Source organism: Myxocyprinus asiaticus, chromosome 7, assembly GCF_019703515.2.
Source record: "Myxocyprinus asiaticus isolate MX2 ecotype Aquarium Trade chromosome 7, UBuf_Myxa_2, whole genome shotgun sequence".
In the NCBI taxonomy this organism is placed as follows: domain Eukaryota; kingdom Metazoa; phylum Chordata; class Actinopteri; order Cypriniformes; family Catostomidae; genus Myxocyprinus; species Myxocyprinus asiaticus.
Window position 1 is genome coordinate 46,134,541 of NC_059350.1, and position 106,335 is coordinate 46,240,875.

Below are 106,335 nucleotides of genomic sequence, written 5' to 3' on the forward strand. Positions count from 1 at the left end.
TTCGAAGTATCAGACTGATATAGGGATCATTGACAAATAAAGTTGTCTGAGGCGATGAGAAATCTTTTAAAAATCTAGTTTAAAACCTGTCAAGTTTGTAGAAATGTATTCTTTGTTTCTATGTTGGTTTCACAGTTTTTTTTTTTTTTTTGAAAAACATTTTTAGAATTTTCTAAACAAAATGGCTATTTTTGTTAGACCACATGACTTTGATTTGGTGGACAAACGAATTTCAAATATTAAGCCTATTTTAAAACAAAATTGTTTCACTGCTTATAACTTTAAGAAATAATGACAAAAAAATATTCTGCTAGTCATGCCAACATATCTGTTTTCAAGAATTTCAGCTTTTAATGAGACTTTTTGCCATCTCTGAACACCACATTTTTGACTTTAAAGGAATATTCAATATAAGTTCAGCTTAATTGACAGCATCTGTGGCATAATGTGGACTACACAAAAAAAATAAAAAATATTTCAACTCGTCCCTCTTTGTAAAATAAAAAAGAAAAAATTCTATTAATTATAATTTTATAGATCTGGAGAAAAAAATAAATATGTCACATCATTAACCCATATAATTCACGACTTCAACCAATCTTATGAGAACTGATTATAAACAACATTCGGGGGCTCTGGTATAAACACATGAATAGGCCTAAATGCAATTAATTTTCACATGCTATAAGTGTTGTACGAAGAAGACTAAAGTTACACTACTTCAGTTGCTCGTTTTGATTTGTTTTACACCACTTTTTTTCCCACTGTGTTGTTGCTCAAGTCAAACTGACTCAAAACAGAAGCATCATTACCATACTGAATGACAAGCACCTTTCTGAAAAGTGCACGTCTTCTTTATGATACAGCAGATGGTTGCTTAATTTCTGTCTAATGGGTCTTGACTAGGTCAGAGGTACATATTAAAACAGTCGAAATGGGAAAATAATAGGTCAGTTGCAAAATTAGTAGCCTATTATTATTTTTACATGTACGTCACTGGGGTATCTGGGACCTCAAATACAAAGACATTAAAGTAAATTTCAACAGAGCAATAGGCTATAACAAGGCTTTTCTGATCATTGTAAAACGTGTTTTTAATGAGTTAGAAATTACCCCTCTCATAAAAAAAGTGTTTGCAGCTGTCAGTGAATGGTTATTGATGGTGACAGGGAGTGCTGGGAGTCTTGGCAGAGATGTAGGCTATATGCCAAACACAGTTCTTCTGACAACAATTCACGATCACGCATCTCTCAATAAATAAATCCCATAGATGTCATTTGACTCGTGTCATTCATCTAGATATCAATCACGGTCTTGATGTGCACTGACTGCGGTCATTTGTGTGGGCCTTGAATAGTTAATATCTCTTTGTTGTCCACGCTGTTCTAATCCCCCAGTGGCTCATGGGCTCACGTTGTTCGGATCTGGTACAATGAAGCACGGGAGGGGGGGCGTCAACTATTTTTTCCGGCCGGCGCGGCCATCTGCTGCACGCAGGAAACTCAACACCCCAGAGATGCCCCTGTATCCACACTGAAAACTAGCGAAGATGTTTTAATTAAGGCAAGGCAGGTTAACTCTGCTGCTTAATGAATTGCCTTCGTTACCCTCCCCTGGTTGTCCAAACAGCTTCTTGTCTCGCCCCCTCCTAAACTGAAGAAAATAAATTGTCTTCTAGCTCATTCATGACACTATCATGTCTCAGATTTAAATCTTACCTAAGATATATGTATGGCCTACTCTAAACTTTACCAATCCAACTGCAAATTTGGGGTGACAACTTACCTGATTGCCAATATAAAAGCTTCAAAAGCTTACTATTCCTTTAATCAAATATGCACACGTTAATTTTAATAATCTGTTCTTTAACCATATTTTCTCAGTACCAAAAGGTGGTAGAGAAGTTATTAATAGTATAAACAAAATTAAAGGTTCACTTAGTAACTTTTGTCTTTGTGTCATCTTGGACTTTCAGTGACACCTAGTAGCTGGAGCAGAATAATTTAAAATCAATAGTTTTTAGTTTCAGATGTCATTGTAGAAATTTAGTGTTCACAGTCAGCCATGATTACTTTAATCAGTGAGTGAAAGTGTCAAATAACTGGACGGTTGGGGCCTGGGTAGCTCAGTGGTAAAAGACACTGGCTACCACCCCTGGAGTTCGCTAGTTCGAATCCCAGGGCATGCTGAGTGACTCCAGCCAGGTCTCCTAAGCAACCAAATTGGCCCGGTTGCTAGGGAGGGTAGAGGCACATGGAGTAACCTCCTCGTGGTCGCTATAATGTGGTTCGTTCTCGGTGAGTGAGTTGAGCGCGAATGCTGCGGTGGATGACGTGAAGCCTCCACATGTGCTATGTCTCTGTGGCAACGCGCTCAACAAGCCACGTGATAAGATGCGCGGGTTGATGGTCTCAGACGCGGAGGCAACTGGGATTCATCCTCCACCACCTGGATTGAGGCGAATCACTACGCAACCACGAGGACTTAAAAGCGCACCGGGAATTGGGCATTCCAAATTGGGTGAAAAAGGGGAAAAATAAATAAATAAAAAATAACAGGACGGTTACTGAGATTAAGCGAGTAGTATTCGGCTGGTCATGTGATTCTAACATGGCTGCCCCCATGTGCGGACCCTCTCCATGTAGAATAAAACAGCTTTTATAAGGTTACTGATATGACTGGAGTCTTTATTTTAAAGTGAGTGTTCATGATTTCCTACATATACTGCAAAATTACAATTCATGTCTTTAGGAGTTAAACTTTTTTAATGATGAAAAAATTACTGAGTACACCTTTAAGGTGAAGATGAAAATTGTGCAACAGCATAATTAGATGAACCTATCAATTCAATACATAATTGTGTTTATGGAACCCTAGCCTAATTGAATACTTTTTGCTTAATTAGGACAGGTTTGATGGTAGATGTCACAGCACTACCCAGTGGTGATACGAGTTATCGCCTCATTCATAAGGCTGGAGTAAACTAGGCTTATGGTACAATTTTATGATTTAGCCAGAGGTGGGCATTAACGTGCTACATTAACATGAGTAACTTTTTAGGGAAAATGTACTTTCGAAAGTAGGCTTACTGTTGGGTAATTTTTACTCTTAAGTACATTTTTAGTGAAGAAAATGTACATCTGTACATATAAATCCATGTAAACATCAGCGTTGTGTGTAAATATCTTTAGCTCTGCTGATCGCATGCTTGATTAAAGGGGTAGTTTACCCAAAAATGAAAATTCTGTCATAATTCTCTCATGACTTTCTTTCTTCTGCTGAATACAAATGAAGATTTTTAGAAGAATATCTCTGCTCTGTAGGTCCTCATAATGCAAGTGAATGGGTACCAAAATTTAAATGTCCAAAAAGCATATGAAGGCAGCGTAAAAGTAATCCATACGACATCAGTGGTTAATTCCATATTTTCAGAAGTGATATAAGGTGAGAAACAGATAAATATTTAAGTCATTTTCACTATAAATCTTCACTTTCATATACTTCTTTTGTTTTTGGCAATTCACATTCTTCGTGCATATCGCATCCTTCTGGGCAAGGAGGAGAATTTATAAGTAAAAAGGACTTAACTATTGATCTGTTTCTCACCCACACCTATCATATCGCTTCTGAAGATACTAATTTAACCACTGGAGTCTTATGAATTACTTTTATACAGCCTTTATATGTTTTTTTGGAGCTTAAACATTTTGGTAACCATTCACTTGCATTGTGAGGACCTACAGAGCAGAGATATTCTTCTAAAAATCGTTGTTTGTGTTCAGCAGAAGAAAGAAAGTCTTACACATCTGTGATGGCATGAGGGTGAGTAAATGATGAGAGAAGTTTCATTTTTGGGTGAACTATCTCTTTAATGCAGCGCAAGCAGACAGTGACTCCACGCATGCACAGCAACACTGCGTTTGAAGGGTGCAGTGCGTTTTTCTTAAAAACAACAGAGAATACGCTATGAACTGATATAAGCCTAAACACACTTCCAAACACAGAGATAAGGTGCAATTGAACTTTTCTGTGCACAAAACTATTGATCTAAATACATTATTTTGTATACTGTAATCCACAAAATATACTGAACTAAGAATCCATGCAGGACTTTAAAAAGTTGTGAAATGGTGACAGTAGGCATTAATAATGCATGAAATCTGGTTTCGGTATATATAATATAATACATAATAATATAATTGAGCTTGTGAGACATTGTTTAAATTTTTCACTGTAATAATTTCTAGGAATGTTTCCAAACCTTTCTTCTAATTGTCAGACCCGACCAAATCTGTCAAGTATCCTTAGTTATAGTTCACCCAATAATATTCTTAAGTTATCATTTATTCTCATTCTTCTTGTTCCAAATTTTCTGTCTTCTCTGGAACCCAAAACAAGATGTTAGGCTGGATGTTAGGGACTGACAGCCTCAGTCACCATTCACTTTCAAAATATGAGAAAAAGATGCAATTGCAGTGAATGGTGACTGAGGCTAACATTCTGTCAAACATCTCCTAATTGTGTTCCATCGAAGAAAGTCACATGGGTTGAGGACATGAGGGTAAATATACGATAACAGAATTTTAATCTTTGAACTATCACTGTCACAGAGGGTATAAAGGATGACATGATCCATGCACTCAAGGTCTAAATAATAACAATCAGATCAGAAGTAAATAGTAACTCGCTACTTGAGTATTATTTTAATTGGATACTTTCTTACTCTTACTCAAGTGATTATTAACATTATTACTTCTACTTGAGTAATTATTTTGTTAAAGTACTAGTAACTTTACTTGAGTAAAGTTATTTCCTAACATTTCGTAAAGCATTGCTGCTGAATTACTATTGGTCAAACTTGCATTTGACTTTTAAGATGAGTTGTTCTAAACTACACACAGCTGGATAAATTTGGCCATCTTGCTCAGATCTAACTGCTTAATTAAAAACAGCTCATGTTTGCTCAAGTTAATAAAGGACTAAATTATTCACTTTGGGGACCTGTGTCCCAGAGTGCTTTAAATTATCCCAGGACAATATTGTAACTCTCTCTCTCCGCTCTGATGAAACGCTGAGGGGTCCTGTCATTGGTCGGAACCCCCTCCCCACTTTCCATCTGTCCCTCTTTGTCCTCCTTATAAAGCGTGTGTACTTTAGCTCATTGTCTTTCACACATTTATTGACACCTTTTTTAATTCGGTGCTTCTGTCTGCCTTCTCTAGCCATGGGGCGCCAATCTCTTCCGCTCCATTAGCTCATTGAAACAGGAGTCTGGTTAAACAAAAGAGATGCAATCTGATCCTCTGACAATCTCTCTCTCAGGCCATACTCGTCTCTCTCGTGCACACCACGGGTTTTCGCGCCCTGTTTGTCAGTGAGACTGGCCTGTTCATTCGCAAGCCAGCAGGGAGGGGGATCTTATTAGCATTAAAAGCCTACACCGTGAAATTCATTTATAATTGCTAGAGAGGGAGAGAGAGATAGCGCAAGCATATGCGTCCCGAATTATGTTTGAATAAGTTTGTGATATGTTAACATGGAATGGAATTCGACAGACTGCAATTATGACGCCTTTGTGACTGTCAAATTCGATTAATAAGAGGCTCGTTCCATGCACGGTAAGCACCCCTAGAGTAGAAGGTGAGGAGAATCTTAATGTAGCCAAAGAGAAAGCTTAGATTTTTAGGCTGGAAGACACGAAACACAGGCCAACCAACAATAATAAAGCTACCTAAATTGCCAAATGGTACTTCAATTGGAGTGACAAGGTTCACTCGGAGACAATTTGGTAAAAAGGCAGGCCGTCGCTAAAATTTATTGAGGATATTTGTGGGCCAGGCCCCCCTCATCACAGGGCCCTGTACAACTTTCTGTTAAACGATAAAACACCCAGGACACAAAGTAAAATGTATTGTAATCTTAAATAGACAGACCCATTATGATGCTCTTTTTTGTCATTTATATCAGATATTAGAGAGACAGAAACTGGTAATAATGAACCAGGTGTGCTACCATCTGGCAGATACACACTCTCTAACAGCAAAGGTTTCTTGCTTAGCCCAACTTTCTCCCTTTCTACACTCCAAAAATTTCTTAGTTTCCAAAAATGAAAATTCACCCTCATGCCATCCCAAATGTGTATGACTTTCTTTCTTTTGCAGAACACAAACAAAGATTTTTAGACAAATATCTGAGCTCTGTAGGTCCTCACAATGCAAGTGAACAGTGACTAAAACTTTGAATGTCCAAAAAGCACAGAAAGGAAGCATAAAAGTAATCCATAAGGCTCCAGTGGTTAAATCCATATATTCAGAAGCGAAACGATAGGTGTGGGTGAGAAACAGATCAATATTTAATTCATTTTTTTACTATCAATCTTCACTTTTACTTTAACATTTTAACATTTAACAGGGCTTCCTTGCTCAAGCGTCCTCTGGAAGCTTCCTCTGTCCTCAATCCTTGCCTCCTCATGGTGCATTTCGAGAATTGATACATCCTTCATGATAGCAGACTTTGATCAGTTTCTGGGTCACGGGCTCGAGGATGGAGGAGCGAGGAAACGAGGATGCACAATTTAGGAAATCATAAGCAACCATAGATTTAACCAATGGAGTCATTTGGATTACTTTTATGCTGCCTTTATGTGCTTTTTGGAGCCTCAAAGTTCTGACAACTTGCATTGTATGGACCTACAGAGCTGAGATATTTTAATAAAAGTCTTTGTTTGTGTTCTGCAAAAGAAAGTAAGTCGTACCACATCTGGGATGGCATGAGGATTAATATGAATGCCAAATGAGTAAATGTAAAGGATTATTAAATGCTGAGAGAATTTTCATTTTTGGGTGAACTATCCCTTTACCATGTCCCAATATAAAAAGTGTCAGCCATACGTATCATATTTTCTACCATAATTACAACTTATTGCCACTACATGAAAGCTTTATATCAGTGGTTCTCAACCTTTTTTAATCTTGAATCCGAAATATCCTAATTTAGTCAACCCTTATTTGGCACTTACAATCAACACATCCTTATCCTTCAAATAATATGTGAAATGTAATCTTTTGACAATTAATTAGTAAATTGTCTCATTTAAAAAAATATCTTTAGTCTACATGTTAATATATGTGTCAATACAACTAATTCAATTCAACTTCAATTAGACCTAGTAGTACTTCCAACCCATTAGTTTTACCCCAGAAACACACCAATATGTGATGATGTGATAAAAGCATGGCTCTTTTTAACTCTCATAAACCACATCAGGTAAGTCTTTAAAGGCCCCGCCTGTATACTACCGTTTAAGTACAAAGCCATCACTGTGGCAGTTCCCTTGTTTTGGGTACATATTTGCACACTTGAGGCAAAAAGGTACACTTTTTTTTGTTCCCCTTTAAATGTTCCCCTTCAAAAGGTACACAATAGGTCCTTAGGGTACAATAACGTACCCAAAATGGGTTATACATTTTAATTAGATGTACAAAACAGGTCCCCTTAAGGGTAGCACGTGACGGCCCTTATACTTTAAATGGTAAATTTTTTCTGAGAGTATGAATTACTAAAAACAGAAAGTGAAATTTCACATAAAAATACTACAGTTACTACTGGAGAAAATCTGATAGATAAGTGACAAAGAGATAAATCAAAACTTTAACTGTTAATCAATTACATTTCTTAAATCTAGTAGTCAGGCTGTGGCATTTTTGAATTCTCAGGATTTTGATAATACCAAAAAAATGTTAATACCAAAATTATGAAACTATTTAGCTGTCAAATACAAGAAGTTTTATCCAAATGATTAATAAGCAATGTTTTAAATATTCATAAGTGCCTAAAATGCAGAACGTTTAGCCTTTATTGTCATTTGCACAAACTTCCAAATGTAGTCTCACACCTCAAGTTAATAATTTAATGTCTGTTGCCTAGAGTTTTAGAATTTTGCTGCCATCTATTGGTCACTTATACATCCAAACAGCAGAGACTACTGAGGTGGTGCCCCCTTGTAGAACAGCTCCTATTATTTGGGTAAAGTGTTGTTTATAGGAAAGAAAAAAAGAAAACCTTACGTACACCATTACCACTCCAAATAATGAAACTAGGCAGAAAAAAAAATTGTTGGGGTCCTGAAAACAAAAACAAATCAGTTTACGTTTCATACACATTACTTACACTTGCAGTTTATATTTTTAATTTACACACTTGTGCATAAGTAACTAGTGATGCATGTCTGTTTTTAACCTTGTGCGACCCCACGTCCACATACTTGGATGTTGTATTTTGGCTTCGCTATATGCAACGCATAATTTAAATGAATAAAAACTGACTGAATACTGTTCACAAGACTCTAGACTGTCATTTAAAGGGTTAACTTCTGCTGCACTGAGTCATGTGACACAACAGCATCCCTCCTACGGATGCAGCGCCAACAAAAGTGAATAAAGAAATCTCTACTCTCTCTTTTTCATTTAAACCTGTTTGGTTGTAAAGAGTAGTATCTGTAGTTTTGTTTGATATGCCGCTTTAAAAAATCAGTTCATTTTTTGCAAGTCAGCACGCTGATAAACATGATGTCTACATATGTGGACACTGGCACCGCATTTCCTCAAAAGTAAAAAAAACATGTTAGTTATTTTGAATAACTTTCAACTCTAACACATATGTTGGTCATTTAGCTTCATTTTAATATACATTTTGTTACGTTCAATTGTGTTATCTCTGTGCAATACTATTCTATTCATTAACATTAGTTAATGCATTCATATACATTTACTGTGCGTTTTCACATTGAAAATAAATGGGTTCATCCAAAAGCTGAAAAATGTTGCTTTCAGAGGCTTTGTATGGAGTTAGGATAAAACTAAGGTGCATTTTGAACTGTTCTGAGACCAGTGCAGACAGACAGCACACTGGAGGTCAAATCATTAACCAAATAGTGAGCAAGGGAGCATCCTATAGCTCTCTATGCAGCTAAGTGCATTCAATCTTAAAATCCAACCAAAAGTTCAGTTTCAGGCTGCAGATGATGTTTGGACCACTCAACATGTTTGGCAGACATGGGACAATGGTAATCAGTACATAGATTAAGAATATTATAATGCTACATCTTATTTTAACATGGTTGGCAGTGTTCGGATGATGCTGGACATTCATTTGAATAAGAATCATTTATTCAGCTTTACAGAAAATCAGCTGTAATGTCTGTAACGTCTCAAAAACATGAATAGCCAACACTCCTGGAAACAAACAATTCTAAAGCTTGGTGTCATTTAAAATTTCACAACATAGTCCCACTATCCACATACTGCTCTTTTTATAATAATATATATATATATGAGTAAATTTAACATTTTTGTTTTATTCTATAAAGTACTGACAATATTTCTCCCAAATAAAAATATTGTCATTTAGAGCATTTATTTGCAAAAAATGACAACTGGTCAAAATATGCTGTGTTTTCAGACCTCGAATAATGCAAAGAAAACAAGTTCATATTAATTTGATCTGTGATGATCTGGGGGTCCTTCAGCAAGGTTGGAATCGGGCAGATTCGTCTTTGTGAAGGACGCATGAGTCAAGCCACGTGCAAGGTTATCCTGGAAGAAAACTTGCTTCCTTCTGCTCTGACGGTGTTCCCCTGCTCTGAGGATTGTTTTTTCCCCAGCAGGAAAATGCTCCATGCCACACATCCAGGTCAATCAAGATGTGGACGGAGGACCACCGGATCAAGACCCTGTCATGGCCAGCCCAATCTCCAGACCTGAACCCCACTGAAAACCTCTGGAAGCCACAAGCCAATCAAACAAAGCAGAGCTGCTTGAATTTTTGCGCCACGAGTGGCATAAAGTCACCCAACAGCAATGTGAAAGACTGGTGGAGAGCATGCCATGACACATAAAAGCTGTGATTGAAAATCAGAGTTATTCCACCAAATATTGATTTCTGAATTCTTCCCAAGTTAAAACATTAGTATTGTGTTGTTTAAAACTGAACTTGTTTTCTTTGCGTTATTCGAGGTCTGAAAACATTGCATCTTTTTTGTTATTTTGACCAGTTTTCATTTTCTTCAAATAAATGCTCTAAAATGACAATATTTTTATTTGGAATTTGGGAGAAATGTTGTCAGTATTTCATAGAATAAAACAAATGTTAATTTTAATCAAACACATACCTATAAATAGTATGCGTTTATACTATTTTAATTATATTAATTAATAATAATTTTGCAGTGGTATCTTAATTTGTTTTTCCAGAGCTGTATGTGGACATTTTTAGGAAATCTATTTGCTTGTTTATTAGATGCTACTAGTTACAAATCAAAAAGGGAAACGAAAAATGCACAGCAGTCACGCTCTGGTCTCAAGAGGTTAATAAAGTGAAGTTCAGGACCATGGACAGCACCTGCATTACTTTTTGTAACTGTGCACATGATAAATAATGTTTTGTTTTTTAATTAAGTTATTTTTAGCTAATATTGAGAGTTATAAATAAGCACATGACAAAAAGGGTAAACACGACAGAATAAAGACAGTAAAATATCTACTGGAGACATAGCAAATGAGAAGAGGGGTGCCATTAAAAATAATACACATAGTAAGTAAAATATATTTGTACGCTACCTTACCTGTTAAATGTTAATATACATCAGATAATCCCCGTGAATATCAATACTGCTTCAAAAAAATTATGCCAGACGCAGAATGATGACGACTGAACTGACTCGTCAGTGATCAGTCCAATGGGAGCGTTTCACTATGATTTTTAGAAATAGTTCTGGGTGTCCATTCCACTGATTAAACTGTATCGCTAATAAATAGTTTATATGTTAGACCGAAACAGTAGGCTAGCGATCGCGAAGGCGAACTGCCGATCAATCCATTTGAGCTTAACTGGCCTTCTCCCATTTCCGTTCTGCGTTTGAAAAATATTGATTCTGTATTGCCATGACAAGTCAACCGAATTATTTATGGGGACTAATCGACTATCGGTGTCACGACGGCAATGCGATTCACCGAGGGCCACGTGGATAGAATAAGACAAAGACGCTTTTCCTCACGAAGGAATTGGCTGTTGAAGACCTAATGAAAACTTGCCACACAAGATAGCGCATCAACAATTCACCAGTTACATAATATGGAATAAACATGCGCGGTTTGTTGAATTTCTAGCGGTTTCTTCGAAAGGTAACAACCTGTATCTAATGCATACCGCATAATTCGCGAAGGCCAACCTCCTTTTAAGAAAGGAAAATGACGCTGATTTCAATTGGCATCACAGGGCCATAATTACTCGACCAGATTGCGTGCACCTGTTTGGGAAGAACCGTGGGACGTTGCCATCGGTCTGAGCAATGGCCGCACCTCGAAGAATTCAACTGACCGCAGTCTCAAGCGATGCACACTTCCCTCTTACCACTGCCACCAATGCCAATGACCTACCTGTCAAACTGGGTTTTGGATCGCCACCATCTCTGCCAGCTGCAACGCGAGTGGAATTAAAACTCTTCGAGCCGGACGATCAACGCTGCCCGGAATTTAACTTCCTGGATTTGATCCGGACAGAGGTACAACAATTGTGTAAACCAGTATTGTGCAGTCATGAAAATCACTGGTAAATCTCTTGTTTTCATATGTTTATGTTCAAGGAAACAACCAAGAAAAATACATTACTGACTTTAGATGAGGTGTTGGAGGACAGGGTGAAGGATGAATTAGAAGCACTTGCAAGAAAGTTTGAAGAGAAATATGTGAGTATGAGCCTCTCCACCCATCAGTACATTAAATTAGGGTCTGGAGCACCAGGCAATGGGACATTAGTTTACATTTCTTGCTTTATCACAAGCAAGTCTGTGTTGTGATATAATGGACCCTATTTCCACCTTAAAGGGATAGTTCACCCAAAAATGAAAATTTTCTCATCATTTACTCACCCTCATGCCATCCCAGATGTGTATGACTTTCTTTTTTCTGCTGAACACAAACGAAGATTTTTAGAAGAATATCTCAGCTCTGTAGGTCCATACAATGTAAGTGAATGGTGACCAGGGCTTTGAAGCTCCAAAAAGCATATAAAGGTAGTATAAAGGTAATCCATAGGATTGTGATTAAATCCATGTCTTCGGAAGCTATATAATAGAGCTGTTCGGCTTGTAGTCCAAAAACCCGGAAGAGAATTTGCCATGGGTTCCTTTGGGATTTTCCTATGGCTTTTTATAATGGGTTTTTTGAACTTATGAGAAAAATAAAGTCTGTGGTAAACATTACTCGACAATACACGGACGTTTTGTTCTACGATGTAATTTACACCCTTTCATACCTCAAACGTGAATTTTGAAGCCGTATTGAGTTACATCCTTTTTTTTTTTTTCTTTTTTTAAATGCACTGCGGCTTCAAAATTAACATTTGAGGTATGAAAGTGTGTAATTTATGTTGCAGAACAAAACCTCCTCCACGTATCATCAAGTAATGTGTACCACAGACCTTATTTTACACAAGTTCAAAAACCCCATTGTGAAAAACCCATAGGAAAATCCCAATTGAACCCATGTCAAATTAGACTTCTGGGTTCGCCTAGAAATTGACGTAACGGCTGAACAGCTCTATAGGTGTGGGTGAGAAACAGATCAATGTTTAAGTCCTTTTTTACCATAAATCTCCACTTTCACTTTCACATTAAAGTGAAAGTGGAGATTTATAGTAAAAAAGGATTTCAGCCGTATGGATTACTTTTATGCAGCCTTTATGTAATTCTTGGAGCTTTAACGATCTACAGAGCTGAAATATTCTAAAAATCTTTGTGTTCAACAGAAGAAAGACATACACACACATCTGGGATGGCATGAAAGTGAGAGAATAAAATTTTTTGGGTGAACTATTCCTTTAATTTAGCACGGTAAATCTAGCAAACTTTTATTTTATTATTTAATGTTCATTTATATTACTAAATTCTATTTACCTGGTATTAAAGGAATATTTTGGGTTAAAAAAAGAAGTTAAGCTCAACTGACAGCATTTGTGGCATAATGTTGATTACTACAAACATTTATTTTGATTCGGCCCTCCTTTTCTTTAAATAAAGCAAAAATCTCGGTTACAGTCAGGCACTTACAATGGAAGTGAATGGGGCCAATTCATAAACATTAAAATACTCACTGTTTCAAAAGTAAAACCACAAGATGTAAACAATATGTGTTAACATGATTTTAGTGTGATAAAATTGCTTCCTAACTTTTTTTGTGTAAGTACAATTTTATGACGACATAACGCTGTAAACGCTAAAACAACCGTAAAAATGTCAAATGGCTGCTTCTGAAAACTGGAAAATGCTGCATTTTGAGGCTATATGGAGCCAATATAAACAACTGTACAGCTCAAATAATACACAAGTTTTAGCAAAGGAATTAATGTAAGTGCTTTTATAAAATTATAAGCTTCACTTTTCTGCTTTTAAACCCTCCAAAAATTGGCCCCATTCACTTCCATTGTTTGAGCTTAACCCTTATGTAGCTTTGGGGTCAAAAATGACCTCTTTTGAACTTTGCTTCCTTAAAACACATGGTTTTCTTTCATCTCGGTGGTATGAGGTTTGGTGACTTTTCCTACATTTTCTATCTATACACAAAAAAAAAAAAAAAAAACTGGGCTGGATTGAAGTTGTGTGATGTTCGGGGGTCATATTTGACCTCACGTAGGAAATGAATGAGTGAGAGGGTAAAACAGGCTTTTTTTATTTTTATTATTAGTCAAATAAAATCAATAAATCAGCCACAATGCCGTACACACACACACAGAGAAATTAAGGGGTGATGCTATAATATATCCACAGTGTGTAATGCACATGCTCACACCCACCCACACTCACACAATCATACACAGGAAAGAGAAGGTGAGACTATAAAAGAGAGCTTATAGAATTTGTCAAATAAAATCAGCCTCAATGCAGAACAAACAGAGAAGAAGGGGTGAGACCATAACACATCCAGAATGGAGAACACACACACATACACACACACACACACACACACACACACACACACAAATGAAAGGGTGAGGTAGTAATTCTTAGCACACACCAAGCATGCTTACACATATGCATGCACACCAACACACACACACAGATCAAAGGCTGAGTTTAGGCTGAGGGGTGGGAGCAAAATTTATTCCAAGTCTTCTGTTTGTACACAAAATTATCACTGTTCATTTCTGTTTATTGCTGTTGATTTTGTTGACATTTTTTGTAACACCAAGGTTTGTAATCATAATGTAATATCATTGCAAAAACTGACACTTCAAAACACCACAAACCAAAAAAATGCTTTAATTTAAAAAATAAAATAGTGATATTTTATGTCTTTGATCATGTCTAGATATACTCTATATCCAAATGCAGAACTTAAGTTAAAAAATAAATCTGTTTGCTACAACCAGGCAAATGAGTGGACCTCTGCAGCAATCTACTTGTTCCAGTTGTATAATTTCAGGTCATTTTCATTTAAAAGGTTTTTTGTTTTCAGCAGTAGGAAGCAATCTGCCCTTAATGCATGACACCTTTTTCATATTTTTCTCCCTGAATTAAATTGAGAAATGTAGGTCTTCACTGAAGTGAATGTGAAATAAAATGTTCTAATTTTATATGAAAATGAATGGTGTAGTTTAGTAATTTCAAGGTAAATAAGGTTAAAAAAAAATACCACAACCCCCCAAAAAACTGCACAACTTGAGTTTTTAAATTAGAAGTTAGTGTTACATTTGTTTAAAAAAAAAAATAAAAAATTCCATGATTACGGTAAAAAATTGCACGGTTATTGTTTGGGGTCAAATTTGAATAAATGCACCCACAACAAAGGGTGCACAAGGGTTAACTTGCTAGTTTCAAATACAGCTGCTGAGGGAGTGACTGTATATTTGGCATCTTTTTCTATATCTCTTTTGTTCCTTTGGAAAGTTGCGGAAATGCAATAGTTGATTTTTCTTGTGCTGTTGCAATAAATAGGAATGCAAAAATTATATTTCCTATGGTCTCCTATTTCAAAGCCAAATGTTTTTTTTTTTTTTTTTTTTTCTTCTCCCCAATTTGGCATGCCCAATTCCGACTGCTTACTAGGTCCTCGTGGTGGCTCGGTTACTCACCTCAGTCCGGGTGGCGGAGGTCAAGTCTCAGTTGCCTCCGCTTCTGAGACAGTCAATCAGCGCATCTTATCATATGGCTCCTTGTGCATGACACTGCGGAGACTCCCAGCATGTGGAGACTCTCCACGATCCACGCACAACTTACCACGTGCCCCACTGAGAGCGAGAACCACTAATCGCGACCACAAGGAGGTTACCCTATGTGACTCTACCCTCCCTAGCAACCAGGCCAATTTGGTTGCTTAGGAGACCTGGCTGGAGTCACTCAGCACACCCTGGATTCGAACTCGCGACTCCAGGGGTGGTAGTCAGTGTCAATATTCACTGAGCTACCTAGGCCCCTCAAAGCCAAATTATTAAATGCCATGGATCAATATATACGGAGGAATCCATTGTTTTGTTGAGGGGTGTCAAAATAAAGATTTTTGCCCATGATTTTGGAGCAAAACTACAAGTAAAAAAATAACCTTAGAAAGGTTGCCGAGTCATTATTTAATTTTTCCTTTTTTTATTTTTATTTTATAAGTAGGTCTATTACTAAAATCAGTTGACTTAAGCACCCGTTGTTGCATTATATTCCAAAGGCATGAGTCCAGAAATTGCACACACACGTGCACAAAAAAAAACACTTTTTTTTTTAGTTAGAGTGCCTATAATTCCAGAAGTATTAAAGACATCTTAATATCCTTTTAGATTCTGGTTCTGAACAAACTTTCCTTTTTTATTATAATTTTAAGGCCCTATTTGGTTCAATCCCAGAGATATGGGTCTCTCAATGTGGCTCCATGCGTAAATTGTTAAATGTTACCCATTTTCAATGGTCAAAAACCAAATGTGAGTAACATGGTATGAAGTTAGTTTTTCTTGTCCATTTGTGCAATACCTATATCTAGTTTTTGGATTTCAGAAATTTACAGCTACAAAGCTCTGGAATGCATTAAAAGTATTAACAAAATCGAAAAAGTTCAGCTGGGGAAGTTCCTGAAATTTGGTTGATTTGACATGAAATAACCCTACAGAAGTAACCCTTGTATAGTTAATTTCGCATTACAAACTCGGAAATGTGAAAAGGCTCCATTTAGATCTCATTTGTTGGTCTAAATTGTTAAGATTACAATGACAGTGTCCTTTATTGCCCTAATTCACCCTACTGTCAAGTAATTTATTTATTGGTATAGTGCTTTTTTCAACACACTTCATTTCAAAGCAGCTTGCTCAGAAAATTGTAAAAAGATTAGAGTTTCCCTCCAGTTACCCTACTGTGTCAGTGGTTAAATTGTATTTGTAAATGTAGAGTGCATGAGACCTACACTTCTCTTCCATTTGATGTGATCTGACAAGGTTAAATTATGATTTTAATTATCCTGGATAATCGGTCTTGATCTTAAACCACCTTTAAAGTAGACTGAAATAGACTGAAATACAGGATTGTAGAGATGATGAACAATGTAGAGGTATATTTGGATAATTTTCACAGTATAGTCATGGTGCTTGCTTTTGATTGTTCAGTTGTATTCTCTACTACATGAATATCCACCATTTTTCTTTTTAGGGCAAAACTGGCAAAAAGAAAAAGGACAGATTAGAAGACCTGGTGGATATCGGCTTTGGTTATGATGAAACCGATTCATTTATCGATAACTCTGAGGCTGTGAGTTTCAGGCCAATGTGTGACAGATTATTCCCCTTAACAATATAGCATTTGAATGTTTTGGTTTTCTTTTTTTTTTCTTTTTTTTTTAACTTGCTCTCCTGCATGCCATAGTATGATGAATTGGTGCCAGCTTGTCTTACCACCAAATATGGAGGGTTCTACATCAACTCTGGAACTCTGCAGTTTCGGCCAGCCTTTGATGAGGGAGAGGAGAACGAGGCAAATGATAACGATGGTTTTAAGCCCAAGGTGTGTAAAACACATTTAAGGCCTGGGTAGCAGTGTAGTGCAAGCTGTAGCTTAGTGGTTAAGGGCTCAACTTTGGTAATGGAAAAAATTTTAAATTAAAATTGTTGATTCATATGGCCCTTCCACTTTTCTAGTACCCACTGTTGTTAGAGGTGTATGCTTTAGAAAAACAGTGCAGTGGCAGTTTGTGTGATGTTCCTCAGGTTTATGCAAAAAATCTGAATTAATTTTTAAATATGCACATCTTCACAGAAACGAAAGCTTAAGCAGGGAATAGAGAGAAAGATGAGCAAGAAAAAGAGAGATGATGACATGCTGTCTAAGAATGAAGAAGAGGATGCCTGGAAGAGGTAAATCTGTTTTTCTTTTCCTGTGAAAGTTTTCTCTCTTAATATGTTGGTCTTCTGAAAAATGCTTTCTTAACCTCATACTTTGGGGCATTTTTGGGCTGCCGCCTGCAATTTCACACTCAAATTTAAAAGCTCACCATTTACACATACTGTGGACTAGTTGCCAAAAAGAATTTTTATCTTATGATGAATTTTTTTTTTTCTTTTTTGTTTTTTTTCTAAATTTGTAAGAATGTAATTCTGGTTCTGTCCATGCCATCTCCCTCCAAAAAGACTTATTTTATTCCACTAGATGGCAGCAAGTACTAGAAAAAATTATTTTTCCTCTATCGCCTTTCGTCACAAAATGCATAATCTGAAATATAGGTGGCGCTCTAACGAATCTCAGCCCTGACAGATGTGCTCTTCCATAGACATTCAGTCTAATTTTCAGTTCATGCATTAGAAAGTTATTAGGAAGCTGAGATCCTCCCTTTTGTGGTGATGATGATGATAATGATAACATGTATTTCCGATGATTTGGTTAGCATGCTTTTCCTGCTGGACTGCCTATTTTGTTCTGGACATCTAAGATATAACATTGGATTATTCACACAAGCCAGTGGGTCCGCAGAGTTGGAGGTTAAACTCCCTGATTTTTTTTATTTTTCTGCTTCCTTCTCAGCACCCTGCCAGACAAGCCCTCAGCAGAGAAGATAAAAAAGAAAAGCAAGAAGCCGTTAAGCATTGAGAAGATGCTGAAGAAATTCCATAAGGAAAAGCTTCAGCAGTTGCAGATGTTTAATGCTAGAGAGAAAGAATCCGATGATCTCAAGGACAGTGGCTCAATCATGCAAGCTGAGGTTCAAGAACCAGCCATATCAGCAGACCCTCTTCTCACACTCATTGGTTCGGCTAGTGCAGATGACCTCCTTCAAGCAGTTAAGGCAGCGGAGCAAGACTTTGACTTAGATGGGCTCTTGGGGGAGCCGCAGAACATCTGCTCAAGCCTGGAGGAAAATGGAGAGATGGTGTCATTCACCACAAAGTCCCCCTCATCACTTCCAGATGGTCTGCCTCCAACACTAGAGCAACACATTCAAGAACTTGCTCAGGTATCGTTTGCAGCTGCTGAGGATTAGAAAAGAGCTCTGTTTGTTTGTGGGTATACATGCCTTATTCTCTTCCTCATTTTGTCCTTTAGGCTGTCAAGAATATTGAAGGACAAAATAAGATGGAGATTTTGTCTTCAGAGCTCAACAGTGTTTTACTAGAGTAAGTTATCTAGCAGGATTTTAACATCTTGCATACTGTATTATTATGGGTTGGTTAAATTTTTCTTAATCATACACCAACATATTTCTCTTTGTATGGTCAGAGTGGAGGTGAGCTCGAAACAGCTTGGTGGCAAAGTACGCTCCAGAATCTTCTCCTACCTGGCATCACAGCTGTCTTGCAGCAAAGGCACTTTGGTTAAAAGAGCCAAAAAGCTCCACTATCTACAGCAGGTCTGCGACTTTACAAAACACCTCATTGCATTGCAAATTTTGATTGCATAACAACTCACTAAAAAAACAAATCAAAGTTCCTAAAATGTTTCTGCTAAGATCCCCCCATGAAGGGATAGTTCAAACACAATTTTAAATTGTCATCATTTACTCACCCCCATGCAATCTCAGATGTTTCTGACTTTCTTCTGCTGAACACAAATGAAGATTTTTAGACGAATATTTCAGCTCTGTAGGTTCATGCAATACAAGTCAACAAGGTCTGAAACTTTGAATGTCCAAAGAACATACTGTATAAAGTCAGCATAAAAGAAATCCATACGGCTCAAGTGGTTAAATCCATGTCATCAGAAGAGATATGATAGGTGTGGGTGGAAAAACAGATATTTGTCCTTTTTTTACTATAAATTTCCACTTTCACTTAAGCTTCAAAATTCTTCTTTTGTTTTTGATGATTCGCATTCTTTGTACATATCGCCACCTACTGGGTAGGGAGGAGAATTATAAAAAAAAAAAAAAAGGACTTAAATATTGATCTGTTCCGCCCACAACTATTATATCATATTGCTTCTAAAAAAAATGGATTTAAACACTTGAGTCGTATGGGTTACTTTTATGCTGCCTTTAAGTGCTTTTTTGAGCTTCAAAGTTTTGGACCCTGTTGACTTGCATTGTATGGACCGTAAGTGCTGAAATATTCTTCTAAAAATCTTAATGTTCAGCAGAAGAAAGAAAGTCATACACATCTGGGATGGCATGAGGGTGAGTAAATGAGAGAATTTTCGTTTTTGGGTGAACTATCTCTTTAAGGCCCTTTCACATGACTCCGCTGACCTTTAGAATTGCACTCAGTAATTACTGGACAGTTATTATGTGGGCAGTGCCAGCACACAAGAAAAAAAAAACCTGGACTTTTTTCTGTTCTAATCATAAATACAACTTGGTCTCATAGAATCACGGTACTATACCTACATTTTTGTAAAATGATTTTTACGTGGCTCTTGTACGTTTCGTTGCACTTAACAATGAATTTATTCCCTTTCACACAAATCGTGAGTAAAACAGCAAAATGATCAGTTCAGAAACACTTTTTGCCCTGTTTCTCATACAGTGCTATCTTATGACATCTGAACACTTTTACTATAGTGCATGACTTGTAACCAACTACATTTACAAGCTTTTTCGAGCATGATCAAATTGTGTGGTAGCTCAACTGGTAGAGTGTTGCATTTGCGATGTAAATGACTGCAACACTTTTCATAAGGACATCAAAGCGGTGCATGTTTCTTCTGTTCAGAGATGCATTGAAGCCCTGACATGAGTTATGTGAAAGGGCCTCCACTCTCTTCAAAATAATAAGGCTCTGGCTTTTTGTTTACTTTCTGCTATGGATCACAAAATACTTTAAATACAGTTTAATTTCTCTAAAAGCTTAATGTGCTTGTCACATGTGTTGTCAGGATGAAAAATTGAGGGAGCTTCTACAGAAGCTTAAGAATGCGGTTGCCAGGTCCATGCCCGAACAGATCACCCGTTTCCAAATTCACTGCCAAGCTCACTCTGAAGCCAGAGCTGCCAAGTAATCAGTCATTTTTATTGTTTGACACAAACACTGAAAATAATCACTTTCATAGTTTCACCATACTTTATTGAAGGCAAGAAAGCCCAACACATTATCCTGTCTTAATCGGATTGTTCTAACAGCATGCACCTTTTAACTGTATGCGACTTATGTTTATTCTTTATGTAAAGGATCATGAGAAAATACTTTTTGTGGGTTTTAAGGCTAGAGGCTGAGAAAGAGAGGGATCAACGAGTGATTGATGGTTCTGATGAGGAAGAAGAGGAGAGGAGTGGAAAACGAGTCTTTGGGCCTCGCAAGAGATTCAGATGGAATGAAGAGATCAGGTTGGGTCTCTTATGTGTATGGTTGATTATTAAGACTGCTTGAATAATACATCACTAAGCTTTTGTTTTTTTCAGGGAGTTGCTCTGTGAGATTGTTAATTTGAAGATGATTAGCTATGATTTTGAGTCACCTGCATGCTCTAGTTTGGAGGAGTATCTGAAAACATTCCTGGAGGCTGATGTTAAACCACTTTGGCCTAAAGGATGGATGCAAGCCAGGTATACAAAGCAAATTATGAATACTCAGAAATTTAGGAGAGCAAGCTATAGTATCCAGTTCAGTTCTTAGTTCTGAATGTAGACATCTGTAACTTATAAATTTGTATATTGCATTATAGTGTATAAAACTCAATCCTCAATGTTCAAACCTTACTGGGTCTGAACCCTTGTAAGTAGACAGTACTGTATATAATGGTTGTAAAAAGCATAATCCCTATTAATTTGTTCAAGATGGTGAGTATTTCCTGCTGAATTCCTTTGTTCTCAACAGAATTCTGCTTATAGAAACTCGAAAAGCACATGGTCACATCACTGGTGTGGTGTAAGTATGATTCCACACTTCCACTATTTCACTTGAAAAGTTAAATATTGTCAGATATCTGCTGATGGCTAGTTTGGGAAAAAGTGGTGAGTTTTGTTTTCTAAATTGTGTTGATTAGCAAAAACAAACTAAATGGAAACTTTTGAGTAAATATTAAACTTAACCACTGAGTTCATGTTGAAAAATTGCCATTTCTCTTCATTTTACAGGGCAAGGAAGAAACCAGTGAGCACAACAAAACAAAAAAAGGTACAGCTTACAGACCAAGACACAAGTTTGGTATGCGTGGTGCAATATAGTTTGCTGTTGTCTGTTAATTTAAAGGGTATGCATCTCTTGCATATAAACATAATTATCAGGCAAATAATAAATATTGTCTTAGAGCAGGGCTTCCCAACCAGGGGGTTCACATAAGAACCACAAGTGGTTGGTGAGATTATGATAAATCTTTAATTTAAATTATTTTTTTATTTTTTATGAAACGTGTAATGCGTAGATCAGCAGTTACAGAAATACTCAAACCAGCCCGTCTGGCACCAACAATCATGCCACGGTTGAAATCACTGAGATCACATTTTTTCCCCATTCTGATGGTTGATGTGAACATTAACTGAAGCTCCTGACTCATATCTGCATGATTTTATCCACTGCACTGCTGCCACATGATTGGCTGATTATATAATCGCATGGATGATTGTTGGTGCCAGACGGGCTGGTTTGAGTATTTCTGTAACTGCTGATCTCCTGGGATTTTCACACACAACAGTCTCTAGAATTTACTCCGAATGGTGCCAAAAACATCCAGTGAGCAGTAGTTCTGTGGACAGAAATGCCTTGTTGATGAGAGAGGTGAACAGAGAATGGCCAGACTGACTACCAAACCTGGAGTCACAAGTTCGAATCCAGGGCGTGCTGAGTGAATCCAGTCAGGCTTCCCAAGCAACCAATTGGCCCGGTTGCTAGGGTGGGTAGAGTCACGTTGGATTAACCTCCTCGTGGTCACTATAATGTGGTTCTCGATCTCGGTGGGGTGCGTGGTCATTTGTGCGTGGATGCCGCGGAGAATAGCGTGAAGCCTCCACACGTGCTATGTCTCCGTGGTAACGTGCTCAACAAGCCACGTTATAAGATGCACGGATTGACGGTCTCAGATGCGGAGGCAACTGAGATTCATCCTCCATCACCCGGATTGAGGCGATTTCACTACACCACCACGAGGACTTAAAGTGCATTGGGCTTTGGGAATTGGGCATTCCAAATTGGGGAGAAAATCCACTGTCTTCTGAAGCGATCTTATTGGTTTTAGGTGAGAACAGACCACAATGTATATCCTTTTTCACTTTACATCTTGCCATTTCAGACACTAGACATGATCAAGATTTCAAGCTCGATTACACTTCCTATTGCTTGATAAATGCGCCGAGCGCTAGATGGCGCTAGGATGTGTAATTGAGCTGAAATCATGATCGCCAAGGAGACTGCAGATGTCAAGATTTATAGTGAAAAGGGAGTTACATTTTAGTCTGTTCTCACCCAAAACCAATTAGATCGCTTCAGAAGACATTAATTAAATCACTGGAGTCTTATAGATATTATGCTACATTTATGTGCTTTTTGGAGCTTCAAAGTTTTGGATTCATTGGATTCCAATTCACTTGCATTGTATAGACCTTCAGAGATTCACCTAAAACTCTTCGTTTGTGTTCTGCAGAAGAGTAAATGATGAGAATTTAAATTTTTGTGTCAACTATCCCTTTATATCATAATTCGTAAGAACTCTCAATGTCTTTAGACCTTGCTCTTTTCAATACTGAATACACAGGGCAGTGCTGTCTCTGAGGACTGTATGAATAACCTGGATGTTCAGGGCCTTCCAGCAAGGAAACGCAAGCGTCTGAGTCTACCTGCGAGTACACAGCCTGAAGTTGCAGCCACTCCAAGCACCACTGCCAAAACACCATCAAACACACAAACTTCTGCCACTTTATCCACCGTTCCAGTTAATCATAGGGAAGGGGCAGTCAGCACTCAGAGAAGTCCGGTGACCGCAGATGGGGTTGAATCAGTGCAGGTAATGTGGACCAAGTCTTGTATGGATTCAGATTCAAAGCGACTCCATGCTGAAGAGAAAGCAGCTCCAAAACTGACTCTAGTGGCACCCCCAGATGGTGCTCAGGCCAACGGTGCATCAATGGTTCAGGGTGTGGCCAGACTGCTCACTACGACATCAATAGGTGATGCACCGGTCTCAATGGCAGCTGTGAGTAGTTAAAAAAAAATATATATATACATGCATGCATACATACATACATACAATTATATTACATAGCAGATCATTTAGTTTTGAGTATTATATTGACTATAACAGAATCTTTGAACTGTACTTAAAAATGTCCTTTGCTTGTATTTCAGGCTGCTGGGGAATTCTCATGTGGAAACCCAGCACTCCCCACCCCTTCTCTGTCTTTCCTTCCATCCTCCTACCCCACCACAGCACAGCCAGACACCTTTCCAGGCTTTGCCCCCCTGCATGCCCTCCCATTCCCTGGGCTAAGCCCTGGCACTAAGCTCCCTGGACAGCCTCAGGCCTGCAAAGGTGCAGTTTTTCCTGGCCTAGCACCTGGAACTTTCCAGCATGGTATCGCGCACGGTGAGCAGATATTTATCCTAAACGTACATGTAAGCTTGGTCAGCTTGGTTTGTTTAAAAGGTGAAGTGTGTAATTTCAATAAGTGATAAATTATTTTGAACATCTCATTCTTGATTTGTTATTTGATTGGGCTGCCAATAGTTGAGACATTTTTAAAAACTGGATGTTAAATGCAAAATATTTTTTATTTCCAAGATGATAACGATGTCGTTTGCTGAATTAAATATGCAACATGATAAGGTCATGTAACAGTATAGCTTAAACTGTTTTAAACGTGTATCATTGCATAATGCATTCTGTTTCACATACTATTTAAAAATATTTAAGGGAGTATAAATTATACACTGCGCAGTATTTAGTTCCGAACGTACCTAATTCCCTCACGCTGTTAGTTGAGCCAGAAGTTATGTCAGACCACTCAAACAGAGAACATTTTTCAAAAGCACCACAGCAAAACAGTATTTACACTTGTAGAAGTCAGCCTTTAAATTTGGCTTACTTATAGTTGTCTATACACATTAAACTGAAATGGGGAAAAGTATTTTAACAGAAAAAATGACACACTAATTTTTTACCTACTTTCAGACACCTGATATACATGTTCTGCCTTGTTTAGACCAAAGACTTTGTACTCTTGTCTTATGCACAGAATAAGAATGCTGTGATGTTTCAAGCACTTTGCTCCATCATTGTAATGTAACATTTGTCCTCTGGTGTTGTATCTTCCTCCTCTCCTTCCTATTTCAGGAAACTCCATGCTGTGCTCTAGCACTCTTCATCTTCTGTCTGTCCCTGTTTCCTCTCCTGCTCCTCTTCATTCTTTAACACCATGGCTCTTTGGTTTAGGTAACTTTGCACATCTTTGAAAAACCCACAGGGATGGTTGAATCATGCTAACATCGATCATTGTGTTCACATTAATGTTAGTTTGCATTACACCTATCTTTTTGGCCTTGCCTTTCTGTAGCTGACAGTTACTGGTTTAACTTTCTAACTTTTATTGAAGCTTGACCACAGTAATACACGCAAAGCCTTTATATTACTCTATGTGAAGCCTATTTAGCCCATTTAATTAGTTTACAGTAGAAGTGTGAGGCTTTATTAAACTTTATAGGTCTGAAATAATTTCGCTTGCGTTTTAGTGTAGTTGACTGTCCCTTTATAATATGTTGAATAGCAGCCAAAGTAGCCATAATAGCAATGGCTAGTTAGTTATTTATATAGTTAGTTTAATTGAACTAACTCTTCATAATCTGTTCAAAAGCAGTAGCCCTGTAAGCAATGGTTAGTTAGTTTGTCAGTTAGTCTAGTTGAAATAACTAACTAACTGACTGACTCTTCATAATCTGTTCAGAAGCAGCCATATTAGCAATGGCTAATTAGTTTGTCTGTTAGTTTAGTTGAAATAACTGACTAACTAACTGACTGTGTCTTCATAATCTGTTCAAAAGTAGCCATATAAGCCATATTGGTTAGTTATATAGTTAATTTAGTTGAACTAACTAACTAATTTACTAACTAACTAACTCTTCATAATCCGTTCAAAAGCAGTAGCCCTGTAAGCGTTGGTTGGTTAGTTAGTTTGACTGATTAAACTAACTGTCTCTTCATAATCTGTTCAAAAACAGCCAAAGCAACCATATAAGCAATGGCTAGTAAGTTTGTCAGTTAGTTTAGTTGAAATAACTAACTGACTAACTGTCTCTACATAATTTGTTCAGAATAAGCCATATAAGCAATGTCTACTTAGTTATGTAGTTAGTTTAGTTGAACGAACTAACTCTTAATAATCTGTTCAAAAGCAGTAGCCCTATAAGCAATAGTTAGTTATTTTGTCAGTTTAGCTGAAAGAACTAACTGACTGTCTCTTAATAATCTGTTCAGTATCAGCCCTATAAGAAATGTCTTGTTAGTTATGTAGTTAGTTTAGTTGAACTAAGTAACTATTCATAATCCGTTCAAAAGCAGTAGCCCTAATAAGCAATAGTTAGTTAGTCAGTTAGTTTAGTTGAACGAACGAACAAATAAACTAAATAACTCTTCATAATCTGTTCAAAAGCAGTAGCCCTATAAGTAAAACTTACTCGGTAGTTTAGTCAACCAATTTATCAAACTAACTCTTCATAAACTGTTAAAAAGCAGCCATATAAGCAGTGGCTAGTTAGTCTGTCAGTTTAGTTTAACTAAATCACTAACTAACTCACTATCACTTCGTAATCTGTTCAGAAGCAGCCAACGTAGCCATATTAGCAATAGCTAGTTAGTTTTTCTGTTAGTTTAGTTGAAATAACTAACTATCTAACTAACTGATTAACTGTCTTCATAATCTGTTCAAAAGTAGCCATATTAGCCATATTGGTTAGTTTAGTTGAACTAACTAACTCTTCATAATCCGTTCAAAAGCAGTAGCCCTATAAGCAATGGTTAGTTTGTCAGTTAGTTTAGTTGAACTAACTAACGGACTAACTGTCTCCTCATAATCTGTTCAAAAGCAGCCAAATTAGCCATATTAGCAATGGCTAGGTAGTTTGTCAGTTTAGTTGAAATAATTAACTAACTGACTAACTATCTCTTCATAATCTGTTCAAAATCAGCCAAAGTAGCCATAATGTCAGTAGTTAGTTAGTAAGGTAGTTTAGTAGACTAACTAACTAACTGTATCTTCATAATCTGTTCAAAAGTAGCCATATTAGCAATGGCTAGCAACTAGCCATTGCTAATTCTGCTACATTTGAACAGATTATGAAGAGACAGTAAATTAGTCAACTAAACTAGCTTACTAACTATTGACATTATGGCTACCTCGTGCTGATTTTGAACAGATTAAGAAGAGACAGTTAGTTAGTTAGTTAGTTAGTTCAACTAAACTAACTGACATACTAATTAACTAACTGTATATTCTTAATCTGTTCAAAATCAGACAAAGTAGCCATAATAGCAATAGTTAGTGAGAAAGTTTAGTTGACTGTCTCTTCATAATCAGCCAAAGTAGCTATAATTGCAAGGTTTATTTCTTTTTGACAAAACAATAAAAGGTTCACAATTAGGCCATATTTAATATAAAACCAACTTTGTGTCTTGCAACAAAACTGATGTTAATTTTGAATTTCTGCCTTAATTAACCATCACAAACTTTGTTACTTTCAGAGATTAACTAATATATATATATATTATTATTTTTTTTTTTTTTTTTGACAGATGGAAACCAGATCCATGCAGATGGGCTTAATGTTAGGAGGAAACTACATTAATGGCCATTAGAGTGAAAAAGACCAGTGTGAAAACTCAGCACTTTTCCTGAGCTCATGAAGATGGAGTGGATATTACTGAACGTGTTGTGTCAAAAGATTTACATTAAAATTTAATGTGCAAATTATGGCCCAAGGATACCTTTCTTTTCTACATTAAAGAGTTAAAACTCCTTATAAATAAATGTTATTTATTTGCAGTAAGGCTAAATATGCTGAATGCTGGTATATGAACTATAATGGAAGCCTTTTGTTTTTCACAGTGTTAAGATTAGAATTTGAATTGTATGACCAGCCCTTTGCACTTACTGTAATGCACTTACTTAGAAATTTTCCCTCTTTATAACTTCTGACATGAATCTGAAATGCCACCCTACAGTATTAATTTTATATAAATGTGTACTGTAAATTAACATTAAATGACTTGTATGTGCTGATTAATGCCACTTTTTCTTGTTTGTTTTCTTTTTACTGGACTGGGGAATGAAATGATGCCATGTAAAGATCTCAGGGCTGTTTAAGTATAATGGCTGGGTGCTTCTAGTGAAATGCTGCAAAATATGTACAAAATGTGCACTTGCTTTTGTTTTTGAATATAGTCAAATGTGGGTTTTTTGTGGAAAAATAAAGCTTCCTTAAATTTATTAACTGCATTAACAGTACGTTCAGTACTTTTGAGTATTTTTTTTTTTTTTTTTGTTGGTACTCAAAGACAGTTTGACACACATAACGGTACAGTTTTGCTAACTTAAGACCAGTTATTTTGATCAGCCTGGTAGTAGTACTGTGTGTACCATGGGTTAATATGCAATCCCATGAACCCTGTTGTTAAAATTTGTGCTTTCTTGAAGTTTTACTGAGGACAAGTTTAGTCTCAGATTAATTGTTTGTTTTGTTCAGTGGCTATTAAATGTCATTTTAAGGTAGAGCATGTTGCCTTGGCCATAAGGAGTTCAGAGGTTTGTGCACTTGACTTAAAATATCAGAACTTGCTAAAGGGAATAGAAATCTATTATTCTCGAAGGGTCACCCTTAGACTTTGTCTTTATGTTACAACTTGCATATTAAGATTACTATCTATCTCTTTTCCTATTGGCTATAATCTCCTTTACCAAAGTGCACACTGATATCACCTACTTCTAAGATTACTGCACATAGACACACGCCTTTTCATGTAGAGCTTTTCACATATTCTCACACAATCAAATGTTAGTGGGTCGGTCTCGTGCAGGTTCTAAAAGCAACATGAAAGTGTACATTGGGCTGTGGCTGAGCATGTGTGTGTATTTAAGTGGAGCTCTGGTGGAGAAGGATTTGGATCCAATCCCAGAGGACAATGATGTTCTAATCCTGACAAAAAGCAATTTCAAACGAGCACTTAAAGGACACGAACAGCTATTGGTCCACTTCTGTGAGTATTAATTCTTGGGTGGGTGTTTTTATGGCAATTCTTTCATAAATGCAGCTAAATAAGCTTTCTTATTAAAGCATTTTAAACTCCAAACTATTCCAAAATACCAGTACTTTTAATGTAATGATTGGGTAACACTTTACAATAAGGCTATATTTGTTAATGGAGTAGGTATCATGAACTAATAATGAACACTATTTTTAATTTCATTAATGAAACTTGGGTAGTGATAACGTCCCAAAGAATCATGCATTGAAAACAGACTTGAACCAAACTAGAAGGCAAATTAAGGTCAGAGTATATGGCAGAATCAAAACTAAAACAAAAGTGCTATTGTTTGTCATTATGAAGCATTTTATGATATGTATTTGCAACCGGGTGAACTGTTGCAAATTTTTCTTTATATATATATATATATATATATATATATATATATATATATATATATATAGATAGATAGATAGATAGATAGATATTGATATATAGATATAGATATATATAATCTTTTTCTTGTACCTGCTGTAGATGCACCCCTCTCAAGCCAGTCTCTTGGCTCTATTCTGGATTTTAGAGAGGCCGCCAGTACACTGAAGGAAGCAGGGTCTGTTGTGAGGCTGGGAAGATTGGATGTGAAAAAAGAAAAAGAACTTGCTGAAACACTAAATGTTACAACAGTACCATCACTACGGCTGTATCTGTCTGGAGACAAGAACAAGCCAGTGTATTGTCCTGGTAATATTCAAATATCATTCTTGCTTATGTTGACAGGAATGTAAGGCAGGTAGAAAATGGGCATGAACTCAAACACTTTTCAGGAGATTATGTCATAATGTTTAATTTGTGGCTCCACCCCCAGTTCTGAAGAGCTCCAACTCCATCCTGACATGGCTTAAAAGAAGAGAAGGACCGAGTGCTGACATTATCGGTACTATCACCAAGTTGGAAAAGTTCATAGTTGAAGACGAGCTTGTGGTCCTTGGATTATTTAAGGTGAATAGTGTTAATAGAGTGTTGTCATATTCAGTTTACTTAGTTAAAATAAACTAAAGCAATGCAATTCTAGAACTTGATTTCATTGCTTTCTACCCATTCACATTTTTAAAATGGAAGTTTACTTAATCCATTTGAGTTGGAACTACATTAATACTTTTTGTAGTGTTAATGTAGCGTTGATGAAACTGGCCAGGGGATTTCCATTTTCTAGCATGCTTTTCATGGGACTGGATAGGGAGAACAAATGTTGAAATTAAGTGTTATTTTATGCGTTTTGAGCAAGATGAGAATTGGAGATTTGGTAATGTTTAATGTTCTGTTATGTTGGTGTTTAAAAAGAGTCTCTGTTAGGCTTGAATTTTGGGGGTTACCCTTGAGGTGAATAATGTCGCCTGTGCTATGCTGAGGATGCACTTTCACTCTGAAGTGATGCTTGATTTGAGTGCTGCGTAGCTCTATAAGCTATTTGCTATTAAATTGTCAGTGTAACAGTTTTACTGTCATTACTTGTTCACCTGGCATATATTCAGAGGTGTAGCTATGGGACAGGCAAGCCAGGCAATTGCCTGGAGCCCCAAGCTGGGAGGGGGCCCCCGGAGGGCAGCAAATACAGTTGTTTACTGCAACGACACTTGAAACCAATGATTAGCAATGCTATAGAAAGAAAGACATTTTCGATTTTATGGATTCTCATATGTTTTCTTTAGAAAAGATTGGATTGTCATTCAGTTTTCATCTAAATAATTCAATCTGAATCGCAATAATGCTATTAAACTCTCATTTGGTGTGCTACATATATACAGAAAAGAGAGTGGCACACATAGAAGAGAGTTATTATATCATAGCAGGTTCATTTTTCTGTTGAGTTTAGATTAACAATTTCTACTATGGATTATATAATATATTTTTCATCAAAAGAGTGGTTGTGAGATGGCATTGCCAGCTTTTGTACCTATATGTTACAAAAAAATAATGATTGTTAGTGAAAGATAGTAGCTTAAATGCTCCATGCTTTCTTCAAATCAACACCTTTTGTCGAACCTAATGAAGTTGAATTAAAAGAACTATAGTACATTAATTTGACATAATCCAACTAAATTATGTTGGCTCAAAGCAACTGACTTGATCTGAATGAAAGGCATTCAGTTACTTGTAAAAAGTGTCAATTTAATTAAGGGTAATGACTTAATTTTTTGAGTGCTGTGTAAATCAGATTGTTTAATAGTGATAGACTGATATATCGGCCAGGCTGATTAATCGGCTGCTATTTTTCCATTTTGCAATTATCGGCATTGGCCAATAGCCATGTTCACTTGGTCAATAAACAGAAGTGTTTGGACCTGACACTTTCTCTTCTGTCTTTTCTAAAATCCACCAATATATTTATCAATGAATAGTGGACAATTTTTGTTTTCAAGGGTTCTTTTTTTCCAAGCTAAAATAAATGAGTAAAAATTTTATAAAAGTGTTTGTTTCACTTCCGAAATTTTGTGTACATCTGATTTGCTGTTGTTAAATTGTATTATGTATAACAGCATTTATTTTGTCCATCAGCTATCCAGCTCTAGAAATCGGTATTGGTTATCGAAAAACCCATATTGGTCAACCACTATTGTTTTAACAATTCTTTTTCAATGAAGTGGTTCACAGATTCATTTGAGTAATCATTCAAAAGGTCCTTGTGATGCACTTTGACTCCGTTTCCGCCTGGTATTAAGATGCATCTCGTGTGATCCGGTCACATGTGGTCTGGTGAGACACATCGCTGTTTACATCTGGTTACTTAAATGCAACTCATGTGACCACTTCTGATTGGATTTGGAAGGGAGGGTCTCTGTTTCATGATGACATACATCAGTCACTATGTCAGTTTGTTACTGCATGATATTAAAGCACAATAAATTCAGAAAAGACAAAGAAAGCGCAAAAATAACGGCACGCTGTTTCTCCCAGATGTAGGTTATTTCCTTATAAAGCTGCTCGTAACCAGCAAAGTTTAAACTCTTGTATTAGCACAGCGGATGATTGACAGGTGAGGGGTGGCACTTCAAATGTGATGTGGTCATGTGCGTTTTTGACCACATTAGTATGTGGTTTTTGTGATCCGATCCCAAAACATTTTAGACCCCATTTAGACCTGTATTTAGCACTGACCACATATGATCGGATCACCTGAAATGCATCTTAATACCAGGTGGAAATGGGGTCTTTGTTTCTTTCTTGAAGTAATAACATTTTCAGTTTAAAGGGGTCATGAATTGGAAAATCAAACTTACCATGATATCTTGACATATAAACGTTCATAGCACTATAAAAACATACTGTAAATTTCAGAACCGAAAACTTCTTCATTAGTCCAAATAAAAGGCTTTATTGAAACCAATGTGCCATAACGACTCGTTCTCTATTTCCTCCTCACTAATACATCATAGTGAGGTATAACATCAGCACAGGCCAGCCTCTGCATAAACAGATCAGTGCCTACTTTATCGTCGACACTGCTTAGGCCTGCCCACCTGTCTTGCGTGTCTTGAGTGGTGAGATTATTTTTGGAGCAACAGGAGGTGTCACAATGGCCACGAAGATGTCAAGATGTTGTGCAGTGCCAGGTTATGGAAAACTAGATCTCTTGCATTTGCTTCGCTGCTGTTTATCTCTGTGATTTTGTTTAGGTTATATAAATAGTGTCAAGCATGTCATTTTGCAAACTAGTTTAGAACAATTCATTCACAAATGGACATTTATGTGTTTTTAAGCATTGTTGCCTTTGTTTTCGCCATTTTTTTTTATTGTAACTGAACTGTGTTTGTGCTTTACAGGATCTTGAAGAAGGCATGGTGAAAGTGTTTTATGAAGTAGCTGCTGACCTTGTTGACCTGCCATTTGGAGTAACAGGAAGTAATGAGGTCTTCAGCAAGTATGAGATCAGCAGAGACACTGTTCTCCTTATTAGAAAGGTAAGAAACTGGTGGTGCTTCATGAAGGTATCGAGTTTGAATTTAGCTTGAAACATAAATCAGTATCACTGTTTTATCCATACACAAAGACAAAAAGGCCAAAATAGAAAGTGGGGATCTCATTGTGAGCAGAAGATTATTGATGTGGTTGTGCTGCCTTCTATGTACAATTCCGTTACAATACTTCCAATCTTACTGCGTATTATCCATGTAAATAAGTCATTTTCTTTAGTCTAAACCTGACAAGCAGTTTGAGATGGGAAGTGGCACAGTGAAGGAAGATCTCATTCAGTTTATCACACAGCATGAGATGGAACTTGTGACTGAGTATAATGGCATGGTAAATGTGTGCCTTTTAAACAAATACACTCATATATTCAGTATATACTTAAGTCTGTGACATATAATAGATGCAATCAAATACATAAACCTCTTTCCTCTTCCTTCATCCTCCCAGACAGCATCTAAGATCCTGAACTCTGTGGTGTTGAACCATTTGCTTCTGTTTATTAATAAGGTTGAGGAAGGATTCAAAGAGATTTATGAGGCTTTTGAGACCACTGCTGAAAAACTCACAGGGAAGGTCAGTGTGTATGTATATATACATGTTTCTAAAGTGTTCTGTCCTGGAGCTTTCTCATTGGTGTAATGTTACAGACTTTAAAATAACTTTATCATTAGGTTCTATTTGTGATGGTTGATGTAAGTGAGCCACGAAATGGGCGTATTATGGAATATTTCCGTGTGAGGACTGAGGAGGCACCTGTGGTCCGTATGGTTAATTTATCAAACAATGTTCAATACGAGCTCCCATCCGATCAGTTTGACACACACACTTTGTTAGAGTTCTGTCGGAGTTACCTGGAAGGGAAAGCTAAGGTGAGTATACATAAGTATACAGTTTTTTTATCTTGCTATATTTTCATTAAAGCACAGTTTTACTGTAGATATTCCTTATTATATATTTATTTTATGTAGGCCTATTAATATATTAATGTAATAAAGTTACTTTTTGTTTATAATTATTCAATAATATTTATTATATTTTTATATTTAAAAAATAATCAAATAATTTTAAATATGTATATGAAGCAGAATTCATTATACTTATTTACCAATAAAATATTTGATTATTTAATAATATATGATTATTTTAATTAACATAATATATGCATTACTATAACATAAAATGGTTGAAAAGTCAAAGCTCAAACTCCTTTTCTCATTTGTGTGTTATAGCCGAAGCTGCAGAGTGAGTCAATTCCTGAAAACTGGGATAAACAGCCAGTGAAAGAGCTGGTTGGGATGAACTTTGAACAAGTGGCCTTCAATCATAACAAAAATGTCATTATCCTGTTCTGTAGGTACCTTAAATGCTAGAATTGTAATATTCCAAAATGCGAGATCCATGATGCTTCTTAACGCAGCAATGTTTTGTATTCTTGTGCCTGGAAACTAGATAATCAAAAACTTGTGAATGAAATTTATTCTAGATATAGAAAGAATTTCTAGATGAGATCAGTGTTATACTATTTTCATCATACAAGTTAAAATCTTTGCTAAAACATGACATGTATAAACATTGTAGCTTAATATTCACCTCTGTTGACAGATGCACCTTGGAGCACAGAGAGTCATGCTCTGTTTCCATTGTGGGAGGAGCTCTCAAAACACTTTAGTGAAAATGAAGATATTGTAGTTGCCAAGATTGATGTTACTGCCAATGATGTAAACATTCATCTTGGAGAAAGATATCCATCAATCAAATTATTTCCTGCAGTTTATGCAGAAAGGGTAAGACACCTCTTGATCAAGTAAATAAAATTAGCTGTTTATGAAAAACAGCAGAAAACGTTAATCCAGGGCTGTCACTAGGGATGGATATCATGAGTGCATCTGTTTGCATTTTGCTTTGCAATTTAACCGGAAAGGAACGCGAGGTGCGGCGCAACTAGAACGCACGTCTGGATGCACAAGAGAACATCACCACTCGCTGTCACTCAACGCCACTGATAAAAGCCGCAACGAGCACTCATTATAACATAAAAATGACTAAACTCCAGTGCTGGATCCACACTTATTATAACAAACACAAACTAAATGGAAACTCCTGGTCAAGAACAGGAGACGTTTCTTCTGCATTAGACACTTACATGACAAAAGCTATTTCAAAAAGTGGTAGGGACAAAATTGCCGTAAGGCAAAAAGTGGTAGGGACATGTCCCACCTGCCCCACCCGTACATGACGCCTTTGAACACATCATGTGTTACATCTTATATTGTTTTAAAGCATACTCAGCACGGCAAAGTTCCTTTTATCCTTAGTTCTAACTAAATAAAATTTAGCTAATTAAATGACATTGATGATGAAATAATAATCCTTGTACAGGTGGTGCCATATTCTGGTACAAAGAAGTTGAAGCCTATAATTCAATTTATGAAAAAGGAGATTGAAAGAGCCAAAAAGGACAGAGCCAAGGTATGATATCCTCTCTTACATGACACACTGATCTGTATTGTATTCATTATACTCATAGTATCTTACCATGTTGTGCTTGTGTGTATTCCACAGGAAGAGGAAATGAGGAAGCAATATCTTAATAAACAGAAGTCTACAGTAAAAGAGGATCTCTAATAACATGAACACTATGTGATAGACCCAAATCTGCTCTCATTTTTATCAGTTTGATTTGAATTCCAAATAGTAATAATCTACCATGTACTTATGGGTGATTAACCACTTTTTGAATAGAGTTCTTCTAGAGAGCTACTATCATCTTCACTGTACTATGGTATAGCCACAACACTTTATTTAGGGAGATACCACACTTTAAATGGGATTAAGCCTGCTTTGGAGCACAGTCTGATCCAAATAAACAATTCATGAGATGTCATTTGTACACTATGTCAGTCTGCTTTTTCATTGCACAATGTTCACAAAGTAGATGCTGCCACTAGATGGAGCCTCTGTTCCAAAACACTGCATTCTAACCAAACTGAGCACTGCAACCTCATACAAACATTGAAACACAACTTGGTGTTTTATTACTGTTGTCAAAACAGCCACACTATAATGTTAGTATTTATTGTCCTGAGTCAGAATAGTTCACCCAAAAATTAACTATTCTGACCATCATAATTTGCTCACCCTCATGTTGTTCCAAACCCGTATGACTTAGGTCTTATCCAGAACACAAAAGCTATACATTTTTATGATTATTCTGGTCCATCTATTCATTACAATAGCAGTTGACAGGGACTTACATTAAATGGATAGTTCACCAGAAAATTATCATTCTCATTATTTACTCACCTTTATGCTGTTTCAAACTCATATAAGACAAAGATATTTTTATCTGTATTTTTCCAGACAATGCAAGTCAATGGGTCAAGCTCCAAAAAAGACATAAAGGCTGCACAAAGGTAATCTATATGACTTGAGTGGTTTAATCCATGTTTTGGAAGGGATACAATCGCTTTTGGGTGAGAAACAGAACAAAATTTAAGTCCTTATTCACTGTAATTCTTAGTCTTCTTGGCACATTCATGAGATAAGCTTATTCACACTTAAAGGGTGAGTAAATGATGAGGGAATTATAATTTTTAGGTGAACTATCCCTTTAAAGCTCAAAAAAGGAACCAAAAATAGTCCATGTGGCTCATGCATCATATTCCAAGTCTTTTTTCCAAGTTTGTTAGCGGTAAACACGGGCAGGGTTATGTTTTCCGAGGCCTAAAGCAACTGTCCAACCGGCACCCCCATAGGGCGGGGCAATATGGCTAAAAAAATATTATATCTCGATATTTTTTAGGCTGTTGACGATTTTTGAAACATACAGTTGAAGTCAGAAGTTTACATATGCTTAGGTTGAAGTCATTAAAACTAATTTATAACCACTCCACAGATTTAATATTGGCAAACTATAGTTTTGGCAAGTCTTTTAGGACATCTACTTTGTGCATGACATGAGAAATTTTTCCAACAATTGTTTACAGACAGATTGTTTCACTTTTAATTGACTATATCACAATTCCAGTGGGTAGGAAGTTTACATACACTAAGTTAACTGTGCCTTTAAGCAGCTTGGAAAATTCCAGAAAATGATGTCAAGCCTTTAGACAATTAGCTTCTAATAGGAGGTGTACTGAATTAGAGGTGTACCTGTGGATGTATTTGAAGGCCTACCTTCAAACTCAGTGCCTCTTTGTTTGACATCATGGGAAAATCAAAAGAAATCAGCCAAGACCTCAGAAAAAAAAAAATTGTGGAGCTTCACAAGTCTGGTTCATCCTTGGGAGCAATTTCCAAATGCTTGAAGGTACCACGTTCATCTGTACAAACAATAGTACGCAAGTATAAACACCATGAGGAGCGTAGTTTGGTGCGAAAAGTGCAAATCAATCCCAGAACAACAGCAAAGAACCTTGTGAAGATGCTGGAGGAAACAGGTATACAAGTATCTATATCCACAGTAAAATGTGTCCTATATTAACATAACCTGAAAGCCACTGCTCCAAAACTGCCATAAAAAAGCCAGACTACAGTTTGCAAGTGCACATGGGGACAAAGATCTTACTTTTTGGAGAAATGTCCTCTGGTCTGATGAAACAAAACTGAACTGTTTGGCCATAATGACCATCGTTATGTTTGGAGGAAAAAGGGTGAGGCTTGCAAGCCGAAGAACACCATCCCAACCGTGAAGCATGGGGGTGGCAGCATCATGATGTGGGGGTGCTTTGTTGCAGGAGGACTGGTGCACTTCACAAAATAGATGGCATCATGAGGAAGGAAAATTATGTGGATATATTGAAGCAATATCTCAAGACATCAGCCAGGAAGTTAAAGCTTTGTCGCAAATGGGTCTTCCAAATGGACAATGACCCCAAGCATACCTCCAAAGTTGTGGCAAAATGGCTTAAGGACAACAAAGTCAAGGTATTGGAGTGGCCATCACAAAGCCCTGACCTCAATCTGATATAAAATTTGTGGGCAGAACTGAAAAAGCATGTGCAAGCAAGGAGGCCTACAAACCCAACTCAGTTCAGACTTCTGTCTGGAGGAATGGGCCAAAATTCCAGCATCTTATTGTAAGAAGCTTGTGGAAGGCTACCCAAAACGTTTGACCCAAGTTAAACAATTTAAAGGCAATGCAATACTAACAAAGTGTATGTAAACTTCTGACCCACTGGGAATGTGATGAAAGAAATAATAGCTGAAATAAATAATTCTCTCTACTATTATTCTGACATTTCACACTCTTAAAATAAAGTAGTGATCCTAACTGACCTAAGACAGGGAATGTTTTCTATGATTAAATATCAGGAATTGTGAAAAACTGAGTTTAAATGTATTTGGCTGAGGTGTATGTAAATTTCTGACTTCAGCTGTATCTTGATAATTGTTTATGTGCTCACAAATTACATTTAAGTGATTTTACATCTTTTTTTCATCCAAAGCCATTGTAGCCAAGTCAGTTCAAAATGTTCAATAAAATAAAAATAAAATTTTTCACTAAATGAACACAAGGAAGAATGGTATTTAATTTATAATATAAAAAAATAACATTTGTATGAAACAATACAGTAATACAAAGGCAATGTTTACCTACATGTATTTTTAGAAATTTTTGTGAATGAACCATGTGCAAAAACTTAGTTAAGTTTATTATTATAATATAATGCTGAATTAGTATTATTTTGAAGGCTTGTTTTATACTATAGTAATATTTATTATATAGTAGTATTGACTTAACATTTACCTGGGACTTTTATTTTGACGGAACAACGATAGTGCATTGCAGAGTCAATATGTATTTCAGAGCTTACAATGTTCCTCATTACAAATCTGGTGAAATGCTCTCACCTACTCCATTTCTTTGATACTGTCACATTTTTAGATTTGTATAATAACTTTAAGCGGCTTCAAATGTTTGGAATTACGTGATTGGTTGAACCTGCACAACTTCATGTGCATGTGAACTGCTCCATAACCGTTGAAAACAGCATATCTACACATCACCCCTTGAGTGTTTTGTCATCTGACCAGGGCACTGTATAGGCATGTAATCAAGTTTCAAATAATGATCGCGCCTATAGGAGACTGCAGATGGCAGTCTCCAAGTATGCATAGTGGAAAAAGGTGTATAGATGTATAGTAAGAGGAGTTAGATTTCGGTCTTTTCTCACCCAAAACCGATCATATTTCTTCAGAAGACATGGATTAAATCACGCGAGTTGTATGGATTACCTTTATGCTGCATTTATGTCCTTTTTGGATCTTGGAAGTGTTGGACCCACACTTTTACAAAAAGAAAACACACTTATATAATTTTAAAGTTTACAAAATGAGAGCCATTCACATGCCGAATGCTATTAACACATTTATTTGTCAAGCTTTTTAAAAAAATTTCATGACATATGTCCAAGATATCAGTTTGTGAATGTACACCCAACATGTTTATATAATCATCATCTTAAGGTACTATGCATCTAGTTTGTTCTTGTCGCCAAAAACATAATAAAATACATAGGAGGTTACAGACTGCGTGTGAGAGAGGGATTAAGTAACCTCCTAAAGTGATTACCATAGCTTCAGTAAACTCTGAGATCCTTTAATCAGGAAAACACTTAAGACGTGTGGATCAGACGCACATACCTGCTTGATGAGCAAATTTCAGAAATAATGGAACCACTTAGAAGTAGAAAACTAGGCTAGGCCAGCCTTTTTTTATCTAAAAAACTGCGGTAGCATACACTTTTACCTTTCTTACAATAATTTATTTTAGGGAATATAAATTTAGAACTTCAACACTAAGCAATACCACATACTTGATTACTCAATGCTTACACTTCTCGTACACAAATTATTTCCCCTTTCACAGTCAATGAGAAGCTGAATGTTTACATCTTGGTCTGTTATGTAACTAATGCGCTCTGATCTGCACGTGTCAGGCTTACCTACTCCAGAGGATTCCCTCATTGTACCTTGGCCAAGCCCCTTTCCTAACACTCTATATAAAGCCAAACTACTCCTGTATGCTGTTTCCACAGTGGCTGTCTCTGATGTGAGAAGTGGATGTTGGGAGATCTGGAAGAAACAAATCGTCCTGATCATGCAGAAGCCCCCACAGATCCCATCCCATTTCTTTCACACTATACCTCAAAGGCAGAATTCTTGTCCTATGTATTGCTCTACCTGGTGAAGATGCCTTTCCCCCCTGTGACCCGACCGCGGAGCCTCCCCAGCTCTGGCAAGGAAAAACTGTCAGGTCCCTCACCTGTCCTTCCGGTCAAGACTCTGGAGGAGAAGAATTCTGTGAAGGAGCAGCTCAAGAAGTTGAGCAAGAAAACCACGCAGCACAAGAGCAAGCTGCCTACCAGTCGAAGCTCTGCTGGGTTGAGATTGGATGGTAAAAGTGCTAGGATCATGACTCCAAGACATTCTGATCCTGCAAGTCCCTCAACCCCCAGTTCCTCTAAAAGTTGTTCTGGCATTGGCCTCTTTGCATCCAATTCCTTTGCAACGAACTCTAAAGATGCTTCAGTGACAAATGCCTCAGAGATCTCCTCAAGCAAAAGAATGTCTCGTGCCAGCATGTCGGCAACCAACATCTCCATGAACATCTCCACAGACTCTTCTAGTCCACGGATCATTTCAGGGTGCTCAGGATCAGGCCTTGAAGAGAAGATTAATGAAGCTATGAAATTCTCTCTCAATCTGACCCCCGAGGCCAAATTGCTTCTGCAGAAACGTAGCCGTGAGAAACAGCTTAATGCCACCCGCAGTGGAACCTGCACTGGAAGGACACTGCACCATAAAGACCTCTCTGGTAAGTCAAGTTATCGATCTAACATCCCACTGGTGAAGATCTCTCTTCTGAACGACCGTCACCGATATGATGATGTGGAATATGAGGACGATGAGGAAGGGGTTGTGGATCAGAGTGTTCTGCTGAAATGTTCTGAGTGGTTGCGAGGGGTGGAGAATGCCGCAGGAGCTACAACATTGGGTAGAGTGGACAAGATCAGCCAGAAGAGTATCTAACAGATTAAAATGTTCCATGTTTTGATACATGTGCTGTAGACTGTTTGGAGATGCTCCCTGTAATTTTGCCAAGTAGGATGTGTTCCTGGATCAACATTTTTTGTTGGTCCTGGAACAATTCTTTAAAAGAAATATAGTCCTAACCCTATCCATACCCCTAACCATAACCTTCCCACTAAAATTAGATGGAAATGATAGGTTGATAAGAATAGTGTACAAGCCCCTAAACTTAGCCCTAGAGTTGGGGTACTCAAGGTCAGACTCCAGTCCAATTATGTCCGTAAATAGATTGGTGCGCCCCTGAAATTGACACATTGTTTTTCTTAGTTGTAAAGGTTAAAATAAGCTTAAACTATTGATGTAATGGCTTAGTGTTTACAGTTGTAATTTGGATTCAGATTCATAAATAGATTCACTTTCCGGTATCGACTTGATACAACTCTTGAGTCCAACTCAGCCCCCTTTGGACTCGGACTTCATTGGGTAAAGACCAAGACCCAGTTGCAAGAAACTCCTTTAGTTAAGAAAACCAGTCACTATGGGTTTTCTTAACTTGAGGGGTTCCTGGCAGCTTGGCAGTTGGTATTGACTTGGACTCAACTAAGATGAATTCGAATCCAATACTACTTAACCCAACATTAACTCTAAATCTAACCCTTAAAATCTGATTGGTTGATAAAAATGTTGCTCAGGGACCAAAAAGGATGTTGATCCAGGAACATGTGCTACTTTATGAAATCACAGAGATATATGAGGTGTAGTGTAGTGGTTGACCAGTCGGGGTTCCTCAATGTCCCTGGTATCTATCAATGGCAGATATAATGGCAATACAATTTAATGACAGCAAATAAGATGTACACAATTTTGGTGAAATTAAGTGAACACTTTTTTATGTACCGTTTACTCAAAAGTAACTAAAAAAATTGACGATTTTGAAGGTTGTTAGTTGATTTTGGACCTGACACAATTGAGCATTGTTATCAACCAATGCATATAATCTCAAAGTGGCCAAATATTGATTAATCGCTGATGTATTGATCTTTCACTACTCTTATTGTGGGCGCATTGGATGCAATTTTACAAAACAAAGGATGGCAGGGGAAGAGTAATTTATATTAATCAGGAAAGTGCTCCCTTATTGGTTGGAGAAACTATAACCCTACACCTAACCTCAACAATTCAGGTAATGCTTGACTCATAAATATGAATGACTCTTCCCCTGCCATCCTAGGTTTCAGAAATCTACACTCTAGACAGATTTAGGGGTATATTTTAATTGCTGGACAACCATTAAACCAGACAATCAATTTTGATTTATCACATTTGACTATTGGTTCATGATGGAAGGAAAACATCACTATGGTATCAACAGTTGAGGTATTAATGGATGTCTTTTGTGGGTAAGGTGTTATTATCTGTTAGTGTTCAAAAGTCCATTGGTTGAGTAATATATATAGGACTTTACTTTTTTATCGTGCACTGTATGTGTTGAAATGCAATGCATACGCTGCTGTAAAGTGCGAGGGATAATAAATCTCAATCTTAATCTCAAATCTTGCACATTACTCCTAATGACTGGCAGAATTAATGAAGTTATTTGAATATGACCAAATGAAAAATAATGTTTGCGATTGACTCAACAAAAATCTATGTACACACCCATTTTCCAATTTTATGTATTCTGCATAATAAAGAGTGCACTGATCTACCTCTTAATAAAACTTCTGAATGACCATTTTCATACTATTCCTTGTTGTCTCCATAAGAACACAGCAACTTATGAAAGCTCTAAATCTTCATTTTAAGAGAATACATGACTCAGATATATTCTGTTGTAGCTTAAGTAGCTTAAGGAACATAGTTTAAACAGGCTTAACATCAGACAACATTGCTCACTCGTATTTCCTGATCTTGTTAACAGACAGGTGCCTTCACCTTTAGCCAAAGAGAAAACATGGTGGCTGATTGCTGGTGGCAGCAACCAATGGTTATATTTCTGGGCTGTCAAATACTGCTATCAGCCTTTTGCTTTGACCTTTGAGGAATGACCCAGGTAAGGGGAGTTACAGAGATCACTGTCCTTCTATATCAGCATTTTGCCCATGACCACGTAACCCCCTCATTGCTCCAATACTGCCACAGCTGTTGCTTTGGATGAAAACATTTGCTTAAAAAAGGCACATCGTCCAATAGATTTGTGACTATTTTAAATTGCCATGATGAGCATACGTTGTTTAGTATACAAAGATAAAGTTGACATTTTTCTCATTCCTAATGCCATACCATATTAGTCATAAAAAGGAAACTTGTAGCCTAAACTTTTACTCCTTTAGGAAACACTTTACCAAAAGGGAGCATTTTCATCAGAAATAACTAATTAGAGACAGCCAGCCCTGGTGTAGACCATCTTGCGGTTGGCACACAATTATAGGTAATATATTTATTTTCCTTGACTCTAATTCTAATGTTTATTTCTCCTGGCAAAAACTAAATACAGCCAGTAGGGCAATACAGGTTTTGCAGATTTGCATGTGTTTTACATAAATTATACCGAGAGTCCAATGAGCTAAACATTACTGCCATTAGAACTCAGGGAAAGAATTTGAGTAACAAACTAGTTTGAATGCTTCAAAACCTCAGTTCAAGGTGTGTGCATGAATCTGTTGTGCGCACACCAGGGATTTTTCAAACGAAAAAAAAAAAATCCCTCGTCTTAGGTGAAACAAAGCATACCAACTCAAGCAATTTGCCAGTGCACTCTCTGGAATCCTACTGCTTCACTTCTAAGCTACGATAATTTCGACTTCATCACGGTAGGTTGAAATGTGTCATGTTTTTTTCTGAAAGCTTTTTTCATATCAAGATCATACTATTTTGTATTTTTAACAAGTTCAGAATTCTGAGGGGGTGAAAAGAATTATTTGGATACTTTAGCTTTTAGATTTGAAGGTTTCTGTGCTTATGCTGTTATAAAAATGAATTGAGAACTGTTCAACAAATGCCGATTTGAGTAAAAACTTCAAGTATATTTATGTTTAATTACATTTGATAAAGCAAAGTTGAGCCACCTTAGTAGGTAGCACATTTCTAGAAGATGATGCTGATGCATTCAATTTGATGGTTAAGTATAATGTTCACAATGCGCAAGAATGAAACATGATTTATGCTATTTCAGATGGATGAGTTGGATGAGACTCAGCTGAAAAATCATGTGGACAGTCTGAAGCAACAGCTGCAGTACAACAGAGAGAAAACATCAGTCTCCATTCCAGAGTAAGTATCAAACAAGAAAGCAGCGAAACATCCATTTCACTGCATTTTATAAAGTAACATTTATACAATTGTTCATCTAATTATTTATATAATTATTTATAACATTATATCAGTCAAAAGTTTGGACACATTCTCTAATTCTATAACTATTTTCCACATTTTAGAATAATACATAAATATACATACATAAAGACATACATATATATAGCTCTGGAAAAAATTAAGAGACCACTGCAATATGATCAGTTTCTCTGGATTTACTATTTATAGGTATGTGTTTGAGCAAAATGAACATTTTTTTTATTCTATAAAGTACTGACAACATTTCTCCCAAATTCCAAATAAAAATTTCATCATTTAGAGCATTTATTTGCAGAAAATAATAACTGGTCAAAATAACAAAAAAGATGCAGTGTTTTCAGACCTCGAATAATGCAAAGAAAACAAGTTCATATTCATTTTTAAACAACACAATACTAATGTTTTAACTTAGGAAGAAATCAATATTTGGTGGAATAACCCTGATTTTCAATCACAGCTTTCATGTGTCATGGCATGCTCTCTACCAGTCTTTCACATTGCTGTTGGGTGACTTTATGCCATTCCTGGCACAAAAATTCAAGCAGCTCGGCTTTGACGAATATACATAAGATGAATCTGCCCGATTCCAGCCTTGCTGAAGCATCCCCATATCATCACGATCCTCCACCTGGTCGTCTAATGGTTAAATGGAGACCTGGAGAGGCCCTCAAGCCACAGTGTCTCGCACCCACTGTGAAATTTGGTGGAGGAACGGTAATGATCTGGGGGTGCTTCAGCAAGGCTATGTTTAATAACATAAATGGAAATATGGGAATTATGTTATGACTAAAAATCCAAAATAAATCAAAACTGTGTTATATTTTAGCATCTTCAAATTAGTCACCTTTTGCCTAGATTTTGCAGACATGTACTCTTGACATTTTCTCAACCAACTTCTTGAGGTATCACCCTGGGATGCTTTTTAAACAGTATTGAAGGAGTTCCCTCTATGTTGGGCCCTTATTGGCTGCTTTTCTTTATTATTTGGTCCAAGTCATCAATTTCAAAACCTTTTTTTTTTTTATTATTATTACATTTTAGTTTTATAATTAAATTAATATGGTGGCACAAGTATATTTTTGTCTACAAAACTAATTTCAAACATTTAAGCATACGCCTTCAGATCAAAAGATTTTTAAGATCATGAGAAACATTTCAGTCGTGTTTCAAAACTTTTGACCGGGGAGCGTGTGTGTCTGTGTATGTGTATATATATATATATATATATATATATATATAAAGTAGACTAATGAGGTAAGGGACAGCAAGCAGATATAAAAATTCTTTTGATGTTTATTTTCAGGTTGATTAAATGGATGGAGGAGAAAATGACTGAGGATCCTTTTTTGAACCCTGAAATGCTGAAGCAGAACCCATGGGTGGAGTCAAGCAAATGTGTTGTACTCTAGCACAAAAGCGGTCAATCATCACTATGACAACAGGCATGGCTCAACCTATTGTTATGGTTGCACTGGCAGACTTAGATGACTAAGATGAATAAGGTTGTAAATGAATAGATTGAGTTAATAAGCTTTGCTGTTTACTTGTATCAGGCCATGATATTATCAAAAGAAAGAAAACAACTGCTGTCAATCAGTGAAAATGTTTATTTATAGAAGTGTAAGACAACTATACAAGAATAAAAAAAAAAAAAGAAGAACTGCAGCATTTCTTGCCCCAGAAATGTTTTGAGCATTTTTATTTCTGGTGTAATTATTAAAGTTGTCGTATATTGAACAAAATGCCTTGTCTCCCTTCTCACAACGCTTTAAAGTAACTCCCGAATGTAAACATTTCTACGCACTGCATTGGAGACGCCCTCATTGAAGCGAAACCAAACATCACTGTTACCCACAGCTTTACCGATCTGCACAACTGCACCTACTTTGCCATCTTCACCTGGAGAAAGAAACCAAGAGTAATATCAGCTACTCTCAGATGTTTAGCTTTATATATTTAGATATTAATGCAGGGTCCAAAATATACTTTTTTGGCACACCTGTCAATAGCAGGTAAATTAAATATTTCTTTGAGGTCAGACTTTTTGTTCTTCATTAAAACAGTTTAAGGAACTAAATTAAAATGGGTCACAATGTTTTGCGAGAGGCACTGTTTCACATAAGACTTTCTGTTTGCCAAATGATACAAGGGAAAAATATACTATATATAAGACTATTGTTCTTAACCTCATGCAACCCCTCATTCACATGCATGGACATTGTATTTTGGCATCGCTATACACAACGCATAATTTAATTTCCTTTAAACTGACTAATATCAGTTCAGGAGACTGTCTCCAGTTAATTTTGTAACCTGTATTCCATGCACCATGCATACAACGATGAAAATTAGGCATGTATGTTTACAATACATTGTGTAAATCATATAAATGATATAAATAAATAAAAAAAATCAAACATACTTGTAGTGGTGACAACATGCTTCTCCTTGGGTTCAATGGCTCGTCCAAAGAAATCCAATTCAGGCTATAATAGGGGAGGGAAAAATAAACATGTAATCACGTGTATGACCCCTTTAATCCTGATCCCCTATTAACCCAATTAATCTAGGATTATTATCAAACATAACTCAACCATATGCAGAGGGGATAGTGTGAATTTGAAATCATCATAAAACAAGGTGGTATTGAAATATTGTAAAAACAGAAAAACACTGAATGCAAATAAAGTGTTGCAAAACTAATGTGTAAACTCAGTCAGTGTCTATACTCATCTAGACACTAAATACTGATAAAACAATAAGGTAAAACTGATGGGGATTTACATAAAACCTTTAATCTGTTTCTGTTTGTAAACTTGCAAAATAAATTAAAAGGTCAAAAGTAATGATGTTGGTGCAGATAACTAGGTATAGCTTAATAAACAATCGGCAATCAGTTTGAGATCAGTTTCCCACAGTGAGTAAAGATGCAAATTCGAAATCAATGAGTCTCCAGCCCAGCATTAAATGTGCTATGGTAAGTGTTCAACAATGGACTGGGCTTAAGGTAGTTGAAAAAATGGTGGTACATTGGTATTTATACAAGTGAAGGGAGGATTTAAGGTGCTGTTGAGATGATTTAAGGACAGGCTAGTGAAGGAGAGTAAAGAATTTAATGCAGATGCCTCACCCTGCTTTCCACCACAGTCTGTTTAACAATGTTTTCCAGCCTCAGCTGATGGTTCCTGCTCGTCTGTTTCTTGACGTCCACTTTCTTCTCCTCTGGATCTTTTTTCACTGCCTCTGTCTAAAGACAAAGAACAAACGCTATACCATCTTTGAGATGTAACTTGAATCCTGCTCATACTGAATATACATAATACGGTTTTGCATTTTGTGTAGTTGTATGTAGTCAGTATTACTAGTGTTGAACAAAATGCACATTACAAAATCAGATTACTTATTTTAAGCAGTGAATAAAATAACATACTTTCCCAAAACCTTATAAGCAAAAAAACAAAAGACGAGATAACAAAAAAGAACCAAAAACAAACAAGACAAAAACAAAAGCCAAGCATACCACTAACATTCTAGAAGAGAGAGAAAATAACACTTGCCAAAAAAAGGCAAAATGCACACAAACAAAAAGAACAAAACCAAGCAAAAACAGAACACAACAAAAAACACTACCAAACAAGGCACAACAAAACACATGAAAGGCAAGCCAAGCATAGCACTACCATTCTGGGAGATAAAATAACACACTTACCCAAAACCCAACAAGACAAAACAAAAAGAGCAGAACAAGACAAAACAAAAAGCACAGAACAAGACAAAACAAAAAGCGCAGAACAAGACAAAACAAAAAGCGCAGAACAAGACAAAACCAAATAAAATTCCTCAAACAAGACTAAAAACAAAACAAAATTAGAAAAACACTGGGAATCCTCGAAGAGAGAAAATAACACTTGCCAAAAACCGAACAAAGCAAATCACAGAACAAAACCAAACAAGACAAAACTCAAAACTAAATGAGACAAAACAGAACCAATCAAGACAAAACCAATCAGAACCAAATACCTCCTTGAAGTTGGCACCCTATATAATTAAACCATCGCCAAAACTATACTATATATTTGTGCTGCATTTATGCTCCAGAACGAACATTTGTGCTGGTTTGGTCTTTGAGATAGTAAACATTATTTTTTTTTGGCTGTTTGACATCACTCTCTACCTCATGTTGCTCAAATTGCTCCAAAACCGGTGCCATTAGTTTGTGCTCGATTTGTACCCGTTTGTGCCGTTAAAAGAAACACTGTAACTACTACCCTTCTTTAGATATAACCAGAAACTATTCAGGAGCAGTGACGTCCCTCTCCATCCCATGTCATCCAAATCACTCCTAACTGCTATCGTTTGTTTGTGCTCTATCAGTGTCGGTTTATGCTGTTAAAATAACATTGAATCTTTTTCCTTTCTATAGAAATAACAGCTTATATTTGAAAGCGGTGACGTCACGCTCCAGCCTATGTCATCCGAATCGCTCCAAAATGGATGCTGTTCGTTTGTGCCATGTTTGGTATCATTGCTGTTTTTGTTTTTTAACATATGAAGCATTTATTATTTGCAAAGACTTTATCTTTCACCTCATCAAACTCCAAATGCAACAACAAAAATTATTTGTGTTTGTACTGCAAACTTTTGTAGCCTATTGTGGATGGATGGGTTAAAATAATAGACAATATATGAACTGAGATGAACTCTCATTGCTACTTACAATGTAGCAATGTACCTGCTCTTGGTTGTGTAATATGTAGTTTAAAATATAGAGTGTGGAATATGTCCATGTGCGGGCCATCTGTAAACGCAATGTTCATCTATAGAGAAATGCTACAAGATTATATTAGCGTTCCCCAACACTGCTTGTAATGGTCTGTTTACTGTGGTCTTACTTTTTGTGGGTTGCGTTTCTGTTGGGCCCTCTCCACCCTCCTCATCCTCTCTAGTTCTGTCTCTCTGGCAATCAGCTGCTTCACCTGATAGGTTAACTGCCTCCGTGGAGGCAAACCTGGAAACCGCACCACATCTTCCACATTACTGTGGAAACACATGTACAAAATTACTGTACAACCTGTGATTGAAAACAGCATAATATAAAAACAGCATAAAGTACATAACTTTTGAGACAATTACTCAAATGACATTAACAATGGATTCTAATGAGGAGAGAGGAAGACAAATAAAGATTAGATGGTTTTATGGTAAGCTAAGTAATCCCTCTTACTCAGAAGGTAAAACAGTTTTCCAGGAATAAAAGGAAAATAGATACAAATATATGCAATACACACAAGCAGATGAAACGCTGCCAAAAAATCCAAAAGCAGGATTAGTTGTGCAGGGTAAACACAGCCATGTAAACAAAGCCATTTATCTAGAACATTCTGAGAACGTTCCACTTGAGAGAATAGGGTGCACAAGTTTGTGTTTTGGTTTCCAGAAATCATGTTTTTAATACTGGATTCACTTTAAATTCAGTAGATCTCTTCCTCTCTTGAGAATAGGATTGCGATGAAAGGTGGTAGGAGTTTATTTCCAATGTGAAATCAAGATGTAGGTAAGAGAAGTGTCCGTTTCCACGTGCCCTGGTCAAATATGCTGCACACGTGCCTTAAAAAAAGCATTTCAGTGTGGGTTGAAGTGATTGCTTGAGATATTGTAAATATTTCTCGTTTCTGCCATTCAGGCCATGTGATTACAAGTTGAATTGTCTGTTTTGCTGCGGTCTTTCTCATCATAAATGGATGATATAATGAAAATACCATTTTCGTTGTAGTTTTACAAGCATTTTCACCCAGTGCTTGCACTGGGAATTGTATGATCCTCAGCCTATCTTGTTATTTGCCAGGGACATGGCTTCAGTGTGGTTACTCAGCGCTTGTTGGAGTAGAGCTCGATAAGAGATGGCGGGAAGATACAGGAAGGCGTAAACAAGCAGTAGCAGCAACAGAGCAATCAGCAGCGGAATTCCCCAATCAGAAGTGACCAGCGTCTCCTTACAGCGGGCCTGCAGGAACGACTGCTGCATGATACTACCACACCAACCACAGAGAGAATACATGCATAGACATATAAAAAAACAACCTCAAAAACAGTGATAGAGACTAACAAGTACACCCTATAGCATACGATTCCTCATCTCATCTAGACTGTAGTTAAGCGAGACGATATATGGAATATTTTGAAAGTGAAAGTGATTTATAGTAAAAAAGGATTGAAATATTTATCTGTTTCTCATGCAAAGTGATTGCATCGCTTCAGAAGACATATATTAAACCACTGGAGTCATATGGATTATTTGTATGCTGGTTTTGTGTGATTTTTGGAGCTTCAAAATTCAGGTCACCATTCACTTGCACATCTGGGATGGCATGAAATTAAGTAAATGATGAGAGAATTTTCTTTTTTGGATGAACTATCCCTTTAAGCTCAATCACAGCATTTGTGGAATTATGTTGATTACCGCAAAAATATTTGACTCGTCCCTCGTTTATTAAATAAAAGCAACAATTGCAGTTATTTTATGGCATTAACAATGGAAGTCAATGGGGCCACTCCATAAAAGATTAAAATACACATTGTTTCAAAAGTATAGCCACCACACATAAACATTACACATGTTAACATGATTTTAGTGTCATAAAATCACTTACTAACCTTTTCTGTGTTAAGTTATATCCAATATTACAACTTAGTTGCCATGATGATGTAAAGCTGGTAAACCCTGTAAACGATTTTGTCACACTAAAATCATGTTAGCACATATAATGTTTATGTCTTGTGGCTATACTTTTGAACCAGTGTGTATTTTAATGTTGTTTATGGACTGGCCCCATTCACTTCCATTGTAAGTACCTTACTGTAACAGTTTTTTCTTTGGGGGGGGGGGGCGGGGTTTAATAAACGAGGTAAGAGTAAAAACTATTTTCCGTGCCGTCAATCGAGCTCAACTTGTATTAAACCCAGAACATTCCTTTAACTTGATCTTGTCAGGTCAAATATCCACCAACATCCTGTCAATGGATAATGCTAATTTTCTGCTCAAATATTTGAGTTTTGTAAATGTAAAAATAAATTATAATTTCTGCAATTTTGTGTACGCTTTATTTGCAATAATCTCATTCTATCTTATAAATATACTGCCGTTATAACAGTCTTCGGCCACCCGTCTCACTAGATATCAGCATCGGCCACTGAAGAAGAAAAAAATTACTAGATTTTTTTTACATTGCATTACTAGACAATTACACAACAGTTACCATTTTATTCAATAAAAATCTAAATCTAGGCCTAATCACAACACGAAAAATGCTATAAAGATAAAATGCAAACATGTACACAGGTTCTCTTCTTCAGTTTCAGCTTGAATTCCCCTTGTGAAAATCAATCCAACAGTCCAAATCTTTTCTTCATCTTCTCATTCCTGGTTTTTATCCTTTTCTAGTGGCGTCAAGCAGAAGTCCAAAGTTTCAGCAGCAAGAGCTCCGCTTTAAAGACTAACAAAAGCTTGCGTTTCAATGTTTTCAGCTTCAATTCCATCAATTAATATGTGGTTAGAGAATCGTAACCCACAGAGAGGATTGTGGTTCTCTCCTTATGCTGAAGTGCAGCATATTGCAGTTTCAAAGATGAGTAGCAAAAAGTTCTCATGACAGAAATGCCAAATTAAAACAGGGGTATGGAGAGTAACACAAAAAGAAGGGGGGAGGGGGAGAGAGAGAGAGAGAGAGAGAATAATCTGGAGCTAAAGCCTAATCTCTCACAAATCATGATGAACAGGTAAACAAATATCACTCAATAAATGTCACTGTGTGTAATCTTGTGATGTAGTCTATATATAAGGTTGATGTTTATTAAAGGGGTCATGACACGAGGAATCAAATTTTCCTTGAACTTTTGACATATAAGAGGTCATTGTACTACAATAACATCCTGTGCGGTTCAGAACTCAAAACTTTCACCTCACTGTAAAAAAAGCATTGGTTAAACCAAGTTGTCAAAACAACCCTTCCTCTACACTGCGATTTCACACTGTGCATCTGACCGCCTCCACATCAACACATCAACACCTACTTTATCTTTGATCACTTCCGTAGCCTGCCCAGCAGAGATGAGCAGTGAGATGTCAAGAGCAGACAGCCAATCAGAAAAGTGGGCGTTTACTGTCAAGTCTTAAAGTAGAAAAAGCACCAACACCAGTGTTCTGACCCTCTGTCAGTGTTTTTGGCAGAGGGTCAGAATGAGGGTGGAAAATGATCATGTTTGTAGTCTCCCAAAGCTATTATGTCAGACTACACTGAATGGAATGCAACTCGCAGTGAATTGAATGCGCACAAATTAGGCTTCTAATTGAAATGTAGGCTGATGTTAATATATCGATGCCTCAAAAATGTAGCGATAAAATAAAGTGCTGATCAATAATCAATATATCAATATTTTATGACAACCCTACTACTATTATAAGTGAACCTTAAGGAACACTTTTAAATAATAAAAAAAGGCATGTCATGGGGGCCTGGGTAGCTCAGTGGTAAAAGACACTGGCTAGCACCCCTGGAGTTCGCTAGTTCGAATCCCAGGGTGTGCTGAGTGACTTCAGCCAGGTCTCCTAAGCAACCAAATTGGCCTGGTTGCTAGGGAGGGTAGAGTCACATGGGGTAACCCCCTCGTGGTCGTTATAATGTGGTTCGTTCTCGGTGGGGCGTGTAATGAGTTGAGCGTGGATGCCGCAGTGGGTGGCGTGAAGCCTCCACACGCGCTATGTCTCCGTGGCAACACGCTCAACAAGCCACGTGATAAGATGCGCGGGTTGGCGGTCTCAGACGCGGAGGCAGCTGGGATTCGTCCTCCGCCACCCGGATTGAGGCGAATCACTACGCGACAAAAAAAAAAAAGAAAAAAACGCATTGAGAATTGGGCATTCCAAATTGGGTGAAAAAGGCATGTTATGACCCCTTTAAGGTTTGTGTATCTGTATGTACTCACGGCTCCAGCACATAAGCGTACTGTCCCTCTGGTGAGCGATCTTGTCTGTAGGTCAGGTTGTAGTTGATCATGGTGTCGATCAAATCATAGAGCTGCTGCTTTTCCCTGGTGCTGTAAAGCTGAGGGTTTACCTAAAAGACACATGCATGAAACACACTGTTTCTTCAGTGCTTTAAAAATGAAGATTCACAATTTTCAATGTTAACTTAAAAGCATAAACATTATCAGAGAGGCCCAATGACAGCAAAGCTGTTGGCCGGTGCAGATAATATCAAAATGTCAAAAAATTGGTCTATAACTATTAGAGATTCAACCTTCAATCACAGTTGATACCCACTTCTGACATTAACATGTAGACATTTTTCTCCACAGTCTGCCATCTTGAATTAAATTTTCACTGATCTTGTTGCAATGCATTCTGAGATTGCCTTATTCGTCAAAGATACATGCGATACTGCCCTCAAACCTTCCTATCAGGAGTCAACTAATGTTGCCTAACAATGCTGTCTATGTAGGCAGCTCAATTGTGTATGGAAAAGAGACTTTAAAATCTTGCTTCAAAGTTCACATAAATGTATCTTTGTTATACCAATTAATAACATCTTTAATACATTAAGACACAAAAAAAGCACTCACTGGCCGCAGTTTGGGGGAGATGAGATCCAGTAGAAGGCTGAGAATGTCCAAACAGAGAGTGTTCATGCAAACACGACTCTGTACGGCAGGTGGGATATCATTCAACATGGCAATCAGTGCATTCTTTGTGTGTTGGGTTTTAGTTAAAGCCTAGAAATGAATTTAAAACGTTTTTTAATCACTTTAATATAACACATAGATTTAATGAAGTTTTATCATTTATAATGGTTCAGAAGTTCAGCAGCTAACACTAAGGGCTGCAGGTTCAATGCCAAATAACTCGAGAAACCCACTAATTCATCATGTCTAATGGTTGACCGATATGTTTTCTTTATACCACTATTAGTATAGTCCATCCTTAGGGTTAAGGGTTTGTTTTAAACAATGAATATGGACAAAAATATGCAATGACATAATCTGCTTCGAATGATGGCCAATGCAGATTAAAACAAAAAAGATAATATCAGGGTTTAAACACTTTTTGACCAATAAGTGTCCATAGCTTTTCAATGATTTTTATTTGCATAAGGAGAGATTATAGAGATTGCACTCAGAAAGAGCACTTTCTAGCCTGTGGTGTGCGTAACTGGGCCAGAGTGCTTTCGTTTGATGAAAGGTTGGAAGGGAATGACGATAATACATTAGAGTATTAAGGATAAGGCTGGTCATGTGTGCTCGCTGTCTCTCACCTCATAGTGGCTGTGTGGGTAACTGATGCGTGGGACAGAGTTTGCAGCGTATAGGTGGTGGAAGGCAGCGGGCAGGAAAGGGAGGTATCGCATGAGAGAGTAGTTTTGTCCATGTAAAACGCACTCATTCAACAGGTCGGAGAAACACAACCAGTCAAGCCCTGCGCACACACCCAACATCCCTGGGTCCTTAAGCTTCATACTGAGGAAGTTATCATACAAACCCTGTTAGAGAGAGACAGACACACAGAGGAAAAGAGGAATTTGCATATCTTTGCTTAGAACTACCACTTTTTTGCATACTCTTTCTAGAATGGATGGGTGTCTATTTGGGTCAAGATAAGAGAGTCTGATGTAAGACGTAAACTACTGTAACTTCTAGAACTCAGTGAGGGAAAAACTATTTAAACTAGGCTACAAGTGGTTGTGAACAAATTTTCATGGTTGTGATGTCACCACCATTTTTTTTTTTGTTTGTTTTTTTTAATGGCAGTCTCTCCTTTACTGTGTTATGGATCATCACAATGTAGCGCAGGCTTTGTAAACAGGCTGTTATTGAAGGATGGGGCACCACCAACTATTTTGGACCAACAGCAAACCAGCAACCCATATGTAAGTGTTTACATAGGAATCTTAAAGGTACAGTGACAAAAGAAATGGCCTATTTATTTTTATGGGTCAGAGAAAGGCTGGAATTTTTTATGGGAAAATGTGTATTATTTTCTTAGGGCTGAGACAATTTAACGTGTCAATTTCCGTGATTAATAGTTGACTGTTTAACGCGTTAAAAGTACAAATAACGCAATTAATGCAGTATCCTTTTTTTCACTTCCTGAAACTTCACTAAGGTTTTTCCCCACTTCCTGTCACTAAAATTGGCATATATAAATTTCCAGGAGGTACACGCTCAACTCGACTGCACATCCTATCACAGAAACTGATTGTGTGGAGCAGTGCACACTTATTCATTACATGCGATGCATAATAAACACGGGAGCGGATAAACTGTAAGGATAATTGAAAATTCACCCGCAAGTGGTGAGCCAGGTAATTAATTATAATTTATAGTTATATTTATTTATCACACATTATACATTTGCACATATACAGTGAAATTCTTTTTTTTCACATATCCCAGCTAAGCTGGGGTCAGAGTGCAGGGTCAGCCATGATACGGCGCCCCTGGAGCAGATAGGGTCAAGGGCCATGCTCAAGGGCCCAACAGTGGCATATTGGCGGTGCTGGGGCTTGAACCCCCAACCTTCTGATCAGTAACCTACAGCCTTAACCGCTGAGCCACCACTGCCCCTTGTGACAAAAGGTGTGGGAGAGATCTGGGCAAGCTACCGTATCTTATTGTATCGCATGAAAACGCTCACTCACTGTCATCTGAACCAGTGTCAAAAGCAAAACCGCACGAGAGAGAACCAGCATGTGTGCGATAGAGACTGTACTGCAGCCAGAGAAAATAACAGTTTTGAGATTTTAAACTTCAGCAAATTAAACTTCAGCATTCAGTTTTTATAATATATATAAATATTGTGCCTTATTTATACATACCTGTATGTATAGTGTCTTAAAATGCATTTGCAATGTACACTTAAGTTTCTCTTTTTACAATAATGCTCGATATAAATTGAATCTGCTTTATTTGATCCTATTATTAAAAAAGTCCACTGTAAAACAGCAGATGATTTTGCCCAACTTTTAATTACAGCATGTCCACTGATTTTATGGCATGTATACAGGTATCAAAGATTTATACCTGTAAAAATGTGTCTAATTTACTCTATCTGCAAAAAGCAGTACATTTTAACAGATACATATTTAAATAATTAAAATAAATGATAACTAACCAATTTCTTGCATGTTCCTTGTGACAAAATATAAAGTTAATATATTTATGATTATATTTTAATATTTGTTTTAATGTAACTTACTATGATTAATCACAGAATACTGTGATTAGTTAAAAAATAATAATAATTAAAAAAAATCAATTAACAGCCCTATTTGTTTTACATTTTAGGTGTACCTCAGGGAAAAAAATTAAGTGCTAAATAAATATATACTGTATCATCTCATAGGACCCTTTCAAAATGAGCCATTTGTAGAGAGAGTTACCTGAGTAAGTTTCTCATGCTCTCCATTAGAGGAGACTACATGTAAGATGTGCTGAAGTCTTTGTACGCCATCTTTAGGCCCTGCCTCATCAAAACCTCCAAAAGGATCTCCACCAATCCGCTTCCTAAATCCAAAACATCAGCAACCAATCACAGAAGCTTCAGCCTCAAACTGAGAAACGCAGCAATCAGTGGCACAAACCAGTGAAATATAAAAAACACAATATAAACAAACAAGTGTCTGCACATATATTTGATTCTATATTAATGCGGCAAGATTCTAGGTAATCATAAACCATCTATATTTATCTTAATGAACTATATTACTTGGAAGAATCATTCATTGTGATCCTAATGAATAAATTTAGCCTTTAAGACATTTAATTATTTATTGAACACTGACATCTTTTTTCATATTGTTGTTGTCGCCCTTTAATAGAAGTAATAAGCCACTCTAGGCCATTTATTACAGTGATTTTACCATGGTTAAAGGGTTTACCTCGCTCTACAACCTCTCTTGTCTTATTGCTTGAGTACAGCATGTGTATTTGAGTACCTTTTCAATCGAGGAAGCTGGAAGATTTCCTGCCAAACTGAGAAGAGTCCCTTGTTTTGGTCTTTCAACCCAACACACATGGAACTAACACTGCGCTGATCCAAGTGCTTCTGTCCACGGCTGTGTAAAAACTACACACACACTCTGAGTAAGTGAAGCCATCCTCTAATTCTGACATCTCCTATAAATATAAACAGACATTCAAACATTTCACCTGTAATGTGTTGATGCAAGCACGAATGTCATTGTCGGTCTTTTCACACAAGATCATCAGAGTGCCAGTATCTGCCTTCATACCCTGACGACGTGTGATCTACACAAAGACACACATGAATGGATACACACACAGTGAGTGATTATGAAATCGCTTTAAGACGAGTGTATATAATAGGTACGTTTTACCTCTGTCAGTCTTTGAGCCAAGCGGGAGGGCAGTGTCTGTGGAAAGGCCAATAGGAACGCTTGCTGTCTCAGAGGCCTCAGAGCTGGGACATAACTGACAAGACGACAGCCAATTAAAAAAAGGTACAATAGGTGAAAAGGCTAAAAAATTCTAAACCAAAAAAGTCATTTTTTATTCTAAATTCTCCTCCCTGCCCAGTAGGTGGCGATATGCACAAAGAATGTGAATTGCCAAAAACAAAAGAAAAATGTGAAAGTGAAGGTGGAGATTTATAGTAAATAAGGACTTAAATATTGATCTGTTTCTCACCCACACCTATCATATCGCTTCTGAAGATATGGATTTAAACACTGGAGTATTACGTATTACTTCTTTGGTGCCTTTATATGCTATTTGGACCTTCAAAGTTCTGGTCACCATTCACTTGCACTGTATGGACCTACAGAGCTGAGATATTCTCCTAAAATTCTTAATTTGTGTTCAGCAGAAGAAAGACAGTCATACACATATGGGATGGCATGAGGGCGAGTAAATAATGAATTTTTATTTATGGGTGAACTATCCCTTTAATATAAAATGCCCCACAGAATGCTATTGAAAAAAGATTCTCAAAAAAACCGTCTGGCAACTACCAGCAATATAATTTAACGATAAAAATCTGAAAAAAGGGGTCTCTATTTATAAACAAAACATGGCTGTTGAACGATGCCAAACAATGCTAATGCACCTTGTGAAGTTGATACAAACAAATGTAAAATTGTAATTAATTTCGTTGGCTCTTATTTTGGATGTTAATTGCAAGTTTAGTAGTTATATTATAGTAATACTGCAAAAACTCAAAATGTTTAAATCCATCCAAAATTTATGTCTGTAGTACATAGGTCAAGATATGAATAGTGAAACAAGGAGTTGAAGCTTACAGGTCATTGCAGATGCAGATAATTGGTCTAAGCAGCACAGATTGTTTCTTCTTTTTCTTTTTCAAGGCATTAACGCCTGACTCCTCCACCTCTTTGCCATCCTTCCTGTTCAAGGTGGCCAATAAGATATTGATGGCAGCCTAAGCCAGTCAGAAACCAGAAGAAAAGTTAGCAGCAGATTTAGACAAGGACAGCTGCTCAATTAAAAGTTAAGATCAGTGTTGCTCTTACAGAAGGAGCTCCATCAATCTCATCTATAATAAGGCAGTTGGGCTTCTCATTGGCTCCAAGGACTGACTTCATCTGTGTTGCTGTATCAATACGTTTCTGGAAGAGCTCTGCACTACGGTCATCACTGAGGAGAGATTAACTCAATTAGTTTGTGTATGTAGTTCTATTTCAAGGTACGTCAGTAGGACTTGCAACCACTTACCTAGCGTTGATTTCCACCACATTGTATCCAGCATGTTTTGCAATAATATGAGCAAGCGTGGTCTTCCCCAGTCCAGGAGGACCTGATAACAGTGCCACCTGTATAGAACAATTCACACAGTTAAACAGCATTTACCAGATTGAAAATACATTTTACAGACAAAATCAGCTGCTAAAAATAAAATGCATTATGAAAAGCAACAGCTGCCCAATTATCTAAATTTACCTTAAGACGTTTTCAGATATCTCATGTTTTATAGATTATTACATTTACATTTATGCATCTGGCAGACGCTTTTATCCAAAGCGACTTACAGTGCACTTATTACAGGGACAATTCCCCTGGAGCAACCTGGAGTTAAGTGCCTTGCTCAAGGACACAACGGTGGTGGCCGTGGGGTTCGAACCAGCAACCTTCTGATTACCAGTTATGTGCTTTAGCCCACTAAACCATCACCACACCAAAAAAAATTTTTTTTTTTTTTAATAATATATTATACAAGTAAAGACGCTGACTACCATACACATAAGGGATGGCATAAGGGTGAGTAAATGATGAGAGAATTTTCATTTTTGGGTGAACTATTCCTTTAAGAGGTCCTTTCTCCATCATTTTTTCACTGACAGGGAAGCGCTACTTTGTGTGTGTTGCGGTGTGTCCGTCAATGTGATGACTCCGGGCAGACATATTACAAAGGTTCTGCCCTCCCAACAAGGGTTTATGCTGTATTAACCGTAAATGCGTTAATCACGATTGAGAATAATTAACGCATTTAACGTTTTTAATTAATCGCATGTGTTAACACAATAATTCTGACTGCTCTAATCTAAATGTTTCATTTACATAAATCTCAATGAATTCCTCTTTATTCACCTTAAATTTCGGTCTTTTGTACTGGTCTAGTTCAGCCTCCAGGATCTCTTCTGTGATTTGACTCTTGGTTTTGAAACGCTGAGATAGGTTTTGGTTTTGAGTGTTTGTAAAATTCGATCTGGCGTCTGCAGGAGCCGGACGGGGTTTCCTCTCTCTACCAAAGACCACAGTGTCCCAAAGCTTCAGCCACTTCAACAGACAGCGGTTAGTGAACTGTGGAGGCAGAGACAACATCATAAATAAATATGCTCAAATCTGCACCAATAAAAGTAAAAAAAGTGAAATGGAACACCTTGATCCAGATTAGAGTAGTTTGCATTGGAACAAACAGTGTGTTTAGAACTCACATCATCACTCAGTAGCTCTGTGTAGTGCTTTGGCGAGAACTGATCCACCCACAGCCGAGAGGAAGAGCCTCCTTCTTCCCCACTATCACCAACCACACCAGAGTCTGTCTGCTCTTCTGCTAGAAGCTCTGGATCTGTACCACTGAAGAGTTATTAAGAGTTAATAAGTGCACAAGTACATATAGACTACACTTGTAAAACAACATAATTGCATTACAGGCTTTATTAGATGAGAAATATAGGTTTAAGTAGTAAAAGGCTATTAACCTTTTTTTTATCGATTTCAGCTTTTAAATCGAAACTATACATTCTTATGAATCGATTCACAGTGACTTTTTTGGAAAGTAGGCTGTTTTTTTATTTCTTTTTTTGGTGAAAATCTCACTGACCAATAAGGTGAAACCAGTACATATTCCAGCTATCAGTGAGAACAAAACCAATAGTAACCAAGCATAGCAAAAAGAATTGATGCGAAAAGCAACTGCCGATAAAATGGACGCACCGATATGAACATTTTTGGCCAATACCGCTTTTAACAAAAAACTATTGGCCAATACCGATGCCAATATGGATATTTTGCCACTTACCTTATTTTGTCATCAGATCACTGTTTTGCTCAGATTGTTTTTTTTTTGTTGTTTTTTTTTATGTACAAAGAGGTAATAAAAAGCATGGATTGGATCTGTTAAACACATGACAGGCCAAAATTTTAAAGAGAGCCATAATGTAAGATAAATAGAAAGGTTAAAAAAATACTGAAAAATAACTAAATAGCATAGCATGATGACTGATGTGAAAAACAGGTTATTTTGTACTTCTAAAACATTTTTGCGCTTCTGTTTTTAATGTATATAATAGAACATCACAAATTCATATTATGCATATGTTGGGCAAATCCACAGAAATGCCAACCACAAAAAGTTGCCATAGGAACAAAACGCCTGTTTTAGTTCTATTGTGGTGTATTGGATAATGAAAAATGCCATCCAGACCGCTAGAGGGCGCTGCTTGCATACACAATGCTGTCTGAAGCGATGACTGCAGTCTATTTTTAAAAGAAGCCTTTCAAGTTTTCGCAATCATGCAAAACCATATTGCCATTTCAGTCTTAACTCAATCAATCATGCAGCCTTAATGGATACCATACCAATGTCTCAGAAGTCAAATTTTTCTGGTTTTTGATGGTTTTACCTCATGCATAGGTAAGTGCCGCTTTCACAACTATCATGTCTGTAATGATGGTTTTTCCTCATTAATGTGAGAATGACTATAAATTAAATAACACATGTTCTCAGGAGTGCCAACCCTTCCATATTCTGTGGCTATCATTATTTCTGGACTGTGCATTTGAATTCAAAGAGTTTTTAACAAAGTGTCTTGATAATTTATTATAAATGAACCACATTTTCATGCTTAAAACCGATTTGCCGATGGTTTTAATTTGGTCAATAATTGGCCGATAAACATCGGCGACCGATACATTCATGCATCCTTGTTTAAAATACTACTATACCACCCTAATGATATTTTATTACAACAGCTGTACTATTATTTCAAACATTACACCACTATTATTGTCATTATGCCATGATATATTCCTATATGACTTTCAATGATATATTCCTATATTGCCCCATCAGTATTATAACTGCATTTCACAAGCAAAGTTTGACAAGGGGATTTTCTCTTGCATTGAAGCATGTCAGTTACAATCTAAAACCATGATTGTACAATAAACATAAGTAACACATAAAAATGTACCTATTCAGCAGTTCTGTCAGTTTTTGGGATTCTTCAATCATTTGTCGATGGCGCTGGAACAAAACACAACCAATTAAGACAGATTTCCACATAATCATTATTTTACCTTTGTTTGTGCGTGTGTGCGTGCCTGCATTCTTACTCTCTCTGCAATTTGTTCTTTCAGCACTTCAATGGGAACAGCTAGCAGTCCTAGTCCATTCAATGAGTTACGGAAGGCTCTTGGGTCTGGCGCCTGTGGAATTAGAAAAAAAAAACGTTATATATATTACACCCCTGCAATTGTTTGTTTGAAAGGGTTTCAGAGGGTTTTTTTGTGGGGTCACAAACCTTCTCCTCTTCCTCTTTCTTGCTAAGATAGACTCTGTTCCCCATGGAGTCTGTGACAGTGATGTAATCTCCAATTGCTGGTGTGCGTTTTTGGGTATGGCGTCTTGCTGCAGTGATCCTCTTTGGTGACTCCTGCAAAGCTGCTAGTCCACTAATATCCAACACATTGGTTGATATCTTGGTAGCTGCTGGTCTGACAGGACTGAAGGACAGCAAAACTCCAGGCCTGTAGAAAGATAAAAAATAAAAATAAAAAAAACATTTCATTACATTTAGGCAGATGCTTATATACAAAGCAACTTACAGTGTATTTGAGATATACGTTTTATCAGTATGTGCATTGCCTGGAAATCGAAACCATGACGTTGGTGTTGCTAGCACCATGCTCTACCAGTAGAACATTTTAGATTTAAAAAAATTACTTATTTAAAACCAATATTTGTAATATGTGACATTTGTAATAGTGAAAAATGCTGACAAGCTATGCTTTAAGAGTGATGCTGAATATCACAGAAAAAGTGGTGTCATGAAATCAAATGTGATGTAAGCATTACAGCAATAGAATATGTGATCAGCATAAACTTGTACCCATCTCTCGCTGACTTATCGTAAACCTCTGGGGAAGAGGGAGGGGTGATGTCATCACCATGTTCAACACAAAACTCAAGCTTTTTCACCACATCTTGTCTCCGTTTCTTGGGTTTAGGGGCTGTGAAGAAACACAAACCAAATTAGACACATTGCATAACATTTATACATTCAACATCACCATTTTTAAGCTTTAACTTTGTGTTGCAGAAATTATACATTTAGCATCACACATTTTAACATTAAAAAAATGACACTACACCTTTAAGCTTTAAAATTCATACTGCTCTGTGTGACAGAAAATTAGGGCTGAGCGATAAGACGATATTTATTGTGTAGATGATATAAAGTGTCAACCGATAGAGATTTTGCTATAATGATCAAGTTCGAATCCAGGGCGTGCTGAGTGACTCCAGTCAGGCTTCCTAAGCAACCAACTGGTCATTTAAATGATTTTTATTTATTTATTTACTTAATTTGACATTGTTTGTCTTATTCCAAATAAAGAGGAAGTCGTTTTAATTTATAAAGTATTTAATTCACTGACTGGAGTTCCAAAAATAGGCATTACAATATGGTTACTTAATATATAAACCAATTTGTATTGATTTTCCAGACAACTTTTACTATTTTGTGATATCGTGATATAAAATTATTCATCAGAAAATACAATGTACTCACTCAAGGACTCGTCCTCCTCGCACGCTGGAGGTGAGATGCTCGCTGTGGTGCTCACAAGATTCTGGTTATTCACTGATTTACTTGATGGCAGGTCACCTGACGTGATGGCCTCCTCAAATGTCTGTGAGATCTGTTTCTTATTGCGTAATTCAGACACTTTTGCACATAGTGGAGGCTCGACTATTTGCATAAAAATATTCACACATAAAAAAAAATTGCAAGCAGTTAGTTAATAATAGGAAAAACTAGTCACAATCCAAAAATTGATTAGTATGTGATGAATTTGATTTTAAAAATAAAGTATACAATGCAGCTGTTATCAGTAGCATTAACAAACAGATCAACCAATGTTTGTCAGCAAGAAATAACTGTTATGTTACTTCTATGCTTTTGATATAAATTGAACAACTACCAATTATAACTTTGCAGGTCGTTGGGAGGTTGAGACCACCGTTGTTACCATACTATTTAGAGAGAAAAAAGTTGGTCATGGAATATATTATTGGTTGTTACGTTTAGGTTTTAAAAGAATTAAAAATTAACAATAACCATACAGGTCATGGCAAGGTCATAAAAGAATAAGGAGGCACCAATAAAAATTATTTTGGCAAATAGGCCAACCACAGCCAATAGTTTGTTTATCATTATTTTGTGTTATACCTAGCCGATAATGCATATATTATAAATGTATACTTGTGACTGAATAAAAACGTCACACTTAGTTCACCACTTTCAAAGTGTTCATCACAGTTAGGACAGAGTTAGACATTAAAAATTAAATGCTTTGTAAACTAGCTATAAACACATTCGAAAGGCAGTGAATTGATATAAACACACACATCTGTACTCACAGTCTATTTCCGCCATCACTTCCAGTTCATCCGCAAACTGTTGCTCAAAATCATCTTCAATCCCGTACATTTCATCATATTCGTCCATGCTTGTGGTTTCTTGTCTGTTTTGGCAGAAAACAGTCAATAATATAATTTTTTTTACATATGTAGGGGCAGAGCGAACAAAAACATGCAGAAGAAACTTTCGCGCAAAAATTTTGTGTGCGTAAATGTATTTCCGGTTCCTTTTTAAAAACGCGCTAAAAGTCCTGAATTTAGAGATGAAGGATGCTTTTAAATATTAAAAGCTCAATAAATTGTATGATTCTAATTATAAAGAAAATTATGTTGCTTTGTAAATGTGTTACAAATGGTAACTGAAGAGTATATGTGCCGAATCCATGATAAAACTGCTGTTTGTTTAGCGTACTTGCTTCTGATTTGCAGACACGCAATGTGGGCGGGCGTTATGTGAAGAATGACAAAGCAGGCAACCAATCACATCTTCAAGATCGTAAACATTAATAATAAATGATTTTATATATTTTACGTCCACTGCAGAAGGCTCCACACAAGTGCGGATCGAATCGATATTCCCACAATATAGGTTTTGTTTATTTATTTAAAAAAATTGCTTAAGATTTCAGCTAAACTACAATTTAACCTTTTGTAAAAACATGTAATAGCACAAATAATAAAATTGGATCGATACAGTGAAGATTAGCATGGTTCCACTGCGCAAGGATTACACGCACAATCTTGAAGAAGATCCAACTTTTAACGTTTGTAGGATTTAGATGTACTCTCTAATCTCTATCTCCATTATAGAACCATGTTTTGGAACGCGTTAACTACAAATATATATATATATATATATATATATATATATATATATATATATATATATATATATAATTAAAAAAAATAATAAATAATCAAGAGATTAATGCAATCACTTATTGCAATAAATATACAGTTCTCATTTTTAACAATATTTAAAAAATCAAATCAGCATATTTATATATATATATATATATATATATATATATATATATGTGTGTGTGTGTGTGTGTGTGTGTGTGTGTGTTTATTTTTTATGTCTTGGTGTAACAAATAAATGTGAATGGAAAATAAAGTCATATTTTTCTGATATCGGATGGAATATTATTGAAGTAAATATTTTCAAGGTAAAATCTTAAAAATGTGTTTTGGTTTTACTACAATGACTACTAAAAGCCAATTATTTTGCATGGGAAACTTGTATTTATAATGTCACAATTACTGTTTTTCACAATGTATATGGGTCTCTATGCATTAAAATATGTAGCTTAGAAGGGTTTGGTGTCAGGGTTAGCGTTAGCGTTAGGTTAGGTTTTTTTTTTTTTTTTTTTTTTTTTTTTTTTTGCATATATACACTACCGGTCAAAAGTTTTGAAACACTTCCATTTCATGTCCATGAAAGACTCTGCTAGAACACCTTTATGAACTTGAGGGGAACTGACTTCATACATCCACTATAAGTGAGCTTGTCAACAGTTGGTTAAAGTAAATACAAAAATTGCACAACATTTTTAAAATAAAAAGTTAGTTCTGTGAAAAATTGTAGCATCATATGTTTACAAATGATTCTTGGTTTGAGATTGTCACCTGAATCAATGACATTGAAACATTTTGTAAGTTTAGCGTCCAACTACTATTTGGCGCCACTGTATATGTTAATTCTTCGTGCTATATCTTCAATTTAGTTTTAAACATCTACTCAGTATCTACATTATTCTTACGCATTTTAAATGACCAAACTAAAATATCTAAACATGACTAAAAAAATATATCATAATGATGGCATACGTTCCATTTTACTTAATCAGTCAATAAAACAGTTACTTTCTACTGGCTTCCACTAAAATGCAGAAATACTGCTCAGAGAGAGAATATTCTATGTTGAAATTCTAAAGTCTCTGTTTTAGAAAAAGAGAACTAACTGTGTTGTCATCAGCTGTCAGGGCCATTCTGTTATTGTTCCACGTGTTTTAAAATGACATCCACTTTTCTCGAAACTCCGCCTTTCAATTCATCGCAGCGAAACGCCATTGGTCAGACGCGCTGTCAATCAAACAGACATGGCCGTGCCTTCTCGGTTTCTACTGTATGCTTATTGATTTGAGTGACATCACCAGTTCCGTCCCAACGCGGAAATGTATAATAAATATTATTGTATTATAGGATCAGTTGTCTGTCTTATAACGGACATATGCTGAATCGTAGTTGTACAGTAAGTGATACAGCATGCTGTTGTGAAGTACTTCCGACGCTGTGTGATAATGGCGTTTTGTTGGAGGAGTTTAGAGCCCGTTCGACCTTAGTGTATTTACTGACACGCACCAGGAACACGCAACTTTGACCACCGACAGATCTGTCAAAATCAGGGAGAGAATCATGGACCGGAGACAAATGTTGCTGTTGTTGCTCTGCCTCGCGGGAATCGTGCAACAGGTAAAATCAGGGCATTGGATCCTCTCTGTTTACCATTTCATGTTGCTGGTCAACACTGGGAATTCATATGGGACAGTGATTTGTGATGATCTATTTTTGGCATCATAAGATGCGGCGTGTTTGGGGGTGCCCGGAATGATAGCATTGGGGAAGTCCGATTCGTTTGCGAATCGGATCATTCGAACGGTTCGTTTCAATGAACCTGTTCAAAAGAGTTGTCCAAGAAAGTTCACAGAAGTCTCGCAGCATTTACGTTTCATTTTTGTAATAAAAATTAAACGTACAAATGTTAATCACTGAGCTTTGTTTATATAGATTGGTTCAAATATTGTGTTGTTGTTGTTGTTCCAACATTATTGTTAGCTTAAAAATTGTTTAACATTATTAACAGTGTTGTTCTCAATGTTTATTATAATGCGCATTAAGTTAATTGGTAATATTATTAATTATTTTCGATATTTTTAACAGTATTGTTTCAACCTCGCAGCCAGTTTTACTTTTAATCATAGTTAAGCAGTGCGTCCGAATCAATAAAAAGAATTGGTTCAATAGAATCGGACATCATCACTATGGTCAGTGATCCAGGCACTGCATTTCAATAAGGTTTGGAAGGAGATAGGAAGATAGCGCTATTAAATGGGTCATTTTTGCTCAATTCAATTTGTGCTTGTGTAACCGGTCCTGCTCGACCCGCTCCGAATGGGATTCGAACTGCACAGCTACCTATCAATTGGCTATCATTACACTCACCCCCCTAAACCTCACTCCCATCCGGGTCATGGCACCACTGTAACAGTCCTGTTCGACCCACTCCGAGCAAGATTCGAATCGGTGTCTCCGGCATGGGAGGCAGGCACACTAAGGAGGAGGCTAAAGGCAACAGCCTCTAGTGTCAGTCGCAAGTGCACCTCTTGAGGCTAGGGTAGTGAGGTTTACACATACCGCACAGCTATCACGTATCAGCTGACTCCTGTTACACTCACCCCCCTAAACTTCTCCCATCCGGGTCACGGCACCACTGTAACTGGTCCTGCTCGACCTGTTCCGAACGGGATTTGAACCAGCGTCTCTGGCATGGGAGGCAGGCACACTAACAAGGAGGCTAAAGGCTACAGCCTCTAGCCTCACTTGTTACTGCACCTCTTGAGGCCAGGGGAGTGAGGTTTACACATACTGCACAGCTATCACGTACCAGCTGGCAAGGTTTTAACTATAAAAACTCTGCAAGTACAGTAAGACAAAATACACATGTTAAAAATATATTCTCTGAAAAACCTAAATATCTTATGCAGTGTTGTTTCTAAAACAAGATAAATCAAATTAATCTTGTTTTAAGGATTTTTAGATATTTTTACAGGAAAACAATACAAAAATTATTATCAAGAATACAATTTTTGCCCTGATATCAAAGGTCTTACTAGAAAAAAAGAAACTGTGATACAACGTGAATTTTCTTGATAAAAAAATATGATCGTGCCTGGTAACATGCATGTAAAATGGCTAGAAATAGCATTTTAGCTTAGCGTAAAGCTGACAATTTACACAAGGTTTATTTCTATTTCTTCTGCTCCAAACTTACTTCAGACTTACTTCTTTGTCTGCTTGTATGAATGTAACACATCATAAGAAAGTGTTTCACCGCTGTTCAAATGCACTTTGGATCATTTATATGTATATATTTTTCCATCTGAAAAGACTAAATATTAAATGAAACAAATGACAATAAAATGCAAAGTAATCTCTTCAGTAATCAAAATACTTTTTGAATGTAACTGTATTCTGATTACCAATGATTTAAACTGTAACTGTAGTGGAATACAGTTACTTATATTTTGTGTTTTAAATACGTAATCCCGTTACATGTATTCTGTTACTCCCCAACCCTGCCAGCTGGCTCCCGTTACACTCACACCTCTAAACCTCACTCCCATCCGTGTCACGGCACCACTGGTCCTGATCGACCCGTTCTGAACGGGATTCGAACCGGCATCTCCGGTGTGGGAGGCGGGAACGCTAACAAGGAGGCTAAAGGCTACAGCCTATAGCGTCAGTCGCTAGTGCACCTCTTGAGACCAGGGGAGTGAGGTTTACACATACCGCACAGCTCTAATGTATCAGCTGGCTACCGTTACTCTTGCACAATACTGTCACGCATGACCTTTAACATTGTATGAACCTGAGAACGAGACCTGGGAGAGCTCACGCAGTGAATTGAGAGGGGGTGCAGCTGTGTTAAAACAACAGTTGCAATGGATGTGAGAGAGAAAAAATGTCTGGCTTTTTTTACTTGGGATGTCGATATGTGTTAAAATGTTTGATACGTATTGATATTTTTAATTCAAAGGAGAATGGGAGACGATCCTTGTGAAAGCAAGTAGGAATTTGATATGAGTGTGCGTTTGAATGTGTATCAAGGGAGTGGCCCCAATCACACAGGTTAACGGCAAAGGCTTTAGGTTCAATATCTTCATTGTGATCAGAGTCCATATAACCAAATGTTTCCTCAGGATAAATTATTTTGAAATACATGTACTAAATGTTGTTAAAGGAATGGTTCTTCCAAAAATTAAAATTCTCTCATCATTTACTCACCCTCTTGCCATCCCAGAAATTGTATGACTTTCTTTCTTCTGCTGAACACAAACGAAGATTTTTAGGAGAATATCTCAGCTCTGTAGGTCCATACAATGCAAGTGAATGGTGGCCAGAACTTTGAAGGTCCAAATAGCATATAAAGGCAGCAAAAAAGTAATCCATACGACTCCAGTGGTTAAATCCATATCTTCAGAAGCCATATAATAGGTGTGGGTGAGAAACAGATCAATATTTATGTCCTTTTTTACTATAAATTCTCCTTTCTGCCCAGTAGGTGCCGATATGCATAAAGAATGTGAATCGCCAAAAATGAAAGAAGAATGTGAATGTGAAAGTTGAGATTTATAGTAAAAAGGACTTAAATATTGATCTATTTCTCACCCACACCTACAGTATCATATCGCTTCTGAAGATATGGATTAAACAACTGGAGTCTTTTATGCTGCCTTTATGTGCTTTTTTGGACCTTCAAAGGTCTAGCCACCATTCACTTGCATTGTATGGACATACAGAGCTGAGATATTCTTCATTTTTATAAAGAAAGTCGTATACATCTGGAATGGTATGAGGGTGGGTAAATTATGAGAGTATTTTCGTTTTTGGGTGAACTATCTCTTTAATTCAAATTTCAAAAAGATCCTTATATGTGTAGGGAAATAAAAGCTTAATCAAGTGGACTGCAGGATGACTAGATAGATATGATGAGCTGAAAATATATGTTCAGCAATATATGTATATTATATGTTCAGAATATATACATAAACATGTTCATAAATAATAATGGTATATTTAGCATGTATTATAGTGTCCATATATTGTATTTATAGTAATAAATACAATATATGTACATTTTTCAGAAATAGGCAATAAAATAAAAAAATAGCACATCTGAAAATAATACAGTAAAATACAGTAATAATATTAATAACAAAATCTGAAAATAATTAATTTGTAATTATATATAGGAATAGTAGGAATGGCAGCCTTTTAATGGTCACCTAAAACATGTAATGCAAAACAAAACAAAAAATAGAGAGTAAGAGTGAGAGGAAAGACAAAGAGACAGGGAAGTAATCACCAAATAATCCAAAAGGAAAAGTAAAAGTAGATTTTTTTTCTCATGTAATTTAGAGCAAGGGCCAAAAGGAATATACAATTTTAAGCAAAATGCAATGTTGCATGGTTCACTTGTGTGATATTGACTAATTTATAGTTTACTTAACTTTTGCACATTCACACTTTCAGCTATATAAAGTCAGGCAGTTTTTGGTAAATACAGGAGTGGCCTTAATGACTGTGAAACAGGATATCCTGGTTAAAAGCCGTTTTCTGTTAACTGAACACACAAACATATACTTTCTCTCTCTCTCTCTCTCGCTCTCTCTCTCTCTTTCACAAGATACTGTATTTTAGGCTACATATCAGATTACATATCAAATAATTTTTAAATAGTCTGATCTGTAAAGTGTGGTGTGTGAGAATTTTTGTAAAATAGTTAATTATATATTGTAAGTTGTATAGTGTTTTTATTATTGTTGCAAAAGTTAAATCAGTAAATGTCAACGAGCTTGAACAGGGGGTATTCCAGAAAGCAAAGTTAGCAACTAAACTGCATAAGTCTCAGAGTAAGTTGTTAACCTCAACTTTTGGTTCCAAAAACCAGAGTATCTTTCAGAGTATGTTAGTAATAATAGCATAAACTGCTCCGGAGCAGGTTCAGAAAGAAATGCATAACTTTCCAGTAGGGATGTGCATGAGTAATCGATTAATCGAGTACTCATTTAGTTATAAATATTCGACTAGTAAAAACACTACTCGAATATTGCAATCTGCCTTTCCTATGTGCCTTTGCCGGCCGTGGGAAAAAATGAGCTGCTTCTCTCACCTAAATCTTGCTGGTACAATCTTGCATGATGTTATTATAGGAATAATTGAGCCAAAAATTATGTCATTGTTTAGTGATTGTATTGCTTCATAAGACTTGGAATTTATGTTTCTATGTGTGAGTGCAAATATTTGTCATTTTTTAATCTAGATGTTGTTGTGTATGTATAGTGCTCATTTGTTCATGAGAAAAACATGTTCAAAGGTTGAAGGTTGAACTTAAATTCTTAATTTCTAGTAATTGATTAAACATTTTTTCTGTGTGTCAGAGTATTCGACTACAAATTTAATTGAAATGCACATCCCTACTTTTCAAACTTGTTCATTGTACTTTATTTTCTGAATATATTAATGAGACATTCTGTCATTTAGAGGTACCTACAGTGCCCTTCTTTAGCTGGGGCTCAAGTGATTAAATCTAAGATGTATCGTTCTGATGCTCAGCCTTCTTCACCTCCATTTTAAACTATAAATGGTCCTTCTCCAAGTCACATTTTGAATCTGCCCTTCAATATATGGACCTTTTACAGCTTCCTTTACAATTAGGAAGAGATGCTTATTTTGCCAATACCGATAACTAAGGTGGAGGGAAAACCGATAACCGATTAATCGGTTCGTAAAATGTAAAAAAAAGAAATCTTAGTCTTTCCTTGCTATGACGGGCACAAACACAGAGTCTACAAGATTCCAAAATGAATAAAATCCCAGATGCAGTTTATTGTTCAACCAAAATCCCAATAATAACACAAAATAAATTAAGATTTGGTGCATAACATGGGACTTTTAACTATAAACAAGTCTAAAACACACCAGGGACTCTTATTTTGAAATGATGGACACTTGGCCCTGTTAATGCTCTATATTAAGTAATAACCAAATTAAGCTTTTATGGCATAGATATTTCACCAGATTAGGTTTATTGAGGAATAAGGTTTATTATTATTCACAAGATATGAAGTTGGAGACACAATAAAGTATATACATTGGGCACATTTCCATATAGTTGCACTTTTCTTTGCATGCCCTCAATTAAATTTAGAACACTTGATTTTCTAATCATATTAACAACCTATCTGCAACTATCGGCGCACATTTTGGCCGATAATCGATAGCTCCAAAAAGCAAATATCGGTACCGATTAATCGTTAAAACAGATAAATCTGTCTACCTCTAATTTTATGTTTTTCTGGTTACTCTCTCAGTGTGAGGGAGGGAGTTCAGTTTCTCTTCCAGAGTCTCTGCTCTTTGTTTCTACACTGGATGGAAGACTACATGCTGTCAGTAAACAGACAGGAGACATCAAATGGACACTAAAGGAAGGTGTGTGTTTGTGTGTGTTGTGTGCTTAGGGGTGTGCATTATATTTTTATGAGATTCTGTTATCTTTCTCATTATACAATGGATTGTTCCGATACTTGATGCTGATTGGTCAATACAGTTTCTGCCATGTTACAATAGCTGTGACGCAGTTTGTATCATTGTCCTGGACCAGTGGATGCCAACTATTAATTTACATTTCAGGGACTATATCTTCTATTTAGTGGAGTGATTGAATTTGCTTCATAAAATAAGGTTTTAATGAAAAAGTTTGTCCTTAATATTTTTATCATGTAGCAACTGTTTTAAAAAAGTAATAAGGCATACAAGCCTGTGCGATATTTATATATTGAATATACAATCTTATATTGCAACAATATTTAGAATATAACACAGCCTTTTGTACCTTATTGCTTTATTAATGTGACTGTAGGATAAGGATCTGCCACACAACTTCTATAACCATTTCAACCTCTCTTCTAGATCCCATCATACAGGTTCCTGCCTATTTTCAAGAGTAAGTGTTTAAAAGAAACTAAACTAATCTTCTGAAACTAGATATATTATAAATGTGTATTAAACTATTTTAATTAAAGGATGTTTTCTCTTGTAGGCCAGGCTTTCTTCCAGATCCCAATGATGGCAGTCTGTATGTACTAGGTGGCAAACACAAAGAGGGTCTTATGGTGAGTGTGTGTGTGTGTGTGTTTATCAGAAAGTGTGTAAGCTCATGTATTTAATGTGCTCATTGTGTACTTATGTACTCATTTACTCTGCAGAAACTCCCATTCACAATTCCAGAACTGGTCCAGTCATCTCCATGCAGAAGTTCAGATGGCGTGCTCTACACAGGTAACTTTAAACACGTTTGTGTGTTTGTTTGATTTAAAGCTGAAGTGTGTAATTTTTGCACCACTGAGCGGAGCTGCAAATTTTACAACATTTAAAAAAATGTCAAGCATGGAAATCTTAAAGGTCACAGAAATTTTTCTAGTTTTGCTCCACTCTGAAATTAGCTATTTTGCTTTTTATACTTTTTTATACAAGAACTTGTAAGTTCTTGTATAGATTAAAACATGATCATTTTAGTCTGTCCTTTGAGACTAACCATAATAACTTTTCTTAAGCGTCAGTCCATGTCAAATCAGATGAGCTGTTGCTGCACAGATTCATTCTCAAATGAGTGCCTAAAAATTAGCAAAATATTGTACCATACCCGATGTGGATCATGATAGGGACTTTCACCTTAAAAAGATCAAAATATTTATTAGTATCCCTGGTCTTCTACTTGAAGCACATAAGCGCTGCATAAAAGTAATCCATATGACTCCAGTGGTTTAATCCATGTCTTCTGAAGCGATCCAGTTGGATTTGGGTGAGAACAGACCAAAAATATAACTCCTTTTTCACTATAAATCTTGACATCAGTAGTCTCCTTAGTGATCTTGATTTCAAGCTCGTTTACACTTTTCTAGCACCATCTAGCGGTCTTTGCATACGTCAAGCACCAGGAAGTGTAATCGAGCTTGAAATCATGATCATGCCTTGAGACTGCAATGGCAAGATGTACAGTAAAAGATTAGTTACATTTTGGTCAGTTCTCACCCAAAAAACAACTGTATCGCTTCAGAAGACATGGATTAAATCCTGGAGTCTTATGGACTACTTTTATGCTGCCTTTATGTGCTTTTTGGAGCTTGAAAGTGTTGGACCCCATTCAGTTGCATTGTATGGACCTACAGAGCTGAGATATTCTTCTAAATATCTTCGTTTGTGTTCAGCAGAAAAAAGAAAGTCATACACATCTTAGATGGCATAAGGATGAGCTCATGATGAGAGAATTTTCATTTTTGGGTGAACTAAGGCCCCAATACCACCCACAATTAATTTGTTTTCCAAATTTAGGGGCCAATTATGAAATTATTTGTATCCTGAGGTGACTCTGAACCACTGTGTACATAAAGGGATCAAGTTTGTCTATGTTCTGAATCTACCAATTTGTTTGAGGCCAGCAATCATAGTTCTTAAAGACTCACAAACAACTTGAAAGTCATGGAAACCCTATAGTAAGTTTATAAAATGAGCTTTGAAATGTTGCATACCTTTAATACACTCATTCGTAGTATTGTCTATATTTCTAGGTAAAAAGCAGGACACTTGGTTTGTGGTTGATCCTAAGACAGGTGAAAAGCAGACAAGCCTGAGCACTTCCTCTGCAGATTCGATCTGCCCCTCTGCGCCTCTACTGTACATTGGTCGCACAGGTCAGAACACACAACGCGTCTCTATTACAACCCAACACACTCATGCCTTTGCATTTCTGTTCATTTACACACTCAAATTAATTATAATGAGGGCTATATACACAATGAATCATTTAACACACAGCATACTGTACCTCTGCATCATTATAGTAAGTAGTCATTTAGCAAACACTTTTATCCAGAGTGACTTACAGTTATTACAGGGGCAATTCCCTTGGATGTTCAGTGCCCTGCTCAAGGGCATGATGGAGATAGCACATCTCTCGTTCCTTACAGGGATCCAGCCAGCAATTTTCAAGTTACCAGCCCTTAGCTTTAACCACTAGGCCCTTTAAGCAGCATGTGTATATACAATATATGCCAGTCCATGTGTTTTACTGGCCATTGGCTTCACATTTATCTGCTCCATAATTCTAAGTTGTATCCCTGTGTTTGTGTGCAGAATATGTGATCACTATGTATGATACAAAATCTCAGGAACTCCGCTGGAATGCAACCTACAACGACTACTCTGCTCCTCTCTATGATGACAAAAAATATGAATATAGTAGGTTTTGCACATTTCACACATATATTTGAGAATGTGTATATACAGTATTAAGGGGGTAAAAATGCATTGATTCATTGCTATACAGTGATCTGACAAAGAAAATTCAATATATCAAGTCACAGAATTTAATTATCAGTTATAATGACCATAATAATACCACATGTAAACGTGTAAATTTTTTTATCTAAATATACTTAAAGGGGTCATGAAATGGAGAATAAAATTTTCCTTGATATTTAGACATATAAGAGGTAACTGTACTATAAAAGCATACTGTAAATTTCAGAACTCAAAACATCCTCCCCAGTCTAAAAAGAGCATTTATAGTTGCCACCCTGCTGAAACATCTAGTTTTGAAATCTGTCTGTTTGTGACGTCACGAAACATTGCTCTTTTGTATTTACACATCCCACAACATGCGTCATCGCACATTTGGCCCCGCCCACTGGCGCGCAGTTCAAGTCAAGAGAGCAGGCCTTGTGTGGCGAACTATTCCTGAACACCAAAGGGGACCCATCTGGACTATTTTTATTATTTTGCATATAAACATGAACTACGCAGACTCTTTGTCCGCTGTCATGTATCTCGCACTTTTAAAAGACGCTTTGTCAAGTTACAACTCTGAAACTCATTTAGCTGCTGCCTCTTGTTGTTTTGAGCACAAACGCGTCATGGCAACATTCTTTCGCACATCTGCACTATTTTTAATTGTTGGTGTATGTAAACATAGATTAGAGGGGTGTCTTTGGACGGTTTGATGTGTTTACGGTGATGTGCGCCTCAGTGTGCCTTCAGTATATGTGTGCGTCATTTCACCGTGCTTTGGATTATGATGTATGCGTTTTTTTTTGGCTCATGTCAAACTTTGCAAAATAACTGTTATAGAAAGATGGGGCAGTTAAAAACATTTGGACCCAATCTAAAACGTGTTTCATTCATGAATATTTTTTAAATGTTTGATAGTTTATGGTGCTGATGTGTTAACAGTTGTGCTTGAGATGAACAGTTTAATATATTCGGATGCAGTGTGTTGGTTGTGTGTTATGTGTAAACCCTGCAATTTTGTTTTATAATATTGAGGGGCTTCTTCATTCTCTTCTGATTGAGTTTGCTGAATTTGAGGGGCTGCAGGATGTTAGCCAATCATAACAGTGGGCACTTATGTTTGAGTTTTAAGGAGGCGCTTAGGCCAAAACCGAGCATTTCAGACAGAGGGACAAAAACAGGGTGGAAAATTATCAAATAATACTAAATTGTGACTGTTTTGGTGCAAAAAAAACTTTTATGACATTATCATTGGACCTCAGGGAGGATGATAAAATTATAAAAAATAGCACTTCATGACCTCTTTAATAATAATAATAATAAACCATTTTCATATTACATTTTTCATAATGTACTGTACCAAGTTAGAAGGTTACCTGTATAATTTACAGCATTTACAGGGAATTTTTTTTCATATGTAAGCATAATGAACTTTATAACTGAAATATACCCAAATGAACCAGAATTGAATCAAATTGTATCAAAATTGGAATCAAATTTAATGGAGAGCTTGTGAATCCGAATCAAATCAGATAGGGAAATTTGTATCAATACCCAGCCCTAGTCTTCAATATATATTTTTTAAATAATTATGAATCATCATGCCCAAATAAAATGTCAGATTTCATGATGCATTACGTCATTTAACAAAGATTCGCAATTTCTGACATAGCAAATATTTACACCGCTAATAAATATACCGGAAGTGTTTACTGATGTTTGTTTGTTTGTGTGTGTGTGTGTGTGTGTGTGTGTGTGTGTGTTTCACACAGAGATGTCCCACTTTGCATCCAGTGGGGATGGTCTTGTGGTCACGGTGGATCGGGACTCTGGTGAGGTTTTGTGGATGCAGAAGTTTGATTCTCCAGTGGCAGGGTTCTACCTCTGGAGTCAGGACAGTCTGCGGCGAGCTCCTCACCTGACAGTCGCGACAGAAACCCTGCGTTACCTGACCTTCACTGCAGAAAACACGCAATCCCACACCATGAAGTGGACCTACCAGTTCACAAAGGAGCAGCATAGCACCAAGACTCAGCTAGTGTAAGAAACATACACAAAAAAAGATATTATATATAATAAATGTGTTGTTTTAAATTAATTTACAAAGGGTAAAAATTACTTGAAATATCAGGATGTGGTACTTAAAGGAATAGTTCACCCAAAAATGCCATCCCAGATGCATTGTATGGATGTACAGAGCTGAGATATTCTTCTAAAAATCTTTGTTTGTGTTCAGCAGAGGAAAGAAAGTCATACACATCTGGGATGGCATGAGGGTGCGTAATTGATGAGAGAATTTTCATTTTTGGGTGAAATATTACTTTAAGTAACTAATTAAAAATATTACCTAATAATTTAATAATTTGAGTAAATTATTCAGATTAGGGGGTTCCACTGAGAAAAACATTTGAGAAGACCTGATTTTAAGGATAACTGTTTAAAGCAAATAACCACAAGCTAAATCAAAAGATTACTGATGGTTTTATTATTGTAATTATATGCGCTTGTTTTTGTGTGCATATCTCGATAGTCCCACTCTCTATGTTGGCAAGACAGACTCTCATCTCTATGCGTCTACCTCCCTTGTGCACAAAGGAGTGGCAATAGTGGTAAGTTCTGCTGTTTATTTTTCTAAATATTTTTAAGAAAAAAAAAATACTCCCATTTGATTAAACTTATCCTGTTGCCATGGCAGCCAAAAGGTCTCACTCTAGCTCGTATTGAGGGGCCAGTCACAGCTGATGTCACAATGGGGAATGGGCGGGCCGAGTGTGAGATCACACCCAGCACTGATGTCAAGTATCCACCAGGAAGCACCAGCTCCCTGCAGAATCACTGGCTGCTGATTGGTACGGCCCACTCACACACACAACATGTGTGTATGCATGGGCATACAGTACATTAAGATAAATTCATATGTAATGCCACATTCCAGTAGTTCACAGTAAACAGTTTAAAAATGGAACTTTGTAAATGTGACATGACAGTCACAATAAGTACCCTCATTTTAAAATCAAAAGATGAACATGTTACCATTAGTTAATGCACTATGAACTAGCATGACCTAACAATGAACAATTGTATTTTTATTAACTAACATTAACAAAGATGTATAAATGCAGTAAAAAATATATTGTTCATTTGTTTTTTCATGATACCTAATGCATGAATAATGTTTACAAATGGAATCTTATTGTAAAGTATTACCAATTATTTTAAATAAAACTTGTTTTAATTATTATTTTTAATTAATTTACAGATTTAATGGATTTTATCACCAAATTATACTGTCAGAAAAACAAATGAGCTTTACGATGAGTTTTAATGTTCAAACAACCAATATCAATTCTGTTTTTAGAAAGTACACATGACATAAACGCATACTGTATGTAACTTGCTGTGTGTGTTGGTATGTGCAGGTCACCATGAAATCCCTCCTTTGGCTCACACCACCATGTTGAGAGATTTCCCAGAGAACCTGCAGCGCTCTGGTGATGTCATCCCATCTAGAGGTTCCAGTTCTTCTTTCCGTCCTGCATCTCACCCAGTGAGTCAAATGCACAATTCCACATGCAGTGTTAATCTCATCAACCAAATCACTGACAAAAACGCTCTTCGTCAACAATAACGAATACTTGCATGCTGAGTGACTCCAGTCAGGCTTCCTAAGCAACCAATTGGCCCGGTTGCTAGGGTGGGTAGAGTCACGTTGGGTTAACTTCCTCGTGGTCGCCATAATGTGGTTCTCACTCTCGGTGGGGCACTTGGTGAGGTGTGCGTGGATGCCGCGGAGAATAGCGTGAAGCCTCCACACGCACTAGGTCTCCGCGGTAATGCGCTCAACAAGCCACGTGATAAGATGCGTGGATTGATGGTCTCAGATGCGGAGGCAACTGAGATTCGTCCTCTGCCACCCGGATTGAGGCAAGTCACTACGCCACCATGAGGACTTAGAGCACATTGGGAATTGGGCATTCTAAATTGGGGAGAAAATAAAAAAAAAGTAAAAAATAACGAATACAACAAGAAAAAGACACATCATGATGATAATTAAATGATTTTATTGAAAGCATACTGTCGACATAATTATCACAAGAAAAAAATAATACTGCAATGCACGATATAAACATCTGTTTATAGATGAATATGTTGGGAATTTCCCTGCTTGAGCTGCATGAGTTAAATGTGCTGAAAACAGGTAAAATGAACCGCTTTAAAATGGGTTAATTACCTCACTCAGGGGCATCCTACTGTATATATACATGAGATTAATCACTATATCCACAACATAGAGTATATGTAATATTACAACTTATATCTCCACAGACAATGAAGCGAATGAACAGCTAAATTGAACTAAGTTAGGTGCTAGTCATAATATGCGTAACTTATCATAACTTTCGTAGTGAATAAGCTGTTTCTGTAAAAAAAAACAACAAAAAAAAAAACAATGCTACATGCAATGCAAAATCATAAACTGGCTAAAAACGGAAAATGAATAACAGTCTCTAAAGCATGAACATTTAGGAAACAGTAGGCTTACTTCTAAAGAGTAGCTAATAGTTCAGTATATTCATTATATATGCTATTTCAGGAGCTCAGGTTTTCACAAGGGCAGTTATACAGAATTAATTTTGTATGTATCTTGTGTATGTTTGACACGTTTAAATTAAGAACATTTTTATAGGTTTTTTCTAAATGTTTAAATATTTGATTAAAGTTTAGTCTGTTACAGTATGATATATGTTTTTGTCATTTTGCTCAATTTTGTCAATATGACATGATGAAATATTGACTCATTTTAAAGGACATTTTCATCAAAAGACTAAAACTATGACTTAAACAAAAAAACTGTGTAAAATTAACACTGTCCACATGCAAGGAATAGCTCGCCCAAAAATACAATTTCTGTCATCATTCACTCACCCTCATGCCATTACAAATCTGGATGACTTTCTTTTCTTTTGTGGAACACAAAATGACAAATTTACAAGAATGGCCAAGCTGCTCTTTTCCTTCTAACGAAAATGGATTTACACAGCCAAGCTCCAAAAGAGACCAAAAAACACCATTAACGGATGTTGTAGCTCTCCAGTCTTATTCATGCTTGTTTACATTGAAATGTGCCGCCTTAATACATAAAGCACCATGTTTGCCATCAATGGTTTTTGGTCACGAATTGATAATGTTTGAATCTTCAAACAAGGTAGATTGTTTTTAGTGGGTAATTCATGCATGACAAAATTGCAAGCTTGCCACAAAACATCCAAGCACAAACTTGTCATGTTTTGTTTACAGTTGCCGCCAGTAACACAGCACAGCTCTTCCCCCGTGCTGCCTGACTCGTTAACCTCTGACCCCATGACTGTGCTGGTAGTGACACTGCTGTTGGGAGTGTTGACTGCCTTTCTGTTCTCTGCACACAAAAGGGTGAATAAGAGAATGTGTTTGTATATCTCTGCTCTGAATTCATTTAACATTAGTGTCTTTAAAATGATTATCACTGCTCTTTTCAGGGTTTCCACAGTCATGGAAACCCCAGAAATATCTGGGAATTTTAAAATTGTGATTTCCAGGCCAGGAAATTTCATGGAAACTTCAATAGGCTCTATACTTTTTTCTAGTTGTGCTTAGCTTTAAAAATTTCATCAAATAGAAATCACTCTTTGTGAGTGAAATCTCTATAAAAATATTTTTTGATAACACTTTACAATAAGGTTGTGCTTATTAATGTTAGTTAATGCATTAGGCATCATGAACTAACAATGAACTATATTTTTAACAGCATTTATTAATCTTGGTTAATGTTAATTTGTGAAATTCAATGGTTCATTGTTAGTACATGTTAGTTCATAGTGCAATAACTATGTTAACAAATGCAACTTCTAATTTTAAAAATTTATTTATAAATGTTGAAATTAACATTAACCATGATTAATAAGTGCTGTAATGTATTGGTCATAGTTAGTTAATTGTTAGTTAGTTCACTTTTCTTTTTAAAAAAAAGAAAAAAAGCAAAAATCGGGGCCTGGCTAGCTCAGCAAGAATTGACGCTGACTATCAAACCTGGAGTCGCGAGTTCGAATCCAGGGTGTGCTGAGTGACTCCAGCCAGGTCTCCTAAGCAACCAAATTGGCCCGGTTGCTAGGGAGGGTAGAGTCACATGGGGTAACCTCCTCGTGGTCGTGATTAGTGGTTCTCGCTCTCAGTGGGGCGCGTGGTGAGTTGTGCGTGGATCACGGAGGGTAGCATGAGCCTCCACATGCTGGGAGTCTCCGCGGTGTCATTCACATCAAGCCACGTGATAAGATGCGCAGATTGACTGTCTCAGAAGCGGAGGCAACTGAGACTTGTCCTCTGCCACCCGGATTGAGGTGAGTAACCGCACCACCATGAGGACCTACTAAGTAGTGGGAATTGGGCATTGCAAATTGGGGGAAAAGGGGATTAAAAAAAAAAGAAACATTTGAAAAAATCAAGGTTACAGTGAGGCACTTGCAATAGTGAATGGGGCCAATTTTCGGAGGGTTTAAAGGCAGGAATGTGAAGCTTATAATTTTATAAAAGCACTTACATTACTTACGTTAAACTTGTGTATTATTTGAGCTGTAAAGTTAAGTCGTCATTTTTACAGTCATTTTAGGGTTTTAGGGTTTGTTGACATTACATCGCAGTGGCAACAAAGTTGTAAAATTAGATATAGCTTTACACAGAAAAGGTTAGCAAGGGACTTTATCACACTAAAATCATGTTAACACACATATTGTTTATGTCTTGTGACTATACTTTTGAAACAGTGAGTATTTTAATGTTTACGGATTGGCCCCCATTCACTTCCATTGTAAGTACCTCACTGGAACCCAGATTTTTGTTTTTTTAAAGCAAAGGTGAGACAAAATACATTTTTGTGGTAATCAATATTCTGCCACAAATTCTGTCGATTGAGCTTAACTTGTATTGAACCCAGAATATTCCTTTAATTGTCAGATTATAGAACTGTTTTTATTCTTTTTAATCAGCTGGTCAAAAAGTCTCAGAGATCTGAAGAGCCAATGGAATCCAACCCTCTGCCTGTTCAGACCATTCAGATTGCTCCAACAGAACCCAGTATTCCACCCTCATCATCATCCTACAACAACAACAGCCATTCAGAGAAGACTAGCTCTGTTGCATCCAATCAAACTCAGCCTTTCTCAAGCAAAGACTCCGCCCCAATAACAACAGCTAGCCAATCAGAAAGTACAAAAACTATTCTGTTTCTACACCATTCTTTTTTCCTTTTTGACTATAAGCAAAAAATGTCACTTATAAGCATGTACATTGTACACTAAAACATTTGTTTTCAATTGTCTGAAAAGGTTCAGTTATTTAAATGCAACATATTTAGATACTAATGTCAGGTGTAGTATCAGCTCTTAGAAACTTTTTGCCCATTACATAACATTGTCTCTCTTGTAACTTGCATGTGAATGTTTTTTAGATGGACAGCCAGAAGTGGTTGAAGTTGGGAAAATCTCTTTCAGTCCTTCTGAGGTGCTAGGGCATGGGACGGAGGGAACATTTGTTTTCCGGTGGGTTATCATGGATTAGGAAACTGGTTTGCTCTTACATTCTTTTTTTCATCTAACGTTGTGTGAAGAGTTTACATTTTTGTACATTACATGCAGTTTCTGTGGGAAGTTGTTAAATCTGATCTCTGGTTGGTTGTGCTTTACCCTTAAAGGGACAATTCAACCCAAAGTGAAAATTCTGTCATCGTTTCCTCACTCTTATGTTGTTCCAAACCTGTATGACTTTCTTTCTTCTGTTGAACGCAAAAGATGTTAGGCAGAACGACAGCCTCAGTCACCATTCACTTTCATTGCATCTTTAATCTGTATAATCAAAGTGAATGGTGATTGAGGCTAACATTCTGCCTAACACTGGCTTTTGTGTTCAAAGTCATACAGATTTGAAACAACATGAGGATGAGTAAATGATGACAGAATTGATGACATTTTTGGGTGAGCTATTCCTTGAATTCACTGGTCTTAAAAGTGTATGTGTATTTACCATATACCAAAGGGGTCATTTTGACAGACGGCATGTGGCGGTAAAGCGGATCCTGCCAGAGTGTGTGGAATTTGCAGAGCGTGAGGTTCAGCTCCTCCGTGAATCAGACGAACATCCCAACGTCATCCGTTATTTCTGTACAGAACGGGACAGACAGTTCACTTATATTGCCATTGAACTGTGTGCCGCCACTCTCCAACAGGTGTGTGTGGCTCGAGTTAGGACTGTTTCTTTTTTTTTTCTGAACAATGGAAGATGGGGGAGTGTTCAGGAAATCTATTTGAAAGCATCCATTATTTTTGCAATTCTGTGAGGTGATTTTAGTGGCACAGAAATTACACACTTAACCACAATTTTAAATGTATGATAAAAAAATAAAAAATAAAAAATGAATGTAGTGAGGCTTATTTCGAAAACAAAAAAATAAACTGCCAATGACAACTTGTTGAACTTAATCAATTTAGTTTTTAAGGGAAATGTATCTTTTAAGGAATTAAAGGGATAGTTCACCCAAAAAGTAAAATTCTGTCATCCTGTTTTCCATACCTGTATGACTTTCCGCTGTGGAACACAAAAGGGGACAAAAGTAAATGGTGACTCAGTCTTTAACATTCTGCCTAACATCTCCTTTTGTGTTCCACGGAAATATGCGGAAGTTAAACTGGTTTCGAACAGCAAAGATTTTTTACTCAAATTTTTGGGTGAACTATCCCTTTAAGGATGTTTAGGTAGTTTAAAGGAATATTCCGGGTTCAATACAAGTTAAGCTCAGTCAGCAGCATTTGCGGCTTTATACTGATTACCACAAAAATTTATTTTTACTTGCCCCTCATTTTCTTTAAAAAAAAAGCAAAAAACCGAGGTTACAGTGAGACACTTACAATGGAGTAAATGGGGCCAATCTGAAAACATTAAAGTATTCAAGGTTTCAAAAGTATAGACATAAACAATATACTTGTTAACATGATTTTAATGTGATAAAATCACTTACCAACATTTCTGTGTAAAGTTATAACCAATTTTACAACTTCGTTGCCATGACAATGTAATGTAAACAAACTCTAAAATGATTGTAAAAATGATGATTAGAACAACTTTACAGCTCAAATAATACACAAGTTTTAACAGAAGAATTAATGTAAGTGCTTTTATAAAATTATAAGCTTCACTTTTCTGCCTTACAACCCTCCAAAAATTGGCCCCATTCACTTCCATTGTAAGTGCCTCACTGTAACCTCACTGTTTGGATAGTTTTACTCAAAACAAAACAAAGTTATTGATTAAAAATAGGACTTTTGCAATATGCCACTACTAGGACCAACAATGTTCATTTTTTGTACAAAATGTTCTGTATTTTGACTGCATAATCATTTTATTAAAACTATGTCATCAAAAATGTTCAATTGGAACTTTATAATCACAAAGACAATGTGGTTGTTCTGTGTTGTAGTATGTGGAGGACCCAAGCTGTCCTCACTCAGGGCTGAACCCAGTGTCCCTACTTGAACAGACCATGTGTGGCCTCAGTCACCTGCACTCCCTAAACATCGGTGAGTCACTGCTGCCATAGCAACTGTTTCCAATTGTATCCTCCTTCCTGTTGCAACTGCATTAAAACACATGGTTGCACATGGCAGTATTGCATTGCATGTATGTTTATTAATTGTTATTGAGTAACTGGATGGTGACGGCATACACGCATGCAAGCAGACCGACCCATTGTGATCATCATTTACATGATGTCCCTTCGTGACTTTCCCGTCTCTAACTCAGTCCACAGGGATTTAAAGCCGCGGAATATTTTGCTCTCTCTCCCGGGGGCACTGGGTCGAGTCCGGGCAGTGATCTCAGATTTCGGCTTGTGTAAAAAGCTTCCAGATGGTCACCATAGTTTCAGCCTGCGCTCTGGAATACCTGGAACTGAAGGCTGGATTGCCCCAGAATTACTCATAAATGCTTCAAAAGGAAACCCTGTATGAAAAACACTTTACTATATAACAAAATATATGTATATATATATATATATAGCCTAATACATTCATTTTCTGTACTAAATTTGTCGACTTTGTCTATTTTTTTCTTTAGACAAGTGCAGTGGACATCTTCTCAGCAGGGTGTGTGTTTTATTATGTGACGTCCAAAGGACAGCATCCATTTGGTGACAGTCTGCGGCGTCAAGCTAATATTCTCTCTGGAGTCTATAGCCTCGACCACTTTATGGAAGATATACATGGTGTGTGTGTACACATCTATGTGTTGTTGTTTTTTCATAAGTTTCTGATTTGTGTAGACACTTTAATCTACTAGCATGGCGATCAAAAAAACGATAAGTGGGTTTGCAAAGTTTGAGAGCATGTGACGAGTATGAAGATATGTAGATTGATATATCGGCCAGACCAACTAATTGGTAGATATTTGGCCGTTTGAAATTAACAACACTGGATGATGCATATGAACACAGACAAGTGGATACGAGCAGTTGCTATTGTTCAGTGCTGCTTTTGAAACACTGATGTCCAGTCAAATTAGTGGACAAGAACTGTTGTTAGGACAGTCAATCGATTAAATTTGTATTGGAATTAATTACTTGATGTGCCGATTAATTAAACGAATTAATCACAATTAATCGCAGATCAATATTTACTGCAAAACGCTCCCAAATAAAGGTAATTTAGAATATAATAATTAAAATAAATTTAATATATACAGGGTTCCCATGCATTCTGGAAAACTTGGAATTTTGCAATGCAGTTTTCCAGTCATGGAAAAGTCCTGGAAAATTAGAAAAATACCTAAATGTCCTGGAAAATATTTTAGTATAATAGAACTGTTTGACTGTGTTGCTAACAAGGTTTTTGTTACATGTACAAAAACATTGTAATGATCGGGACTCGGAATAGGAGTCAAATACACAAATTTGTATATTTCTGTCACTGCTGGCGGCTGCGCATCGTGAAACAACGTCAACGGTTAACGGTCATAAACGAAACCCTGTCACATACTTTCTCTGCTTATCTGCTGTCATCTCTGCTTTGCTCTGATGAAATAGTATAAGTATTGATATAGTACAAAATAAGATTTTTTCATTCCAACATTGCTGTTATGTTAACCACAAAAGACGGTCGGACCACAGATTTTTTTTTAAAACAAATTTACACGCTGAGTTTGTAGCATGGTTATTCGGCCTTCTCACCTTGAGATGTAAATGAATGTTCAATAATTCAAATCCTTTTTAAACTAGGGATATTATTTGGTTACCATGAACGTGAACAATAATCATAAGCTTCAAAGAGAAATAAAAAGGATTATGTTAGTAAATACTTGCGCTGGATGGGAACTATTTCTTCTTCCGCTCATCTTAACGCACATAAATGCTGAAAAACACAAGCAGTAACAGAAAACGCTTGCCCCATCACAGTGCTGGTTCAAACTAGAGGGAGCAGTGCTTGGCTAAGGTAATGAGAGAAATACAGGGAAACTGCTTCTTCAGTTAATTCACACTAAATAACAACACATCTAAAGGTGACATTTATTATAATGAGTTTGTGTGACATTTGTTACAAGTTTAGTTCTATTAAATATTGTTATAACATTGATAATGTTCTGTAATTGTTGTAAATAAAATTTAAAAAAAAATAGAAAATTAACCACGGTTTTACTATAGTAATATTGTTGTAACCATGGCTGTAGTAACTGTTTTTTTTTTTTTTTTTGCAGAGACCATGGTTTAACTACTGTAATATAGTAGTTGTAACCATGGTTAATTTTGTGGTAACTATGGTTTAACTAAATACCATAGTTTAACTATGGTTACTGTAGTATTGTTATTTTTGTAAGGATATAAGAAAACAAAAGTCTAATAATTTTCTGTTTAGGCCCATAAATATAAAAAAAAAAAAGAATGACTTGAATTATGACTAAAAATAATATCTTAAATTACCCATTTTATCCCAAGAAATCGCAAAAAAATAAATAGAGGTTTCGGCGTTCTACGATATTGAACATGATATTATCAGTATCGGATCAAAAAGAAAATAAGTGGTATCGCCCTTCCCTATTGTCTGCTGGTTGGTTTGACGAAGCGCGTTGCCTTTACAGCTGGAGCGCTGACTGCCCCCTACTGCATCAAGGTGGTACATCAAGCTTAAAAGGGCCACGATAGTAGGAATATTCCTAATACCGTAATTAACGTACAGTTCGAGAGCATGATTAATTACATAATGTTTTTAAATATGTTATTTTTCATATAATTAATTGCACAGAAATTAACGTATTAAATTGACAGCCCTAATACTTACTAATATCATGTCCATAACAGCATTATATTGGTCGATCAGTTGAATGTTTCGCTGTCTGACTGACCCCTTTGGGATGATTTGGTGAAACCCTCCCCCTTTGTGACGCCCCTTTGAGTTGCATATATTGCAAATCCTGTATTTGCACCCCTGATAAATAACATTTTTGTAATGTTATGTCTCGTAATTAATATTCATAAGCCACTGCTTGTTGCAACAAATGACAAAACAAAAACCCAAAAAAACATATGAAATCTGATCTCACCGCTTAAACTTTGACACATTAACAATTCAAACCACCCGTGGAGGTGGTTTGGATCAGGCTTGTGAAAAAGGCCTTAATGGGTTTTATTGGTGTTTTAATGTTTATAGAGGATGTGATTGGCAGAGATCTGATTGAGCAGATGATAAGTGCAGAACCAGAGATTCGCCCCTCAGCAGCATCCATCCTCAAACATCCATTCTTCTGGAGCCCAGAGAAACAGCTGCAGTTCTTTCAGGTCTGTATGTGTTCATTGACACACATGGAAAAACTGCTAAAAGAGAGCCAGCTTGCAGTGTTTTAGTGAATCTGACTGTGGTGTAATGTGTGTTGTTTGGCTTCAGGATGTAAGTGATAGAATAGAGAAGGAGCCAGCAGACAGCGCTATAGTGGCCCGTCTGGAGACCTCCGGCAGATTTGTAGTAAGAACTAACTGGAGGATGCACATATCAGCACCATTACAGGCTGGTAAGCACTCCTACCACTGTTCTTTACCATTATAAGTAAAATTAGGATATTTGATTAAATGTCTGATTAAAATAGTGTTTCCTCTTAAAGGTGAAGTGTGCATTTTTTTATGTTAAAATACTTTCTCCTCTCAGTTTAATGGTCAGTTGAAGAGCATAAACACTGTGGCTCTGTAGCATTTTCAAAACATTGCTTGGTGTGTTTTAGCTGTCTGACTTGTAAACTTCTGGCTCAACCAATGGCGTTAGTTTGAGAGTGGACTACCTGTTTTTGCTCCAAACAATGGCAGACTTCACATTTAAGTGGAAACACTATTCATTACATACACTAAAAAATCTGTTCCGGAAATCATCATTATTTTTGCAATTCTGTTTGGTATCACTAGTGGCACAGAAACTTCATCTTTAACCCTTTAATGCATACTTTGGGTCTTTAGTGACCCGGGACCTGTACCTCATCCATTTTTTTGAGTTATTATGCCTTTAGTATTCCTAAACCTTTCTCTTCTGAATAGTGTAACAAAAAAAAACACAAAAAAAAATATGGCAAAATTGCAAAAAAAATATGTTTTATAACTGCTTAATTACCAAAAGTGTATAGGGTCATTAAAGACTCGAGATATGTAATCGTGTAGTTATATATATATATATATATATATATATATATATATATATATATATATATATATATATATATATATATTTATTTATTTTTTTAACAATCGTATCATATCTTTATAAGTTTACTACCACAGCAAATATATATATTTATTTGTTTATTACAAGACAAATGAGTACTATATTCATACAAATGACTGCTATATCACGTTGATTTTCTTTGTGACAGTGGTGTATTTTCAGTATTCCATATGCGTGTACAATACATATTATAGATGTTATTTCTTACTCAAGGTGGCGCTGTTGTTTCAGTGATTGACTTGATTTACATTTGACATTGCTATTTGATAAAGAAGCAACGTGGAAGTAAACTATAGCAAGTGTAACACATAGACACTGTGATTTGGCGATTTTCATTTGGGTGTACTACGGAAATGATGTAGGTTGTGCGTCTAGACTCAAAAAGTGCCTGAGAAAATAATGCTTAGATTATGTGTAGCTTATGTGTTGTGTAGCTCAATATACTGTAAGTTTGACAGCCAGTTGCGTGTGTGTAATTAATTAATCCTGTTCTATATTTGTTGCATCATCTATTTGATATGTGACAAATAAAACATCAAAATATATCAGAATAAAATCTATTCTATTATTTTCTAATAGTCTTGAAAATCTTTTGAAAATTTGTGTACTTTTGGATCCATTTGTGATAGAGATATTGTAGGTGCTTGATCGCTCAAGACCCGATTATGTAATAATGTTTGGCATAACACCCATGCATTTAAGGGTTAAATATCTTCCTTTTACATCTACTGTATTTACATGACTGATACAATGTTTTTTTGTTTCCCATCTGGCAGATCTTAGAAAATTTCGCACATATAAAGGAAACTCTGTGAGAGACCTATTAAGAGCTATGAGAAATAAAGTAAGTGCTTTAACTTCATAAACTCAGAGCTCAAAACGGAAAATTCTGTCATTTACACACCCTCATGTTGTTCCAAACCTGTATGAGTTTCTTTCTTCTGTTGAACACAAAAGGACTTTTAGGGACTGAGCCTGTCAGTCTCTTACATTCTGCCTAACATCATCTTTTGTCTATCCAGGAAGAATGAAAGTCAAACAGGTTTGGAACAACATGAGGTGTGAATCTGTCAGTAATCACAGTTAAATGCATTGTCTCCATGTATGTTTTTTTTAACAGAAACATCATTACCATGAACTACCTCCAGAGGTTCAAACAGCCCTTGGTGAAGTCCCTGACGGCTTTGTGGCATATTTTACCTCCCGTTTCCCGCGGTTACTGCTACACACACATTCAGCACTTAGCATCTGTGCCCCAGAGAGACTCTTTCATCCCTACTACCATCACTAAGCACCTCCAAAATCTCCACAGACTCTTGTTTGTTCTTACACTGGACTGGACTGGGAAAATGGAGTCATGAATACCTTGAGGACTAGATCTAACATGTGTAATTCTGGATTTTAGAGCTGTGAACACTTTGAACACATTTTGGTGGCATCTCCAAAACATCTTACTCTTTTACTTTCAAGTTGAGCGAATTCCAACTATAAAAGATACAAAGGATATTTTATGCCTGTGCTTTTATAGAGAGTCAGATAATGTCTGAAGAACAGATCTTAGGTCAGATTAGCTAACTATTTTTATATTCAGAATATGCTTACTCAAAAGCTTTGTTACATCTCAAAGAGCTATAAAAGTCAGCACAACATTGTGGTAGATTAAAAACCCAGAATATTCTGTTCTCTGGGTCGTTTTGTACACTAAGTGTACAAGAATAGGTATTTGGGTAGCACTTTACAATAAGTTTGCATTTGTTAACATTAGATAACAACATACACGAAATAACAATGAACAATACTTTTACAGCATTTATTAATCTTGGTTCATGTTAATTTCAACATATAGTTAATGCACTATGTACTAACACAAACTAACAATGAAGTATTAATTAACATTAACAAAGATGAATAAATGCTGTAAAAAATGCATTGTTCATTGTTAGTTCATGATAGCTAATGCATTAACAAATGGAACCTTATTGTAAAGAGTTACTGGTATTTGTTTGGATCAGATAAACTGTGACTAAATAACTGCAAAAATGCCAGTCTGAAGTGCATCATTTATATTAAAATTGTTTTGCTTTGTGTGGTTTTAATTTCAGCTTCATGCTACTTTTATGAATGTATTACAGTCAGTCACAGATTGAAATTCCATCCTCCTCTCTGTGTTTTATAGCTTTAAAACAAAAAAATATGGTGTTATGCATTCTTATGTAATTGCAATTACAACTGCAGTTCCCTAAGTATTCCCTAGAGCCTGCTGTAGGCTCAGAAAAAAATGCTTGTTACCTAACGCATCTTACAGTTTTAAAGCGTTTAAAATCACTCAGTATTTTTATACTGCAAGTTTTCTTTTTTATAAATTAAGTGTTGGGGGTTTTGCCACTGAAAAATACCAAGAAAATGTAAGTACCTTTTTATACCCAATGAAGAGTAATGGTATACTGATGATGTTTTACCAAAAATTCTATGCTATTTAAACTTTTTGTTCAAGTGGCTCAATACTGTTGGCAACATGTTTTAGTATATGCCTATTTCACTGATATATCTTGAGCAGGGTAACATTGGTCAACTTCGTGTAACTTAGTTTTGAAAAATATACTAATTAAATATTTTCACTCTGCCTTCAAGAGAGACCTTAGAGAATGTCCATTATTTACCTCTTCATACATTTTAAGTTATTTTTTCATCATTTAATATGGTTCTCAGCCAGTTCAGAGATCACTTCTGCTTCATTTACAGTGGCAAGAAATAGTATGTGAACCCTTTGGAATTTATGTATAAATTTGTCTTAAAAATCTGGTTTGATCTTCATCTAAGTTACATTAATGAACAAACAAAATCTCTTTTAACTAATAACACACAAATTATTGTATTGTTATTGTACACACTGAATACACTGATCAAACATTCAGTGTAGGTTGGAAAAAAGTATGTGAACCCCTAGGCTTATGTCATCAACAAAAGCTAATTAGAGTATATGGAAAAAGTATGTGAACCCCTAGGCTTATGTCATCAACAAAAGCTAATTAGAGTTAGGAGTTGGCAAACCTGGCATCCAATTAATGAAACAAGATTGGAGGTGTGGGTTAGAGCTACTTTGACTTATAAAAAACACTCAAACATTTTGAGTTTGCTTTTCACATGAAGCATCTGCTGATGTGGAAAAAGCCTTGCAAAAAAGAGATCTCAGAAGACCTACAATCAAGAATTGTTGCTTTAAATCAAACTGGAAAAGGTTACAAAGTTATCTCGAAAAGCTTAGATCTGTCCACAGTTAGACAAATTGTCTATAAATGGAGACAATTTAGTACTGTGGCTGCTGTCCCTAAAAATGGCCGTCCAGCCAAGATGACTCAAAAGGCACACTGCAGAATGCTCAATGAGGTAAAAAAAAAAAAAAAAAAAGAACCCTAGAGTGACAGCTAAAGATTTGAAGGAATCATTGGACCTGGTTAACATCTCTGTTCATGAGTCTACAATAAGGAAAATATTAAACAGGCATGGTGTCCATGGCAGGACACAACAAAGGAAGCCACTGCATCCCAACAAAAACATTGTTGCGCACCTGAAGTTTGCCAAAGAACACCTTGACACTCCACAACGCTACTGGGAAAATGTTTTGTGGAATGATGAAACTAAGTTTGAAGGTTGAGGTTTGGGAAGAACATGCAGCACTACGTATGGTGTAAAAAGGGCACCGCATTACCAACATGAAAGTTTCATCACACCGGTGAAATACAGTGGAGGGAGCATCATGATTTGGGGCTGCTTTGCTGCTTCAGGGCCTGCTTAGGAAAAATGAATTCCTAAGTTTATCAAGATTTCCTACAGGATAATGTCAGGGTGGCTGTGTGCCAGCTGAAGCGCAGTAGAAGTTGGGTGATGCAGCAGGACAATGACCCAAAACAACAAAGTATACCCACTTAAAAAAGAAAAAAAAAAAAAAATCTACCTTTAGAAGTGGCCCAGTCAGAGCCCAGACCTTAACCCAATATAAATGCTGTGTAATGACATCAAGAGAGCAGGTCACACCAGATATCCTGAGAATATGACTGAGCTAAAGCAGTTCTGTAAGGAAGAATGGTCCAAAATTCCTTCTGAATGTTGTGCATGTGCAGGACTAATCAGCAGCTCCTGGAAATGCTTGATTGAGGTTACTGCTGCAAAAATGAGGATAAACCAGTTATTAAATCCAAGGGTTCACTTACTTTTTCCACATTCAGAAGACTTTGATACGCTCTCTGCCTATCAATCATTTTGCACATTCTCGTAGTGTAGTAGTTGCAAGCAGAACATTCAAGTTTGATGTCAACGTTATCTTTGGAGAGAGGCGTTTTGAAAAGAGGAGGCGTGTCTATTTTTACAGCTCAGTCTCCTGGAAGTTCAAGGAACTACTAAAACCACTTGTCAACAGTTACTTTCATATTAGTGGCAAATGCTTTTAAAAATGGAAGTTTACATTATTTTTTCAAAGTGAAAAATGTTGAAATCCCTTTAAAAGCAACCAAAAATCACTTTTACTATAATGCACTTATAATGGAAGTCTATGGGGCATAGACATTATTCACAGTAGCGCCATCTTTGATTTTTGACAGGAATGAAAATGAGGCTGTGAGAGATAGACTTACCATCTCTTCAGTGGTATGCACTGTATAAAGCTATTAAAAAGCTATATTAAAGAGTTATTTTGTCTACTGACATTTCTTAGAAAGATTTTTATTTTATTTTTATCAGCGGAACAATCCAAAAACATTTTAAGCAACTATACAACCAATTGCAGAGACAGTCTCTCACATCCTCGTTGTCATTCCCGCCAAAAATCAAAGATGGCGGTGCTGTGAAAAGGTCAGTTACGAGGAGATAAATGTTAAAATACCATTTCAGTAGTATAGTGTACCCATTATTGCTTACCTTGTCAGTGCAGTTATTATAAGGTTATTCTTTAACTCCTGTCATGACCTTGTAAAGCCAATATATTCTGCCACTTTCACATGATACTAGCAAAGATATCAGAAAGGGGTCATGACTTTAATTATTTGTACTGACTGAGAGACAAGTCTAATTTAATTTTCTGTGGTAATTGGCAGCATGCTGTAGATTAGAACAAGCCCAATTTGTAGGTCTGTTTAACCCAGAATATTTCTTCTAACCTGATATTATTCACAAATCTTAATAATGGCCTGGTTAAAAACCACTTAAAACACAGGGTTTCAAAACATTTATATTTTAATTAAACTCGTATTTATCATTAAAAGCATATCTAACATTGAATATTCTCTAAAAAAAGAAAGATCTTTATTAATCCAAAATACCAACTTATTTCAAATATACTCTTGCACATTAAAAGATGAATGTCCAAAAGCTTCTATACAAAGAACAGTCAAAAGTTAAACAGGAAAGTTTTAAAACATTAAAACATGTACAAAGAGCGTTCACATGATACAGATAGCTTGCACTGTCACAAACTTTCCAACCTAGAAAAACAAGTGTTGGTAAGAGTGAACAATAGATACAGAGGACAAAGGATTCATAGTGTATAACCCAGAAAACTGTACAAGTTTTGATGCTAGAATATTTTAAGGGCCCTCAGACTCAAGCAAGGAAGATCAGAGTCAATGGTGACCTCATAAAGCCATTTGATTTGGGTTAGCGTGCTGAGGTAGTGGCTGCAGCTGGGCTTTTGCAGGCCATCAGCTTCTCCACAATGTTGCGAGCGTAGCGCAAACGGCTGGCCAGCTCTTTGCAGCAGCCAAACTCCTCAATCAGGGTGATTTTATAGGTGTAGAACTCTCGCTTCTCATTGATGTACGTTACTGCTCCCATCAGAGGACACAAAATAAGCTTAGTGTGATCCTGCAGGGCACAAAATGGACAATAGTAAGAGCTTTATTTTTTATACATAGTAGCCAATAGCCTTAAGGTTTACAATGTCCAACAAAACCATTGCTAATTGCTAGTCAATGTCAGATGATAGGGTGAGGGACATTGTCATTTTAGAGAATTTATTTGGACCAATCTTTAAAAACCTCTACAAACAAGAATCAATATAGTCGGCCGGAAGAGAAAGACTAAATTTTAAAATGCGTATATCTGCTAGCTAAGGTATAGATTTCAGTTTTCTGTGTGCCGCTATGTCTTTAATAGTGTGCATGAGGCAGACTGTCATCAACACAGTCAAAGCAGACTGTCCGCATGCAGCCTCGCATACCTGCATGCACTTGTGCATGTCGTCTGCACATGGGACTGGTGTCGACTATACTAAAGATTACCACAAAGTATAGTGCTCATGCATCAAACGTGCCCATATGGTCAAAGTATACTCTGAAAGGCTAGAAAGACCAACCATTCACGAGACGTAACAGTGTGCGGAAATTAAAATGAAGCCTGTGTTTTCAAAATCTGACAAAGTCACAAAACTTTCACAATTCTTCATGGGGTCATGAATACACCCATTCTAACCAATAAGTTTTCTATGGAGACTTTCACCATGAGTGCTGCATTTTTAATTTGTAATGTAATGTATACAAAAATAAATAAAAGCAATGTTGAAAATGTTAGATACATTTTTAATAAAAACTCAGTTTCTGTATTGACTATTAAAAACATATTCAAGGGTTGCTGCTTTTAGACGCAGTGTCAAGTTAAAGTTCTACATTTATAATGCGTCTCATACTAGAGGTAGACAGATTATCGGTAAAACCGATATATCGTTGCCGATAGTTGCTTTTTGGAACTATTGGTTATCGGCAAAAATCCATGCCAATTGTTTTGTTTCCTTCATGTTCCTCTGTGGCCGGTGCTGGAGGTTGGACAATTAGAACAACTTAGCTCTACAGTAAAACATCGGCCTCTAGAAGTCAAATAAAAACAATCACTGACTGACAATATTCATCCATATTTTTATCCTCATGTCAATGCAAATTTGGTTATTTTGATTAGATAAATCAAGTGTTCTAAATTGAAGCAAGGGCATGAAAAAACTACGGAAATGTATCCTGTCAGCACATACATTGTGTCTCTAACTTCATATTTTATGAATAATAAATAAATCTCATCTGGTGACCATTTTAAATATTATAGACAATCCTTAATTTGATTAATATACAGGCTATAGAAGGCTTAATTTGGTAAATAAAATATTTAGTGCATTGTAACAGAGAAGTCTCTCATTTCAAAATAAAAGTCTTGGAATTAGTAAGTGTATTCCAGGCTTGTTTATAGTTAACAGTCCTGCGTTAATTCACCAAATCTTTTTTTCTTTTTTGGTTATTATTAGGACTTTTGTTACACAGTAAACTGCATCTAGGATTTTTTTCATTTTGGATTCATGTAGCCTCCATGTCTGCTCCTGTCAAATTAAGTGAAGACCAAGAAAAGTATAAATCAATTTAAAAAAAACTATCTGCCGATTAATCTGTTGTCTGCATTTTCAACCACCTTAGTTATCAATCGACCTCTACTCGACACTCAATGCGTTATTGTTCCATTCCAATGAACTGCGTTTTGCCGTATTTGAATGCATCCTGTCTAAACAAGCCTCTCATCATAAGAACAGCTCTTGTCTAAAACAGGATGACCTAGTCCTTGGGTCAAAGCTGAGCTCAATTATGAGTTACTAGAAAGATTAGAAATAGCCATCTGACGAGGCAAAACTGCCAGCATGATTTCTCTCGGTTCAGTGTGTCAAGGCACATTTAGATGTATCCTACAAGTACAACTTGTTAACGATTTCTCACCTGGAAAAAGTTGATCTGCACAGTTCCGTTGCTGAGGTGCAGCACGATGGCGCTCTTTGTGCGAAACCAGTGACGCAGGTATGGCAACCGGGTCAGCTCATCTCCATCCCTGGGTGTTATGTTTGCCCCAGCCTTCAGCAAGTGCTCACTCATGTAATTCCTGAAATACTTCAGGAGTGTAATCTAAACAGAAAACCAATGACGTAAAAAACCTATGGTAAACCTACAATTGTGACCATGAGTGTATTATATGCATTTGTCCCACACACAGAAACAACTCACTTTTTTGGAGAGCACAGAGGGGTAGGAGCGCACGCTGAGGTAGGATTCTGCAGTGTTTCGGTCAATGTACTGCAGACTGTCACCATCAGCGTACATGATCAAACGTGTGGAATCGTTGAACAAAACTCCTACACTGTTATCACACAGCTGATAACCTATGAAGTGGGAATATAACATGTTATATTTGTGCAAGAGTGGCAGCATTTGCGATTTCTGTAATATTACATTCAACAACACTAGTCAGTGAATTAAAAGCTCTTTGCTAGATCCGTCAATGCAGTAAGGCCAGAGTATACTTTGGTTGTCCATGTTTGTGTTCGCTCGGACCAGAGTACACTTTGAAAGGCAACGTGCTTGCACGTTTTTCTTGAAAAAGTATGCCTATGCCTTCCGGATAACACAAGCAAATCGCAAGCTGTTGAATCAATTGTTGGGAAGTTTTAGAAGTTCTTTATCAGCCACACATATTGATAATCCTGCAATCTACCATTCTTCCTAGGACTGCAAGTAACGATTAATTTGATACTCGATAAAAAGAATAACGTAATTTAAATTCCTGTATTTTATTAAAAAACAATGAGCGTAATGATCATCTCACAATACTGAATATAAAATTCAATTCTCACGATACTTCATTCAAACTTAACCTTTCTTGATTCAGGCTTTGTTTAATTATTTGTAAGACCTCTGCAAAACAGTCCCTTTCATTTACATGTTAACTTGCACTATTCATTAAAAGGACTAAATATCAGCCCGGGGCAATGATGACATCAGAATATAAATATTAATAATTGCGTCAAGTTAAAAATACAGTTTAACTGTATGTTGGATACATATGCTTACACACGTTCACTGTTTTTATCGATTAATTATTGCTGCACTAGTTCTTCCAAAGTGAAGCAATTTCCATCCAATGTTTTCCCTGCATCACTACCAAGCAATGCAGGTTGGCCTATCAAATCTGCTCCACTCTGTTTCTGATGATCATTTATTTTTAAACTCTCTGGATTTGAGCTAAGACAGCAGATCTAAACTACCCAACTTTTGTCTTGATGTTTTCAGTATGTCAGTGTCATCACAAATCTTACCAAGGCCATATTTGTCAGAGTAGTCAACCCATTTGCTAATCCAGAAGACAGGAATACAAGCAGGGTCCTCAGCTTCATCTTTGTGGGGAAAAAAAGAAACCATTACATTTTGCCTGTCGATACTTGTGTGTGTGGCTAAGCATACATGGAGTAAATGATTTCTGCCTTCCATATAAAGTAGCTGTTCTTTCAATTTTATCCATAAATATCCACTTCAATACAGCAAGAGTTAGTTATCTTCCCGAATTCCCACACAACCTTCTTGCTCTGCAAGAAGCAAAGCATTACTATACTTTTGGGTCATTACCTTGTCTAACAAAGTCTCTTTCAGACGGCCTGGCACTGTTGAGGCTGGTCAGTTGCTGCAGCATATCACTCAGGTGGTTGTCAGGTTGTTCAGATCCATCCCTGAGTACAGCATAAATTAAGTACAACCGAACATCTCCAAGTGAGTCAGACACAAAAATACTCTCAAAAGCTCAAGCGAATGATGACAGCCCAAAAGGAAAATTGATTAAAAAAAGCAAGGGAAAGTTAGTACATTTTGAATCAAGAATACGAGGACAAACTTCTTTTTTTCTCTTCTTTTTTTTTTTTAATAACGTGCACCTAATTGTTCATAGTAATACCAGTAACATGCAGTTAAGTAAATAGGGCCCATTTTTATTTCACTCACCTTTGCTGCATATCTTCTTTTTGTGGCTGCTCCATTTTTCCCATTTTCTCAATAGGACTGTTTGTTCCTATAACACACACACACAGATGAGTTTTTGCCAAAAGCATTGCAAAATGATACCTAGTCAAATTTCAAGACCACACATTTACCTTTATTAAGTGACGAGAGGGGTTTGCGAAGGAGGGCAGGATCCAGGCTGGAGGGGGCAATGGAGAACCTGGGAGGTACAGTGAGACAGGAAGTGGGCAACCGTAGGGGAGCGTATCCAGAGGTGAAAAACTCATCGATCAACAGCTCGGTCACAGAAGGTCTAAGTGTTGGGTCAGCGTGCAGCATCCGACGAATCAGAGCAGCAGCCACTGGATTAATATGCTACATAAGGCAAAAAAAAAAGTTATTTAAATTTAGCATTAGTTGCATTAAGCAGCATTCCACAAAAATGCACTTTCACTTAGTACACTAGTAGCAGAGATACTTACTCTAGGGACAGAGTAGTCATTCTTTTTGATTCTGATGTAGGTTTCCTTCAGACAGGACGTCTCAAACGGAGGCTTTCCAACCAGCAGTGTGTATCTGAATGACAATGTCACTGTCAGCAATCATACATTGTTAACCCAAACATAAAAATTAAACATTATTACTGTGCAGTGATGGAATCCCATCAAGCTTCAAAAGCATTTCATGACAAAAACAGCAAACTAACTTAAAGGGATATTTCACCCAAAACTGAAGATTCTGAAAAATCCTCCTCACCCTTGTTGTTCCAAACCCATATAGCTTAATTTTTACCATTGTGCAGAATGTTCAGACTTCGGACAACTCATGCCATCTGGCATCAAACTGTATTTGTAGCTGTAATGAGCCTTTACATGTTAAATTCGAATATGCTCATGCGTTACTGAATTTGAAAGCCAAGACGAAGGAGAAGCTTCAGGATTTAAAGGAATAAGGATATTACAGCTACTATGTATGTCAATTCAGCTATGTATGTCAGTTCAAGTGAATGGTGGCCAGGCCTTTGAAGCTCCAAAAACCACAGAAAGGCAGCATAAAAGTAAACCATAAGATTTAGTGGTTTAATCCATGTCTTTTGAAACTATCCAATCGGTTTTGGGTGAGAACGCACCAAACTCCTTTTCCCACTATAAATCTCGCCATTGCCGTTTCTAGGCACCATCATGATTTCAGGCTTGATTACATTTCCTAGTGCTTGATGCATGCAAAGAGCACTAGTTGGCGCTAGGACCTATAATCGAGCATGACATCATGATCACCAAGGAGACTGCTGTTGTCAAGATTTATAGTGAAAAAGGAGTTATATTTTGGTCTGTTCTCACCCAAAACCAATTAGATAGTTTCAGAAGACATTGATTAAACCACTGGAGTCTTATTGATTACCTTTATGCTGCCTTTCTGTGGTTTTTGGAGCATCAAAGTGTTGGTCACCATTCACTTGCATTGTATGAACCTACAGAGCAGAGATATCCTTCTAAAAATCTTCATTTGTGTTCAGCAGAAGAAAGAAAGTCATACACATCTGCGATGGCATGAGGGTAAGTAAATGATAGGAGAATTTTCATTTTTGGGTGAACATTTTGGGCTGTTCCTCACACAAAAACTAATTTTAAGAAAAAATTAACTTTCTAACTTTTGTTTGGGACGATCCTTTGAGTTCCATCCCCTTCCCGAAGTGCCCTTCAAGGGCTCAAAAATGTTGTTTGGAAAACACCCTTTGGAATTATAGTACAAAATTCGTATGGACTACTTTGAAGGTGCTGGTCATTGTATGCTTTTTTTGTATGGAAAAATGCAGCATGAACATTTTTAAAGACCTCCTTTTGTGTGACAAGATGAGAATCAGTCATACAAGTGTGGAACAACACAAGGGTGAGTAAATGATCATTTTAATTTCTGAGAGAACTAGCCTATTTGACAATCTTTTCATCAATTCACTCTTTCAAACAATGGACTTACAGAATGCATCCCAGTGACCATACATCCACCTCAAAACTGTGGCCCTTTTTGCAGAGCACCTCTGGAGCGATGTAGTTTGGAGTGCCACATAGGGTTTTCTTTCTCTCTCCATCAAATTCAATCTTAGTGGCCAAACCAAAGTCACCTAAAGTGAGGGAAACAGAAGAAATGATGCCCATCAGGATTAAAACTTCAGATGTAGATGCATGTGAATAATAATGTGCAAGGAACTGCCATAGTTTGCTTACCAATCTTCACCTCCATGTCATCACTGAGGAACAAATTCCCAAGTTTGAGATCACGGTGGATTACACGGCTGTTGTGCAAGTACTGGCAACCCTGGATAGTCTGGCGCATGAAGTATCTGGCCTCAGGCTCCGTCACTGCCTTTCTTCGCTTGTGCAACTCGAGAAGAGACTGAAAGGAAATTAAAAATGCATAACACATCATCCAAGAGCAGACGGAAACTAGAAACAACTTAAAATGCTCCTTAAAAAAAGGGGGAGGGTCTTATTCCATCACAAAATTCCTAAAATGAATATATAAGCTCCCTTTTTGGAAATTCTGTCAGAATTATGAACCAATTCTATTAAGAACCAAAAAAATAATAAAATTAAGAGAGGATAAACTTTACCATCATTCATTTTATTTTTTCACAACTGCACCACATTTATTAGGATATAGGAGGATTCTAAATTGATCAAATTAGGATTGATTCTAAATCATAATAAAAATCTAATTCAAACAGGAACCATGAAATTTTCTTTGGATTTCTGAGAAGATAATCATTTACACACTTTATCCAAAACGCACATTTTTAATAAGGAATGCAACCGAAAAGGTGATTCATGCACATCCCATACATGAGAACATTGGACAGGAAGCAAAAAAAATATTAATAATAATATTTTTATATATCAAAACAAAAAAACACTTCAGCTTTGTGTGACGGGACTTTTTTTATCCGCAAAATCTCCGAGAAACACAAAGTCATCTGACGTCACATCCTCCAATTTAAAATCCACTAGTGAGGAGAAAGCCTGCTGGTTTAAATTTTATATCTCATAATATTAAACAAATTAACAAAGCTCTTGAAGCGGAGTATAAAAATATACCCATTTTACTTTAAATAGCTTATTTAAGTAAACCCCAGACACTGCAGTGTAGTATTATCCCGTGACAGGAATACCGACCGTTGACGGTCGGTTTTCAACCTTGTTGGCATTTACATCAGTATTGTTCTTACCCGTCTCCGACAAATCTCCAACACCACATACACGAAGTCGTCGTCTTCGAAAAACCCGTGAAACCCAACAACATTCTGGTTATCGAGACTTTTGTGAATGGCAATTTCCGTGCTCATTTTCTCCTTCTGGTGTGGCTTCAGTAGCATCGATTTCGGCACCACTTTCCCTGCGAAAACTTCCTTTGTGTCCATATCTGTAATTTCGTAGCATTTCGCAAATCCCCCTTTCCCGAGAAAGCGCCCTCGCATGTATCGTTTCATGGTTCTGGGATCCACTAAAATATCAGGGATCTCCTTCAGCGGCGCCGATTTGGGATCGACGTGAGTCGATGGCTTCGCCACCTTTGCAACTCCAGCGCTCATCCTTGCAAAATTTACAGCCGATCAAACTACAAAAAGGCACACAATAGTGTTGAAAAATAAATAAGTCACGCAAAAGTAAGACACCGTTTTTCCTTTATCCCGAAACTGCATGCAACTCGCCAATCGTCCACATCCGTTGCTAACTACATTCAAATGATAACTCCAACAAACTAAGAAAAACAGTATAGTGTATATCTGATCTAAAAGCGTTATATTCACCGGCCTGAACCATGCATCTGTCGGATTATGCTGATAAAACGGAAATTAAACGGGCATAGGTGAAGTGTGTCGGCCCGCTCCTCGGATGTGATTGTAATGAATCGCTGCTACTTTTTGAATTGTGCTCGATTCGTTGTCGCCTCCACTGATTGGCTGCCGCGATTTAAATTCTGACCAAACACAACGAAGCATCATGGGACTCGGACGTGCACTCTCTGAAAAACTTTATTTAAACACTAATGAAATGTTTCGTCACCAGATGGGTTTTCCTTTTGTTTTGTTAATGATTTAAGCAACATTTTAGTGTTTATTCGAAATTTAAATGCAAAACAAAGCTATTACTAGTCATTAATATTATTACAAAGTATGATTTTGATAGATAGGTGGCACATTTTCCTCAGTTTTAAATGTTATTGTGCTCTGGAACTAATTTTTTCCTATTTTTTGCTTTTTTATTTTTTTGTCTGGGTAATTTTATGTTGGTAACATGCTGTTCACTTGTAAACACTGAATGGGACATCTCTGTTGGGGTTATGTTAGAAATGCATATTATTTATTTTGATTTATTTATTTATTTTTTAACATTAGCAAGCATTTGAGAGCATACATTTCTGTTGAGCAATACAGGACCTGTATATGGTCTTATTCCTATTCCTAAATATTGACCTCTCTCTCTCTCTCTCTCTCTCTCTCTCTCTCTCTCTCTCTCTCTCTCTCTCTCTCTGTGAGTGGACAAAATAAATGACCTGAGAGGCAATTACTAACAATATTACTTACCATATTACACATTACCAGATTACTAACCATATTTGTCACTTAAAGCAGCTAACACATGTGAATCAGGTTGTTTATATTCTTCAGACCAGCTCTATAACTTAATGTATAAAATAGAAGAAATAAATAAGAAGCAAATGCATGCATGCATATACATTTTTAGTCAAATGAGTGAGATAAAGTGTTTTCAAGAAAATTATGAGGGAATCCATTACAGGTTAGATACCACAGTAACTTTATATTTATTTATTCATTGTGAACATGACTACCTGGTTATGAATTGTTATTTCCCCTCATAATACACAGCGACACCTTTGTTTCTGAACATTGTCCTACAGTGTTTGTTTAATTATGTAGGCCACATGTGCAGTTTTGAGTGCATACACATTTATTCACGCATGTGTGCTTTAGTGTCTAATCTTGGAAAGTAAATTTGGATTTCAGTATCTTGCTCCAGCTGACCCTTTTTTCTAAGCAGTTATCCCACGTGCATTTTTAAAAGCTTGTGTGTGTGTGTTTGTGCAGTGTGAATGTCAAATGAGGATATAAGTGTTTTCCAGTTTTTCAATGTTGGAAAAAAATAGCATCATGCTAAACATTTAAACACGTTTTTGTGTTTGTACAAGTGTGGGTGTAAGTTTAAAAGAGTGAGAGAGAGATAAACAAGAAGGTTGCCCATGTGATAAAAAACAAAAACAGTGTAACAAGGCCAGCAACAAACAAGACATATTCTTACGTGAAATTATACTAGTATATTCTTATTATCTTAATTAAAGATTAAAAGTAATATTCAATTCTTTACATACAGAACATTTTTCATAAGGAAAACATTCTGAGTGCTGATAGCTCTTTTCTGAATAAATTAACTTGAGAATATAAGTTATAATATATATTAAATGTAATTTTTCAGATACTCAAACCATTTACAGAGAAGACATGGCTTAGTTGAGAATGCATGTCTGTGGCTTCTGTGAAGTGTTTCCTAATAAGTTTGTTCACTGTTTTACATGATGGATTTCCCACTCTTGTGCTCATGACTTTCTCCTTTCTAGTCCATTCACAAATGCACGCACGCACCCACCGTTTCCTGAATAAAACACTGCAAGTGTCTCTGTAATAGGTTGTCATGGCATTTGGGTAATTTTAGCATGTATAAAAAGGTGGGCTGCATGGCCTCAGTGAGAAGCACTTAATTTTTGCATAGAATACATAAAAAGCCTCTTTGAAAGCTGAATAAATCATGCAGCTATTAAACAGTTTATTCACCCTCATGTCATCCCAGATGTGTATGACTTCTGCAGACACATTTCACACTATTAGAAGAATATCTCAGCTCTGTAGATTCAGACAATATAAGTGAATGGTGGCCAGAACTTTGAAGCTCTAAAAAGAACATAAAGGCAGCATAAAAGTAATCCATACGACTCCAGTGGTTTATTCCATGTCTTCTGAAGTGATATGATAGGTGTGGGTAAGAAACAGATCAATATTTAAGTCCTTTTTTACAATAAATTATCCTTCCAGCCCAGTAGGTGGCGATATACATGAAGAATACGAATTGGCAAAAACAAAAGAGGAAGAATGTGAAAGTAAAAAGATTTATGGTAAAAAAAAAGGACTTAAATGTTGATCAGTTTCTCACCCCAACCTATCATATCTCTTCAGAAGACATGGTTTAAACCACTGGAGTCATATGGATTACTTTTATGCAGCCTTTATATGCTTTATGGACTTTCAAAGTTCTGGCCACCATTCACTTGCATTGAAAGGACTTACAGAGCTGAGATATTCTGCTAAAAAAATCTTTGTTTGTGTTCTGCAGAAGAAAGAAAGTCATACATCTGGGATGGTATGAGGGTAAATAATGAAATAATTTCAATTTTGGGGTGAACTATCCCTTTTGTAAGGCAAATGAAAGTGCCAACATAAATATAACGTCATTTTTTTATTTTTGTCAAATTAATGAGGAAATTATCTTGTTTTGCTAAATATATGAGGGAATCCATTATAACCCCTACAACAGTTATTTGTTTATATTATATGTTTATATTATTTTATTATTATGGACATAACCAACATTATTTTGGACATTATTTTTGATCATAATGCAGAGCCAATCCTTTTTTTCAAAATGGTCCTATACTGCAGGTTTAAAGATGAATATTGTATGAAACTATGTAATAACTTTGACATGAAAGCAACATTTAAGAACAGTTGCAATGCTTTCAAAATGTCAGTAAAATGCACTTCCGACAAAAGGAATGGTTATCTGAATTAAAATGTTTGGAAACTGGGGACGGTTCCAAATAGGCCACAACAGTAAGTTGATAACCCACATAAAAAGAAAAAAAAAAAGAAAAAAAAAAGTGTTGGACTTGTGTTGAATGGAATTCCAATCATGGTCAACCTTGTTTAATTGGTTGCCATTATGCATTACTTTCTTTTATCCAAAGAACTGATGGAGTATTTTTTTGTATTTGAGAGAGTCCACATGAAAACATCAAGCCTGCTCCTAATACCAAGAAAGGTGTGACATGCAGATAGTGGGGTCATACAAAAACCTGACCATTCACATAGACGATAGACCTTCATGGACTTACAACAACAAGGCCATCTATAGGAAGGCCCAGAGTTGACTTTACCTTCTGAGGAAGTTCAGATCATTCAGCACGTTTAGTAACACATTTCATATGTTCTATCAATCTGTTGCACAGAGTGTTATTTTATGTGTTGGGATTCTGGTACCAGAGCAGGGGATTAAAATGTGCTTTCAGAGTTTCTTAGTTTTTATCGTGTACCCCTTTTGCTTCAGCGATTGTATGCACTCAAGCTGGTATGGACTCCACAAGTTTGTGCAAAACCATTATTCTAGCATGATTTGAGAATGTTTCATATGTATATGTATATGAACAGTGTTGGGTAGT

At 36.6% G+C, this 106,335-nt stretch overlaps 7 protein-coding genes and 1 pseudogene across 9 annotated transcripts; 6 read left to right on the plus strand and 2 right to left on the minus strand.

Annotated features, from left to right (window-relative positions):
* Positions 1-10,652: 10,652 nt before the first annotated feature.
* Positions 10,653-27,857, plus strand: ubn1 (ubinuclein 1). 2 transcript variants are annotated; one of them, XM_051703766.1, is made up of 17 exons: positions 10,655-11,560; positions 11,642-11,743; positions 16,679-16,777; positions 16,892-17,029; positions 17,282-17,379; positions 18,044-18,473; positions 18,563-18,633; positions 18,737-18,866; positions 20,327-20,445; positions 20,652-20,774; positions 20,850-20,993; positions 21,265-21,315; positions 21,525-21,564; positions 23,138-23,575; positions 23,728-23,965; positions 24,713-24,811; positions 27,164-27,857. In XM_051703766.1, exons 1-17 carry the CDS (start codon positions 11,348-11,350, stop codon positions 27,214-27,216), a joined length of 2,586 nt encoding a protein of 861 aa, XP_051559726.1. In that variant the 5' UTR covers positions 10,655-11,347; the 3' UTR covers positions 27,217-27,857. The 2 variants fall into 2 exon arrangements, with proteins under 2 accessions (XP_051559727.1, XP_051559726.1); XM_051703767.1 differs by lacking the exon at positions 24,713-24,811 and having other exon boundaries at positions 10,653-11,560.
* Positions 27,858-28,458: 601 nt separating this feature from the next.
* On the plus strand, positions 28,459-35,235 carry zgc:136472 (uncharacterized protein LOC678514 homolog). The gene is made up of 11 exons (XM_051703304.1): positions 28,459-28,624; positions 29,150-29,356; positions 29,481-29,614; positions 32,437-32,574; positions 32,807-32,914; positions 33,032-33,157; positions 33,256-33,453; positions 33,814-33,934; positions 34,187-34,368; positions 34,964-35,053; positions 35,147-35,235. The coding sequence occupies exons 1-11, from the start codon at positions 28,459-28,461 to the stop codon at positions 35,207-35,209; spliced, it is 1,533 nt and encodes a 510-aa protein (XP_051559264.1). The 3' UTR covers positions 35,210-35,235.
* A 4,416-nt stretch (positions 35,236-39,651) lies between these two features.
* On the plus strand, positions 39,652-40,826 carry LOC127444175 (proline-rich protein 18). Its single transcript, XM_051703415.1, has one exon. The coding sequence runs from the start codon at positions 39,779-39,781 to the stop codon at positions 40,616-40,618; it is 840 nt and encodes a 279-aa protein (XP_051559375.1). The 5' UTR covers positions 39,652-39,778; the 3' UTR covers positions 40,619-40,826.
* Positions 40,827-43,256: 2,430 nt separating this feature from the next.
* On the plus strand, positions 43,257-45,714 carry gng13a (guanine nucleotide binding protein (G protein), gamma 13a). The gene is made up of 3 exons (XM_051703557.1): positions 43,257-43,431; positions 43,794-43,891; positions 45,276-45,714. Exons 2-3 carry the CDS (start codon positions 43,794-43,796, stop codon positions 45,379-45,381), a joined length of 204 nt encoding a protein of 67 aa, XP_051559517.1. The 5' UTR covers positions 43,257-43,431; the 3' UTR covers positions 45,382-45,714.
* chtf18 (CTF18, chromosome transmission fidelity factor 18 homolog (S. cerevisiae)) lies at positions 45,566-64,367 on the minus strand. Of its 2 annotated transcripts, XM_051703554.1 has the most exons (22): positions 64,146-64,365; positions 63,295-63,474; positions 62,614-62,734; positions 62,026-62,251; positions 61,838-61,930; positions 61,696-61,748; positions 59,935-60,076; positions 59,588-59,800; positions 58,715-58,812; positions 58,513-58,636; positions 58,282-58,421; positions 57,361-57,454; positions 57,173-57,271; positions 56,959-57,089; positions 56,404-56,527; positions 54,280-54,504; positions 53,591-53,740; positions 52,955-53,085; positions 48,865-49,009; positions 47,103-47,219; positions 46,395-46,458; positions 45,566-45,871 (listed from the first exon to the last, which is right to left on the minus strand). In XM_051703554.1, exons 1-22 carry the CDS (start codon positions 64,231-64,233, stop codon positions 45,741-45,743), a joined length of 2,889 nt encoding a protein of 962 aa, XP_051559514.1. In that variant the 5' UTR covers positions 64,234-64,365; the 3' UTR covers positions 45,566-45,740. The 2 variants fall into 2 exon arrangements, with proteins under 2 accessions (XP_051559514.1, XP_051559515.1); XM_051703555.1 differs by lacking the exons at positions 45,566-45,871; positions 46,395-46,458; positions 47,103-47,219; positions 48,865-49,009 and adding an exon at positions 50,848-52,842 and having other exon boundaries at positions 64,146-64,367.
* Positions 64,368-64,806: 439 nt separating this feature from the next.
* LOC127444477 (uncharacterized) lies at positions 64,807-64,906 on the plus strand (annotated as a pseudogene).
* Positions 64,907-66,270: 1,364 nt separating this feature from the next.
* Positions 66,271-91,713, plus strand: ern2 (endoplasmic reticulum to nucleus signaling 2). Its single transcript, XM_051703355.1, has 22 exons — positions 66,271-66,620; positions 72,302-72,419; positions 72,900-72,933; positions 73,030-73,102; positions 73,196-73,268; positions 74,558-74,680; positions 75,123-75,227; positions 77,048-77,315; positions 77,806-77,884; positions 77,971-78,124; positions 78,695-78,822; positions 80,574-80,705; positions 82,295-82,514; positions 82,756-82,846; positions 83,340-83,529; positions 84,778-84,877; positions 85,101-85,300; positions 85,413-85,560; positions 87,995-88,122; positions 88,229-88,352; positions 89,827-89,894; positions 90,171-91,713. The coding sequence occupies exons 1-22, from the start codon at positions 66,564-66,566 to the stop codon at positions 90,339-90,341; spliced, it is 2,784 nt and encodes a 927-aa protein (XP_051559315.1). The 5' UTR covers positions 66,271-66,563; the 3' UTR covers positions 90,342-91,713.
* Positions 91,714-94,254: 2,541 nt separating this feature from the next.
* Positions 94,255-102,744, minus strand: plk1 (polo-like kinase 1 (Drosophila)). Its single transcript, XM_051703677.1, has 11 exons — positions 102,056-102,744; positions 101,058-101,226; positions 100,810-100,954; positions 99,315-99,408; positions 98,985-99,207; positions 98,836-98,902; positions 98,467-98,567; positions 98,160-98,237; positions 97,072-97,226; positions 96,790-96,972; positions 94,255-94,906 (listed from the first exon to the last, which is right to left on the minus strand). Exons 1-11 carry the CDS (start codon positions 102,416-102,418, stop codon positions 94,700-94,702), a joined length of 1,785 nt encoding a protein of 594 aa, XP_051559637.1. The 5' UTR covers positions 102,419-102,744; the 3' UTR covers positions 94,255-94,699.
* Positions 102,745-106,335: the final 3,591 nt, after the last annotated feature.

Bases quoted from the DNA above. Each gene is read 5' to 3' on its own strand.
- ubn1 (XM_051703766.1), top strand. From the start codon at position 11,348: ATGGCCGCACCTCGAAGAATTCAACTGACCGCAGTCTCAAGCGATGCA. The intron at 18,867-20,326 runs GTCTGCGACTTT...ATGTGTTGTCAG, and splicing joins AGCTCCACTATCTACAGCAG to GATGAAAAATTGAGGGAGCT. The intron at 20,775-20,849 runs GTTGGGTCTCTT...TGTTTTTTTCAG, and splicing joins AGATGGAATGAAGAGATCAG to GGAGTTGCTCTGTGAGATTG.
- zgc:136472 (XM_051703304.1), top strand. From the start codon at position 28,459: ATGAAAGTGTACATTGGGCTGTGGCTGAGCATGTGTGTGTATTTAAGT. The intron at 33,158-33,255 runs GTCAGTGTGTAT...CTTTATCATTAG, and splicing joins CTGAAAAACTCACAGGGAAG to GTTCTATTTGTGATGGTTGA. The intron at 33,935-34,186 runs GTAGGTACCTTA...CTCTGTTGACAG, and splicing joins AAATGTCATTATCCTGTTCT to ATGCACCTTGGAGCACAGAG.
- LOC127444175 (XM_051703415.1), top strand. From the start codon at position 39,779: ATGCCTTTCCCCCCTGTGACCCGACCGCGGAGCCTCCCCAGCTCTGGC.
- gng13a (XM_051703557.1), top strand. From the start codon at position 43,794: ATGGATGAGTTGGATGAGACTCAGCTGAAAAATCATGTGGACAGTCTG. The intron at 43,892-45,275 runs GTAAGTATCAAA...GTTTATTTTCAG, and splicing joins ACATCAGTCTCCATTCCAGA to GTTGATTAAATGGATGGAGG.
- chtf18 (XM_051703554.1), bottom strand. From the start codon at position 64,233: ATGGACGAATATGATGAAATGTACGGGATTGAAGATGATTTTGAGCAA. The intron at 54,505-56,403 runs GTAACTCTCTCT...TCTCTCTAACAG, and splicing joins AGCATGAGAAACTTACTCAG to GGTTTGTATGATAACTTCCT. The intron at 49,010-52,954 runs GTGAGTACATAC...GTGTTTCCACAG, and splicing joins TACGCTTATGTGCTGGAGCC to TAATGTGGAAGATGTGGTGC.
- ern2 (XM_051703355.1), top strand. From the start codon at position 66,564: ATGGACCGGAGACAAATGTTGCTGTTGTTGCTCTGCCTCGCGGGAATC. The intron at 66,621-72,301 runs GTAAAATCAGGG...TTACTCTCTCAG, and splicing joins TCGCGGGAATCGTGCAACAG to TGTGAGGGAGGGAGTTCAGT. The intron at 88,123-88,228 runs GTCTGTATGTGT...GTTTGGCTTCAG, and splicing joins AACAGCTGCAGTTCTTTCAG to GATGTAAGTGATAGAATAGA.
- plk1 (XM_051703677.1), bottom strand. From the start codon at position 102,418: ATGAGCGCTGGAGTTGCAAAGGTGGCGAAGCCATCGACTCACGTCGAT. The intron at 99,208-99,314 runs GTAAGTATCTCT...TGCCTTATGTAG, and splicing joins ATGACTACTCTGTCCCTAGA to CATATTAATCCAGTGGCTGC. The intron at 97,227-98,159 runs GTAAGATTTGTG...CCCACTTCATAG, and splicing joins CTCTGACAAATATGGCCTTG to GTTATCAGCTGTGTGATAAC.